We start from the raw sequence: 130,175 nt of genomic DNA, 5'->3' as shown, positions 1-130,175 counted from the left end.
CCGCCATCCCTCCGGCTGCCCCCCCCCCCGCCACCCCACCCGCTGCCCAGCCCCCCGCCATCCCTCCGGGTCACACCCCCCGCGGTCCCCTCGGCGGCCCGCCCGCCATCCCTCCGGCTGCCCCGCCCCCCGCCATCCCTCCGGGTCACACCCCCCGAGGTCCCCTCGTCTGCCCGCCCGCCATCCCTCCGGCTGCCCCGCCCCCCGCCATCCCTCCGGCTGCCCCCCCGCCATCCCTCCGGGTCACATCCCCCGCGGTCCCCTCGGCTGCCCGCCCGCCATCCCTCCAACTGCCCCCCCCGCGGATCCCTCCTGGTCACACCCCCCGCGGTCCCCTCGGCTGCCCGCCCGCCATCCCTCCGGCTGCCCCGCCCCCCGCCATCCCTCCGGGTCACACCCCCTGCGGTCCGCGCGGCTGCCCGCCCGCCATCCCTCCGGCTGCCCCCCCGCCATCCCTCCGGCTGCCCCCCCGCCATCCCTCCGGGTCACATCCCCCGCGGTCCCCTCGGCTGCCCGCCCGCCATCCCTCCACCTGCCCCCCCCCGCGATCCCTCCTGGTCACACCCCCCGCGGTCCCCTCGGCTGCCCGCCCGCCATCCCTCCGGCTGCCCCGCCCCCCGCCATCCCTCCGGGTCACACCCCCTGCGGTCCCCTCGGCTGCCCGCCCGCCATCCCTCCGGCTGCCCCCCCCGCCATCCCCCCGGGTCACACCCCCCGCGGTCCCCTCGGCTGCCCGCCCGCCATCCCTCCGGCTGCCCCCCCCCGCCATCCCTCCGGGTCACACCCCCTGCGGGCCCCGCTGCTGCCCCCCCGCCATCCCTCCGGCCGCCCCGCCCCCCGCCATCCCTCCGGGTCACACCCCCTGCGGTCCCCTCGGCTGCCCGCCCGCCATCCCTCCGGCTGCCCCGCCTCCCGCCATCCCTCCGGCTGCCCCCCCCGCCATCCCTCCGGCTGCCCCGCCCCCCGCCATCCCTCCGGGTCACACCCCCCGCGGTCCCCTCGGCTGCCCGCCCGCCATCCCTCCGGCTGCCCCGCCCCCCGCCATCCCTCCGGGTCACACCCCCTGCGGTCCCCTCGGCTGCCCGCCCGCCATCCCTCCGGCTGCCCCGCCCCCCGCCATCCCTCCGGCTGCCCCCCCGCCATCCCTCGGGTCACATCCCCCGCGGTCCCCTCGGCTGCCCGCCCGCCAACCCTCCAACTGCCCCCCCCCGCGAGCCCGCCTGGTCACACCCCCCGCGGTCCCCTCGGCTGCCCGCCCGCCATCCCTCCGGCTGCCCCGCCCCCCGCCATCCCTCCGGGTCACACCCCCTGCGGTCCCCTCGGCTGCCCGCCCGCCATCCCTCCGGCTGCCCCCCCGCCATCCCTCCGGGTCACATCCCCCGCGGTCCCCTCGGCTGCCCGCCCGCCATCCCTCCAACTGCCCCCCCCCGCTATCCCTCCGGGTCACACCCCCCGCGGTCCCCTCGGCTGCCCCCCCGCCATCCCTCCAGCTGCCCCCCCGCCATCCCTCTGGCTCCCCCCCCCCGCGATCCCTCCAGGTCACATCCCTACGATCCCTCTGGATCACACCCCCCATGATCCCCCCTGCTGCGGCCCCCCACAATCCCTCCGAGTCACACTCCTCTGCGATCCCCCTGGCTGCCCCCCCGCAATCCCTCTGAGTCACACCCCCCCGTGATTCCTCCTGGTCACAGCCCCCCGTGATCCCCCCGGCTACCTCCCCGTGATTCCTCCTGGTCACAGCCCCCCCATGATTCCCCCAGCTGCCCCCCCTGTGACGGTGCTGCCCGTGGGAGCCAGCTGAGGTCACTCAATCAGGGTGAACTGCAAACCAAACGGGGCAGACAAACCCCAAACGCTGGTGGTTATTCCAATACTTAGATTTACCAACCAGCACAAAACAGCTTCTCTAGTACCTCACTGGTCACTTAGAGTCCAAACCCCGCAGTTCCCTTAAAGTGCCCAGCCTCAGGCCTCTGTCCAGACACACCTGTCAGATATATGATGATGATTCCTGAAAATCTGATCTCATCATATAAAAGAAAAGGTTCTTTCAATCCCAAAGGATCAGCCACATACCCAGGTCCAATTATAACTTAGATCTTACCCAAAATACACGCTATAGCCAATTCTTAGTAACTAAGCTAAAATTTATTAACAAAGAAAAGCGAGAGAGTGTTGGTTAAAGATCAATATACAGACAGACTTGAATTCAATTCTTGAGGTTCAGATACACAGCAGAGATGAGCTTGTAGTTGCCAAAAGCCCTTTTAGAAATAGTCCAGAGGTTACAGTCCAATGTCCATATTCAGGTGGCTCCAGTCAGTGACTGGGGATCTCAATCCTTGTGGCTTAAGGTTTCCCCCTCTTGAAACCCAAAGCGGATCTGAGATGAAGCAGGATCGTGTCCCAGGTTCTTATACATTTCCAGCAGCCTTTCGGCCTGAGAACACAATAGACTTAACTCCTTCTCCCAAACATCCTGGCAATTAGCACAGGGTAATTTATCCATTAAACAGTTCAGATACAGGTGACCACAACCTTCACAGAGACACAGAGTCAATAACACTATTTCACGCAAGTGTCTTCCTAAATGTTAATATTCCCTTTTGGTCTTTGAATCAAAGCCATAGCAATAGACAAGACTTGTTTGCTGACATCACAAGCCCTGAGCAAACATCTCCCCTTCTACCTTTAACAATGCGGCTGCATTTCAAAGCTCTGTTCATTTAGTATCTTCCTAACCAGTCTCTACAGCTCACCCATGGGGCAGGTCAGTCTGGGAGGTAATTAACTCTTTCTGGCCCTGTCACCTGCGAATGAGATGTTATATTACACTCATAATGTCACACACACCCACGATGCCTCCAGGTCACAGCCCCCCACGATCTCCCCAGCTGCCCCCCTCCGCTATCCCTCCTGGTCGCAGCCCCTCGCAGTCCCCCCCGGCTACCACCCCCCACCATCCGTCCTGGTCACAACCCCCCTGCGATCTCCCCAGCTGCCCCCCCCCACGATCCCTCCTGCTCGAAGCCCCCCGCAGTCCCCCCCGGCTACCCCCTCCCACCATCCGTCCTGGTCACAAGCCCCCTGCGATCTCCCCAGCTGCCCCCACCCCGCGATCCCTCCTGGTCACACACACCCCGCACAATCCACCCCGCTGCTCCACGATACCCTGCCATGATCCTCCCAGCCCCCCCCATTAGCACCCCCGTGATAGCGTGGCTGCCTCACAATATCCCCAGCCTCACCTGGAGCACAACTCCCCTGGCCCCCCCGTGACTCTGACCCCCTGTGCCCCTATGACACCCCCACCCCCAACACTGACCCCCCGTGATACCCCCTGGCCAACCTATGACCCCACCTCCTCCAGCACCTCCTGGCAACTCCATACCCCAGACACTACATGCCCCCCCCAGCCACACCCTGGCCCCCTGCCTGTACCTGACCCCTCTCTCCCCGCCGGCGGGTGCAGGGCACGGGCACGAGGCGCGCAGAAACGCCACTGCCATGGGCATCCGGGACCCCTGCAGCGGCCTCGCCTTCCAGGCCTTCACCGCGGACGACGTCAACCGCACCTACGCCTTCCGGGGTGAGTGGGGAGCGGCTCCCCGACCCGCTGCCTGGCCCCCACCGGGGTCCCCGCGGCCCAGCCCTGACCCTGAGCCACTGGGCCTTGGCTGGAGCCCTGCAGCCCCCCCGGCTGGAGCTCCCCGGAGCCCCCCGCTCCCCATCGACCCCCTTGTCTGGCCGCTTCCCGGAGCCCCCCGCTCCCCATTGACCCCCCCTTGGCTGGTCGCTCCCCGGAGCCCCCCGCTCCCCATTGACCCCCTTGTCTGGCCGCTTCCCGGAGCCCCCAGAGCCCCCCACTCCCCATCGACCCCCCTTGTCTGGCCGCACCCCGGAGCCCCCGGAGCCCCCCGCTCCCCATCGACCCCCCTTGTCTGGTTGCTCCCCAGTGCCCCCGGAGCCCCCCGCTCCCCATCGACCCCCTTGTCTGGCCGCTCCCTGGAGCCCCCGGAGCCCCCCACTCCCCATCGACCCCCCTTGTCTGGACGCTCCCCGGAGCCCCCGGAGCCCCCCGCTCCCCATCGACCCCCTTGTCTGGTCGCTCCCTGGAGCCCCCCGCTCCCCATCGACCCCCCTTGTCTGGACGCTCCCTGGAGCCCCCGGAGCCCCCCGCTCCCCATCGACCCCCCTTGTCTGGACGCTCCCCGGAGCCCCCGGAGCCCCCCGCTCCCCATCGACCCCCTTGTCTGGACGCTCCCTGGAGCCCCAGAGCCCCCCGCTCCCCTTCGCCCCCCTTGTCGGGTCGCTCCCCGGAGCCCCCGGAGCCCCCCGCCCCCCCTCGACCCCCTTGTCTGGACGCTCCCCGGAGCCCCCCGCTCCCCATCGACCCCCCTTGGCTGGAGCTCCCCGGAGCCCCCCGCTCCCCATCGACCCCCTTGTCTGGTCACTCCCCAGAGCCCCCAGAGCCCCCCGCTCCCCATCGACCCCCTTGTCTGGACGCTCCCTGGAGTCCCACCCCATAGGCCCCCCTTGTCTGGGGGGCAAACCCCTGCCCCTTGGCTGCTGGTTCCAGGTGTGACCAGGACGTCCCGGCCATGGTCCAGGGTTGGGGTCAGCCCCTGCTGAGCGCCCCAGCAGCCGCCAGCAGCCCCCCTGCCCCAGGGCAGTGATGCAGAGCAGCGTGTTCTCGCCCGGCCCTAGGGGGGCAGTACTTCCGCCTGGACTCCCAGCGGGACGGCTGGCACTCGTGGCCGCTGAACCACACCTGGCAGGAGCTGAGCGGGCTGGTGGACAGCGCCTTCAGCTGGGACAACAAGCTCTACCTGATCCAGGTAATCTGGCGGGGGCGGTTCTGGCCAAGCCCAGCTGCGTGGACAACTCAGAACAGGGCCTCCGGCTCAGGGCCTGCTTGGCTGGGGTGTCTGTCCCCCCCAGGGCAGGGCGGGGGCTGGGTGTCTCTCCCCCCCCCAGGGCAGGGCGGGGGCTGGGTCTCTGTCCCCCCCCAGGGCAGGGCGGGGGCTGGGTGTCTGTCCCCTCCAGGGCAGGGCAGGAGCTGGGTGTCTGTCCCCCCCAGGGCAGGGCGGGGGCTGGGTGTCTGTCCGCCCCAGGGCAGGGTGGGGGCTGGGTGTCTGTCCCCCCCAGGGCAGGGCAGGAGCTGGGTGTCTGTCCCCCCCAGGGCAGGGCGGGGGCTGGGTGTCTCTCCCCCCAGGGCAGGGCGGGGGCTGGGTGTCTGTCTCCCCCAGGGCAGGGCAGGAGCTGGGTGTCTCTCCCCTGCCAGGGCAGGGTGGGGGCTGGGTCTCTGTCCCCCCCCCCCAGGGCAGGGCGGGGGCTGGGTGTCTGTCCCCCCCCCCCCAGGGCAGGGCGGGGATGTGACGGAGCAGGGAGCAGGGCGGATTTGAACAGTTCGTAGTCCCCTGTCTCCGCCCCTCTCATTCGGCTGTACACCTCCACGGCGGGGGAGTCCAGTAAGGGGGTGAGAAACTGGAGCCTGTCTGCAGGGTCAACCCTGTGCAGCTCGCAGGCCGTCAGGAAGGTGTCTATGTCCTCCCCCTCCTTACGCCGGCCCAGGAAGCTCTTATCAAAGCTCTTTGTAGGCTTGGGTCCCCCCTCACTCACCGCAGTCGGGGCTCCGCTGCTCCTCAGCCGGGCCAGTTCCAGTCATGCTGACGCTGGTTCTCCTCGTGTTTACGCTGGTTCTCCCGTTTCTTCAGTTCTTGCCTCCTTAACTCGAGCTCTTCCCATCTCAGCTCCCTGTCTTGTTCCAGCCGCATCCGTTCCAGGGACGGGGAGCTCTGCCGGGACGATCCCCTGCTGGCTGCCGGGGTCAGGGTGCCCTCGGTTTCGCTGGGCTTCCCCCAACCCCTCCCCTAGGTATAGGTGGGCAGGGTCTCGGGGTGTCCTCGGCAGCAGTCTGGCCCCTCCCAGCCATGTCAGGTCCCGGGGTCCACTCTGCGTCCGCCGGGCGGCTTCCCTCAGGGACAGGGCTTGGTTCACCCAAGCGATCCGTCTCCTCCAGCTGGGCAATTGGCTGTTCCTTGGTGGACTTCCCAATGCGCAGCCCCCTCTGCCTGCACAGCTCCACCAGGTCACTCTTAAGGCGCTTAGCAAACATCTTCCTGCTGGCCCCTCGCGGCCTGTGCTCTCCGCTTCCCACCCCTCGTGCACCAGCACTTCTTCAGGTCACCCCCTCTCTGCCAGGGTCGAGCTGCAGACTCCTCCGCCCCTGGGACCGCTCGCTGCGATCCCCCGGGGGACCCTGGTACTGCAACAGTCCTTCTCGCTGGACACACACTCCCAGGGGTTAATTGCCCCCTGACCCCGTCTCTCTCTGACTCTTCAGCACGCCTGGTTCCCGTCAATGCCCCTTTGCTTTACTGCTCCCCAGTCACTTACTGCAGGAAGCATCGTCCACGGGGTGCAGTAGATCCCACCGCTACCACCAGTTGTCACAGAGTGTGGGGGAGTCAGGGTCCTGCACCCCTCGTCCTGGGGATTCACAGTGACTCTCAGCCAGCCAGTAAGACAGAAGGTTTATTGGACAACAGGAACACAGGCTACAGCAGAGCTTGTGGGCACAACCAGGACCCCTCAATCTGGCCTTTCTGGGGGTTCAGGGAGCTCAGATCCCAGCTTGGGGTTCCCTGCATTGCACCCCCCAGCCCCAAACTGAAACTAAAAAATCCCTGCAGCAGCTCTCTTCCCCCTCCCCTCTCTCTCCTGTCCTTTGTTCAGTCTCCCAGGCAGAAGGTGTGAAGTCTCCCAACCCCCCTTCTGGCTCAGGTTACAGCTCAGGCAGATTCCTTCTCATCCCCAGTGTAACCTCCCTGCAACATTCCCAGGTCAAATCCACCCTGCTCCCTGCTCCGTCACATCTCTCCCCCCTCCGAGACTCTGCCCAGTGACCTGGGGAAGTTCGGGGCCTCCTCTCCGGGACAGCGCGTCCACTATCAGGTTGGCGCTTCCCTTCACGTGGACCACGTCCATGTCATAGTCCTGCAGGAGCAGGCTCCACCTCAGGAGCTTGGCGTTGGCTCCTTTCATCTGGTGCAGGTGAGGGGAGAGTGGTCGGTGCACACGGTGAAGTGGCGCCCAAAGAGATAGGGCTCCAGTTTCTTCAGGGCCCATACCATGGCCAGGCATTCCTTCTTCCCCGCCCCACCGGCCTGCGTCTGCCTTGCAGGGCTCCCAGGTCTACATCTACCGGGTGGGTCCGGGCTACACGCTGGTGCAGGGCTACCCCCGGGGCCTGCAGGAGGAACTGGGCATCGCGGGCGCTGACGCCACCTTCACCTGCCCCCACTCCGCTGAGCTCTTCGTCATCAACGGTGCGAGCTGGGCAGCCAGGTCTAGTGATCAGAGCAGGGGGGTGGGGGAGCCAGGACTCCTGGGTTCTCTCCTGGCTCGGGGAGGAGGGGGCTGGAGTGTTGGAGCAGGGGGTGGGGGAGCAGGACTCCTGGGTTCTCTTCTGGCTCGGGGAGGAGGGGGCTGGCGTGTTGGAGCAGGGGGTGGGGGAGCCAGGACTCCTGGGTTCTCTCCTGGCTCGGGGAGGAGGGGGCTGGCGTGTTGGAGCAGGGGGCTGGGGGAGCAGGACTCCTGGGTTCTCTCCTGGCTCGGGAGGGTGGGGGGGCCAGGACTCCTGGGTTCTCTCCTGGCTCGGGGAGGAGGGGGCTGGCGTGTTGGAGCAGGGGGTTGGGGGAGCAGGACTCCTGGGTTCTCTCCTGGCTCGGGAGGGTGGGGGGGCCAGGACTCCTGGGTTCTCTCCTGGCTCGGGGAGGAGGGGGCTGGAGTGTTGGAGCAGGGGGTGGGGGAGCAGGACTCCTGGGTTCTCTTCTGGCTCGGGGAGGAGGGGGCTGGAGTGTTGGAGCAGGGGGTGGGGGAGCCAGGACTCCTGGGTTCTCTCCTGGCTCGGGGAGGAGGGGGCTGGAGTGTTGCAGACGGGGATGGGGTGCCAGGACTCCTGGGTTCTCTTCTGGCTCGGGGAGGAGGGGGCTGGCGTGTTGGAGCAGGGGGTTGGGGGAGCAGGACTCCTGGGTTCTCTACTGGCTTGGGGAGGAGGGGGCTGGCGTGTTGGAGCAGGGGGTGGGGGAGCCAGGACTCCTGGGTTCTCTCCTGGCTTGGGGAGGAGGGGGCTGGAGTGTTGGAGCAGGGGGTTGGAGGAGCAGGACTCCTGGGTTCTCTCCTGGCTCGGGAGGGTGGGGGGGCCAGGACTCCTGGGTTCTCTCCTGGCTCGGGGAGGGGAGGGGCTGGTGGATTAGAACAGGGAGTGGGACCCAGGACTCCTGGGTTCTGATGCTATGGGTCCTTGGGCGAGTCTGGCGGGTGATGCTGGCTGGCCCTGAGGGGCTGTGGGGGGGGGGCAGTGACTGACTCCAGCAGTTTTGGGCCCAGCCAGGGCATCTCTGCTTCCCCCCGCCCCCCGGGCCGGTTCTCATGGCGATGGAGGGGAGCACGGAGCTGGGCCGGGGGCACCGTTCCCATCGCAGGGGGGGGTGTGACGACGCTGCCTCTGGTGGGACCCAACTGAGAGCATCAAATCACTCAGAGCAGGGCAGTCACAGCCCCATTCAGACAGACTTGAAGTCAGTTCTTGAGGTTCAGACACAGCAGAGAGGAGCTTGTAGTTGCCAAAAGTCCTTTCAGAAATAGTCCAGAGGTTATAGTTCAATGTCCATATTCAGGGGGCTCCAGTCAGTGACTGGGGATCTCAATCCTTGGGGCTTAAGGTTTCCCACTCTTGAAACCCAAAGCGGATCTGAGATGAAGCAGGATCGTGTCCCAGGTTCTTATACATTTCCAGCAGCCTTTCGGCCTGAGAAAACAATAGGCTTAACTCTCCTTCTCCCAAACATTATAGGATAATTTATCATAAAATCATAGAATATCAGGGTTGGAAGGGACCTCAGGAGGTATCTAGTCCAACCCCCTGCTCAAAGCAGGACCAAACCCAACTAAATCATCCCAGCCAGGGCTTTGTCAAGCCTGACCTTAAAAACCTCTAAGGAAGGAGATTCCACCACCTCCCTAGGTAACCCATTCCAGTGCTTCACCACCCTCCTAGTGAAATAGTTTTTCCTAATGTCCAACCTAAACCTCCCCCTCTGCAACTTGAGACCATTACTCCTTGTTCTGTCATCTGCTACCACTGAGACCAGCCGAGCTCCATCCTCTCTGGATCCCCCCTTCAGGTAGTTGAAAGCAGCTATCAAATCCTCCCTCACTCTTCTCTTCTGCAGACTAAACAATCCCAATTCCCTCAGCCTCTCCTCGTAGGTCATGTGTTCCAGCCCCCAAATCATTTTTGTTGCCCTCTGTCACGGAGTGTGGGGGGAGACAAGGCCCTGCACCCCCGGCTTCCTGCGATTCACCAGGACTCTCAGCCAGCCAGTAAAGCAGCAGGTTTATTAGCTGACAGGAACACAGTCCAGGACAGGTCTTGCAGGCACAGACAACAGGACTCCCTCAGTCAGGTCCATCTGGGGGCACCAGGGAGGCCACAGCCCTGTTGGTCGGGGCGCCCCTCTCCATTTCCCAGCCAGCTCCAAACTGAAACTCCCCCAGCCTCTCACTCAGCCCCCCCGGCTCCTCCCCCAGCCGTCGTGTCCTTTGTCCAGGTTCCCGGGCAGAGGTGTCACCTGGCCTCCAACCCCCCTCCTGGGTTCTCAGGTTACCTGCTGTCACGGAGCGTGGGGGAGTCCGGCCCTGCACCCCTCTTCCCGAACTCACAGTGACTCTCCGCCAGCCAGTAAAACAGAAGGTTTATTGAACAACAGGAACACAGGATACAGCCCAGCTTGTGTGCAGAGCCAGGACCCCTCAATCTGGCCTTTCTGGGGGTTCAGGGTGCTTGGATCCCAGCCTAGGATCCCCTGAAACCCCACCTCCCAGCTCCCAAAACCGAAGACTGCCTCCACTCCCCACTTCCCTTTGTCTAGCCACAGCCAGAGGTGAGACCTCCCCTCCCCCAGGCCAGGCTCATGTTACAGCTGCAGACCTGTCTCTGCCTACCAAGCACACAGACAGTCCCTGCTCCATCACACCTGCTCAGGGATCCTCCCTTCCCCCAGGCAGCCAGTCCCAGCAAAACTCCCCTGCAACCTTCCCAGGCCAACACCCCCCACTCAGCAATCCCATAACACATCAGGAACAGTCCCACTTCGTCACACCCTCCATTAAACAGTTCAGATACAGGTGACCACAACCTTCAAAGAGACACGGAGACAATGATACGATTTCACGCAAGTGTCTTTCTAAATGTTAATATTCCTCTTTTGAGCAATAGACAAGACTTGTTTGCTGACATCCCAAGCCCTGAGCAAACATCTCCCCTTCTACCTCTACCAATGCGGCTGCATTTCCCAGCTCTGTTCATTTCGTATCTTCCTAACCTGTCTCTAAAGTTTGGCCCTGCGTCAGGTCAGTCTGGGAGGTAATTAACCCTTTCTGGCCCTGTCACCTTCCAATGAGATGTTCTATCGGAATGTCACAGAGGGGTGCACGGGGCTGGGCCAGGAGAAGGGTGCGAGGGGCCGGGCCGGGGGGCTCTGTTCATGTCAGGGAGGGAGGGGCGTGTGGGGCTGGGCCGGGGGGCTCTGTTCACATCGCCGGGGAATGGGCGTGTGGGGCCAGGCCAGGGAAGGGGCACGTGGGTCCGGGCCGGGGGCTCTGACAGCTCCTGTCTGCCCTGCAGGAAACTCCCTGGAGCGGGTGGATCTGAACCAGAGCCCGCGGAGCCCGAGGCTGGAGGGGTCCATCCGCCATGAGCACGTGGACAGTGCCATGTGCAACGCGGACGGGGTGCACCTCTTCCACGGAAACACCGTGCACCACTACGCCAGCGTGGCCGAGCTCACAATGAGCCCCAAGCCCTCCCCCCCGCAGAACGTGACTGCCGTCCTCTTCGGGTGCCCCCACTGACAGGACAACCCTGCCTGACCCCCAGCCACCATGCTCCCTGAACCCCCCCATGGCACCCTTTACCGTGCCCCTCCCTTCCCCGTCCACTGCACCCCACTCCCAGGGGTGTCCTTGGTCAGTAAAGACCTGGGGTTCAGAGCTCCCCTCCCACCCAGGGAAGAAGGCACCTGGCTTGTTCTGCCATCTGAGCTCTTGCTCTGGCTGGCCACTATGCCAGGCACGGTTCCTTGCCACCTGGCCACCCCCTGTCACGGAGGGTGGGGGAGTCAGGTCCTGCACCCCCGGACTCCCTGCAGATTCATCAGGACTCTCAGCCAGCCAGTAAAGCAGAAGGTTTATTTAGACGACAGGAACACAGTCCAACACAGGTCTTGCAGGTACAGATAACCGGATCCCCCGGATAGGTCCATCTTGGGGGGCCCCACAGCCCCCCCCTTGGGGATCAGAGCTCGGTCTCCCTGCCTCCCCTCTGTTCTCCAGCCAGCACTCGTCTGCCCATTCCCTCCGGCCCCTCCTCTTCCTCAGCTCCTTTCCTTTGTCTCCCCTGGCCAGAGGTGTCATCTCCCCTCCCCCAGGCCAAGCTCAGCTCACAGTTGAATTCCTGCATCTTCACCTAAACCTCTGGCTCTCCCCTCCCCCGCACAGACAGTCTGTGCTTCCTACTTCTTCACACCTCTCCCCCCTCCGAGACTGAACTGAGCGGGGTCACTCCAGCCAGTGACCCGGGGAAGTTCAGACCCACCTACAACCTTATGCCGCCCGCGCCCTCTCCCCACCCCAGTACCCCTGGGGTGCACACGGGGCTGGGGCCTTCCCCCCACGTTCCAGTCTGGGGGGCTGTGATTCAGGCTCTCTCGGTTCAGAGCCCCCCTCCTGACCCTGGCCCCCCTCCGGACAGGCTCCTCGGGGTGGGGCCCGGGCCTTACACCCATCTCCCCCCTGTCCCGGGCCTTCCTCCCCCTCTGGCAGACGTCACAGGAGCGGCAGTGCTGCCGGACATGGGCAAAGACCCCAGGCCAGTAATAGTTCTGCAGCAGCCTCTGCTGGGTACGCCAGGCTCCCTGGTGCCCTGAGGGGGACATGTCATGGGCCTGGCACAGCAGCTGGCGGCGATACTCCTGGGGTGCCACCAGCTGCCTCCTGATCCCTCCTGACTCCATCTTCCCTGGGGGAGCCCATTCTCGGTACAGGAGCCCCTTCTCCCACAGGAACCTTTTCCGGCCACCTCGTCCCATGGTCTGTCCCCCCCCGAGGTTGGCCAGGTCCCTTATCCTCCGCAAGGAGGGGTCTTCCCGCACCGCGGCCTGGTACTCAGCCGCTGGGGCAGGGACAGGGATCTGCTCTCTCTCCCCGGCTGGGTCTGGGGCCACAGCCTCTCTGAGCCCCGTCCCTGGGCGTTCCCTCCCTACCGGGTCAGGGTCCGGTGTCTCGGCCAAAGTACTTTCCCCGGGGTCAGGGTGCAGAGCCCTGCGTCGACCCTGACTACGGTTCACGGACAGGGTACCCTGGGTGTTACTTGGCCAGTCCTCGAGGTCCCCCCCCATTAACACCTCCGTGGGCAAATGTGGGTGCACCCCCACGTCCTTGAGGCCCTCCTTGTCCCCCCACTTTAGGTGCACCCTCGCTACAGGCACCTTGAATGGGGTCCCGATCACACCCCTCAGGTTCAGGTAGGTGTTGGGCACCATCCGATCTGGGCCCACCACCTGCGGCCGGGCCAGCGTCACCTCTGCGCCCGTATCCCAGTACCCAGTGACCTCCTTCCCGTCTACCTCCAGGGGAACAAGGCACTCGCTCCGGAGGGGTAGTCCCGTGCCCACCCTGTAAACCCCAAACTCAGGGCTGGGAGCATCCAGCCCCTCGGAGGGGTCCACCCGGGGCCCCCCTCCCTCCTTCGCAGGGGGTACGCGGCCCACCCCCCTTTCGTGCGAACGCTGCCCCTCATCCGGCTGGGTCTCTACCAAGTTGACCCGGTGTGGGGTTGGTCTGCTCAGTTTGTCCCGGAGCTTGGGGCACTGGCCCCGTACGTGGCCCGGTTGGCCACATTGATAGCAGCCCATGTCTCGTGGGTCCCCTCGAGTGGGACGGCTGGACCTGACGCCAGATGCTTCCCTTTGGTGGGGGCCCTCCCTCGGCTCCTTCTGGGAGGTCCCATGGTGACTCTCTCTCTGCGTTGAGGCAGACCTGCTCCTTCGAGACGCCTCCCTGACATCTCCTGCCCGACTGTCCATGTATTGGTCGGCCAGCCGGCCTGCATGCTGCGGGTTCTCCGGCTTCCGGTCCATCAGCCACTGCTTCAGGTCGGATGGGCACTGCGCATACAGGTGCTCCAGTACGACTAGGTCAAGCAGGTCCTCTCTGGTTTGGGCCCCAGCCGTCCACTTGCGGGCGTACCCCTGCGCCCGGTTGACCAGTTGCAGGTATGTGACCTCCCGGGTCTTACGTTGACCCCGGAACCTCTTCCGGTACATCTCCGGGGTCAGCCCAAACTCGCGGAGCAGGGCCTCTTTGAACAGGTTGTAGTCCCGCGCCTCCTCCCCTCTCATTCGGCTGTACACCTCCACGGCGGTGGAGTCCAGTAAGGGGGTGAGGCACCGGATCCTGTCTGCAGGGTCCACCTGGTGCAGCTCGCAGGCGTTCTCAAAGGCCGTCAGGAAGGTGTCTATGTCCTCCCCCTCCTTACGCGGGGCCAGGAAGCTCTTACCGAAGCTCTTTGTAGGCTTGGGCCCCCCCTCACTCACCGCAGCCGGGGCCTCCCTGCTTTTCAGCTGGGCCATGGCCAGCTCATGTTCACGCTGCTTCTCCTTCTCTTCCAGCTCCTGCTGGCGCTGGTTCTCCTCGTGTTTACGCTGGTTCTCCCGCTCCTTCAGTTCTTGCCTCCTTAACTCGAGCTCTTCCCGTCTCAGCTCCCTGTCATGTTCCATCCGCATCCGCTCCAGGGACAGGGAGCTCCGCCGGGACGATCCCCTGCTGGCCACCGAGCCCTCGGTAGTCGCTGGGCTCCCCCTCCCCCTACGCCTAGGGGTGGGGGGTCTCGGGGAGCCCTCAGCGGCCGGCTGACCACTCCCAGTGGGGACAGACACTGGTGCCTGCGCTGCATCTGCCGGGCTGCTTCCCTCAGAGACAGGGACCGGTTCATTGACTCGATCTCTCTCCTCCAGCCGGGCAATCAGCTGGGCCTTGGTGAGCTTCCCATGGCGCAGCCCCCTCTGCTTGCACAGCTCCACCAGCTCCCACTTGCGCTGCTGGGAATACATCTTCCTGCTGGCCGCTCGCAGGCCGGGGTGTTCGCCGCTCCCCACGGGTTCCAGGGGGACCCCTAGTGTGCCCGTCCTTGAGGTCACCACCCCTCTGCCAGGGTCGAGCTGCAGACTCCTCCGCCCCTGGGATCGCTCGCTGTGATCCCCCGGGGGACCCTGTTACTGCAAAGTCCTGCTCTCTGGCCACACTCTCCCAGGGGTGAATCGCCCCTTCGTTTTACTGCTCCCCAGTCACTTACTGCAGGAAGCGCCGTCCACGGGGTGCCGCCGATCCCACCGCTGCCACCAGTTGTCACGGAGGGTGGGGGAGTCAGGTCCTGCACCCCCGGACTCCCTGCAGATTCATCAGGACTCTCAGCCAGCCAGTAAAGCAGAAGGTTTATTTAGACGACAGGAACACAGTCCAACACAGGTCTTGCAGGTACAGATAACCGGATCCCCCGGATAGGTCCATCTTGGGGGGCCCCACAGCCCCCCCCTTGGGGATCAGAGCTCGGTCTCCCTGCCTCCCCTCTGTTCTCCAGCCAGCACTCGTCTGCCCATTCCCTCCGGCCCCTCCTCTTCCTCAGCTCCTTTCCTTTGTCTCCCCTGGCCAGAGGTGTCATCTCCCCTCCCCCAGGCCAAGCTCAGCTCACAGTTGAATTCCTGCATCTTCACCTAAACCTCTGGCTCTCCCCTCCCCCGCACAGACAGTCTGTGCTTCCTACTTCTTCACACCCCCCACCCCCCACCAGCTTGGCACTTTCATCAGCCACCCATGAGTCACTTTCTGCTGCCACCTGCCTCTGCCGTGACCACTGCCGGTCAGTCTCCCCATGATTGTCGGCTCTCAGGAGGCCGGGCACAAACACTCTCCCACCACCACTGGCTTCAGCTCTCATTGAGCATTTGAAATAACAACGTGGCTCCTAATAAAGCAGCTTTCTCTCTCTCGGAACAGCGGGAGGAACAGATTAAAGCAGCCCAGGGACCTAGAACCTCTGTCCCTACCCCCTGACTGCCACAGGGCTCTGGCATTCGAGTCCCTGGCTTAACGAGGGCCTTTCAGCAGAGGGTGAGCCCTCGTTTGGGACAGGCTAAGCACAGTTCTGCTCATACAACAAAGACCACAATCTTGAGAACAGCACTTCGCACTCCTGCATTCAGCACTGCAGTGATTTGTAACCCAACACCAGCCAAAGCCCTGGACTGGGTTCCCTAGGGAGGGGTGGAATCGCCTTCCTTAGAGGGTTTTAAGGCCCCGCTTGACAGAGCCCTGGCTGGGTGAGTTAGAGCAACGCAGCTCTAGCTGCTGGAGCCCTACGCAGAGTAGGTGTGTTCACGGAAATACAGCTTGCTCCTGAAGTTTCTCCGCCTCCCAGCTCGCTGCCAGGGGAGAGTTCATTCAGGCCCTGCTTACAGGTGTGTGTGCATGCACGTTTGTGCGTGTGCGTCTTTGTGTGTGTCTGTGCGGTTGCATGTGCATGCATGTTTGTGTGTGTGTATTTGCATGTGTGCGTGTGTGTGCATTTGCATATGTGTGCATTTGCATGTGTGTGTGTGTTTGGTGTGTGTGTGTGTTTGAATCTGTGTGTGTGTGTGTGTGCGTGTTTGGTGTGTGCGTGTTTGCATCTGTGTGAGTTTGCGTGTTTGTGTGTGTGTTTGGTGTGTGCGTGTTTGCATGTGTGTGCATGTGTTTGTGTCTGTGTGTGTTTGGTGTTTGCGTTTCTGTGTGTGCGTGTTTGAATGTGTGTGTGTGCGTGTTTGTGTCTGTGTGAGTTTGCATGTTTGTGTGTGTGTTTGGTGCAGGGCCGCCCAGAGGATTCAGGGGGCCTGGGGCAAAGCGGGGGAGCGGACAGAAAAAAGGCGCCACCCGCTGCGGCGCTTGTACTCACCGGGCGGCGTCCGAGTCTGCGGCGGGTCCCTCGCTCGCTCCGCGTCTGCGGCGGGTCCCTCGCTCGCTCCGAGTCTGCGGCGGGTCCCTCGCTCGCTCCGCGTCTGCGGCGGGTCCCTCGCTCGCTCCGAGTCTGCGGCGGGTCCCTCGCTCGCTCCGCGTCTGCGGCGGGTCCCTCGCTCGCTCCGAGTCTGCGGCGGGTCCTTCGCTCGCTCCGAGTCTGCGGCGGGTCCCTCGCTCGCTCCGAGTCTGCGGCGGGTCCTTCGCTCGCTCCGCGTCTGCGGCGGGTCCCTCGCTCGCTCCGAGTCTGCGGCGGGTCCTTCGCTCGCTCCGAGTCTGCGGCGGGTCCCTCGCTCGCTCCGAGTCTGCGGCGGGTCCCTCGCTCGCTCCGAGTCTGCGGCGGGTCCCTCGCTCGCTCCGAGTCTGCGGCGGGTCCCTCGCTCGCTCCGCGTCTGCGGCGGGTCCCTCGCTCGCTCCGCGTCTGCGGCGGGTCCCTCGCTCGCTCCGCGTCTGCGGCGGGTCCCTCGCTCGCTCCGAGTCTGCGTCTGCGGCGGGTCCCTCGCTCGCTCCGAGTCTGCGGCGGGTCCCTCGCTCGCTCCGAGTCTGCGTCTGCGGCGGGTCCCTCGCTCGCTCCGAGTCTGCGGCGGGTCCCTCGCTCGCTCCGAGTCTGCGGCGGGTCCCTCGCTCGCTCCGCGTCTGCGGCGGGTCCCTCGCTCGCTCCGCGTCTGCGGCGGGTCCCTCGCTCGCTCCGAGTCTGCGGCGGGTCCCTCGCTCGCTCCGCGTCTGCGGCGGGTCCCTCGCTCGCTCCGAGTCTGCGGCGGGTCCCTCGCTCGCTCCGAGTCTGCGGCGGGTCCCTCGCTCGCTCCGAGTCTGCGGCGGGTCCGTCGCTCGCTCCGAGTCTGCGGCGGGTCCCTCGCTCGCTCCGAGTCTGCGGCGCGTCCCTCGCTCGCTCCGAGTCTGCGTCTGCGGCGGGTCCCTCGCTCGCTCCGAGTCTGCGGCGGGTCCCTCGCTCGCTCCGCGTCTGCGGCGGGTCCCTCGCTCGCTCCGAGTCTGCGGCGGGTCCCTCGCTCGCTCCGAGTCTGCGGCGGGTCCCTCGCTCGCTCCGAGTCTGCGTCTGCGGCGGGTCCCTCGCTCGCTCCGAGTCTGCGGCGGGTCCCTCGCTCGCTCCGCGTCTGCGGCGGGTCCCACGCTCGCTCCGAGTCTGCGGCGGGTCCCTCGCTCGCTCCGCGTCTGCGGCGGGTCCCTCACTCGCTCCGAGTCTGCGGCGGGTCCCTCGCTCGCTCCGCGTCTGCGGCGGGTCCCTCGCTCGCTCCGAGTCTGCGGCGGGTCCCTCGCTCGCTCCGCGTCTGCGGCGGGTCCCTCGCTCGCTCCGCGTCTGCGGCGGGTCCCACGCTCGCTCCGAGTCTGCGGCGGGTCCCTCGCTCGCTCCGAGTCTGCGGCGGGTCCCTCGCTCGCTCCGAGTCTGCGGCGGGTCCCTCACTCGCTCCGAGTCTGCGGCGGGTCTCTCGCTCGCTCCACGTCTGCGGCGGGTCCCTCGCTCGCTCCGAGTCTGCGGCGGGTCCTTCACTCGCTCCGAGTCTGCGGCGGCGGCGGGTCCTTCACTCGCTCCGCGTCTTCGGCAGCACTGAAGGACCCACCGCCGAAGTGCCGCCGAAGACCCAGAGCAAGTGAAGGACCCACCGCCGAAGTGCCGCCGAAGACTCAGACCGCCGCCGGGTGCGTAACTATTTAAAAGGCGTCTCTAGCCAGGGAAGGGATTCTCGGCCAGGGCTCGCGGGGCCCCTGTGGGGGCCCGGGGCAAATTGCCCCACTTGCCCGCCCCGGGCGGCCCTGGTTTGGCGTGTGTACTGACGGGGATGTCACAGGAATGGTTGGAACCCACCCAAAGCCACAGAGACTCTGGCGAGCCAACGAGCCCCCCCAGCCAGGGAGCCCTGTCAGGGCGGGACACGGGCTGGGGCGCGAGGGGAGGGGGGCAGGCGGCTCCCGGGGGCTGCCCGCAGGAGGGGCTCAGCAGCTCTCCCCGGCGCTAGGGCATGGCAGCCGCGGGCCCAGGGGGCAGCAAGACGGAGCAGGGCCTTTGCCCTCTGTAGCTGCGGGAGCGCGACGCTGGCCATGGGCCTGGCATGAAGAAGCTGCCCAGCACCCTCCAGGTAGGCCCCCCGCCCCCCAGCCCAGCTCCCAGGCGCCTTGATCGCACCCCCGGGCAGGAGGGCCCCAGAACATGAGCCGAGGGCTGGGAGCTGAGACCAGATGGGTCCCCACCGGCCACAAGGCCCCAGAGGGCGCCCGCTGGGGGAGGTGCCGGGGGGACTCGCGGGAGCGCCAGGGGTGGGGGGGGCTTGCTGGTCTGTGCCGTGCCGGACTCAGGCCAGCTCCAGTGGTCTGTCCTGGCCGGGTCGGGGGGCGATAGGGCCCCCGCTCTGTGGTGGGTCCAGCCAGACAGAGGGTGTCCCAGGCTGCACGAGGGAGCCAGCAGCTGGAACACGGCACTCAGCACCCGAGGGGCCCAGACGCCCAGCTCAGAACAAGGGCTGGCCTGGGGAGAGCCGCAGCACAGCGCACTGGAGAGCCAAACGGAGCCTGCAGCCGCATGGCTGGGGCACCCGGGGGAGCCGGCTGGAGAGCCAAACGGAGCCTGCAGCCGCATGGCTGGGGCACCCGGGGGAGCCGGCTGGAGAGCCAAACGGAGCCTGCAGCCGCATGGCTGGGGCAGCCGGGGAAGCCGGCTGGAGAGCCAAACGGAGCCTGCTGCCGCATGGCTGGGGCACCCGGGGGAGCCGGCTGGAGAGCCAAACGGAGCCTGCAGCCGCATGGCTGGGGCACCCGGGGGAGCCGGCTGGAGAGCCAAACGGAGCCTGCAGCCGCATGGCTGGGGCACCCGGGGGAGCCGGCTGGAGAGCCAAACGGAGCCTGCTGCCGCATGGCTGGGGCACCCGGGGGAGCCGGCTGGAGAGCCAAACAGAGCCTGCAGCCGCATGGCTGGGGCACCCGGGGGAGCCGGCTGGAGAGCCAAACGGAGCCTGCTGCCGCATGGCTGGGGCCCCCGGGGGAGCCGGCTGGAGAGCCAAACGGAGCCTGCAGCCGCATGGCTGGGGCACCCGGGGGAGCCGGCTGGAGAGCCAAACGGAGCCTGCTGCCGCATGGCTGGGGCCCCCGGGGGAGCCGTCTGGAGAGCCAAACGGAGCCTGCAGCCGCATGGCTGGGGCAGCCGGGGGAGCCGGCTGGAGAGCCAAACGGAGCCTGCAGCCGCATGGCTGGGGCAGCCGGGGGAGCCGGCTGGAGAGCCAAACGGAGCCTGCAGCCGCATGGCTGGGGCAGCCGGGGGAGCCGGCTGGAGAGCCAAACGGAGCCTGCAGCCGCATGGCTGGGGCAGCCGGGGGAGCCGGCTGGAGAGCCAAACGGAGCCTGCAGCCGCATGGCTGGGGCCGGGGGAGCCGGCTGGAGAGCCAAACGGAGCCTGCAGCCGCATGGCTGGGGCAGCCGGGGGAGCCGGCTGGAGAGCCAAACGGAGCCTGCAGCCGCATGGCTGGGGCACCCGGGGGAGCCGGCTGGAGAGCCAAACGGAGCCTGCAGCCGCATGGCTGGGGCAGCCGGGGGAGCCGGCTGGAGAGCCAAACGGAGCCTGCAGCCGCATGGCTGGGGCAGCCGGGGGAGCCGGCTGGAGAGCCAAACGGAGCCTGCAGCCGCATGGCTGGGGCAGCCGGGGGAGCCGGCTGGAGAGCCAAACGGAGCCTGCAGCCGCATGGCTGGGGCAGCCGGGGGAGCCGGCTGGAGAGCCAAACGGAGCCTGCAGCCGCATGGCTGGGGCACCCGGGGGAGCCGGCTGGAGAGCCAAACGGAGCCTGCAGCCGCATGGCTGGGGCACCCGGGGGAGCCGGCTGGAGAGCCAAACGGAGCCTGCAGCCGCATGGCTGGGGCACCCGGGGGAGCCGGCTGGAGAGCCAAACGGAGCCTGCAGCCGCATGGCTGGGGCAGCCGGGGGAGCCGGCTGGAGAGCCAAACGGAGCCTGCAGCCGCATGGCTGGGGCAGCCGGGGGAGCCGGCTGGAGAGCCAAACGGAGCCTGCAGCCACATGGCTGGGGCACCCGGGGGAGCCGGCTGGACGATGCCTCCCCAGCATTTCTGTGGGCTGTGCTAAGGACCCCCCGCTGCAGCCCTGCACCCAATAAACCCGACTCTGTTTGAAAACACTGCCTGGGTGGGACTGCGGCTCCCGCTGGGTGAGGGGTGGAGCCCTGCAGCTCCCGGTGGGCATGAGGAGGGGGCTTGATGGGGGGTGTCACGGAGTCCCCGGGCGCTGCTCTGGACCTGCTCCCCACAAGCCAGGCAGGACTCTGGGGAGCCTCCTCTCCCTCGGAGCAGCCTGTCTGCAGGGCAAGAAGCTCCCACGGCTTCACCTCCTGGGTCTCTCCTTGGAGCATTCAGCATCCTCTGCCCCTCCGGGCGCTTCCCCCACCGAGTCCGCCCAGGCGGGGTCCTGGGGAAGCCACAGGGTCCTGCACCCCAACTCTGCAGTAAGACGTGACTCTCAGCCAGCCGGGAAAACTGAAGGTTTATTAGATGACATGAACACAGTCCAAAACAGAGCTTGTAGGTACAGAAACCGGACTCCTAAGTCAGGTCCATCTTGGGAGCAGGGAGGGCAGACCCTGGGTCTGGGCCTCCCTCTCTTTCCCCAGCCAGCTCCAAACTGAAACTCTCCAGCCCCACCTCTGGCCTTTGTCTCTTTCCCCGGCCAGGAGGTCACCTGATCCCTTTGTTCTCCCCCACATTCAGCTGGCACCTTGGAGGGGAGGGGCCCAGGCCATCAGTTGCCAGCAGACAGGGTGTCGTCCATTCTCTGTGCAGACACCATCACACTGGTCCCCTAGGGCTCTGCAACGATCACACCCCCTTAGCCCACCACCTAGATACTTAAGAAATGCATTGGGGAAACTGAGGCACCCACACAGTATTCAGAGCAAACATCATTAAGAACATTCCCATAGTTCTGCACCCGGGGCAGCAGTTCCTTGCTCAGGTACCCGATGGGGTGTCTCCCCCCCTCAGCACCGGCAGCATCAGCCCTGCGTCTGAGGTGTCGGTGAACATTGCAAAGGTCTGGGTTTGCCAGATTTACCGGGCCCTGGATTAGAGCCTCCTTCAGTATACAGAGAGCCCTGCTTGGTCCAGACCACCTCGTCTGGCTTCCCACTCTCACATAGCTCAGGGATGGGGCAGCTAGGGGGCTAAGGTGGGGTACCAACCTCCGGTGGCACCCACCATCCCGATAAAGGCCTGGACCTGCTTCTTGGTCTGGGGAACGGGCCAAGCTCTGATCGTCTCCACCTTGGTCGGCTCTGGGCTCAGGCAGCCGCTCCCCACCTTGTGGCCCAGATATGACACCTCTGCCATCCCCACCTGGCACTTTCCAGCTTTTGCCGTCAGTCCTGCCACCTTGAGGCAGCCCAGCCCCCTCTTCACCTGGGACACCTGTGTGACGTTATTGATATAAATTGGGACCATATAGAACATGGGTTGCAACCAAGGTCCTGTAGTGGCACCAAATCTTGGGTAAAGGGGGTCATATAAGGTGTCTAAGACCAGGTTCTGGGTTGCTGGTTATGATTATGCTGTCTGTATGTCTGTGTATCATTTTGTAGTTGAAGTTATAAGTATTGGCTCTGTACTGTCTGTATTTTGTATTGTGCTCTGCTTCTGGGTGACACCACAGACAAGCTGGTGTTAGCCCTGCCTAGCCTGCTTGATGACCCATTAAGGACCATCAGCTACACAATTGACCCATGGAGAGAAGGCAGACACGCCTTGTGACTCAGTAAAGTATGCAGGGACTGGCCCATGTGACTCCAGACTCCATTTTGCTGTAATTTTCCACAGTAAGGACAAAGAGGTTCTTGCACCTGGAAAAGCCTATATAAGGCTGATGCCCCATCTCCATCTTGTCTTCAATCCTGCTTCTTACCTCTGGAGGGACTTTGCTACAACCTGAAGCTCTGCACAAAGGACTGAATGACCCATCCCAGCGGGGGATGCTCCAGAGACTTGATTAGAACCTGCAGTTTATTCCATCACTGCTACAAGCCAGAACTAAGAACTTTGCCATCACTGTATGTAATTGATTCAATTTAACCAATTCTACCTCTCATCTCTACCTTTTTCCCTTTATGATTAAACCTTTAGATTTTAGATTCTAAAGGATTGGCAACAGCGTGATTTGTGGGTAAGATCTGATGTGTATATTGACCTGGGTCTGGGGCTTGGTCCTTTGGGATCGAGAGAACCTTTTTCTTTTATTGGGGTGTTGGTTTTCATAACCATTTATCCCCAGGACGAGTGCACTGGTGGTGATACTGGGAGAATGGAGTGCCTAAGGAAATTGCTTGTGTGACTTGTGGTTAGCCAGTGGGATGAAACCAAAGTCCTCTTTGTCTGGCTGGTTTGGTTTGCCTTAGAGGTGGAAAAACCCCAGCCTAGGGCTGTGACTGCCCTGTTTGAGCGATTTGTCCTGAATTGGCACTCTCAGTTGGGTCCCGCCAGAACTGCATCGTCACAGACCTTTTCCTCCCAGGTCTGGCTAAAGACACACGTGTTGGTGTCACTAGGCATTAATCTAGGTAACTAGGTAACTCGGGAGGGTGGAAGGCCACAAGTGTCAATGAAGCCTTTCTGCACTAGGCCTGAATGAACCAAAGTTATTCCATGTCTAATCAAAGCCCGTCCATGTTTGAACTGTAATCGACCTAACAGGCCAGCAACAGAGAATGGTTATCAGTTGCAACACCTGTACCAGAAGGTAATAATGAGGCCTGCTTGCTCCTGGCTAAGGGGCAAAATAACAGATCAAAGAAAGTAAGACAAGATAACGGTTCACAGAAGAGTTACTAATGAGCTAAATTGTTAGATGCCAAGTATGACTTAACTGCTTAATGTAATTGCTATTGCAAAGTGTATCTGCTACATGGGAATGAAAGGTGGGGAGAGAGGGGGAGTGGGGGGGGATAGAAGAGGCTTAGTTAAAGTTATGTATAAAAAGAGAGAAAGCTGCTTGTAGCTGGGTGCGTGATCTGAGATGTGTCTGTCTCCGAGCATCCCGCTGTGAGATCTCAAATAAACTTTGTCTGCTTCTCCACCTTGGTGTGTTCATTGGCATGAAGCACACCGGGCAACGAACCCCTGTTGCTGCCTCGGGCCTCTGTGCCGGCAACACACGTCATCAACGTACGCCAGGGCCACGTTCTCCGTCCCCATCAGTGACCGACCCACCCGGCGCTGGGAGGTGGCCGACGCCCCCTTGAGGTGGGAGGGCAGGACCAGGAACTCAACGAGCCCCACAGGGGTGGTGAAGGCAGATTTCAACCTGGCATCTGGGCCCACAGGCACCTGCCAGTCGCCCTTGGTGAGGTCCGTAGCACAGAGGTAATGAGCCCCCCACCCCCAGCTTGTCTAGACTCCCCCCAGGCCTAGGCATGGGGTCGGCATCGGGCACCGTGATGGCTTTAAGCTTCCGATAGTCCCCACAGAACCAGATCATCCCGTCTCCCTTGGGACCAGCCCCGCGGGTGAGGCCCATGGGCTGTTGAACGGCTGGATCCCATCTAAAGCCAGCAGGTCCCTGACCTCTCTCCAGGTTCTGGGCTGCTTCCCCAGTGACTCTGAACGGGGAACACCTGATGGGGAGATTGGCTCCCACCTCAGGGAAGAGATCCCCCAGGGGGTCTGCCCCCTTCTCCTCCCAATCCTCCCCTTCCAGGTCCTGGGCTGCTTCCCCAGTGACTCTGAACGGGGAACACCCTGATGGGGAGATTGGCTCCCACCTCAGGGAAGAGATCCCCCAGGGGTGTGACGAAGTGGGACTGTTCTTAATGTTTTCTCTGAATAGCGTGTGGGTGCCTCAGTTTCCCCTATGCAGTTCTGAGGTATCTAGGTGGTGGGCTAAGGGGGTGTGATCGCTGCAGAGCCCTAGGGGACCAGTGTGATGGTGTCTGCACAGAGAATGGACGACACCCTGTCTGCTGGCAACTGATGGCCTGGGCCCCTCCCCTCCAAGGTGCCAGCTGAATGTGCGGGAGAACAAAGGGATCAGGTGACCTCCTGGCCGGGGAAAGAGACAAAGGCCAGAGGTGGGGCTGGAGAGTTTCAGTTTGGAGATGGCTGGGAAATGGAGGGGGGCCAGATGGGGCTCTGGCCTCCCTGTCCCCAAGATGGACCTGGCTGAGGGGTCCTGGTTGTACCTACAAGCCCTGCTTGGGACTGTTCCTGTCGGCTAATAAACCTTCTGTGTTCCTGGCTGGCTGAGAGTCCCGGTGAATCGCAGGACGTGGGGGTGCAGGGCCCCGACTCCCCGACAATGCGTGACACCAGGCATGCTTTATATGTGAGATCAGGATTATATGGAAATGAGGAATATGGGAGTTACAGCACAGTGCGGGGGGGGGGGGGGGCTGCGGCTCCTGACTGGGCATGGGGGGGGGGCCCTGTGGCTTCTGTGGACGTGCTTGGCAGAGCTTGTGGGGGGGCACGAGCAGCTGGGTATGGGGGGGACACAGGGGGCTGGGCGTGGTGGGGGGGTGCAGGGGCTGGGTGGGTGGGACAGAGGGTGGAAGCTGGGGGTGGGGGCTGGGAGCAGAGGCTGGAGCTGGGGCCTGGGAGGTGGGGGTGGGGGCTGGAGCTGGAGCTGGGGGCTGGAGCTGGGGGCTGGAGCTGGAGGTGAGGGCTGGAGCTGGGGGCTGGGAGGCAGGAGCTGGGAGCGGGGGACTGGGGCTGTGTGATGGAGCACGGACTGTCTGTGTGGGGGATGGGAGAGCCGGGGAGGACTCTGGGTGATGGACAATACCTGAGCCTGTAACCTGAGCCAGGCAGGGGTGTGGGTGGAGCTAGACAAAGGCAGGGAGCCGGCTGGAGAGGGGGGGTCAGTTTCGGTTTGGGGCTGGGGGGTGCAGTGCAGGGAATCCCAAGCTGGGAACTAAGCTCCCTGCACCCCCAGAAAGGCCAGAGTGAGGGGTCCTGGCTCTGCCCACAAGCTCTGCTGTAGCCTGTGTTCCTGTTGTCCAATAAACCTTCCGTTTTACTGGCTGGCTGAGAGTCACTGGGAGTCCCAGGAAGTGGGGGGTGCAGGGCCGGACTCCCCCACACTCCGTGACGGCTGGAGCAGATCGGAGCCGAGTGCCGGAGCCGCCGGCTGGCAGAGTGAGGGAGACCCTGGGCACAGGGCCCAGCGCAGGGAGATGCCCCCAGGCCACGAGGCCTTGCAACCCAGACTGGGAGGGGGCTCGTAACCCCCGTGGGGCGGGGAGGGGGCTGCCACCGAGATCCTGAGGGCGTGTGGCCACCGCCAGAGCGAGTGTCTGACCTGCGGCACAGCCAGGGACTGAGCAGGCCCTGACATTCCCTGCCACCGAGCGGGGTGCCGGCTTTTCCCTCCACCTTTTACATATTTTGAAGGACTTGCTGTGTAATAAATCGTGTTTGCTTTGAACTCTGTGCAATGATCAGTGGGACAGGGAGCGCCTGGAGTGGACAGAGCCCCCCAGAGTGGGGACACCCAAGCCCTGTCCTAAGCACGACAGCCAGATTGGGGGTCGAGCCCCAGGAATCCTGGGCCCAGCCTGGTCGGGGGTCCGAGGACTCTGCCACCCAGGGGAGTGGGAGGGGAGCCCTCGAGTCAGGCGGGCCGCTGGGTAAGGGAGCGGGGGCTCAGATCCTTTCGCTAGCCCATTGCACCGGGGGGGTGTATCAGCCAGGAGAGCTGCCCACAATAGCAGGACCATTCCCCTGTTTCCATCTGTCTCTGAGCTCCCATGGCCGGCCCTGAACATGCAAACGGCCAGACTGGGTCAGACCAAGGGTCCATCCAGCCCAGTGTCCTGTCGGCCGACCGTGGCCAGCGCCAGGTGCCCCCGAGGGAATGAACAGACCAGGGAGTCACCAAGTGACCCATCCCCTGCGCCCCTTCCCAGCGTCTGGCAGACAGAGGCCAGGGACCCACCCCGGCCCAGCCTGGCTAAGAGCCATCGATGGACCCGTCCTCCGGGCACTTCTCGGTTCTTGTTTGACCCTGTTCACGTTTGCCCTTCCCAGCAGCCCCTGGCAGCGGGTTGCCCAGGCTGGCGGTGTGGCAGGTGAAGTCCTTCCTCATGTATGTTTATCCCGAAGGGCGAGTGGGACCCCTTGGGGCTCTGGCCCAGCTCTGGGGGCCCCCCGGGCCTGTTTGAGGGGTGGGGCAGCACTGGCCGCCTGGGAGGGGAGAGGGGCGGCTCGGAGAGGTGCCCACGTGGGGCCGTGCCTGAGGGGGACGTGGGCGGATGATGCGCGACGGACCCAGGCAGCGTTTACTGGAATGAAGCTTTATTGGCTCAGGCCAGCTGGGCGGGAGGGGCCCCCAGAACAGCCCCGGCCCTGCTGGCCGCGCCGGCTCAGCCGAAGATGCAGACGGTGCCGGAGGCCAGGCGGTGCCGGTATTCGTGCAGCAGGCAGGCGGCCGGCGGGAAGTTGCTCCTCATCTCCAGCTTGCCAGGCACCACGTGGACGGTGACGCTGGGCCCCAGCCCCTCACCCAGCTTCTGCAGCATGCGCTGGGCTAGGTAGCCACGGGCCCGGGCTGGCTCGGCCTCCAGGCTGGCATAGACCTCGGGCGGCGGGTTGGGCAGCTTCCACTCCAGCTCCCCGATCAGCTGGTGGGTGCGGCCCTTGTCCAGCGAGGAGGGGCTCTCACTGTAGCAGGCCACCACCCTGAGCCCGCAGGCCGCCTGGCCCGTGATGTAGCTGCCCTGGGCTAGCACCTGCTCCCCGTCCGGGCCGGGCTGCGGCTCCCCGTCCGGGCCGGGCTGCGGCTCCCCGCCCCACGCCATCACCGCCCAGCGCAGCCAGTCGTAGTTCGTCTCCAGCTTCTTGAGGACCCTGGCGGCCACCTCGGCGGGGCCGGGCAGCGGGGCCTGGGCCAGGACGCTGGCCAGGTCCTCCTGGGCCTGCCCCTGGAAGTAGGCGGCGCACTGGCCCACGGCCTCCTTCATGCGCTGGTGCAGCGCCCCCATGCGGCCGGCCCAGCGGCCCAGCAGCAGGGCCCCGTCCCGCCCCGTCAGCCCGGCCTGGCACAGCAGGCACAGCAGCCCCGCGCCCACCACCAGGTTGAGCTGCTGGCAGAACTGAGCCATCTGCCAGCGGCGGGGCCGGTGGGCCTGGACCGCCTGCTCCAGCAGCGCCGGGCGCCCGCTCAGCACGGAGACGCCCTGCACCCGCCGGCACAGCCCCAGCAGCTGCCGCTCCAGCTCGTACTGGGCGCAGCTCTGCAGGAACAGCTCCTGCTCGCGCGGGGCGTGGGCCGCGCCCGCCCGCACGGCCACCCCCAGCTGCCCGTACACGGCAGCCACGCAGTCCTCGTAGCGCCCCACCTCCGCGTCGTCCAGCAGCCCCGGGCCCCCCGCCAGCGCCCGGTCCAGCAGCTCCAGCTCCCGCTGCACGAACGCCAGCTCCTCGGGCGTGGCCGTGCCCTGCAGCTGCGCCACCACGCCCAGCACCAGCGAGCGCAGAGACTGCAGGTAGCCGTGGGGCTCCAGGAGCTGCCCGAAGAGCGCCATGCCGGGGCCTGTGGGAGAGGGGTCACACTCAGCCCTGGGAGCCCCGCAGAGTCCCCAGGGTTCAGGAGGACACAGCAGGGGCCCCAGGGGTGCAGCAGGGGCACCGGGGTTGAGGGGGACACAGCAGGGGCTCTGGGGGTGCAGTGGTGGCATGCAGCAAGGGCCCGGGGGTGCGGCTGTGGGAGCAGGGGCCCCAGGGTTGGGGGACACATGGCAGGGTCCCGGGGGTGCGGCAGAGGGGTGCAGCAGGGCCCCAGGGTTGGGGGACACATGGCAGGGGCCCGGGGGTGGGCAGTGGCAGCAGGGGCCCCAGGGTTGGGGGACACATGGCAGGGGCCCGGGGGTGCGGCAGTGGGAGCAGAGGCCCCAGGGTTGGGGGACACATGGCAGGGGCCCGGGGGTGCGGCCGTGGGAGCAGGGGCCCAGGGTTGGGGGACACATGGCAGGGGCCCGGGGGTGCGGCTGTGGGAGCAGGGGCCCAGGGTTGGGGGACACATGGCAGGGGCCCGGGAGTGCGGCAGTGGGAGCAGGGGCCCAGGGTTGGGGGACACATGGCAGGGGCCCGGGGTGCGGCAGTGGGAGCAGAGGCCCCAGGGTTGGGGGACACATGGCAGGGGTCCGGGGGTGCGGCAGTGGGAGCAGAGGCCCCAGAGTTGGGGGACACATGGCAGGGGCCCGGGGGTGCGGCCGTGGGAGCAGGGGCCCCAGGGGTGGGGGACACATGGCAGGGGCCGGGGGTGCGGCCGTGGGAGCAGGGGCCCCAGGGTTGGGGGACACATGGCAGGGGCCCGGGGGTGCGGCAGTGGGAGCAGGGGCCCCAGGGTTGGGGGACACATGGCAGGGGCCCGGGGGTGCGGCAGTGGGAGCAGGGGCCCCAGGGTTGGGGGACACATGGCAGGGGCCCGGAGGTGCGGCAGTGGGAGCAGGGGCCCCAGGGTTGGGGGACACATGGCAGGGGCCCGGGGGTGCAGCAGTGGGAGCAGGGGCCCCAGGGTTGGGGGACACATGGCAGGGGCCCGGGGGTGCGGCAGTGGAGTGCAGCAGAGTCCTCACGGTTGCAGACACACGGGGGTGCTGAGGGGAGGAGGTAGGTGGAGTGGGGGAGGGGAGCAATGGGGAATCCTGGGGGTGCCCAGGGAGCATGGGGGGAGGAGGCAGGTTGCAGCAGGGCCCCTGGGGGTGTGAGGAGAGGGGAGCTGCTTAGAGGTTTTTGTCCTTCCTTCGAGGTTTTTAAGGTCAGGCTTGACAAAGCCCTGGCTGGGGTGATTTAGTTGGGTTTGGTCCTGCTTTGAGCAGGGGGTTGGACTAGAACCTCCTGAGGTCCCTTCCACCCCTGAGATTCTATGATTCACCGGGTGTGAGCAACTCGGGGTGGGGCCCAGCCTGCCCCCATGTCATCACCGCAACCTCCCACGAACCCCGTGTACATGTCCACCAGGGACAGCGTGTCCCTCTGACGGCTGCGGGGCTGGGTGTGCGGAGGGGCGGGGGGCTGGGTCCATGTGTGCGTGTGGGGGGGGCTGGGTGTGTCGGGGGGGGCTGTGTGCATGTGCGAGGCGGCTGGGTGCACATGGGAAGGATGGGTCTATGTGGGGGGGGCTGTTCTCTGTGCACGGTGGGGGCTGCGTGTACGCAGGGGGGGGCTGTTCTGTGTGCACGGTGGGGGCTGGGTGCACAGGGGGGCTGGGTCCATGTGGGGGGGCTGTTCTGTGTGCACAGTGGAGGCTGGGTGCGAGTGGGGGGGCTGTGTGCATGTGGGGGGGCTGTTCTGTGTGCACGGTGGGGGCTCTGTGAATGTGGGGGGGCTGTTCTGTGAGCACGGTGGGGAGGCTGGGTGCATGTGGGGGGGCTGTTCTGAGTGCACGGGGGGGGCTGTGTGCAAGAGGGGGGGCTGTTCTGTGTGCACGGTGGGGAGGCTGGGTGCATGTGGGGGGGCTGTTCTGTGTGCACGGTGGGGAGGCTGGGTCCGTGTGGGGGGGCTGGGTGCAGGTGGGGGGCTGTTCTCTGTGCATGGTGGGGCTGGGTGCGTGTGGGGGGGCTGGGTCCATGTGGGGGGGCTGTTCTGTGTGCACGGTGGGGGCTGGGTGCATGTGGGGGGGCTGTTCTGTGCACGGTGGGGGCTGGGTGCACAGGGGGCTGGGTGCATGTGGGGGGGCTGTTCTGTGCACGGTGGAGGCTGGGTGCACAGGGGGGCTGGGTGTGGGGGGTCTCACTCAGGTCTGCGCAGTGCCTGGGCCCCCATCTCACCTGGCCCCGGTGCTATAGGGCGCCTGCCCCCCCAGCGAGCCAGGACTCCGAGCCTCGCTCTCGGCCAGCTCCGGCCCGGCCCGGCCGGCCCCACGTTTGGCAGAGGTGGGTATTTGTCCCGCCTGCTGCCGACCAAGAGTGAACGGGACAAACGCCCTTTCATCAGAAAAGTGGGTGCGGTGGGAGCTGTGGGCGGGGGGGCATGGGGGAATATGGGGGGTGTGGGGCAGGGGGTTCAGGGGCAGTCAGAGCTCGGGCATGGGGCAGGCAGCACAGCCCGTTCCAGCCTGGCCTGGGGGCTACAGCCAGCCCCACCTGTGTGTGGGGGGGTCGGACTAGCCCCACAAGCTGTCCCGTTTTCCCTTTGGGAATATGGTCTCCCCACCCCGGGGAGACAGGAGCCAAGCTGGCTCCGGGGGGGCGGGCGCAGGGGCCGGGCTGGCTCCGGGGGGGGGGCGGGGCAGGGGGCTGAGCTGGCACCTGGGGGGGCGGTCGCAGGGGCCGGGCTGGCCGCGGGGGGGCGGGCGCAGGGGCCAGGCTGGCTCCGGGGGGGCGGGGAAGGGGGCTGAGCTGGCTCCGGGGGGGGCGGGCGCGGGGGCCGGGCTGGCTGCGGGGGGGCGGGCGCAGCGGCCGGGCTGGCTCCGGGGGGGGCGGGCGCAGGGGCCAGGCTGGCTCCGGGGGGGCGGGCGCAGGGGCCCGGCTGGCTCCGGGGGGGGGGAAGGGGGCCGGGCTGGCTCCGGGGGGGGGGACGGGGGCCGGGCGGGCTCCGGGGGGGCGGGCGCAGGGGCCGGGCTGGCTCCGGGGGGGCGGGCGCAGGGGCCGGGCTGGCTCCGGGCGGGGCGGGCGCAGGGGCCAGGCAGGCTCCGGGGGGGCGGGGAAGGTGGCCAGGCTGGCTCGGGGGGGGCGGGCTCAGGGGCCTGGCTCGCTCCGGGGGGGGGGGAATGGGGCCAGGCTGGCTCATGGGGGGCGGGCCCAGGGGCCGGGCTGGCTCGGGGGGGCAGGCGCAGGGGCCGGGCTGGCTCCGGGGGGGCGGGCGCAGGGGCCGGGCTGGCTACGGGGGGGCGGGGAAGGGGGTCAGGCTGGCTCCGGGGGGCGGGCGCAGGGGCCGGGCTGGCTCTGGGGGGGCGGGGAAGGGGGCCAGGCTGGCTCCGGGGGGGCGGGCGCAGGGGCCGGGCTGGCTCCGGTGGGGGGCGGCGCAGGGGCCGGACTGGCTCCGGGGGGGCGGGGAAGGGCGGGCGCAGGGGCCGGGCTGGCTCCGGGGGGGCGGGGAGGGTGGGCGCAGGGGCCGGGCTGGCTCCGCGGGGGCGGGGGAGGGGGCCGGGCTGGCTCCGGGGGGGCGGGCGCAGGGGCCAGGCTGGCTCCAGGGGGGGCGGGGAAGGGGGCCAGGCTGGCTCCGGGGGGGCGGGCGCAGGGGCCGGGCTGGCTCCTGGGGGCGGGGAAGGGCGGTCGCAGGGGCCGGGCTGGCTCCGGGGGGGCGGTCGCAGGGGCCGGGCTGGCTCCGGGGGGGCGGGCGCAGGGGCCGGGCTGGCTCCGGGGGGGCGGGCGCAGGGGCCGGGCTGGCTCTGGGGGGGCGGGGAAGGGGGCCAGGCTGGCTCCGGGGGGGCGGGCGCAGGGGCCGGGCTGGCTCCGGGGGGCGGGGAAGGGCGGGCGCAGGGGCCGGGCTGGCTCCGGGGGGGGCGGGGAAGGGCGGGCGCAGGGGCCGGGCGGGGAGCCACCCGCTGAAGGTGACCTCACCAGACGCGCTGGCGTCTCCAAGGGCAGACGCTGGGACCGGGGTGCAAACGGCCCCGGGAGTGGCCCAGCTGGGCCAGGCAGGGGCCGGGGGGGCAGAGTGCCTCTCGCTGGGGCCCCACAGGGCCTGGGGCTCCCCTTCTCCCCCGTTCTGCCAAGGCCACCAGCCCCCCCGGGCAGAGCAGGCCCTGCCGGGACCACAGAGAGCTGCACCTGCAGAGCCCGCAGCCAACACCCCCTTGCCAGGAGGGCTCTCTGCCTCTGGGGGCGCAAGGGGGGGCCCTCAGGCCTGCAGCAGCCTGGTCCCACTGCCCCACAGCCCCAGGAGCAAGGGGCCGGGCTGGGCAGAGGCAGGTTCCCCGGGCAGCGAGTCCGTGGCCCCTACCTGATCCGGGTGCCCAGGGGTGATGCTGCCTCTGGCTCGAGCGCCTGGACTGGGCAGCGGGCACCTTCCCCGCTGATATCCCGGCCTTATCTGCGCTCTGAGCACACGTGGCGGGTGGGTGGGGCAGGACTGCCAAGGGCAAAGCCTGCTGCTCTGCCTCCTGGCTCAGTGCCCCATGCCCCCCAGTCCTGGCTCCCACGGGGTTCGCTCCCTTCTGGGGCCACTGTGATCCCTGGCTGAGCGCCGCATCCACGGGCACCCCGGGGATTTACTGACCCCCAGAATGCCGGCGTCAGCCCCCTCGGCAGAGCCAGAGCTTACCCCGGGGATCCACTGACCCGCAGCGAAGGGAACCCCCCACTCTTCCGAGGATCCACTGACCCCCAGCGAGGGGAACCCCCTACTCCCCCGGGGATCCACTGACCCCCAGCGAGGGGAACCCCCTACTCCCACGGGGATCCACTGACCCCCAGCGAGGGGAACCCCCCACTCTTCCGAGGATCCACTGACCCCCAGCGAGGAGAACCCCCTACTCCCATGGGGATCCACTGACCCCCAGCGAGGGGAACCCCCTACTCCCCCGGGGATCCACTGACCCCCAGCGAGGGGAACACCCCACTCTTCCGAGGATCCACTGACCCCCAGCGAGGGGAACCCCCTACTCCCCCGGGGATCCACTGACCCCCAGCGAGGGGAACCCCCTACTCCCCCGGGGATCCACTGACCCGCAGCGAAGGGAACCCCCTACTCCCCCGGGGATCCACTGACCCCCAGCGAGGGGAACCCCCTACTCCCCCGGGGATCCACTGACCCCCAGCGAGGGGAACACCCCACTCTTCCGAGGATCCACTGACCCCCAGCGAGGGGAACCCCCTACTCCCCCGGGGATCCACTGACCCCCAGCGAGGGGAACCCCCTACTCCCCCGGGGATCCACTGACCCGCAGCGAAGGGAACCCCCTACTCCCCCGGGGATCCACTGACCCCCAGCGAGGGGAACCCCCTACTCCCCCGGGGATCCACTGACCCCCAGTGAGGGGAACCCCCATCTCCCACGGGGATCCACTGACCCCCAGCGAGGGGAACCCCCTACTCCAATGGGGATCCACTGACCCCCAGCGAGGGGAACCCCCTACTCCCCCGGGGATCCACTGACCCCAGCGAGGGGAACCCCCTACTCCCACGGGGATCCACTGACCCCCAGCGAGGGGAACCCCCCACTCCCCCGGGGATCCACCGACCCCCAGCGAGGGGAACCCCCTACTCCAATGGGGATCCACTGACCCCCAGCGAGGGGAACCCCCTACTCCCCCGGGGATCCACTGACCCCCAGCGAGGGGAACCCCCCACTCTTCCGAGGATCCACTGACCCCCAGCGAGGGGAACCCCCTACTCCCACGGGGATCCACTGACCCCCAGCGAGGGGAACACCCCACTCTTCCGAGGATCCACTGACCCCCAGCGAGGGGAACCCCCTACTCCCCCGGGGATCCACTGACCCCCAGCGAGGGGAACCCCCTACTCCCCCGGGGATCCACTGACCCGCAGCGAAGGGAACCCCCTACTCCCCCGGGGATCCACTGACCCCCAGCGAGGGGAACCCCCCACTCTTCCGAGGATCCACTGACCCCCAGCGAGGGGAACCCCCCACTCTTCCGAGGATCCACTGACCCGCAGCGAGGGGAACCCCCTACTCCCACGGGGATCCACTGACCCCCAGCGAGGGGAACCCCCTACTCCCCCGGGGATCCACTGACCCCCAGTGAGGGGAACCCCCTACTCCCACGGGGATCCACTGACCCCCAGCGAGGGGAACCCCCTACTCCCATGGGGATCCACTGACCCCCAGCGAGGGGAACCCCCCACTCTTCCGAGGATCCACTGACCCCCAGCGAGGGGAACCCCCTACTCCCACGGGGATCCACTGACCCCCAGCGAGGGGAACCCCCCACTCCCCTGGGGATCCACCGACCTCCAGCTAGGGGAACCCCCCACTCCCCCAGGGATCCACCAACCCCAAGCTAGGGGAACCCCCCACTCCCCCGGGGATCCACCGACCCCCAGCGAAGGGAATGCCTGACTCCCCTGGGGATCCACCGACCCCCAGCGAAGGGAATGCCTGACTCCCCCGGGGATCCACCGACCCCCAGCGAAGGGAATGCCTGACTCCCCTGGGGATCCACTGACCCCCAGCGAAGGGAACGCCCGACTCCCCCGGGGATTCACCGACCCCCAGCGAGGGGAATCCCCCACTCCCCCGGGGATCCACCGACCCCCAGCGAGGGGAACGCCCCACTCCCCCGGGGATCCACCGACCCCCAGCGAGGGGAACCCCCCACTCCCCCAGGGATCCACCGACCCCCAGCGAAGGGAATGCCCGACTCCCCTGGGGATCCACCGACCCCCAGCGAAGGGAATGCCTGACTCCCCTGGGGATCCACTGACCCCCAGCGAGGGGAACCCCCCACTCCTCCGGGGATCCACTGACCCCCAGTCAGAGTAACCCCCCACTCTCCTGGGGATCCACTGACCCCCAGCGAGGGGAACCCCCCACTTCCCCGGAGATCCACCGACCCCCCAGTGAGGGGAACCCCCCACTCCTCCGGGGATCCACCGACCCCCAGCGAGGGGAACCCCCCACTCCCCCGGGGATCCACCGACCCCCCAGTGAGGGGAACCCCCCACTTCCCCGGAGATCCACCGACCCCCCAGTGAGGGGAACCCCCCACTCCTCCGGGGATCCACCGACCGCCTGTCACAGACTCACAGGTCGTGCCCACTCTTGGCCCCGTGCGGTCCCTTGGGTTCCCTTTGCTGGGGGTGTGACCAAGTGGGGGGGGGGTTCTTGGTTTTTCCTTGTTTTTCCGGTGGGTTGCATGCAAGGGGGTGGGACTCAGTGTCCCCGGGTGTTACGGGTTTAACGAGGGGAGGGGAGAGGGAGTTTGTTGGGACACAGGACCGGAGAGGGAACTTGGGACCCCGGCCAATGGCCTGGAGGATGGAGACCCCAGCGACTGGGGACCCGAAGGCCCAGCTCAGGAGTCACAGCCGGTTCTGGCCAGTGGGGGACAATGGGCTGCGGGGAGAGGACCCCGGTGACCTGACCAGCCGGTTCCAGCCAGAGGGGCCAGAGGACAGAAGAGGGGAGAGGGGGCCCAGGCGACCCTGTTTCCCTGGAGAGAAGACAATGGACAGAGGCGGGGTTGGGGCCGGGGATATCGGAGGTCCAGCGGGGAAGCAGGGGGGCTTTGGGCTGGAGAGGGGGAGCAGGCAGAGCCCCCCTGGCTGCAGGGGGACTGGGATGTGCTGGGCTGAGGGAGGCCAGGCCTGAGGGTCAGAGAGTTTCCTGTGCTGGGGTCAAACACTTCATAAACCTTCTGTGTTACGCGGGCTGAGAGTCGCTCCGGGCTGGAGAGCAGAGTGTGTGTGTGTGTGGGGGGGGGCATTATTCCCTCTGGGGGTGGAGGCCCTGAGGGTCCAGAGGGCGTGGACTCCCTGAGGGGGGGGCCCACGGCAGAGACAGACGTGCTGAGGCTCAGAGAGGTGCGGCTCCAGGAGGTGGAGGGGCCTGACCCTGAGAGAGAGTGGACCCCCCGAGAAGGGCTGTCGCACTGAAGGAGGTTCCCCCCACGGACTGCACGGGGCCAAGAGTGGGCACGATCTGGGAGTGACACCGCCTGACACCCGCAGCGCCTGAGCCCCCTGTCACGGAGTCCCCGGGCGCTGCTCTGGAGCTGCTCTCCACCAAGCCAGGCAGGACTCTGGGGAGCCTCCTCTCCCTCGGAGCAGCCTGTCTGCAGGGCAAGAAGCTCACACGGCTTCACCTCCTGGGTCTGACCTCAGAGCATTCAGCATCCTCTGCCCCTCTGTTGCTGGCACCGAGTGCCCGAGGCAGCAACAGGGGTTCGTTGCCCGGTGAGCGTCGCTCCAATAAACACACCAGGGTGGAGAAGCAGACAAAGTTTATTTGAGATCTCAAAGCGGGATGCTCGGAGACACAGACACGTCTCAGATCAAGCACCCACCTACAAGCAGTTTTTCCCTCTTTATACATAACTTCAGCTAAGCATTCCTATTACCCCCACTGCCCCCCCTTCTTCCCCCTCCCGTCTATTTTTCTATAGCAGATACATCATGCAAGTAGCAATTACATTAAGCAGTTAAGTCATGCTTGGCAACAACCACTTCATCTCATTAGTAACTCTTCTGTGAACAGTTATCTTGTTTTATTTCTTTTGATCTGTTATTTTGCCCCTTAGCCAGGAGCAAGCAGGCCTCATTATAGCAGGCCTCATTATTGCCTTCTGGTGCAGGTGTTGCAACTGATAACCATTCTCTGTTGCTGGCCTGTTAGGTCTGTTGTGTATTTGGTTGTCATGGGTTTTGTTACTATGGCAACTGAGTTAGACTATTAAGGGATAGCTCAGCCGGTTTCAACCGGCTGAGTGAGCTCTCTGTTTCTGTAAATAAAATGGAGGTTTTGGTTAGCTGTCTGCTCTCTGGCCTCAAGTGATTGCTTCCTACACCGGCTGCCCCTAGGACATAACAAGGTCGATTAAAGTTCAAACATAAACATGGAAGCGCTTTGGTCAGACATGGAGTGACTTTAGTTCATTCAGGCCTACTACAGAAGGGCTTCATTGACACTGTGGTTTTCCACCCTCCTGAGTTACCTAGAGTCATGCCTAATGACACCAACACCTCCATGCGCTTCCCCCAGCGAACCCGCCCTAGCGGGGTCCTGGGGAAGCCAGAGGGTCCTGCACCCACCACTTCACAGTCAGACGTGACTCTCAGCCAGCCAGTAACACAGAGGTTTATTAGTTGACAGGAACACGGGCTAAAACAGAGCTTATATATGTAGACACGCCCATTGCCTAGAACTGGAAGGGACCTTAAAAGGTCATTGAGTCCAGCCCCCTCCCTTCACTAGCAGGACCAAGTACTGATTTTGCCCCAGATCTCTAAATGGCCCCCTCAAGGACTGAACTCACAACGCTGGGTTTAGCAGGCCAATGCTCAAACCACTGAGCTATTCCTCCCCTGTGGGTACAGAACTTGGACCCCTAAGTCAGGTCCATCTTGGGGGAACATTCCCACTTCATCACACCCTCAAACACTCGCAGTGTCTGAGCCCCCCATGCCGCCCTGGATGGTGGCTCTGGCCCTCGTCCTTTGCCCCTGGCTGGGTGAGGTAGCCTGGGGCTGTGGGATTGGGGCCAGCGTTCTCAGTGACGGATGACAGCCCCATCCTCATCAGTGTTCCCCTGCTCCAGGTCAGCAGCAAACATGGCCTGGAAGGTGTGACGGAGCAGGGAGTGGGGTGGATTGACCCAGGGATGTTGTGTGGGAGTTTTATTGAGACTGTTGGCATTGGTGATGGGATACCAGGGTGACGATACCTGAGCCCGGAAGGGGGCTGGGGCCAGGTGACACCTTTTGCCCGGGAAACTGGACAAAGGCTGGGGGAGGAGCTGGAGGAGACGGCGGTTTTAGTTTGGATCTGGCTGGGGAAATGGAGGGAACCTCAAAGCTGGGGTCTAAGCTCCTTGCCCCCGGGGACTTGATTGAGGGGTCCTGGTTGTACATATGTGACGTTATTGATATAATCTGGGACCATATAGAACATGGTTGCAACCAAGGTCCTGTAGTGGCACCAAATCTTATGTAAAGGGGGTCATATGAGGTGTCTAAGACCAGGTTATGGGTCGCTGGTTATGATTATGCTGTCTGTATGTCTGTGTATCATTTTTGTAGTTGAAGTTATGAGTATTGTCTCTGTTCTGTCTGTATTTCAAACTTGTGCTGTGCTTCTGGGTGACATCCCAGACAAGTTGGTGTTAGCTCTGCCTAGCCTGCTTGAGGGCCCATTAAGGACCATCAGCTACACAACTGACCTGATAGTGGACGCGTTGTCCCGGAGAGGGGGCCCTGAACTTCCCCAGGTCAGGGCCCTGCACCCCTCTTCCTGGGACTCACAGTGACTCTCAGCCAGCCAGTAAGATGGAAGGTTTATTGGACAATAGGAACGCAGGCTACAGCAGAGCTTGTAGGCACAACCAGGACCCCTCAGTCAAGTCCTTCTGGGGGTTCAGGGAGCTTAGACCCTAGCTTGGGGTTCCCTGCGCTGCACCCCCCCAGCCCAAACTGAAACTAAAAATCCCTCCAGCCCCTCTCTTCCTCCTCCCCTCTGCCCCTCCTCCCTTTGTCCAGTCTCCCAGGCAGGTGTGAATTCTCCCAACCCCCCTTCTGGCTCAGGTTACAGCTCAGGTAGATTCTTCTCATCCCCAATGTAACCTCCCTGCAACATTCCCAGGTCAAATCCGCCCTGCTCCCTGCTCCGTCGCAGGGGGTCTTTGCCCATGTCCGGCAGCACTGCCGCTCCTGTGCCCCCTGCCAGAGGGGGAGGGAGGCCCGGGACAAGGGGAAAGTGGCTGTAGGACCCTGGCCCAGCACAGAGGAGCCTTTCCAGAGGGGGGGGGGCAAGGTCAAAAGGGGGGCTCTGAACCGAGAGAGCCCGAATCACAGCCCCCCAGCCTGGAACGTGGGGAGAAGCCCCCAGCCCAGCTTGAACCCCAGGGGTATTGGGGTGGGGAAAGGGCACGGGCTGCATAAACCTTCCCACATGCGAACTACAAGTGCAACCGAGCCCCCCCCCACCTAAAGGGGGGCGGGAAACTGGAAGGGCCTGGGGTAATTCTCCCCAAGGAATGGGAGGGATGTTGGGGCGTCTCGGGAACGTGGGTAGGTTCCAACTTCCCCAGGTCACTGGCTGAAGTGACCCCGCTCAGTTCGGTCTCGAAGGGGGGAGAGATGTGACGAACTGGGACTGTGTACAGATGTGGTCTCCTCACCTCAAAAAAGTTATTCTAGCACTAGAAAAGGTTCAGAAAAGGGCAACTAAAATGATTAGGGGTTTGGAGAGGCTCCCATATGAGGAAAGATGAAAGAGGCTAGGACTCTTCAGCTTGGAAAAGAGGAGACTAATGGGGGATATGATAGAGGTATATAAAATCATGAGTGATGTTGAGAAAGTGGATAAGGAAAAGTTATTTACTTATTCCCATAATACAAGAACTAGGGGTCACAAATGAAATTAATAGGCAGCAGGTTTAAAACAAATAAAAGGAAGTTCTTCTTCACGCAGCGCACAGTCAACTTGTGGAACTCCTTACCTGAGGAGGTTGTGAAGGCTAGGACTATAACAATGTTTAAAAGGGGACTGGATAAATTCATGGTGGCTAAGTCCATAAATGGCTATTAGCCAGGATGGGTAAGAATGGTGTCCCTAGCCTCTGTTCGTCAGAGGATGGAGATGGATGGCAGGAGAGAGATCACTTGATCATTGCCTGTTAGGTTCACTCCCTCTGGGGCACCTGGCATTGGCCACTGTCGGTAGACAGATACTGGGCTAGATGGACCTTTGGTCTGACCCGGTACGGCCGTTCTTATGTTCTTATGTTCTTACTGTGGCCTGTGAATGCTGAGTGGGGGGGGGAGGGGGGTTGGGAGGACGGTCTGCATGGGGGGGCCGCCCGGGACACTGGACAAAGGCTCGGGGAGGAGCCAGGGGGAGGCTGGGTGAGAGACGCTGGAGGGAGTTAGAGTTTCAGGAGCTGGCTGGGAAATGGAGGGGAGCCCAGACGGGGATCTGACCCCTCCAACGGGGCTCTGGCCTCCCTGGGGCCCCAGATGGACCTGACTGAGGGGGTCCTATTGTCTGTACCTGCAAGGCCTGTCTGGGACTGTGTTCCTGTCGGCTAATAAACCTTCTGCTTTACTGCCTGGCTGAGAGTCCTGGTGAATCGCAGGAATGGGGGGTGCAGGGCCCTGACTCCCCGACACTGCGTGATGGGAGCCCAGGGCAGTGGAGGGTCCGTGCAGACAATGGCAGATCTCAGCACTGGGACATTTACTCCCGAGCAACTCAGGCCCCGGGTGCCCCCCGCTGCTCCCCCCAGGAAGCTGGCGGGTCCAACCAGCCGGGGAAGACGGACTGAGGAGGGGCCGGGGGGAGGGGGGGGCACGGCTTGGCTGGGCGCTGGGTCCCCAGGCTGGGCCAGGCAGCTCCCTGGGCTCCCTGAGGGCGCTGGGCCCAGACGTCCCTGGGCCGGGCATCTCTGCAGACGCTGTGGGGCCCGGCTCCCTTTGGGGGCACGTTCCTCAGGCGCCACCCCAGGGCGATTGGCTGCGGGAGCTCGGGGGGGGGGGGGCTGCAGGCTCCCAGGGTTGGTCCCAGGGGGGTCGGCTGGGGCAGGACGAGGGGCGGCTGGTTCCCTTAGGAAGGGACCCATGTGCCCTGGGTCCCCGTGCGGGGCTGGGATGGGGGCTGGTGCCCGGCCTGCCCTGGGGCCATCCCTGAGTGCTCAGCGATGGGCCCCAGCGCAGAGCTCCCGGGCCCTGACCCCGCTGCCCTCTGCCCTCCGGCGCAGCGAGGGGCCCAGGCCAGCACGGGGGGGGGGGGCCAGGCCAGCACGGGGGGGGGGGGGGGCCCGGCCCGCACGGGGGGGGGGGCACCCAGGCCAGCACGGGGGGGGGGCCAGGCCAGCACGGGGGGGCCAGGCCAGCATGGGGGGGGGAGATCAGCACTGGGGGGGGCCAGGCCAGCACGGGGGGGGGGGGACCAGGCCAGCACGAGGGGGGCAGGCAGGCACGGGGGGGGGAGATCAGCACTGGGGGGGGCCAGGCCAGCACGGGGGGGGGGAGATCAGCACAGAGGGGCCTGGACGGAGCGGGGGGGGCCCCAGGCAGGCACGGGGGGGCCCTGGCTGGAGCCGGGGGGGGCCTGGATCTGCCTCCCCCGGCCCCAGCAAACCCAGGGATGAACCGCCCCCCCCCGAGGAACTTTCTGAGAGTAACTCGCCCCCCCAGCCCCCCAGCGCCCCCCCACCTGCCCCCGGGCGGGGCCGAGTCTCTCGGAAGCGGAAGCGGCGGCTCCTCCCCCCAGAGCCGAGCGGGGCCGCAGCAGGTACCGGCGGGGCCGGGGGCTGCGGGGGGCTGCGGGTCGGGAGTGGGGGGCACCAGCGGGGCTGGGGGGATGCGGGTCGGGAGTGGGGGGCACCAGCGGGGCTGGGGGGATGCGGGGCTGGGGGGATGCGGGGGGGGCGGGTGGGGCGCCGGCGGGGCTGGGGGGAGTGGGGGGCACCGGCGGGGCTGGGGGCTGCGGGGGGGGAGTGTGGGGGCGCCGGCGGGGCTGGGGGGCTGGGGGGGGGAGGGGGGGACACCGGCGGGGCTGGGGGGCTGCGGGTCGGGAGTGGGGGGCGCCGGGCAGAGCGGGGGGCTGCGGGTCGGGAGTGTGGGGCGCCGGCGGGGCTGGGGGGCTGGGGGGGGGAGTGTGGGGCGCCGGCGGGGCTGGGGGGTTGCGGGGGGGGAGTGGGGGACACCGGCGGGGCTGGGGGGCTGCGGGTCGGGAGTGGGGGGCGCCGGGCAGAGAGGCGGGCTGCGGGTCGGGAGTGTGGGGCGCCGGCGGGGGTGGGGGGGTGGGGGGGGGGGGGTGGGGCGACCGGCGGGGCGGGGGGGCTGGGGGGGGGAGTGGGGGACACCGGCGGGGCTGGGGGGCTGCGGGTCGGGAGTGGGGGGCGCCGGGCAGAGCGGGGGGCTGCGGGTCGGGAGTGTGGGGCGCCGGCGGGGCTGGGGGGCTGGGGGGGGGGGGGTGGGGCCCCCGCGGGGCTGGGGGGTTGCGGGGGGGGGAGTGGGGGGCACCGGCGGGGCTGGGGGGCTGGGGGGGGAGTGTGGGGCGCCGGCGGGGCTGGGGGGTTGCGGGGGGGGGAGTGGGGGGCACCGGCGGGGCTGGGGGCTGCGGGTGGGGAGTGTGGGGCACCGGCTGGGCTGGGGGGTTGCGGGGGGGAGTGTGGGGCACCGGCGGGGCTGGGGGCAGCGGGGGGGGGATTGGGGGGCGCCGGCGGAGCTGGGGGGCTGCGGGTCGGGAGTGGGGGGCACCGGGGGCAGCGGGGGGAGGCTGGACGGGAGTGGGGGACACCGGCGGGGCTGGGGACCTGCGGGGGGGGGGAGGGGGGGCCGCCGGCGGGGCGGGGGGGGGGGGGTCGGGAGTGGGGGCCGCCGGCGGGGCTTGGGGGGGGGGGGGGGGGTGGGGGGCGCCGGCGGGGCTGGGGGCTGCGGGGGGGGAGGGAGGGGTGCCGGCGGGGGGGGGCGGGGGGGGGAGTGTGGGGCGCCGGCGGGGCTGGGGGCTGCGGGTGGGGAGTGGGGGGCGCCGGCGGGGCTGGGGGCAGCGGGGGGGGAGTGAGGGGTGCCGGCGGGGGGCTGCGGGGGGGGGAGAGGGGGGCGCTGGCGGGGCTGGGGGCTGCGGGGAGGGAGTGGGGGGCACCGGCGGGGCTGGGGGGCTGCGGGTCGGGAGTGTGGGGCGCCGGCGGGGCTGGGGGCTGCGGGGGGGGAGTGAGGGGTGCCGGCGGGGGGCTGCGGGGGGGGGAGTGTGGGGCGCCGGCGGGGCTGGGGGCTGCGGGTGGGGAGTGGGGGGCGCCGGCGGGGCCGAGGGGAGCCCAGGGTGTGGAGTTCCGTGTCTGTGGGGCTTTGAGTCCCCTGGCGTGGGGCTGGGCTGAGCGGTGCCTGGAGTCGCTGGCCGTTAATACCCAGACGTGATCCCCACGCGGGAGGTTGGGATTGAGCCCAGCCGAGGCCCCAGAACACCCAGCAAAGCAGGGGCAGGTCCAGGACCCCCGAAATCCTGAGGCTGCCGCGCCCCACGGGGCAGAAGGGTTCCCAGCCCTGGCCGGGGTGTAGAGGGGGAGTCGCCTGCCCCCTGCGTCTGGATGGGCTGTCGGCTGGGGACTGGTCCGGGGCGGTGCAGATGCGGCTGGCTCTGGGGTGAGGGAGGGGCCGGTGATCGGGGGACCCCTCGGGACGGGGCACGGGGGCTGCTGAGGACGGGATGCGGAGAGACGAGCTCTGCATGCCACGGATGGTGCGGGTGGAGGAAGTTGGCGTCTGGGGATCACAGGGCGGACTGGGCTCCGGACCCTGGCAGACGAAGGTCTGACCCAAGCTGGTGGCTGGGAGCTGAGGCTGGACCCTGGGGTGGGGTGGGGTCAGTTAGCTGCTGGGGCATTTCCCACCCCCTGACTGGCTTTGAGTCCCATCGAGATTCGGGGAGTCCTGTGGCCTGTACTTGGCAGGGGGTGAGATCAGCTGATCCCATCCATCTCGCCTGCCCTTGGGATCTGAGTCTGACCCCGCTGCCCCCCCGAGTGACCCCCTCTCCTGTTCTTCTGTCTCCAGGTTCTGGGAGTTGGTCCCCAGCAGCATCCCCGCATGGACACGGCTGTCCTGGTCCTCAGGGGCACGTAGGATCTGCCTCGGCTGCAGCCCAGGGTAAGGGTGCCCCTGGGCCAGCAGAGCGGTGCCCAGTGACCAAGGAGGGGCGGGTGGGATCCTGGGCTGGACGGGCTGTGGGTCCGAGCCAGGAAAAATGGACTGTGACTGGACTGAGGTTGGGTGGTTCCACAGGGGGCTGTTCGGGGCCGGTGTTAGAATCACAGAATCTCAGGGTTGGAAGGGACCTCAGGAGGTTCTAGTCCCACCCCCTGCTCAAAGCAGGACCAAACCCAACTAAATCATCCCAGCCAGGGCTTTGTCAAGCCTGACCTTAAAAACCTCTAAGGATGGAGATTCCACCAGCTCCCTCGGGAACCCATTCCAGTGCTTCACCACCCTCCTAGTGAAAAAGTTTATTCTCTGGCTGTCAGCCCAGAGAGCAAGCTGAGCCAATCTGCAGCTGACACAAAGCTGCGGGGAGGCGGGTGGGGACCGACACTTTGGAGGACAGAACTAAATTCAGAGGGATCAGGATAAATTGGAGAACTGGGCTGTAGACAACAAAATGAAATTCAACAAAGACGAATGGAAGGTGCTACACTAAGGGAAGAAAAAACGAATGCACAAATACAGCCTGGGGGATAACTGGTTTGGCGGCAGCACTGCTGAGAAGGATCTGGGAGCAGTGGAGTCAGCAATGCGATGCTGCTGCAAAAAAAGCAAATGCGATGTTAGGTTGCATGATCAGAGGCTTAGCATGCGAGTCACGGGAGGTGATAGCACCGCTCTGCTTGGTGTTGGTTAGGCCTCAGCTGGAGAACGGTGTCCAGTTTGGGTCACCAATGCACAGGAAGGATGTGGAGAAACCAGAAAGGATCCAGAGGCGAGAGACAAAGAGGATCCAAGGGGTGGAATGCAAACCATACGAGCAAAGGCTGAAGGAACTGGGTACAGTGGAGTCGCATCACAGGCGCATTTAACTTACGCAATTTTAACTATATGCGCTCTGCAAAACAAAACGAACGAGAGAAAAATAACAGTTTAAATACTGCACCTGTAGTGCGGGCGATTGTGCCCGCCATTCCACTCAATGGGCGTTTGACTAGACGCGATTTTCGCTTTACGCGCTGACATCAGACCCTAACGCCCGCGTACGATTCGACTCCCCGTATGTTTAGTTTGGAAAAGAGGAGATGGGGGGCGGAATGACAGCGGTCATCAGGTACTGGAAAGGCCGCCATCAGGACAAGAGGTGAGGGGTCAGACTCCAGCCCAGCAGAGTGAGGTGAAATCTCCGGAAGAACTTTCTAACTAAGATCAGTAGGACAATGGACCAGACGCCTTGGGAGGTCAGGGAACCGTTTCCAAAGGGGGCTGGGGCTGTCAGGAATGGGTCAGACCAACCAATCCTGCATCTGAGCAGGGCCAGACTAGCTGACCCCTGCGGTCCCTTCTAGCCCTGTGGGTCAGTGGTTCTAGGATGGGATGCCGGGTTGCCCAAGCTGCTACATCACTTCCAGGGTCCCTGGCTGCCTCTGGCAGGCTCGGATTGCAGAGCTGCTGTTGTGCACAGGGGCCCCCAGTGTGAACAGAGGGAGCCTGTCCCAGGGTGCCGGCCCTGGGGTGCCTGGCCAGGGAGCGGTTGCATTCAGCAGCTTCCCTCGTCCCCCCATGGCTGAGCGTCACCCGGCCCCGGGCTCTCCCAGCTCTGTCGTGGTGCCCTTACCCTCACCGAGGGAGCCAGGCTGGGCCTGAGGCCGGGAGCTGGGCATGTGGTTCCTGAATATATGTATATTCCAGTTTATTGCACCCAATGCAGCATGTGTGACTACCTGCCCTGTGGGCGGGTGGCGTATGTGTGCACTCGGTGCAGGAGCTCCTGGCCCTCAGAGACCGCGTACGGGCTTTGGGGACCAGGGTGGCTGAGCTGGAGGAGCTGAGGGAGATAGGGATGCAGTAGAACGGTCCCACCCCATACATGAGAAGCAGGAAGCTGCTAAACAACCAGTGGGGCCACTGGACAATCGAGGTGCTAAGGGAGCACTCAAGGACGATAAGGCCATTGCGGAGAAACTAAGTGAATTATTTGCATCGGTCTTTGTGGCTGAGGATGTGAGGGAGATCCCCAAACCTGAGCCAGTCTTTTTACGTGACAGATCTTGAGGAACTGTGCCAGATTGAGGTGTCATTAGAGGAGGTTTTGGAACAAATTGAGAAACTAAACAGTAATAAGTCATGACGACCGATGCTGTTCACCCAAGGAACTCAAATGTGAACTTGCAGAACTACTCACTGTGGTTTGTAACCTATCATTTAAATCAGCTTCTGGACCAGATGACTGGAGGACAGCTAATGTGACACCAATTTTTTAAAAGGGCTCCAGAGGTGACCCTGGCAATTAAAGGCCTGTAAGCCTGACTTCAGTACCAGGCAAACTGGTTGAAACTAAAGAACAAAATTGTCAGACACACAGATTAACATAATTTGTTGGGGAAGAGTGAACATGGTTTTAGTAAAGGGAAATCATACCTCACCAATCTACTAGAATCCTCTGATGGGGTCAACAAGCATATGGACCCAGTGGATCTAGTGTACTTAGATTTTCAGAAAGCCTCTGACAAGGTATGATGGAATAGGGACTGTCTGTGTGGTTGATAGGTGAGAGCAGGGACTGTCTGTGTGCTTGGTAGGCAGAGACAGGTCTGCAGCTGTAACATGAGCCTGGCCTGGGGGAGGGGAGGTCTCACCTCCGGCTGTAGCTAGACAAAGGGAGGGGGGAAGTGGAATCAGCTTTCGGTTGGGAGCTGGGAGGTGGGTTTCAGGGGATCCTAGGCTGGGATCCAAGCACCCTGAACCCCCCAGAAAGGCCAGATTGAGGGGTCCTGGCTCTGAACCCAAGCTGGGCTGTATCCTGTGTTCCTGTTGTTCAATAAACCTTCTGTTTTACTCGCTGGCTGAGAGTCACTGTGAGCCCAGGAAGAGGGGTGCAGGGCCGGACTCCCCCACACTCCGTGACAACTGGTGGCAGCGGTGGGATCGTCCCGACGGAGCTCCCTGTCCCTGGAGCGGATGCGGATGGAACATGACAGGGAGCTGAGACGGGAAGAGCTCGAGTTAAGGAGGCAAGAACTGAAGGAGCGGGAGAACCAGCGTAAACACGAGGAGAACCAGCGCCAGCAGGAGCTGGAAGAGAAGGAGAAGCAGCGTGAACATGAGCTGGCCATGGCCCAGCTGAAAAGCAGGGAGGCCCCGGCTGCGGTGAGTGAGGGGGGGCCCAAGCCTACAAAGAGCTTCGGTAAGAGCTTCCTGGCCCCGCGTAAGGAGGGGGAGGACATAGACACCTTCCTGACGGCCTTTGAGAACGCCTGCGAGCTGCACCAGGTGGACCCTGCAGACAGGATCCGGTGCCTCACCCCCTTACTGGACTCCACCGCCGTGGAGGTGTACAGCCGAATGAGAGGGGAGGAGGCGCGGGACTACAACCTGTTCAAAGAGGCCCTGCTCCGCGAGTTTGGGCTGACCCCGGAGATGTACCGGAAGAGGTTCCGGAGTCAACGTAAGACCCGGGAGGTCACATACCTGCAACTGGTCAACCGGGCGCAGGGGTACGCCCGCAAGTGGACGGCTGGGGCCCAAACCAGAGAGGACCTGCTTGACCTAGTCGTACTGGAGCACCTGTATGCGCAGTGCCCGTCTGACCTGAAGCAGTGGCTGATGGACCAGAAGCCGGAGAACCCGCAGCACGCAGGCCGGCTGGCCGACCAATACATGGACAGTCGGGCAGGAGATGTCAGGGAGGAGTCTCGAGGGGGCAGGTCTGCCTCAACGCAGAGAGAGAGTCACCACGGGACGTCCCAGCGGGGCCCTATGGAGAACCCCCACCAAAGGGGAACGTCCAGCGTCAGATCCACCCGACCCCCTCGAGGGGACCCACGAGACATGGGCTGCTTTCACTGTGGCCAACAAGGCCACATACGGGCCCAGTGCCCCAAGCTCAGAGACAGACCGAGCAGACCCAACCCGCCGAGGGTTGACTGGGTACAGACCCAATCGGAGGAGGGGCAACATGCCCAAGAGAGGGGGGCTGGCAGCGTCCCACCTGGGGAGGAGGGAGGAGGGCCCCCGGTCAGCGCCTCTGGGGGGCTGGATGCTCCGGTCCCGAGGGGCTGCTACAGGGTGGCCATGGGGCTGCCCCTCCGGAAACAGTGCCTGGTTCCCCTGGAGGTGGATGGGAAGAAGGTCACTGGGTACTGGGACACAGGCGCAGAGGTGACGCTGGCCCGGCCCGAGGTGGTGGGCCTAAATCGGATGGTGCCTGATACCTACCTGACCCTGATGGGCGTGAGCGGGACCCCATTCAAGGTGCCCGTGGCGAGGGTGCACCTGAAGTGGGGGGTCAAGGAGGGCCCCAAGGATGTGGGAGTGCACTCCCATTTGCCCACAGAGGTGCTAATGGGGGGGGACCTCGAGACCTGGCCCGGCAATACCCGGGGTACCCTGATTGTGACCCGTAGTCAGAGTCGGCGCAGGGCTCTGCACCCTGACAACGGGGAAAGTACTCTGCCCGAGTGCCTGGTGGGGAGGGAATGCCCAGAGACACGACCCAGAGAGGCTGCGGCCTCAGACCCAGCCGGTGAGAGAGAGCAGGGCCCCATCCCTGTCCCAGCTGCTGAGTTCCAGGCCGAGGTGCAGAAGGATCCCTCCTTGCAGAAGCCCAGGGAACGGGCTGACCTCAATGCAGCGCAGACCATGAGGAGAGGTTGCAAGGAGAGGTTCCTGTGGGAGAAGGGGTTCCTGTACCGGGAATGGGCTCCCCCCGGGGAGGTGGAGTCATGGGGGATTAGGAGGCAGCTGGTGGTTCCTCAGAAGTTTCGCCACAAGCTGCTGTACCTGGCCCATGACATCCCCCTCGCAGGGCACCAGGGAATCCGGCGCACCAGGCAGAGGCTGCTACAGAACTTTTACTGGCCTGGGGTCTTTACCCATGTCCGGCAGTACTGCCAATCCTGTGACCCCTGCCAGCGGGTGGGGAAGGCCCGGGACAAGGGGAAAGCAGCTCTGAGGCCTTTGCCCATCATAGAAGAGCCTTTCCAGAAGGTGGCCATGGACATGGTGGGGCCTCTCAGCCAGGCGACCCGGTCAGGAAAGAAATACATCTTGGTGGTGGTAGATTTCGCCACTCGATACCCCGAGGCGGTGGCCTTGTCCTCTACCGAAGCAGCCACCGTGGCGGATGCGCTGATGACCATTTTCAGCCGGGTGGGATTCCCCCGGGAAGTCTTAACGGACCAGGGGTCCAACTTCATGTCGGAGCTGCTCCAGTCCCTGTGGGAGAAATGTGGGGTCCGACCCAGCTGGGCCTCAGCGTACCACCCCCAGACCAACGGGCTGGTGGAGAGGTTCAACGGGACGCTAAAGATGATGCTAAAAACATTCATGCACCAGCACCCACAGGACTGGGACAAGTACTTACCTCACCTGCTGTTTGCGTACAGGGAGGTACCCCAGGAGTCTACTGGGTTTTCGCCTTTCGAACTGTTATATGGAAGGCGGGTAAGGGGGCCCCTGGACCTGCTGAGAGACGAATGGGAGGGGAAGGCCGCTCCCGATGGCGAGTCGGTGGTGGAGTATGTCCTGACCTTCCGGGAAAGACTTACCGAGCTCATGGGCCTGGCCAGGGAGAATCTGGCCCGAGCCCAGAGGAAGCAGAAGGTCTGGTACGACCGCACGGCGCGGGCCCGCGCCTTCGCCACCGGGGACCAAGTGATGGTTCTCATCCCCGTGAGGAAAAACAAACTCCAGGCTGCCTGGGAAGGGCCCTTCAAGGTTGTCAAGCAGCTAAATGAGGTAAACTATGTGGTGGAGCTGTCTAACCGGGCGCATCACCGCCGGGTGTACCATGTGAATATGATGAAGCCATATTATGACCGGGGGAATATGGTGTTGGCCGTGTGTGGCCACTGGGAGGAGCCGGGGGATGACCCTCTAGTGGATCTATTCCCAGGGACAAAGGCTGGTTTCCCCCTGGAGGCGATTCCCCTCTCAGATCAGCTGACCCCGGCTCAGCATGCTGAGATCAGAGGGGTGCTGCAACTGTACCGACCGTTGTTTTCCAACCAGCCTGGGCGCACTAATTTGACTGTCCACCGGGTGGAGACTGGGGCACACACCCCGATACGATGCTCCCCTTTTCGGGTTACCGGGAAGACGGCCCAGGACCTGGAAAGGGAGGTCAGGGACATGCTGGCTTTAGGAGTGATCCAGCCGTCCGCCAGCCCCTGGGCCTCCCCAGTGGTGCTGGTCCCCAAGAAGGACGGGTCGATCCGGTTCTGCGTGGACTATCGAAAGCTTAATGCCATCACCGTATCTGATGCCTACCCCATGCCAAGGCCTGATGAGCTCCTAGACAAGCTGGGAGGTGCTCGGTACCTCACCACCATGGATCTTACAAAGGGCTACTGGCAAGTGCCGCTGGACGCAGATGCCAGGCTGAAATCGGCCTTCATCACTCCCCTGGGGCTCTATGAGTTTCTGACCCTGCCCTTTGGCCTCAAGGGAGCGCCGGCCACCTTCCAGCGCCTGGTGGATCAGCTACTGAGGGGGATGGAGAGTTTTGCTGTGGCGTATATTGATGACATCTGCGTCTTCAGCCAGACCTGGGAGGACCACGTACTCCAGGTTAGACAAGTGCTGGACCGACTCCGGGAGGCGGGGTTAACCGTAAAGGCTGAGAAGTGCAAGGTGGGGATGGCTGAAGTATCTTACCTGGGCCATCGGGTGGGGAGCGGCTGCCTAAAGCCGGAACCAGCCAAGGTGGAGGCGATCAGAGACTGGCCCGCTCCCCAGACCAAAAAGCAGGTCCAGGCCTTTATTGGGATGGCGGGGTACTATCGGAGGTTCGTGCCCCACTTTAGTGCCATAGCTGCCCCCATCACTGAGCTGTGCAAGAAGGGGAAGCCAGACAAGGTGGTCTGGACCGAGCAGTGCCAGGAGGCTCTCCAGGCACTGAAGGAGGCTCTGCTCAAAGGCCCAGTTTTGGCAAACCCAAACTTTGACAAGCCCTTTATGGTGTTTACCGACGCCTCCGACATGGGCCTGGGGGCGGTGTTGATGCAGGAGGATGAAAAGGGGAGAGACACCCCATCGTGTACCTGAGCAAGAAGTTGCTACCCCGGGAGCAGAACTACGCGGCCATCGAGAAGGAATGCCTGGCCATGGTGTGGGCCCTGAAGAAACTGGAGCCCTATCTCTTTGGGCGCCACTTCACCGTGTACACCGACCACTCTCCCCTGACCTGGCTGCACCAGATGAAAGGAGCCAACGCCAAGCTCCTGAGGTGGAGCCTGCTCCTGCAGGACTATGACATGGACGTGGTCCACGTGAAGGGAAGCGCCAACCTGATAGCGGATGCGCTGTCCCGGAGAGGAGGCCCTGAACTTCCCCAGGTCACTGGGCAGAGTGACCCCGCTCAGTTCAGTCTCGGAGGGGGGAGAGGTATGATGGAATAGGGACTGTCTGTGTGGTTGATAGGTGAGAGCAGGGACTGTCTGTGTGCTTGGTAGGCAGAGACAGGTCTGCAGCTGTAACATGAGCCTGGCCTGGGGGAGGGGAGGTCTCACCTCCGGCTGTAGCTAGACAAAGGGAGGGGGGAAGTGGAATCAGCTTTCGGTTGGGAGCTGGGAGGTGGGTTTCAGGGGATCCTAGGCTGGGATCCAAGCACCCTGAACCCCCCAGAAAGGCCAGATTGAGGGGTCCTGGCTCTGAACCCAAGCTGGGCTGTATCCTGTGTTCCTGTTGTTCAATAAACCTTCTGTTTTACTCGCTGGCTGAGAGTCACTGTGAGCCCAGGAAGAGGGGTGCAGGGCCGGACTCCCCCACACTCCGTGACACAAGGTCCCTCACCAAAGGCTCTTACGCAAAGTCAGCTGCCATGGGATGAGAGGGAAGGTTCTCTCATGGATTGGTAACTGGTTAAAAGACAGGAACCAAAGGGTAGGAACAAATGGTCAGTTTTCAGAATGGAGAGAGGTAACTAGTGGTGTCCCCCAGGGATCTGTTCTGGGACCAGTCCTATTCCACATATTCATAAATGATCTGGAGAAAGGGGTAAACAGTGAGGTGCCAAAATTTGCAGATGGTACATAACTGCTCAAGATAGTTAAGTCCCAGGCAGACTGTGAAGAACTACAAAAGTATCTCACAAAACTGGGTGACTGGGCAACAAAATGGCAGATGAAATTTAATGTTGATAAATGCAAAGTGATGCACATTGGGAAACATAATCCCAACTAGACATATAAAATGATGGGGTCTAAATTAGCTGTTACCACTCAAGAAAGAGATCTCGGAGTCATTGTGGAGAGTTCTCTGAAAACATCACCTCAATGTGCAGCGGCATCAAAAAAGCGAACAGAATGTTGGGAATCATTAAGAAAGAGATAGATAATAGGAGAGAAAATATCATGTTCCCTCTATATAAATCCATGGGATGCCCACATCTTGAATATTGCGTGCAGATGTGGTCGCCCCATCTCAAAAAAGAGATATTGGAATGGTTCGAAAAGGGCAGCAAAAATGATTAAGGGTATAGAATGGCTTCTGTATGAGGAGAGATTAATAAGACTGGGACTTTTCAGCTTGGAAAAGAGATGGCTAAGGGGGGATATGATAGAGGTCTATAAAATCATGAGGAATGTGGAGAAGGTGAATAAGGAAAAGTTATTTACTCCTTCTCATAACACAAGAACTAGGGGTCACCAAATGCCATTAATAGGCAGCAGGTTTAAAACAAAGCGGAGGAAGTATTTCCTCACACAACACACAGTCAGTCTGTGCAGCTCTTTGCCAGAAGATGTTGTGAAGGCCAAGACCATAATAGGGTTCAAAAAAGAACTAAATCAGTTCCTGGAGGACAGGTCCATCAGTGGCTCTTAGCCAGGCTGGGTAAGGAATGGTGTCCCCCGCCTCTGCTTGCCAGAAGCTGGGAATGGGCGACAGGGGATGGGTCACTTGGTGACTCCCTGTTAGGTTCACTCCCTCTGGGGCACCTGGCATTGGCCACTGTCGGCAGACAGGACACTGGACTAGATGGACCTTTGGTCTGACCCAGCACAGCTGTTCTTGTGTTGTTAAAGATGTCCCCTGGCTGGCTGCACCCCGGGGCCAGGCCGAGCCCTGTGCTCCGTGCTGTGCCGGCCTTCACACCAGTGTCTCTCCCTTCTCAGGGTACCCGGGGCCATGTCATGGCCGCTGAGCCAGAGGAGCGACTTGGCCAATGACAACAGCTGTCCGGGGCTGAGTTTGGCACTGCGGGTGCCCCACAGTGAGCTGCTGAACGGCACGCTGCCGTGCCAGGCCTCGCCCCCAGAGCACCACCCCTGCACCTGCCCTGCTCAGCACAGCGCCCTGAGGCCAGCACCCCCACCTGAGGAGGAGCCCGCCAATGCCAAGTGGGTGAAGGACGGGCAGAACCAGCTGCGCCAGGCGGCCGAGCAGGACCAGAACCGCAATGAGCTTGGCCCCCCCGCCACGGCGCTGCTCAGTGACCTGCCACGGGGGGGCCCGGAGGAGGAGGAGGAGGAGGAGGATGGTGACTCCACCCCGGTACAGAGTGACCCCATCACGGCTGAATCGGAGCAGAGCTCGGAGCGCGGGCCCCGCGAGCACGGCAAGAGCGCCAGCCTGCTCTTCGGCCCGCGGGCCAGCGCCGCCAGCGACGAGGACTCCAGCTGGGCCACGCTGAGCCAGGGCAGCCCGGCCGGCAGCTCCCCCGATGACACAGGTACGGGTGGGGCCCACCGGCTCCCTCGCCTTCTCTGCTGGCCCAGCCCTGGGGGGCAGAACTGCCAGATGCTGCTGGGAGGGTGGGGGTGGAGCTGGATGGGGGGGCTGGATGGGGGGGCGGAGCTCTGCACTGACGAATCATAGAAGAGACCTCAGGAGGTATCTAGTCCCACCCCCTGCTCAAAGCAGGACCAATTCCCAACTAAATCATCCCAGCCAGGGCTTTGTCAAGCCTGACCTTAAAAACCTCTAAGGAAGGAGATTCCACTACCTCCCTAGGGAACCCATTCCAGTGCTTCACCACCCTCCCAGTGAAATAGTGTTTCCTAATGTCCAACCTAAACCTCCCCCACTGCAACTGGAGACCATTACTCCTTGTTCTGTCACCTGGTATCACTGAGAACAGTCTAGATCCATCCTCTTTGGAACCCCCTTTCAGGTAGTTGAAAGCAGCTATCAAATCCCCCCTCATTCTTCTCTTCTGCAGACTAAACAATCCCAGTTCCCTCAGCCTCTCCTCATAAGTCATGTGCTCCAGCCCCCGAATCATTTTTGTTGCCCTCCGCTGGACTCTCTCCAATTTATCCACATCCTTCTTGTAGTGTGGGGCCCAAAACTGGACACAGTACTCCAGATGAGGCCTCACCAATGTCTAATAGAGGGGAATGATCACGTCCCTCGATCTGCTGGCAATGCCCCTACTTATACAGCCCAAAATGCCATTAGCCTTCTTGGCAACAAGGGCACACTGTTGACTCATATTCAGCTTCTCGTCCACTGTAACCCCTAGGTCCTTTTCTGCAGAACTGCTTCCTAGCCATTCGGTCCCTAGTCTGTAGCAGTGCATGGGATTCTTCCGTCCTCATCAGGTTTCTTTTGGCCAGATCCTCTAATTTGTCTAGGTCCCTCCGTATCCTGTCCCTACCCTCCAGCGTATCAACCACTCCTCCCAGTTTAGTGTCATCTGCAAACTTGCTAAGGGTGCAGTGCACACCATCCTCCAGATCATTAATGAAGATATTGAACAAAACCGGCCCCAGCACCAACCCTAGGGGCATTCCACTTGAAACCAGCTGCCAACTAGACATGGAGCCGTTGATCACTACCCACTCAGCCCGACAATCTATCCAAGTTTCTATCCACCTTATAGTCCAATCATCGAGCCCATACTTCTCTAACTTGCTGGCAAGAATACTGTGGGAGTATAACAGCATTTAAAAGAGAACTGGATAAATTCATGGTGGCTAAGTCCATAAATGGCTATTAGCCAGGATGGGTAAGAATGGTGTCCCTAGCCTCTGTTCGTCAGAGGATGGAGATGGATGGCAAGAGAGAGATCACTTGATCATTACCTGTTAGGTTCACTCCCTCTGGGGCACCTGGCATTGGCCACTGTCAGTAGACAGGATACTGGGCTAGATGGACATTTGGTCTGACCCGGTACGACCGTTCTTATGTTCTTATGGGAGACTGTGTCAAAAGCTTTGCTAAAGTCAAGGAATAACACGCCCACTGCTTTCCCCTCATCCACAGACCCAGTTATCTCCTCATAGAAGGCAATTAGGTTAGGATGGAGGAGGGCATGGATGGATCAATAGGGGTGTCCTGGCCAGGCCCTTTGGGGGTGACCCCTGTACTGGGCCGGGCCCCAGGTCCCCGTAGCTCACAGGGCCCGGCCTGCAGCCTCTGAGGCTGGGCCTACGGCACCAGCGTCCAGTCTCTGTCCGGGGCTCCCTGCTGTGAATCTGCCCGGGACGCCGGCAGGCCCCACTGAGCAGTCACCTGGCTACTGGCAGCCAGGCCGTGGCTCTCAAGGCCTCTGTCCCTGTCGTTAGTCGCAGGAGGGGCCAGGGAAGAGGCCGCGTGCCTGGCGATGGCGGGGGGCAGGGCTGGGGCAGGGCTCGGGGCAGGGCGGGGGCAGGGCGGGGGTGACAGCCGCGGGCGGGTCGGGGATCTCACCCGGCACCAGAACGCTGTAAAACGATCGTGGCCCCGCTGAAGGGGGCAGGGCGGGGGAAACGCTGACTGGTCGGTCCCCGAATGGAGACATCACTGGGGGGTTGGTTCCCTGGGTCCCGCGGGGATCGGCCCTTGGCCCTGCGCTAGTAACATCCTTCTCAGCCACCTGCAGGAAGACCCCAGCGGGGTTTGCAGGTGACTGGGAAATTGGGGGAGGGGTGAATAGGGCCAGAGCACCGCGACACCGAGGGTGGCTCTCTCTCTCCGGGGTTCGGCCCTTTGTCCCCCTGCCTCCAGCACGTCTGGCTCTGCCGGGGGCCTCGGCCCCACTCAGCTCTGGGGCAGCGTCTCCCCTCAGGGCACCTGTCCCCGGGCAAGGACCCTGCTCCGCTTCGGCACCTCCTGGGTCTGACCTCGGAGCGTCCAGCCCCCTGCTCACCCCGGGAGCTCCCCGCAGCGAGTCCCCCTGGGCGGGACCCCTGGGGGAGCCTCACCCCCAAAGGGCCCTGCCCCCCACGCGCAGCCAGCCATGACTCCCAGCCCGCGTGTGACAGACGGGTTCTTATCGTGGGGAGCCCAGCGCAGAACAGAGCTTGGCAGCACCGAGATCAGGGACCTTCGGCAAAGTCCATGGGGGGATCCAGAGCCCTGGGCCCTCGCCCCCAGTCCCCAACCAGGGGACTGACTCGCTTCCAGCTGCCCGGCCTCCATCACGCCCGTTGCCCTCCTCCCTCCTTTGTCCCTAACCGGGTCCAGCAGGTCACCTGGGCTGCACCAGCCCCCCTTGCAGAGGAGGGGACCCGGCCAGCAGCTGCCAGGCTACGAGTGTCGGCTGTTCTCTGCAGCCCGTCAGCAGTCGCACCTGCTCTCTAGGGGTGTCTGCAACAATCACACCCCCTTGAGCACCACGTGGGGAAACTGAGGCACACACAGTGTTCAGCCAAAACAGTCTCACTTTGTTACAGTGACACCACCTCCCCAACCCAGGATCCTGCTCTGCCCCAGAGCAGCTTTGAACCTTTTACGCTCCCTGCATAGCCATGCAAAGCACAGAGGGAAATTGAGGCACTCATAAAGATGTTACCAAAAGTCCCACTTCATCCCCGGGGTGGAGCTTTGAGTGCCCAGGGGGCAGAGCTTTGGGTGCACAGGGAAGGGACAGAGCTCCCAGCCCCTCCCCCCGTTATAACCACTAGACCCCACTGCCTTCCCAGAGCCGGGGAGAGAACCCAGGAGTCCTGGCTCCCAGCCCCACCGCATCTGCCCAGCTAGGCCCTGCTGCAGGGAGCCATGGTCCCTGAGTCCCCTCTGTCTGGGGGGGTCCCTGTCCACTGCATGAAAACCAGCCCCAGCCAGCCACTGGGGGCTGGACACTGGTGCAGGGGGCACAGTGCAGGGATGGGGGGCGCAGGGTGGGGGCAGCGGGCAGGTGGCTCAGCCTGTGCCCACGCCCTGCCCTGCTCCAGCCTGCTGCAGTCTGTCACTTTGTGGGGCTGGGGCCTTCCCCGTGCCCCCCCCCCGGTCTCCCCCACAATGTGCCTGGAGTGGGGCCGACTGGGGTGGGCACTGGTAGCCCCTATTGTTTAGCAACTGTCTCTGCTGGAAACAGCACATCCCCGCTGCCCTCCACCAGGGTACCCCCCACTTCTGCGTCCTGCCCCTCCTGCACAGACCCCTTGCCCCCCACATCCTGCTGCCCCCCATACAGACTCCCTTCCCCATAGCTCCCACTGCCCCCGTCAGTGCCGGGGGGGTGCTGGGCCTGGCATGAAGCGGGGGGACCTGGGGCCGCAGCACCCACAGGAGGAGCTGGGGCCCCGGCAGACTCTGGCCAGTTTCACTAGAGGAGTGCCTCGCTGAGCTGTGTCAGGACTCCTGGGTCCCTCCCAGGTCAGACAGGAGCCATGGGCCTTACCCCCCATAACGATGCTGCCTTTGGTGGGATGCTTCTGAGAGCATCAGTTCAGGACCAATTGCTCGGAGCAGGGCAGTCACAGCCCTAGGCTGGTGGTTTTCCACCTCTAAGGCACCAAACCAGCCAGACAAGAAGGACTTTGGTCTCACCCCACTGGCTAAGCACAAGTCACACAAGCAATTTCCTTAGACACTCCAGTCTCCCAGTATCACCACCAGGGCCACCCGTCCTGGGGATGAATGGTTATGAAAACCAACACCCCAGTAAAAGAAAAAGGTTCTCTGATCCCAAAGGACCAAGCCTCAGACCCAGGTCAATATACACATCAGATCTTATCCATAAATCACGCTGTTGCCAATCCTCTAGAATCTAACATCTAAAGGTTTGTTCATAAAGGGAAAAAGGTAGAGATGAGAGCTAGAATTGGTTAAATGGAATCAATTAATGGCCAAGTTCTTAGTTCAGGCTTGTAGCAGTGATGGAGTAAACTGCAGGTTCAAATCAAGTCTCTGGAACATCCCCCGCTGGGATGGGTCATTCAGTCCTTTGTTCAGAGCTTCAGCTCGTAGCAAAGTCCTTCCAGAGGTCAGAAGCAGGATTGAAGACAAGATGGAGGGGTTTTATATTCTCTGCCCATGGAAGGACGCCCCGTCCGTTCTTACTGTGGAAAATCACAGCAGCAAGATGGAGTCTGGCGTCACACGGGCAAGTCACATGTCCCTGCATGACTCAGTTTACAGGCCAACGCCATTGTTCACATGTTAGTTTGAAGGTTCCCAGGACAGCTCAGATGTGGTTGGCGTCTCCCAAAGTCCAGTGTCCATGGAGTGTTTCTTGGTTGGGCACTTACGGAGAACAGCCCCTTCTCAAGAAGCTGAGCAAATGCTTCACTGAGGTGACTTAGAATTGAATGCATTTGAGATACAAGTACAGAGCCAATATTCATAACTTCAGCTACAAAATGATACACCCATACAGACTATAATCAGAACCAGCCACCCAGAACCTTGCCATGGACACCTCACTCGACAACCTTTGTACACTATTTGCTGCAAATATATAACAGTGGTTGCATCAATGATCTATACGGTCACAGGTAATGTCAATAACGTCCCATGGGGGGAGCCCAGGGCTGGGCTAGCAGGGGCTGCGGGTCGGGAGTGAGGGGCGCCGACAGGGTGGGGGGAGCCCAGGGCTGGGGTGGCAGATACTGTGTGGGCGCAGGAGTAGTTCCACAAGAGCGGCCAGACTGGATCAGATAAAGCATCCAACCAGCCCAGTGTCCTGTCGGCCAACAGTGGCCAGCGCCAGGTGCCCCAGAGGGAATGAACAGAACAGGGAATCAGAGACCAGGGATACCCCCGGGCGCTGGGCTGGCCTGTCCCCCCGCAGCATGGAGCCCCCGGGCCGGCCTGTCCCCCCCCAGCATGGAACCCCAGAGCCGGGCTGACCCTCCTCCACAGCACGGAGCCCCCGGGCCGGCCTGTCCCCTCCCCCCAGCATGGAGCCCCCAGGCCGGCCTGTCCCCCCCAGACCATGGAGCCCCCAGGCCGGCCTGTCCACCCACAGCACAGAGCCCCTGGGCCGGCCTGTTCCCCCCCCCCAGAACACGGAGCCCCCGGGCTGGCCTGTCCCCCCCCGCAGAGCACAGAGCCCCCGGGCCGGCCTGTCCCCCCCCAGCATGGAACCCCAGAGCCGGGCTGACCCTCCTCCACAGCATGGAGCCCCCGGGCCGGGCTGTCCCCCCCCCCCACCACGGCGCCCCCCGGCCGGCCTGTCCCCCCCGCCCAGAGCACGGAGCCCCCGGGCCGGCCTGTCCCCCCCCCCAGAGCACATAGCCCCTGGGCCGGCCTGTTCCCCCCCCCCGACCACAGGGCCCCGAGGCCGGCCTTTCCCCCCCCAGAGCACAGAGCCCCTGGGCCGGCCTGTTCCCCCCCAGCATGGAACCCCAGAGCCGGGCTGACCCTCCTCCACAGCACGGAGCCCCCGGGCCGGCCTGTCCCCTCCCCCCCGCAGGGAGCCCCCAGGCCGGCCTGGCCCCCCCAGAGCATGGAGCCCCCAGGCCGGCCTGTCCACCCACAGCACAGAGCCCCTGGGCCGGCCTGTTCCCCCCCCAGAACACGGAGCCCCCGGGCTGGCCTGTCCCCCCCCCAGAGCACGGAGTCCCCAGGCCGGCCTGTTCCCTCCCCAGAGCACGGAGCCCCCGGGCCGGCCTGTCCCCCCACAGCACAGTGCCCCTGGGCCGGCCTGTCCCCCCCACAGCACGGAGCCCCCGGGCGGGCCTTTCCCCCCACCCCACAGAGCCCCCGGGCCGGCCTGTTCCCCCCCCCCCACAGCATGGAGCCCCTGGGCGGGCCTGTCACCCCCCCCCACAGCACAGAGCCCCTGGGCCGTCCTGTGTCCCCCACAGCACGGAGCCCCCGGGCCGGCCTGTCCCCCCCCCCAACACCGAGCCCCCGGGCCGGCCTGTCCCCCCACAGCACAGAGCCCCCGAGCCGGCCTGTCCCCCCCCCCACAGCACGGAGGCCCCGGGCCGGCCTGTCCCCCCACAGCACAGAGCCCCTGGGCCGGCCTGTCCCCCCCGCAGCACGGAGCCCCCGGGCCGGCCTGTCCCCCTCACAGCACAGAGCCCCTGGGCCGGCCTGTTCTCCCCCCCAGAACACGGAGCCCCTGGGCCGGCCTGTCCCCCCACAGCACAGAGCCCCTGGGCCGGCCTGTCCCCCCCTACAACACAGAGCCCCCGGGCCGGCCTGTCCCCCCACAGCACAGAGCCCCCGAGCCGGCCGGGCCCCCCCCCCACAGCACGGAGGCCCCGGGCCGGCCTGCCCCCCCACCCCACAGAGCCCCTGGGCCGGCCTGTCCCCCCCCCAGCACGGAGCCCCCGGGCCGGCCTGTCCCCCTCACAGCACAGAGCCCCTGGGCCGGCCTGTCCCCCCCCGCAGAGCACAGAGCCCCCGGGCCGGCCTGTCCCCCCCCAGCATGGAACCCCAGAGCCGGGCTGACCCTCCTCCACAGCATGGAGCCCCCGGGCCGGCCTGTCCCCCCCGCCCAGAGCCCCCGGGCCGGCGTGTCCCCCCCCCCAGAGCACGGAGCCCCCGGGCCGGCCTGTCCCCCCCCCCAGAGCACAGAGCCCCTGGGCCGGCCCGTTCCCCCCCCCAGAACACAGGGCCCCCCGGCCGGCCTGTCCCCCCCCAGAGCACAGAGCCCCTGGGCCGGCCTGTTCCCCCCCAGCTTGGTCCCCCTGTGGCGGGCTGACCCTCCTCCACAGCACGGAGCCCCCGGGCCGGCCTGTCCCCTCCCCCCAGCATGGAGCCCCCAGGCCGGCCTGTCCCCCCCAGAGCATGGAGCCCCCAGGCCGGCCTGTCCACCCACAGCACAGAGCCCCTGGGCCGGCCTGTTCCCCCCCCAGACCACGGAGCCCCCGGGCTGGCCTGTCCCCCCCCCAGAGCACGGAGTCCCCAGGCCGGCCTGTTCCCTCCCCAGAGCACGGAGCCCCCGGGCCGGCCTGTCCCCCCACAGCACAGAGCCCCTGGGCCGGCCTGTCCCCCCCACAGCACGGAGCCCCCGGGCCGGCCTATCCCCCCACAGCACAGAGCCCCCGGGCCGGCCTGTTCCCCCCCCCCCACAGCATGGAGCCCCTGGGCCGGCCTGTCCCCCCCCCCCAGCACAGAGCCCCTGGGCCGACCTGTGTCCCCCACAGCACGGAGCCCCCGGGCCGGCCTGTCCCCCCCTACAACACAGAGCCCCCGGGCCGGCCTGTCCCCCCACAGCACAGAGCCCCCGAGCCGGCCTGTCCCCCCCCCCACAGCACGGAGGCCCCGGGCCGGCCTGTCCCCCCACAGCACAGAGCCCCTGGGCCGGCCTGTCCCCCCCGCAGCACGGAGCCCCCGGGCCGGCCTGTCCCCCTCACAGCACAGAGCCCCTGGGCCGGCCTGTTCTCCCCCCCCGAACACGGAGGCCCCGGGCCGGCCTGTCCCCCCACAGCACAGAGCCCCTGGGCCGGCCTGTTCCCCCCCCCAGAACACGGAGCCCCTGGTCCGGCCTGTCCCCCCCACGGCACGGAGCCCCCAGCACAAACCAGCTGATGCTCCATTGCCCCCAAGGCGACCCAGACCCCCCCCACTGAGCTCAGTTCGAGGGGGGCAGGGGGATGTGGAGCCCAGCCCCGGGGGGAAGCAGCCGGAGGGCGCTGGGGCAGGCACACTGTGGCGGCAGAGCCTGGCACGAGGCTGGTTACGCTGCTCCTGGCCAGCTGTGCCCACAGGGCCGGGTGGCACCGGCTGCCAGCGCCGCGTACGGCTGGGATTCCTGCCTGGCCGTGCTGGCTGGCTGCTCGCCCGCCAGGGAGCCGGGAGCCGGGCACAGCCGGGCCCCGCAGCAGCGGAGGAGCCCCAGGCTGGGTGAGCTCTCGGGGCTGCGTCACGGGGCCTGGCAGCCGCCGGCAGAGCTCAGGGCGCAGCTGGGCGCAGGGTTTGTTTGCTGCTGCTGTGGGACCAGGGGCCAGGGCTTGGACGTGGGTCACAGGCTGGATGCAGGGCCGGGCTCAGCCAGGGGAGCCCGGCGTGACCCTCAGGGGCCGGCGGGGTCCCCCTGCGCAGAGGGGAGGGGGATCCGGCCCTCTGCCCCCCACGTCTGTCTGGTGTGCAGGGACCGTCCACGCAGATGGTACAGCGCCAGGGGCCTCGGCGGGGGGGGGAGAGGAGGTTGTGGGGTGCCTGGCATGTTGGGGCCCTGAGCTCACTGGCAGGGTGTGGGGGTGTCTGTGCTGCCTAAGAACAATGGAGCATTGGCTGGTTTGTGCTGGGGGCTCTGTGCTGTGGGGGGGGGGGGAACAGGCCGGCCCGGGGGCTCTGTGCTGTGGGGGGACAGGCCGGCCCGGGGGCACCGTGCTCAGGGGGGACAGGCCGGTCTGGGGGCTCCGTGCTGGGGGGGACAAGCCGGTCTGGGGGCTCCATGCTGTGGGGGGGACAGACCGGCCCAGGGGCTCCGTGCTGTGGGGGGGACAGACCGGCCCAGGGGCTCCGTGTTGTGCGGGGGGGAACAGGCTGGCCCGGGGGCTAGGTGCTCTGGGGGGACAGGCTGGCTCGGGGGCTCCATGCTCTGGGGGGGGGGGGGAACAGGCCGGCCCGGGGGCTCTGTGCTGTGGAGGGACAGACCGGCCTGGGGGCTCCATGCTCTGGGGGGGGACACAGACCGGCCCAAGAGCTCTGTGCTGTGTGTGTGTGGGGGGGGGACAGGCCGGCCCAGGGGCTCTGTGCTGTGGGGGGACAGGCCGGCCTGGGGGCTCCATGCTCTGGGGGGGGAACAGGCCGGCCCGGGGGCTCTGTGCTGTGGGGGGACAGGCCGGCCCGGGGGCTCCGTGCTCCGGGGGGACAGGCCGGTCGGGGGGCTCCGTGCTGGGGGGGACAAGCCGACCAGGGGCTCTGTGCTGTGGGGGACAGGCCGTCCCGGGGGCTCCATGCTGTGGGGGGGACAGACCGGCCCAGGGGCTCCGTGTTGTGCGGGGGGGGGAACAGGCCAGCCCGGGGGCTAGGTGCTCTGGGGGGACAGGCTGGCTCGGGGGCTCTGTGCTGGGTAGGGGACAGGCCGGCCTGGGGGCTCCATGCTCTGGGGGGGGGGGAACAGGCCGGCCCGGGGGCTCTGTGCTGTGGAGGGACAGGCCGGCCTGGGGGCTCCATGCTCTGGGGGGGGGGGGAACAGGCCGGCCCGGGGGCTCTGTGCTGTGGAGGGACAGGCCGGCCTGGGGGCTCCATGCTCTGGGGGGGGGGACAGACTGGCCCAAGAGCTCTGTGCTGTGTGTGTGTGGGGGGGACAGGCCGGCCCAGGGGCTCCGTGTTGTGCGGGGGGAACAGGCCAGCCCGGGGGCTCTGTGCTCTGGGGGGACAGGCTGGCCCGGGGGCTCCCTGCTGGGGGGGGGAGATGGGGGGACAGAGGTTTATTAGAGGACAGGAACATGGTCAAACCAGAGCTTGTAGGTACAGAAACCAGGACCCCTCAGCCGGGTCCATCTTGGGGCCAACCTCTCTCTCCCCAGCCAGCTCCAGCTGAGACTCTCCAGCCCCACCTCTGGCCTTTGTCACCTGATCTCTTTGTTCTCCAACACCTTCAGCTGGCACCTTGCAGGAGAGGGGCCCAGGCCATCAGTTGCCAGCAGACAGGGTGTCGTCCATTCTCTGTGCAGACACCATCACACTGGTCCCCTAGGGCTCTGCAATGATCACACCCCCTTAGCCCACCACCTAGATACCTCAGAACTGCAGAGGGGAAACTGAGGCACCCACACACTGTTCAGAGAAAACACCAAGAACATTCCCATCTCATCACAGAGGCCTTCTGAGAAGAGACTTTAGCCAAACCCGAGTCTCTGGGCTCAGTGCAGGGGCGGCAAATGGGCCTTTGTTGGTAATATTTGTATGATGCCTAGGTGTGCCTCAGTTTCCCTGGTGCACCATGTTGTTTCCCAGGGTGGGGAAGGGACTGAGTGAGGAGTCAGTGCTGGGCCATGCTGGGGAAGGAGCAGGCAGCTGCATCCCACATGCTCACGGGGAGGCTGAGCTGGGACATGTTCGGCCCAGTGATCCCTATCACCGGACAGTGGGCTTGGCTGGGTCTGGCCGGGGCTCAGCTGGGTCTCGTGCCCGGCTTGGCTCAGTCTGGCCGGGGCTCGGCTGGGTCTGGCCGGGGCTCGGCTGAGTCTAGTGCCCGGCTCGGCTGGGTCTCGTGCCCGGCTCGGCTGGGTCTGGCCGGGGCTCGGCTGGGTCTGGTGCCGGGCTCGGCTGGATCTGGCCGGGGCTTGGCTGGGTCTGGCCGGGGCTCGGCTGAGTCTGGTGCCCGGCTCGGCTGGGTCTGGTGCCCGGCTTGGCTCAGTGTGGCCGGGGCTCGGCTGGGTCTGGTGCCGGGCTCGGCTGGGTCTGGTGCCCGGCTTGGCTCAGTCTGGCCGGGGCTCGGCTGGGTCTGGCCGGGGCTCGGCTGAGTCTAGTGCCCGGCTCGGCTGGATCTGGCCGGGGCTTGGCTGGGTCTGGCCGGGGCTCGGCTGAGTCTGGTGCCCGGCTCGGCTGGGTCTGGTGCCCGGCTTGGCTCAGTGTGGCCGGGGCTCGGCTGGGTCTGGTGCCGGGCTCGGCTCGGTCTGGCCGGGGCTTGGCTGGGTCTGGTGCCCAGCTCAGCTGGGTCTGGCCGGGGCTCGGCTGGGTCTGGTGCCCGGCTGGGTCTGGCCGGGGCTCGGCTCGGTCTAGTGCCGGGCTCGGCTGGATCTGGCCGGGGCTAGGCTGGGTCTGGCCGGGGCTCGGCTGGGTCTGGTGCCGGGCTCGGCTGGGTCTGGTGCCGGGCTCGGCTGGGTCTGGTGCCCGGCTAGGCTGGATCTGGCCGGGGCTCGGCTAGGTCTGGTGCCCGGCTCGGTCTGGCCGGGGCTCAGCTGGGTCTGGCCGGGGCTCAGCTGGGTCTGGCCGGGGCTCAGCTGGGTCTGGCCGGGGCTCGGCTGGGTCTGGTGCCCGGCTCGGCTGGGTCTGGCCGGGGCTCGGCTGGGTCTGGTGCCGGGTTCGGCTGGGTCTGGCCGGGGCTCAGCTGGGTCTGGCCGGGGCTCGGCTGGGTCTGGCCGGGGCTCGGCTGGGTCTGGCCGGGGCTGCGGGACTACGACGAAGGGACTGTGTCATAGGCAGAGGCTCAGAGGTGTCTGACTTGGTTCCGTCTGGACGAGGCCCTGACCGGACACTGCCCATCATTGTAACGGGGGCCCCGGGTTCCAGGCTGCTCCCAGGGGCCCCGCAGGGGCTGTTCCCAGCCCGGTGCCCGTCACGCCGGGAAATGGGGGGTGACGGGGGGGGCCTGGCTGGGCCCCGAGCAAGTGGGTGCTGGGCATCCCGTAGCACCGTGCGAGTCAATGCAGCCGGAGCCCCAGGCCTGGCTGGAGTGGCCCCGGGAAGCAGCGCCCCTGGAAAGGTCTGGGGGGCTCAGCTGAGGGCCGGCTGTGGGGAACGAGCAGGCATAGTGAGGGGCAGGGCGGTGGGGGTGTGGGTGTGCTGGGGCCTGGGCCGGTGTGGGGGCCTCGTCATGCCCTGGCTCAGGCCCGTCCTGACTCCCTGGGGGTGCCTGGCCCCGCTCACACCCCCTCCTTCCACAGACGCTGCCTGGGCCCGCAACGCCTTCGAGACGGACTCGGACCTGCCTGCCGGATGGGTGAGGGTGCAGGATGCCTCAGGCACCTACTACTGGCACATCCCCACGGGCACCACGCAGTGGGAGCCGCCCGCAGACCTGGGGCAGGGCGAGGGGGGCTGTGGCCCCGACCGTGACTCCCAGGGGAATACGCCCACCGAGGAGCAGCAGGTGAGAGCCCCAGGGACCCCCCCCACCCTGGGGAGACGCTGCCGGTGCCCCAGGGACTCCCCCCCCCCCCACACACACCCTGGGAGACGCCGCCGGTGCCCCAGGGACCCCCCCACACACCCTGGGGAGACGCTGCTGGTGCCCCAGGGACCCCCCCCACACCCTGGGGAGACGCTGCCAGTGCCCCAGGGACTCCCCCCCCACACACCCTGGGGAGACGCTGCCGGTGCCCCAGGGACCCCCCCCCGGGTCTGGGCCTCCCCCCAGCTCCAAACTGAAACTCTCCAGCCCCACCTCTGGCCTTTGTCTCTTTCCCCGGCCAGGAGGTCACCTGATCCCTTTGTTCTCCCGCACATTCAGCTGGCACCTTGGAGGGGAGGGGCCCAGGCCATCAGTTGCCAGCAGACAGGGTGTCGTCCATTCTCTGTGCAGACACCATCACACTGGTCCCCTAGGGCTCTGCAGCGATCACACCCCCTTATCCCACCACCTAGATACCTCAGAACTGCATAGGGGAAACTGAGGCACCCACACACTGTTCAGAGAAAACATTAAGAACAGTCCCACTTCGTCACAAGGCCACTGACCCCCACTGGCTGGTTTCTGTCCCGCTCTCTGCAGCTGACCTGGACGGGCTTTGTGGAGGCCGAGCGCTTGGCGGAGGCTGAGGGCTGGAAGGTGAGTGTGGCGCTGTATGGCGGGAGCCGGTGCCAGGGGGCGCCCAGGCCGGGCAGGGCAGGCGGAGGAGTGAGAAGGGGGCACCCCCAGGCCGGGCGGGAATGGAGGCACTCACCACCCAGCCAGCAGCTGGAGAACGGCAGCAAAGCTCAGGCCGGGTCGCTGTAGGGTGTGCTGGGCACCACATCCCGTCTGAGAGACCAGGCCTGTGTCCGGGGGGACGTTCTGTAATATTGTTACAGAGTGGGAGCCGTGTTAGTCTGTATCAGCAAAAACAACAAGGAGTCCTCGTGGCACCTTAGAGACTAACACATTTCTTTGGGCGTAAGCTTTCGTGTGCTAAAACCCACTTCATCGGACGCATAGACTGGAACATACAGTAGGAAGAGATATAGACACAGAGAACATGAAACAATGGGGGTTGCCATACTAACTCTAACGCGACTAATCAATTAAGGTGAGCTATTATCAGCAGGATTAGAAAAGCTTTCGTAGTGATAATCAGGAGGGCCCATTTCCAACCATTAACAAGAAGGTGTGAGTAACGGTAGGGGGAAAATAGTTTAGTTTGTGTAATGACCCATCCACTCCCAGTCTTTATTCAGGCCTAATTTAATGGTGTCCAGTTTGCAAATTAATTTCACATAGAATCTCAGGAGGTATCTAGTCCAACCCCTTGCTCAAAGCAGGATCAATCCCCAGACAGACTTTTGTCCTAGATCCCCCTCAAGGGCTGAGCTCACAACCCTGGGTTTAGCAGGCTAATGCTCAAACCACTGAGCTATCCCTTCTGTTCTACACATTCATGTTGGAGTCTGTTTTTGAAGTTTTTTTGTTGAAGAATTGCCACTTTTAGGTCTGTTATTGAGTGACCAGAGAGGTTGAAGTGTTCTCCTGCTGGTTTTTTAATGTTATAATTCCTGATGTCAGATTTGTCAGACTTATAGGGTGGTGTTTATGTGACCATCACTTATTAGCACTGTAGTGTCCAGGAAGTGGATCTCTTGTGTGGACTGCTCCAGGCTGAGGTTGATGGTGGGATGGAAATCGTTGAAATCCTGGTGGAATTCCTCAAGGGCTTCTTTTCCATGGGTCCAGATGATGAAGATGTCATCAATGTAGCGCAAGTAGAGTAGGGGCGTTGGGGACGAGAGCTGAGGCGGCATTGTTCTAAGTCAGCCATAGAAATGTTGGCATACTGTGGGGCCATGCGGGTACCCATAGCAGCGCCGCTGACTTGACGGTATAAATTGTCCCCAAATGTGAAATAGTTTTGTGGGTGAGAACAAAGTCACAAAGTTCAGCCGCCAGGTTAGCCGTGACATTATCGGGGATACTGTTCCTGATGGCTTGTAGTCCATCTCTGTGTGGAATACTGGTGTAGAGGGCTTCCACAGCCATAGTGGCCAGGATGGTGTTTTCTGGAGGATCACCGATGGATTGTAGTTTCCTCAGGAAGTCAGTGGTGTCTCGAAGATAGCTGGGAGTGCTGGTAGCGTAGGGCCTGAGGAGAGAGTCCACATAGCCAGACAATCCTGCCGTTAGGGTGCCAATGCCTGAGATGATGGGGCGTCCAGGGTTTCCAGGTTTATGGATTTTGGATAGCAGATAGAATACCCCTGGTTGGGGCTGTAGGGGTGTGTCCGTGTAGATTTGTTCCTGCGCTATAGCAAGGAGCTTCCTGAGCAGATGGTGCAGTTTCTTTTGGTACCTCTCAGTGGGATCGGAGGATAATGGCCTGTAGAATGGGGTGTTGGAGAGCTGCCTAGCGGCCTCCTGTTCATACTCCGACCTGTTCATGATGACGGCAGCACCCCCTTTGTCAGCCCCTTTGATTACGATGTCAGAGTACTTCCTGAGGCTGTGGATGGCGGTGTGTTCTGCACGGCTGAGGTTCTGGGGCAAGTGATGCTGCTTTTCCACAATTTCAGCCCGCGCACGTCGGCGGAAGCGCTCTCTGTAGAAGTCCAGTCTGTTGTTGCGACCGTCAGGAGTCGTCCACGCAGAATCCTTCTTTCGGAAGTGTTGGTAGGGAGGTTTCTGGGGGTTCGTCTGCTGTTCAGTGCTGCGCTGGAAATATTCCTTGAGTCCGAGGTGTCGCAAGTAGGATTCTAGGTCACGGCAGAACCGTATCGTGTTTGTGGGGTGGACAGACTCTTCTGCCGGGCTAAGAATATAGCTGGATAGATTAACAACTGTGTTGGGTGAGTTAAGAGAAGCACTGTGTGGCCCCTTGTGGCATTGTAACGATGTGGTTCTGGCGGGACCCAACTGAGAGTGCCAGTTCAGGACCAATTGCTCAAACAGGGCAGTCACAGCCCAAGGCTGAGGTTTTTCCACCCCTAAGGCAAACCAAACCAGCCAGACCAAGAGGACTTCGGTCTCACCCCACTGCCCAGGGCCGGCTCCAGGCACCGGCATTCCAAGCAGGTGCTTGGGGCGCCAGTCTGCAAGGGGCGCCAGCCCCCAAGCAGCGCGCCGAATTGCCACTGCGGACGGCGGGGGCAGTCCATGTGCCGTTAGGGCGGCAGGCGCATTTCCGCGACGGTGGCAATTCAGCGGCAGCTTCTATGTTCAGCTGTCCGCAGTGGCACAGCTTCTGTCTTCCGGCTGAAGACAGACGCTGCCACCGAATTGCTGCCACCACGGAAACGCGCGTGCCGCCCTAACAGCACACGGACTGCTCCCGCTGTCCGCGGCGGCAATTTGGTGCGCTGCTTGGGGCGGCAAAAACAGTAGAGCCGGCCCTGCCACTGGCTAACCGCAAGTCACACAAGTAATTCCCTTAGACACTCCAGTTTCCCAGTATCACCATCAGTCCCACTCGTCCTGGGGATAAATGGTTATGAAAACCAACACCCCAGTAAAAGAAAAAGGTTCTCTCGATCCCAAAGGACCAAGCCCCAGACCCAGGTCAATATACACATCAGATCTTACCCACAAATCACGCTGTTGCCAATCCTCTAGAATCTAAAATCTAAAGGTTTATTCATAAAGGGAAAAAGATAGAGATGAGAGGTAGAATTGGTTAAGTGGAATCAATTACATACAGTGATGGCAAAGTTCTTAGTTCAGGCTTGTAGCACTGATGGAGTAAACTGCAGGTTCAAATTGAGTCTCTGGAGTACATCCCCCGCTGGGATGGGTCGGTCAGTCCTTTGTGCAGAGCTTCAGTTTGTAGCAAAGTCCCTCCAGAGGTAAGAAGCAGGATTGAAGACAAGATGGAGATGATGCATCAGCCTTATATAGGCTTTTCCAGGTGTAAGAACCTCTCTGTTCTTACTGTGGAAAATTACAGCAAAATGGAGTCTGGAGTCACATGGGCCAGTCCCTGCATACCTTGCTGAGTCACAAGGCGTATCTGCCTTCTCTCCATGGGTCAATTGTGTAGCTGATGGTCCTTAATGGGCCATCAAGCAGGCTAGGCAGAGCTAACACCAGCTTGTCTGGGATGCTTCCCCCAGAAGGACAGCACCAACTTGAAATACAGACAGCATAGAGCCAACATTCATAACTTCAACTAAAAATGATACACATACATACAGACAGCATAATTATAACCAGCAACCCATAACCTGGTCTTAGACACCTTAGATGACCCCCTTTACCTAAGATTTGGTGCCACTACAGGACCTTGGTTGCAACCCATGTTCTATATGGTCCCAGTTTATATCAATAACGTCACACCCCCAACACAAAATTGATGCAGGAAGGGATGACACAAACATCGCTGACTGCATCCCAAGAGCCCCCTTTCCTTGGGTCTGTCTCACTACAGCTAGTGTTGGGCTAGAGGCCGTACCAGTGTATAACCGAAATGGTTTATCAAAGTCATGTTCAATAACATGAATGAATCTCTTTACAAACTCAAGGTATAACTTGGTTAGCATTTGCAGCATGGTTCCTGTATGTTTCATGTGATCTTGCCAAGAGCTAAAGAAAACAGCTACTTTATCCATACCAGCTTTGGCCAATGTTTTGAACCCAATTAACATTAAACCAATGTAGATATTGATGTTGTTCATAGTACAGGAATCTTGGCATTTAGCCATGAAAGCAATATGGTAGTGCGCCTCAGTTTCCCCTTTCATACAGCACATCAGGTCTGGAATGTATTTTCCCCTGTGAAAAGTTCCAACACTGTTTACAGGCATTAACTGTGAAACATCAGTATAGCAAGGCCCTTTAACATAAAGTGTGTTTTCATGTATTCCTTTCAACATGTTCAAGGGATTTTCCAAAAGATTAGGCATATTGTACATTGTTACAGTTCTTGGCAATAGCAACACATTAGTTACAAAATTTAGCATTAGCAATAACAACAAATTCATTGCAAGTGTCCATTTACAATTATGTTTGTCATGCCACACCCGTGGCTCAATACCATTGGAGTTTGGGCCTTTTAGGGTTAACCTGTGGCTTCCCTTTGCAAAATTCAGTCTTCTCTCTCCTTCTTGTCCTGCAGGATTAAACTCTGATTTCTCTTGCTTAACAGAATTCACTGGCTGATGGGGTGGGCCCTCTGTGCTAACAGCTATTAGCAAGTCTTTCTTCTCCCTGCCAGCCAAGTAAGTCGCATCAACACAGACACCAGCTTTTAACTTCTTAGCTGCTATGGATTCCAAGGCTGGACTTTGTCTTACAGAGATACCACACCAATTCAAAGGGTCTGAGGGTGAGAGCTGGCTTGCTCCCCCCTGCCTCCTCAAGCATTCAGCCATAAAACTGTTCTGCTTTGAAACAGCAGTAACTGAATCTGTCCTCAGACCCTGAAGCACAGACTGCTCACTTCCAGAATCAGCCTGGAGACATTCCTGTCCCAACACCATTGTCTCCCCAACAAGCTGGCCACACACAGCCACGGGGTTATATGGCTGCTCAACTTTGTTAACAGCTTCTACTCCACCTGAGACCTTTTCAAAGCTGCCCACACTGGATCTCTCAAAAGGAAAGTCAGTGGATCCATTCACAACCGAAAACTTCTGGCTGTTAGGAACTGAAACTTTCTTGATTAAATCACTTTTACACCCTTCAGTTGCAGTAAACTGCTTGCACAGGCTACCATGAGGATTCCTTTCCCCAAGAGCTTTTCTAAGCAGCAATTCACCCCTCTCAGAAATTCTGCCCTTCCCCGCTTCACCTAGGGCTTGCTCTAAAGGAACACTTCCCTGAGCCCCCAGAGACTTTTTCTGGGTCCTGCTTATATTGAGAATCACCTCTGGCCCATCAGGCAGATTCCTACACAATCCCCTTTCAGGCAAACCTATAGACTTTCTCAATAACAGGTTATAAGCAGTCTTCTTCCCTTGCCCATGAACAAGTCCAGGAATCTTTTCCTTCTTGCTACAAGTTGTCAAACTGTCAGTAGGTAACACAATTAAATCACCTTCATGCTCTCCTTGTGCCCTGGCTAGGGTATCACCCTGATCAGACAGAGTTGCTACACCCTTTTCCAATCACATGTTAGCAACTGGCAACCTACAAGCACCAGAATCGTCTGGTCTTTGGGATCTTGCTAAGACACTAACTGGATGCAACCTAGTCACAGTGCCATTCTCCCCAGCAGACACAAACTTAGGACCATTTTCTTCCTGGGCTTGAGTTGAATTCAGAACTAACTCTGAGACAACTGCACTATTCTCAACCATCACAGGCTCAAAGGCACCTTCTGTCTGCTCCACAGACACAGAAGAGGTGGAGACACATTCTCCTTCACCAGACACACAGCTTGGGATCTCATTTCCCTTGTCCCAGCACACATGGCTGTTCACAGACAACTGCTTGGAGACCGAGGTAGCTTCCTTCATAGGCAAGTCAATACCCCTGACAGACACAGGCACATTCCCTTCACTGTCACATTTCTCCACCCAGGACACAGGTAAGGGATAGGGACACTCATCTTCCACTATCCCTCCCTTCCCAAACTGCTGATTAGACAAAGCCATCATCTCACAAGGCTGCCTAGGCTCCTCCAAACTTTCCCTACCAGGCACATTGCCACTCCCAATGGATAAGCTGCTGCTTTTTTCACTACACTGAGCTACTTCCAGCAAATCACAGTTACCCATTACAAATTTACCCTCTCCTTCCTCAGTTAGGGCTTTAACCTGACCATCTACTTTAATCTGCTCCTGAGAAACATTTTCCTCACCAATGAGATCTTTCTGCTCTTGATCTAACTCCAGATTAACTTCTGAGACATCAGACAGACATTCAGAAACTCCACTCACAGACACACAGCTTCTTGGCACAGACAAACCTTTGGAGCAACCCACCTCAGGCAAATCATTGCTCACAATAGACACAGGTTTAAGATCATTCCTCTCCTGTGATTGGCTACCTGGACTGAACAAAGCTTTAACATTTTCCCCAATTAAAAAATCTTTAGGCAATAACTTCCTGACGCCAGCTATCACTTCGTGCTGAGCCCCATTCCACTCAAGGTGGATTCTGGCTAAAGGCACACGGACAGTAAACTCACAGAGGATCACAACATTCACACCCTGATTTGGTAAATAATCTTCCTCTTTGACCAGATCTGCTTTAACAAGAGTGATGTTAGAAGCCATAGTTTGCCCTGAACAGCTTTTACCATTGACTTTTACACTCTCTATGAATTTTTCATTACCACTCCCATACATAGCACTGGCACAATTTATGGGGCCACCCTCTACTGAACCCACAGTAACAGCATTGACATAAAAGGTGGCATTGTTGGGGTACATTTGGTTACCCCCAGACAACTGCTCAGAGTTATACAACATACCAACATTGTTACAAACTGGACTTTCAAGAGGACATAATTTCTGCTGTTCTTCCCTTGCTTTTTTGACTTGGAGTTGGAGTCTAGCCGTCTCCTGTTGCATCTGTCGAGTTTTCTCCTCAGCAGCCAGCAGCTCCAGACGCCTCTTACGAGCTTTTTCTTCTCTCTTAGCAACTTCTTTCTTTCTCTCATCAGCCTCTTTCTCCATTCGAATTTCTGCCAGTTCTTGCTCATAATCAAACTGCAGGCTGTCTCTCAAGGCTTGCAGTTTCCTTGCTTTTCCTGATGCTTTCTGTCTCATGGTCACTGACCTTTAACCAACCAAACTCTCAATCCCAAAGTTAAAATTTGGATAGCGTGGGGTTCTGACCCAAAGCTTAATTGACCTGGTTCTGTGGATCCTGCCGACTACGCCACTGTGATGGTGCGGTTCTGGCGAGACCCAACTGAGAGTGCCAAATCAGGACCAATTGCTCACCTCTAAGACAAACCAAACCAGCCAGACAAAAAGGACTTTGGTCTCACCCCACTGGCTAACCACGAGTCACACAAGCAATTTCCTTAGACACTCCAGTTTCCCAGTATCACCACCAGTGCACTCGTCCTGGGGATGAATGGCTATGAAAACCAACACCCCAATAAAAGAAAAAGGTTCCCTCGATCCCAAAGGACCAAGCCCCAGACCCAGGTCAATATACACATCAGATCTTACCCACAAATCACGCTGTTGCCAATCCTCTAGAATCTAAAATCTAAAGGTTTATTTACAAAGGGAAAAAGGTAGAGATGAGAGGTAGAATTGGTTAAACAGAATCAATTACATACGGTAATGGCAAAGTTCTTAGTTCAGGCTTGCAGCAGTGCTGGAGTAAACTGCAGGTTCAAATTAAGTCTCTGCAACATCCCCCGCTGGGATGGGTCATTCAGTCCCTTGTGCAAAGTCCCTCCAGAGGTCAGAAGCAGGATTGAAGACAAGATGGAGATGATGCATCAGCCTTATATAGACTTTTCCAGGTGTAAGAATCTCTTTGTCCTCACTGTGGAAAATTACAGCAAAATGGAGTCTGCAGTCACATGGACAAGACTCTGCATACTTTGCTGAGTTACAAGGCGTGTCTGCCTTCTCTCCATGGGTCAGTTGTGTAGCTGATGGTCCTTAATGGGCCATCAAGCCAGCTAGGCAGGGCTAACACCAGCTTGTCTGGGATATTTCCCCGAAGCAGAGCATAATACAAAATACAGACAGTACAGAGCCAATACTTATAACTTCAACTACAAAATGATACACAGACATACAGACAGCATAATCATAACCAGCAACCCAGAACCTGGTCTTAGACACCTTATATGACCCCCTTTACTTAAGATTTGGTGCCACTACAGGACCTTGGTTGCAACCCATGTTCTATATGGTCCCAATTTATATCAGTAACGTCACACGGGGCCCTGCACCCCCCATTCCTCGATTCACCGGGACTCTCAGCCAGCCAGGAACACAGAAGGGTTATTAGCCGACAGGAACAGTCCCAAGCAGGGCTTGTGGTACAACCAGGACCCCTCAGCCAGGTCCCTCTGGGGGGCCCCAGGGAGCCCAGACCCCGGTTCTAGGCCTTCCCCCATCTCCCCAGCGAGCTCCGAACTAAAACCGCCCCAGCTGTCTGCCCCAGCCACCCCCCACCCTGCCCCCGGCTCCTTCTCCAGCCTTTGTCCAGTTTCCCAGGCAGAAGGTGTCACCTGGCCCCAGCCCCCATCCTAGGCCCAGGTATCGTCCCTCAAGTGAAGTCACCGCTGATATCCCATCACCATCGGTATTAATGCAGACAGTAAAGTAGTGAAACTCCCACCCAACATCCCCAGGCCAACACCCCCCACTCCCTACCTCACAATACCTGATGTCCTTAATGGGCCCTCAAGCCGGCTAGGCTGAGCTGACACCAGCTTGTCTGGGGTGTCTCCCAGAAGCACAGCACAAGTTTGAACTACAGACAGAACAGAGCCAATACTCATAACTTTAAACAGAAAAATGATACACGCACCCAGACAGCGTAATCGTAACCAGCCACCCAGAACCGGGTCTTAGACACCTCATCTCACCCCCTTTGTACAAGATTTGGTGCCACTACAGGACCTTGGTTGCAGCCCTGATCTCTACGGTCCCAGTTTGTGTCAATACCGTCACACCAGCCCGACATGCTGTGACTCTCTGTCCCTCGCCCAGGACGTCCCGTCGGAGGAGGGGACCCCGGAGCTGGGGCAGCAGGACTTGGAGCAGCCCACCCTGCACCTGGCACTGCTGAGCCTCAGGTGAGTAGGGCAGGGCTGCTGGGGCCAGGCTGTGCACCGAGGCAGTGGGGCTGGGAGTCAGGACGAGGCTTTGCCCTGTGACAGTGGGGCAGGACCCACGGGCTGGGGGTGACAGGGATCAGCCCAGGGGCCCTTCCCATAGGGTGCAGGGGGCCAGACAGTACCCAGGACGTCACCAGCCTCTCTTGCTCTTCCTCAGTGCGCCGAAAGCCAAGGAACAGACGCTGCAGCTGGGCTCGCCCCTGGGCTCCAAGGTACGGCTGCCGGGTTACTGTCGTCATGGTGCCGGGGCAGCAGGGCTGCCAGGTGTCACGGAGTCCCCGGGCGCTGCTCTGGAGCTGCTCCCCACCAAGCCAGGCAGGACTCTGGGGAGCCTCCTCTCCCTCGGAGCAGCCTGTCTGCAGGGCAAGAAGCTCCCACGGCTTCACCGCCTGGGTCTCTCCTTGGAGCATTCAACCTCCTCTGCCCCTCCGTGCGCTTCCCACAGCGAGTCCGCCCCGGCGGGGTCCTGGGGGGCCACTGGGTCCTGCCCCCCCACTGCGCAGTCAGACGTGACTCTCAGCCAGCCAGTCACACAGAGGTTTATTAGACGACAGGAACAGGGTCTAACACAGAGCTTGTAGGTACCGCGAACTGGACCCCTCGGCCGGGTCCATTCTGGGGCCCAGCGAGCCAGACCCCCCCGTCTGCCCTCACTCCTCGTCCCCAGCCAGCTCCAGACTGAACCCCCCCCCAGCCCCTCCTCTCTGGCCTTTGTCTCTTTCCCAGGCCAGGAGGTCACCTGATCTCTTTGTTCTCCTTCAGCCATCCCCTGGCAGGGGGGAAGGGCCCCGGCCATTAGTTGCCAGGAGCCAGAGTGTCGGCCATTTATGGGCACTGGAGACTTAAGAAATGCATAGGGGAAACTGAGGCACCCACACAGTATTCAGAAGAAACATTAAGAACAGTCCCACTTCGTTACACTGGGTTACTGTCGTCATGACACCCAGGGCAACAGGGATGCTGGGTTACTGTCGTCACGGCGCCGGGACAGCAGGGGCTGCTGCGTGACTGTCGTCACGGCGCCGGGAAGAGCTGCCAGCAAGTGCGCCCATTTAGCCTGGTATCATTCACCCCCAGTCAAACCCCTGGGCCCAGCCAGCCCGTCCCGTCCCCCCCCACCCGGGTCAGACCTCTGGGCCCTCCAGTGGCTGGCGGTGGTGACTCTGCCAGGGGTGGTGGGGCTCTGGCAAGAGGTGGGGCTGGCAGGGTGGTGGTGGTGGGGCTGTGCCTGGTGGGGGGATTGTGCCAGCCGGGGGGGGGCTGTGCCAGGGGGCTGTGCCTGGGGGGGTCGGCGGGGGTGGCTGGCAGCAGCCCCATGGCGTGTCCCCTCCCCAGAGCTTCCCGGTGCGGTCGCTGGGCTGGGTGGAGATGAGCGAGGAGGAGCTGGCCCCAGGCAAGAGCAGCGCGGCCGTGAACTCCTGCATCCGCCAGCTGGCCGGCCGCGGGGCCCCCCCGCTGGGGGGCTGGGACCAGGTGAGCGGGGCAGCCGGGGGGAGGGGGGAGAAGCGGGGCTGGGCCGGTCCCTGGGGCCGCGGGCTGGGCTGGGCTGTGAGCTGCAGGGAAAGGGGTCCCCACGGGGCTAATCCCCAGCCAGACCTCCCATCCCCCCACTGCTGCCCTGCCCCAGGCCTGACCTCTGACCCTATGCTGCCCCCCGCTCTGAGCCCCTCCCCCACCCTGACCCCGCTCTCCCCCCAGGGCCGGGCCATGCTGCTGCTCCTGGACCGCGAGACGCTGCGGCTGGTGGAGCCGGTGGAGCGGACGCTGCTGCACGCCCAGCCCGTGGCCAGCATCCGCGTGTGGGGCGTCGGCCGGGACGATGGCAGGTAGGGGGCTCTGGAGAGCTGGATGAGCCCCGCAGGGCGCGGCGCAGGGACCACCACAGGGGAGCGCTGCAGGGCCCTGGGGCTGCAGGCAGGGCAGGGTCCAGCTTGGGGGCCGCCTTGCCCAGCCCCCCTAACTCTCCGGGACACAGAGCTGTACGGTGCCGTCCCCGTGTGCCCTGGCCCCTGTCACCCCCCGTGCGCAATGACGCTGGCTTTGGTGGGACCCTTCTGAGAGGGCCAATGCAGGACAAATTGCTCAGAGCACGGCAGTCACAGCCCCAGGCGGGGGGTCCTTTGCACACCAAGGCAAACCAAAGGACCCCCCGCCTGGGGCTGTGACTGCCGTGCTCTGAGAGAGAGGACTTCGGTCTCACCCCACTGGCTAACCACAAGTCACACAAGCAATTCCCTCAGACACTCCAGTCTCCCAGTATCACCACCAGTCCCACCCGTCCTGGGGATGGATGGTTATGAAAACCAACACCCCAGTAAAAGAAAAAGGGTTCTCCTGATCCCAAAGGACCAAGCCCCAGACCCAGGTCAATATACACATCAGATCTTACCCACAAATCACGCTGTTGCCAATCCTCTAGAATCTAACATCTAAAGGTTTATTCATAAAGGGAAAAAGGTAGAGATGAGAGCTAGAATTGGTTAAATGGAATCAATTACACACAGTGATGGTCAAGTTCTTTCAGGCTTGTAGCAGTGATGAAGTAAACTGCAGGTTTAAATCAAGTCTCTGGAAAATCCCCCGCTGGGATGGGTCAGTCAGTCCTTCGTTAAGGGCAAGTCCCTCCAGAGGTCAGAAGCAGGATTGAAGACAAGATGGAGGGGTTTCCAGGGCCTTTTATATCCTCTGCCCGTGGAAGGACGCCCCGTCCATTCTTACTGTGGAAAATCACAGCAGCAAGATGGAGTCTGGAGTCATGTTGGGGAGGGATAGCTCAGTGGTTTGAACATTGACTTGCTAAACCCAGGGTTGTGAGTTCAATCCTTGAGGGGGCCACTTAGGGATCTGGGGCAAAAATCTATCTGGGGATTGGCCCTGTTTTGAGCAGGGGGTTGGACTAGATACCTCCCAACCCTGATATTCTGTGAAACTGAGGCACATACAGTATTAATGAAAAACAGTAAGACTCCCATAGGCTCATAAATGTCGTAACAGGGAAAATTCCTGCTGTGTCACACTAGGTCACTCCAATCCTTGACTCTGGGAGCCAGCCTGACCCTGCTCCACTGTGAGAACCCCACTCCTGGGCTGTTCACACAGCCTCAGGCATGTAATACACTCCTTGGATTGTGCAACTGTATGACACTAGCCAATATCATATCTCTGGCCCCAGACACAACCCTAGGAACATACATTTTGCAGTGTCCAGTTATGCCCGCTGAATGCTGCAAGCTTATATGAGCTCGTCAATTGAACAAAGAAATTGATATGCACCAGGCTTGTTATCCCAAGGGGAGTCTCTGACACACTTCAACCAAGCACACTGCTCCAGGTGAAACAAACAAACACATTTATTAACTACAAAGATAGATTTTAAGTGATTATAAGTCAAAGCACAGCAAGTCGGATTTGGTGAAATGATATAAAAGCAAAACGCATTCTAAGCTGCTCTTAACACTTTCACAAACTTCAGTGCGTCTCACCGCAGACTGGCTGGTTGCCCTTCAGCCAGGCTCTCCCCTTGGATCAGCGCTTCAGTCGCTGGGTGGTGGTGTAGATGGAGGTGGTAAGGGAAGGACAACAGAACTGACCAAGGGAAGGGGGGTGACTCACTCGAGAGTCCAACAGACCCTTTGTTGCTGCCTAGGCCAGTGTCCTTTGTTCCTGTGAGGCTGGGCTGGGTTTGTCGCATAGATGCCCTGATGAGGTGTGAACTGCCCCTCTGCTCCTGGAGAGTGTTTGCCTGGGCTTGTTTTAAGCCATGAGGACACATTTTCAGTCTCATAACTATGTACATGAAATTACAACCTCTAACATCACTATAACAACAATGCTCGGTGCATCATGAGCCTTCCGAAGACACCCGACATGACAAACTTTGCATTGGATACCACACAGTCATTTTACAGGGATGAACATGGGGCTGCAGGGGGTTCCCCCGAGGTACAGAGCGTCACACTCACATACAGCATAACAAGGGAAAATCCCCACTACGTCAACCCCACCGCCAGGGGACGCTGGGCTCTGCACCCCGCTGCCGGGGGACGCTGGGCTCTGCACCCCGCTGCCAGGGGACGCTGGGCTCTGCACCCCGCTGCCGGGGGACGCTGGGCTCTGCACCCCGCTGCCACGGGACGCTGGGCTCTGCACCCTGCTGCCGGGGGACGCTGGGCTCTGCACCCCACCACCGGGGGACGCTGGGCTCTGCACCCCGCTGCCACGGGACGCTGGGCTCTGCACCCCGCTGCCGGGGGACGCTGGGTTCTGCACCTCGCCGCCAGGGGACGCTGGGCTCTGCACCCCACCACCGGGGGACGCTGGGCTCTGCACCCCGCTGCCACGGGACGCTGGGCTCTGCACTCCGCTGCCGGGGGACGCTGGGCTCTGCACCCCGCTGCCACAGGACGCTGGACTCTGCACTCCGCCGCCGGGGGACGCTGGGCTCTGCACCTCGCCGCCGGGGGACGTTGGGCGCGGCACCCCACCACCGGGGGACGCTGGGCTCTGCACCCCGCTGCCACGGGACGCTGGGCTCTGCACCCCGCCGCCAGGGGACACTGGGTTCTGCACCCTGCTACTGGGGGACGCTGGGCGCTGCACCCCGCTACTGGGGGATGCTGGGTTCTGCACCCCACCACCGGGGGACGCTGGGCTCTGCACCCCGCTGCCAGAGGACGCTGGGCTCTGCACCCCGCCGCCAGGGGACACTGGGTTCTGCACCCTGCTACTGGCGGATGCTGGGCGCTGCACCCCGCTACTGGGGGATGCTGGGTTCTGCACCCCACCACCGGGGGACGCTGGGCTCTGCACCCCGCCGCCGGGGGACGCTGGGTTCTGCACCCCGCCGCCGGGGGACGCTGGGCTCTGCACCCCGCTACTGGGGGACACTGGGCTCTGCACCTCGCCGCTGGGGGATGCTGGGCTCTGCACTCCGCTGCCATCCCCATGGGGGGCCCCCTTGGTGAGGGGAAACTGGCTCCAGACTCATTGCACATCTCAGCCAACACCTCTGTCTCGTCTGGCCCCTGGCTGGACGGGATCTGGCCGGTGTCGAGCCCAGGGCGGGGGTGTGTGTGCCTGGAACCCCCCCCCCCCGCCCCCGGATGGGTTGGTGGGAAGATGCTGCAGGGCTGAGTTTGGCAGGCAGGGTCAGAGGTCATCATCTCCAGAACGTGACCCCCCTGCTCAGGTTGAGGGCTCAGCAGGGGGCTCTGACATTTGGGGTCTCACCCACAGGGACTTTGCCTACGTGGCCCGGGACCCACTGACGCAGATGCTGAAATGCCACATCTTCCGGTGCGAGACACCAGCCAAGCGCATCGCCACCAGCCTGCAGGCCGTGTGCTCCCAGGTGAGACCCCCCGACCTCCCCGGGTCCCCCCGAACCTCCCCCCCATCGCCACCAGCCTGCAGGCCGTGTGCTCCCAGGTGAGACCCCCCGACCTCCCCGGGTCCCCCCGAACCTCCCCTGAACCTCCCCCCCATCGCCACCAGCCTGCAGGCCGTGTGCTCCCAGGTGAGACCCCCCGGGTCCCCCCGAACCTCCCCCCCATCGCCACCAGCCTGCAGGCCGTCTGCTCCCAGGTGAGACCCCCCGACCTCCCCGGGTCCCCCCGAACCTCCCCTGAACCTCCCCACCATCGCCACCAGCCTGCTGTCCGTGTGCTCCCAGGTGAGACCCCCCTGGTCCCCCCGAACCTCCCCCCCATCGCCACCAGCCTGCAGGCCGTCTGCTCCCAGGTGAGACCCCCCGACCTCCCCGGGTCCCCCGAACCTCCCCCCCATCGCCACCTGCCTGCAGGCCGTGTGCTCCCAGGTGAGACCCCCCGACCTCCCCGGGCCCCCCGAACCTCCCCTGAACCTCCCCCGCCATCGCCACCAGCCTGCAGGCCGTCTGCTCCCAGGTGAGACCCCCCGACCTCCCCGGGCCCCCCCGAACCTCCCCCCCCATCGCCACCAGCCTGCAGGCCGTCTGCTCCCAGGTGAGACCCCCCCACCTCCCCGGGTCCCCTGAACCTCCCCCCCATCGCCACCAGCCTGCAGGCCGTCTGCTCCCAGGTGAGACCCCCCCACCTCCCTGGGCCCCCCCGAACCTCCCCCCCCATCGCCACCAGCCTGCAGGCCGTGTGCTCCCAGGTGTGTCCCCCAGACCTCCCCGGGTCCCCCCCAACCTCCCCCCCATCGCCACCAGCCTGCAGGCCGTCTGCTCCCAGGTGAGACCCCCCCGACCTCCCCGGGTGCCCCCCCCTAACCTCCCCCCCATCGCCACCAGCCTGCAGGCCGTCTGCTCCCAGGTGAGAACCCCCGACCTCCCCGGGCCCCCCCGAACCTCCCCCGAACCTGCCCCCCATCGCCACCAGCCTGCAGGTCGTGTGCTCCCAGGTGAGACCCCCCGACCTCCCCGGGTCCCCCCGAACCTCCCCCCCCATCGCCACCAGCCTGCAGGCCGTGTGCTCCCTTGTGAGACCCCGAGACCTCCCCGGGTCCCCCTGAACATCCCCCGAACCACCCCCCCATCGCCACCAGCCTGCAGGCCGTGTGCTCCCAGGTGAAACCCCCCGACCTCCCCAGGCCCCCCTGAACATCCCCCGAACCTCCCCCCCATCGCCACCAGCCTGCAGGCCGTGTGCTCCCAGGTGAGACCCCCCGACCTCCCCGGGGCCCCCCAACCGCCCCTCCATCGCCACCAGCCTGCAGGCCGTCTGCTCCCAGGTGAGACCCCCCGACCTCCCCGGGTCCCCCCCAACCTCCCCCCCATCGCCACCAGCCTGCAGGCCGTGTGCTCCCAGGTGAGACCCCCCGACCTCCCCGGGTCCCCCCGAACCTCCCCCGAACCTCCCCCCCATCGCCACCTGCCTGCAGGCCGTGTGCTCCCAGGTGAGACCCCCCGACCTCCCCGGGCCCCCCCGAACCTCCCCCCCATCGCCACCAGCCTGCAGGCCGTGTGCTCCCAGGTGAGACCCCCCGAGCTCCCCGGGTCCCCCTGAACCCTCCCCTTCCTGGGTTCTCACGTTACCTGCTCAGGTCTCCTCCCTCAAGGCCAGTCTCCCATCCCCCGGTGCCGATCGTCCTCCCAGGCCGACACCCCCCACTCAGCATTCTCAGGCCACAGTAAGAACAGTCCCAGTTCATCACGTGCGGTGCCTGGGTGCCGGGAATAGTGCCTGGGGGGGGCAGGCGCAGTGCCGGGGGGTGCCGGGCATGGTGCCTGGGGGGGCCAGGCTTGGTGCCGGGGGGGGGCACAGTGCCAGGGGGCCGTGTGTGGTGCCGGGGCGGCTGGGTGCGGTGCCAGGGGTCTGGGCATGGTGCCGGAGGGTGCTGGGCATGGTGGCAGGGGCGGTGCCAGGGGGCAGGCACGGTGCCGGGGGGGGACACGGGCGCTTTCAGTCGGACTCTCTGTGACCCCGGCTCCCCTAGATGCTGGAGCAGCGGCAGAGCAGCCGGGCACTTGTGAGCAGCCTGGCGCTGGAGCAGGCCGGGATGGTGGAGATTCCCTTCCAAGGTAGCGGGGGGCACAGGGGGCCTCACGGCAGGGTGGGGCCGGGCTGGGCGGGGGCCTGGGCAGGGTGGGGCCGGACTGGGCGGGGGGCTGGGTGGGCCGGGAAGTGGGGTTAGGGTGGGGCTGGGCCGGGCAGTGGGGGGCAGGGTTGGGCCGGGCTGGGTGGAGGACTGGGTGGGCCGGGCAGTGGGGGGCAGGGTGGGGCCAGGCTGGGTGGAGGACTGGGTGGGCCGGGCAGTGGGGGGCAGGGTGGGGCCGGACTGGGTGGAGGACTGGGGGGGCCAGGCAGTGGCGGGCTGGGGGGGCCGGGCTGGGTGGAGGACGGGGGGGGCCGGGCAGTGGGGGGCAGGGTGGGGCCGGACTGGGCGGGGGGCTGGGTGGGCCGGGAAGTGGGGTTAGGGTGGGGCTGGGCTGGGGGGGCCAGGCAGTGGGGGGCAGGGTGGGGCCAGCCTGGGTGGAGGACTGGGGGGGGCCAGGCAGTGGGGGACTGGGGGGGCCGGGCAGTGGGGGCAGGGTGGGGCCAGGCTGGGTGGAGGACTGGGGGGGCCAGGCAGTGGCCGGGCTGGGTGGAGGACTGGGTGGGCCGGGCAGTGGGGGGCAGGGGGGGCCGGGCTGGGTGGAGGACTGGGGGGGCAAGGCAGTGGGGGGCTGGGGGGGCCGGGCTGGGTGGAGGACTGGGGGGGCCAGGCAGTGGGGGGCTGGGGGGGGGCCGGGCGGCTTTGCCCGCGCAGACTGACCCCCGTCTCTCTCCACAGTGGAGTTCCCGGCTCCCAGGACCGAGCTGGTGCAGAGGTTCCAGGTGTCCTACCTGGGCAGCGCGCCCGTCGCCCGGCCTGTGGGTACGGCCCGGGGGGCTCCTGTGCACAAGGGGTTCACGGCTGGGGGCTGGCCCAGGGGGGAGCGGGGCCCCGGCTCACCCCATGGCTCCCGGGGGTCGGGGCAGGGCTTGACAGCCGCTCTGCTTGGCCCCTTCCCAGGCATGGACGTGATCAACGCAGCCCTGGACTCAGCCCTGGCGGCCCCCAGCCGGGACCACTGGACCCCCAGCCACGTCCACGTGGCCCCCGCCACGCTCAGCGTGACCCACGCGCAGGTGAGACCCCCCCGCCCCTTGGGGGTTGAGTTGGGGGGGAGGGAAGACCCCAGTGATGATGTCACTCCGGGGTTGAGTTGTGTCACGTAGTGGGGGGGGGCGACACAAGGCCCTGCACCCCCGGCTTCCTATATAGACATGTAATTGGAGCTAGGCCAATCTCCTAGAGCTGGAAGGGACCTCGAAAGGTCATCGAGTCGAGCCCCCTGCCTTCACTAGCAGGGCCAATTTTTGCCCCAGATCCCTAAGTGGCCCCCTCAAGGATTGAACTCACAACCCTGGGTTTAGCAGGCTAATGCTCAAACCACTGAGCCCCGTCCCGCAGGAGCTGTGCCGGGGTGGGGGGTGGTTCTCAGAGCCAGGCCGTGGGGGGTTCTGGCTCCCTGCTCCCCCCCAGACATGTGCTGTGTGTGTGGGGGGGAGGGTTCTGGGAGCCGTGCCGTGGGTGGGTTTCCAGGACATGTGCTGTGGAGGGTCCTGGCTCCCTGCTCCCCCCCCCCCCAAGACACATGCCGTGTGTGGGGTTCTGGCTCCCTGCTCCCCCCCAGACATGTGCTGTGTAGGGGGGGGGGGAGGGTTCTGGGAGCCGTGCTGTGGAGGGTCCTGGCTCCCTGCTCCCCCCCCCCCAAGACACATGCCGTGTGTGGGGTTCTGGCTCCCTGCTCCCCCCCAGACATGTGCTGTGTGTGTGTGTGTGGGGGGGTTCTGGGAGCCATGCCGTGGGGGGGTTCTGGCTCCCTGCTCCCCGCCCAGGACACGTGCCGTGGGGGGGTTCTGGCTCCCTGCTCCCCCCCCCCAAGGACAGGTGCCGTGGGGGGTTCTGGCTCCCTGCTCCCCCCCCAGGACAGGTGCCGTGGGGGGTTCTGGCTCCCTGCTCCCCCCCAGGACAGGTGCCGTGGGGGGTTCTGGCTCCCTGCTCCCCCCCAGGACAGGTGCCGTGGGGGGCTCCGGGCCCTGAGCCCCTCTCTCCCCGCAGACGGAGGCCGTGCTGTGCGAGTGCCGGGTGCGGTTTCTCTCCTTCATGGGCGTGGGCCGGGACGTTCGCTCCTTCGCCTTCATCACCGCCAGCGCCCCGGGCGCCTTCCGCTGCCACATGCTCTGGTGCCAGCCCAACGCCGCCGGGCTCAGCGAGGCCCTGCAGGCCGCCTGCATGGTGAGCGCCTGCCCCCGACCCACGGGGGCCTGCCCCCGGGACCCTGCCCCACAGGACCCCGACCCACGGGACTCTGCCCCCAAACCATGGGGCCCTGCCCCCGGGACCCTGACCCACAGGACCCTGCCCCTGACCCACGGGGTCCTGCCCCTGGGACCCTGCTGCCCAACCCCCAGGGCCCTGCCCCCCATCACCAGCTTCTGACCCATGGGGCCTTGCCTCCATCCCTGCCCTCCATCACTCTGCCCCCCGACCCCCGGGGCCATGCTCCCCATCCCTGCCCCTGCCCCACAGGCCCTGACCCACAGACCCTGCTCCCCAACCCCTGGGGCCCTGCCCCCAGGACCCTGCCCCCGACTCACGAGGTCCTGCCCCGTCACCGGCCTCTGACCCATGGGGCCTTGCCCCGATCCCTGCCCTCCATCACTCTGCGTCCCCGACCCTGCCCCCCAACCCACTAGATCCTGCCCCCTGGCCCTGACCAACAGGGCCCTGCCCCCAACCCACAGAGTCCTGCCCTCAGGGCCTGCCCCCCGTCACTGGCCTCTGACCCATGAGGTCGTGCTCCCCATCCCTGCCCCCAACCACAGGCCCAGCCCCCCCATCCCATGGGGCCGTGTCCCCCGACTCATGGGGCACTGTACCTGGGCCCTGCCCTGCCCCACCCCGGGACCACGGCCTGCAGGGGGCATCCCCCTCCCTCTGGGTGGTGGGGGAGGGCTGTGGGTGGGTGGGGGGTTTTGGGGGGGCTGTTCCCCACTCTCCCCAGCTGGTAACCCCGTTGCCCCCCAGCTGCGCTATCAGAAGTGCCTCGACGCCCGGCCCCAGGCCCCCAGCTCCTGCCTGCCGGCGCCGCCCGCGGACTCCATGGCCCGGCGCGTGGGCTCCACCGTCCGCAGGGGCGTCCGCAGCCTGCTGGGCAGCCTGAAGCCCAAACGCCTCGGGGGGCAGACGCCGTGAGACCCCCCTGCCCGGGGCCAAGGCTACGGCACAGCGCGGGAGAAGCCCCGGCTGGCCCCACGGCGCCTGGGCTGCCTGCCCTCCCCCCCGGCTCTGGCTGGGCCCTGAGGGGGGTCCTGGCTCAGCCCCTCCCTCCACCCCCCTGCCTGTGACTCGCTGGTTAGTGCTGGGGGGCCCATGGGCGCGGCCCCGGGAGCCGCTGTCACGAGGTGGGCGTTGTACTAACTCGTTAATAAACGCGTCCTGCCCGACCGGCCCGGCTCGCTCTGTGCGCCGCGGGGGTGGGGGCAGTTCGCCAACACAGCCGGCTTCGGGGAGCAGAGATGGGGGGGGGGGGAGATTCCTGGGCTGAATCTGGCGGCTCAGTGGGGTGGGCTGCAGGGGAGGGGGCTCGGGGGGCCAGGCCCCAATCCTGCAGAGGGGCCCAGGGGACGACCCACCCTGGGGCCAGGCTGTGCCCAGGCAGCCGGCCCCCGTGGCCAAGAACACCAGGAAGTTTGGGCAGCAGGAGCCCTGGCTCAGCACCCTCCCCCAGCACCAGCACCAGCACCAGGTGTTTTCCTCTCCTTTTATTGAGGGGCCGGAGCCCCCAGCCCCGCCTGGTCCAGGTCCCCAAGCCTCTGCAACACCCGCCCCCCCCGGCTTCCCCCCCCAGCCCCCTCCCTTGCCCCGGCTCCCCCCCCCCCCCAAGTCCTGGCCCAGCCCAGCAGAGCCCCCCCCCACAGCCAGGCTCTGCCCCCCACCCCCCCGAGTCCTGGCCCGGCCCAGCAGAGCCCCCCACCACAGCCAGGCTCCGCCCCCCACCCCCCGAGTCCTGGCCCAGCCCAGCCCCCCCCGGCCTGGCTCAGCACAGCCGCCGCTGGCGCCACAGGGCCTGGACGTGGGCGAAGGGCAGGCGGGGGCGCAGGGCGCGGCAGAGGCTGGGGTCGGCGGAGCGGCCGGAGCGCAGGGCGCAGAGCAGAGCCGCCTTGCAGGCCTCGCGGCAGGGCTCCCGGGGCGGGTGGCCCTTGTGGAAGAGGAACCAGAAGTGCTGGAAGAGCCGCTCGTCGGCCTGGAAGCGCCGCAGGAGCCCGTCCCAGTCGGCCGGGAAGACGCTGGGCAGCCCGTAGGCCTGGCGGGCCCGGTACAGCCGCTGCCAGCGTGGCTCAGCCCCCGGCGCGTTGGCCTCCGTCAGGTTCAGGATGAAGGTCTCGTGATCCAGGACCATGTGGGAGCTGCCAGGGTAGTCGCCGTCCAGCTGGTAGACGCGGTAGCCTGGGGGGGGAGCAGAACGTCACCCCCTGCGGCACAGCGGGGCCCTGGCCAGGGCCGGCCGCGGCGCCGGGGGCTGGACTCACCGGGGTTCAGGTTGATGTAGGTGGTGACGCTGGGGGCCACGAAGGCCACGGAGACGGGGCGTGAGAGCGTCTCCTCGTCGTAGAACATCTCAAACTCGTCCACGTGCGTGTGCCCGAAGAACTGCGCCGCGATGGTGCCCTCGAACCTGCCGCGGGTGGAGATGGGCGTCAGGGGGCCGGGCACCTCACCGCAGGGCCCCACAGCTGGCACCGGCAGGAACCGGCGCTGCCACACCCGTGGGGGTGGGGGTGGGCACCGGCAGGAACCGGCACCGCCACACCCCTGGGGGGGGACCGGGCACGGGAAGGAACCGGCGCCGCCACGCCCCTGGGGGGGGACCGGGCACGGGAAGGAACCGGCACCGCCACACCCCTGGGGGGGGACCGGGCACGGGAAGGACCCGGCGCCGCCGGGCCCGTGGGGGGGGGACTGGGCACCGGCAGGAACCGGCACCGCCACACCCGTGGGGGGGGACCAGGCACGGGAAGGAACTGGCGCCGCCGCGCCCATGGGGGGGGACTGGGCACGGGAAGGAACTGGTGCCGCCATGCCCCTGGGGGGGGACCGGGCACGGGAAGGAACTGGCGCCGCCACACCCCTGGGGGGGGGCCACCAGCAGGAACCGTGGGGGGGGGACCGGGCACGGGAAGGACCTGGTGCCGCCACGCCCGTGGGGGGGGGGGGCCCGGGCACACGAAGGAACCGGCGCCGCCCCCCCCGTGGGGGGGGGGCCCGGGGTCCGCCGCGCCCGTCGGGGGGGGACCGGGCACGGGAAGGAACCGGTGCCGCCACACCCCGGGGGGGGGGCCACCAGCAGGAACCGTGGGGGGGGACCGGGCACGGGAAGGAACTGGCGCTGCCACGCCCATGGGGGGGGGGACCGGGCACAGGAAGGAACCGGCGCCGCCACGCCCCTGGGGGGGGGCCACCAGCAGGAACCGTGGGGGGGGCTGGGCCCGGCCCTGCTGTGCTCTGGCCGGGGGGGCCAAGCAGCTCCAGGAGCTCTGTGCACCCCGACCCTGCGCCGCCAGCACCTCCCAGTACCTAGGCCTGAGCCCAGCACCCGCTTCAGAGGCCTTGGCTGGCACCAGAGCTGCAGGTGCCCGGCCCGCCGAGAGGCCCCTTGGGGGCGGGGGAAGGGGCCGGAGACGCCCCCCAGGAGCAGAGCGAAGGCCCCGGCGGGAAGGGGTCGGTTTGGGAGAGTTACGAGTGACGTCCGCCCTGGGGCTTGTGGGCAGAGACGGAGCCGAGGCAGCGCAGCTGGGGGTCCCTGTGGCTCTGGGCAGGGGACACGGCACCCCGGGGTCTCTCGGCTGGGCATAGCTCGGGGGGGGGGGACATGCAGGCGGCTGGGGCCAGAGGCTCAGTCTTGGGGGCGCGGAGGCTGCATGGCCGGCCCAGGAGGAGACGGGACCCCAGGTCTGGCCCATGCCAGGTGCAGAACCTGGGGGTGCAGGGCTGGTCCGGGGGCTCTGGGAGGGGCTGGTCAGGTGGTTGGTTCTGAGCCCTGGAGGCAGGGCGGGAACCCAGGCGTCCGGGCGGGGCTCACCTGTTAACGATGCGGTAATAGTTCCAGCTCCAGCTCCTCAGGCAGTGGGCGGGGGGGATGTGCCCGATGATGTGCACCTGGGGCGGCAGTGGGCGTGAGCAGGAACGGCACAGAGAGGGACCCCCCCTCAGAACAGGGACCCCCCTCCACGCCCCGGAGCACAGACAGGGACCCCCCCTCCACGCCCCGGAGCACAGACAGGGACCCCCCCCCAACCGCCAGGAGCACAGACAGGGACCCCCCCTCCACGCCCCGGAGCACAGACAGGGACCCCCCGCCCCTGGGGAACAGTGACGCCCCCTTGGTGGTGCCCTGCCCAACCCCAGCCCCGCTTGGCCCCTCTGGGAGGGGAACCCGGCAGTGACTCTGGCTGGGGGTGCGGGGGGAGGGACAGTGGCCCCCCCAACACCTGCCCCCGGCTGTGGGGCACAGAGGGGGCAGCCCTGGGCCCAGCCCCTCACCTTCTCCTGCTGCCCCTCGGCAGCCTGCAGGACGCCCACCAGCCACTGCAGCTGCCCGGCCGGGTCGGTGGCGTTGATCAGGAGCCAGAAATTGGCCTCGGAGCAGAAGTTCATGTTGAGGGAGACGAGCCGCAGGCCGGGCCGGAGCCGCAGGGTGTAGAACCCGCCGACCCTGCAGGGGGGTGGAGCGGGCAGCTGTGAGACCCCGGGCCGGTGGGGCTGCCCCCCAACTCCTCCTGCCCGCCTGGGCCCCTTCCCTCGCCAGGCCCCAGGGCCCTGCCCGCCAGCCCCCCAGCGCCTCCTGCCTGCCTGGCCCCCTTCCCCCGCCAGCCCCCGGGGCCCTGCCCACCTAAGCCCCTTCCCTCGCCAGCCCCCCAACTCCTCCTGCCCCCCAACTCCTCCTGCCCGCCTGGCCCCCTTCCCTCGCCAGCCCCCGGGGCCCTGCCCACCAGCCCCCCCACCGCCTCCTGCCCGCCTGGGCGCCAGCCCCCCAACTCCTCCTGCCCGCCTGGGCCCCTTCCCTCGCCAGCCCCCCAGACCAGTGCTGCCAGCCGCCCCGCCTCCTCTCCCCTAGCCAGCTCCCTGCTTATCCATCGCCCCTGACCCCCGGCTCACCCAGCCCGTGCCCCCAGTCCCACCTGAGGGTCTCCAGCGCCTCGGGGGGCAGCCAGCCCTCCCAGGCCTCAGCCATGGCACCGTAGAGCCAGGCCGAGGACTGGTTGCCGTGGACGTAGGGCGGGGGGAAGCCGTTGACCGGCGCGGCCTCGTGGTTGCCCACGGCCGGGTAGACGGGCAGGGGCGCCAGGTGCTTGCGCAGCAGGGTGCTGAGGGTGCGCAGGGCCCGGAGCTGGTCGGCGCGGCTCTGCTGCCACACGTCGTGGGCGGGCAGGTCGCCCGTCCAGTAGGCCAGCTGGAAGGGGGGGCCGCGGGCCAGGTGCTGCAGCAGGTTCTCGATGGTGTGCAGCGGCAGGTCGCACTTGCTGTACTCGCCCCAGTAGCCGGCGCCCGCGTGGGGGGGGCCCTGCGCCCGCCCCCCCCGGCAGCACAGCGGGTCCTTGCAGGCCGGGTCGCTGCCCGGCGCGTAGGCCTGGTCCCAGTGCAGGTCGGTGAGGAAGAGCAGGCGGGCGGTGGGGGCGCCGGGCGGGGGGGGCGCGGGCGGCACGACCGGGGGCTTGGGCGTGCCGGGCAGCGTCACGTTCCAGTCGGAGAGGATGTCCCAGTGCCCACAGCGGGCGCCCACCAGCAGCCCGCAGATCTCGGCCGGGCGCAGCACCGACCGCACCCAGGCTGACACCACGTCCTTCTCAAAGAGCCGGACGGCGTCCTGGCAGATCTCCCGCCGCGCCAGCCGCAGCTCCGTGCACACGCTCACCGCCAGGCGCTCGATGCGGGCCTCGTTCGGCTGCATCTGCAACACGCCAGGGCGTCAGGGGCAGCGCCAGGCTGGGGGGGGGGGGTCACGCGCCAGGCCGGGGGGGGGGGCCTCACGCCAGGCCTCTGTTATCCCCCACTAGGCTCCCTCTGCACTTGGACTCCGCCCCGCAGCCTGGGCCAGGCACTGTCATCCAGCCCCCCACCCATGGGACACCCTGCTACACCCCATCCCCGCCCCCACACACTGCCCCGGGGGCAGGGTGGGGACTCAGTTGTCTCGAGGCTTCTCAGCCCAGTGCAGGGACTGTTTCCCCACGGGGGTGGCAGGCTCCCCGCCAGACTCGCCCGCAGCCGACGCGCCCGCAGCCCTGGCATCTCTGCTCATGGTGCCCCAGACATCAGCCGTGGGGCCGTGGTGAGAGACGGGGGCAGGAGCAGGTCAGCGCCCAGGGGGGGTGGGAGGGAGCGGGTCAGCGGCCCGGGGGGGGGGGGGGCAGGAGCCCGGGGGGGGGGGCAGGAGCGGGTCAGCAGCCCGGCAGGGGGGGGGAGGAGCGGATCAGGCTCTGCCCTTGACAAGGACCACAGAGGTCAGCACGGAACCACCTGGGCCAGCCACCAGCAGATGCAGGCAGGGGCAGGGGTCTGTGAGGCTGAGCGGGGAGCGTGAGCCAAGGGTCCTGCCCCACGCCGCAGACACCACACTGGGGCTGGACCAGCGGGGGGAGGGCTCAGGGGGGACCGGCCACTGCAGGGTGCAGGATGGGGGTCACTGCGGCACTGCTGGGGGTCAAAATGCTCAGGGCTTGAGGGGCTCTGGGCAACTGTCCAGGCAGCTGGGACCCAGAATTTCTCTGCTGCTGGGGCAGGACCCAAGACCCCTGGCCTGAGGGCCGTGCCGGCCCCCCCGTGCCAGGGCTGGAGCGCTGGGATACCACCAGGGCCGGCTCCAGACCCCAGCGCGCCAAGCGCGCGCTTGGGGCGGCATTTTGCCGGCAGGGCGGCAGGCGGCTCCGGCGGACCTTCCGCAGGCACGTCTGCAAGAGGTCCCCCGACCGGCAGCGCGCCGCCCTGCTTGGGGCGGCCAGATTCCTAGAGCAGCCCCTAGATACCACCCTGCTGTGGGGCACCAGGCAGGCAGACACCCTTAACTCTGCCCTGCTCTTCCACCAGCCTGCCGGCCTCTGCACCAGGGGAGACACGTCCCACTCCAGGAAGCTTGAGGGGGCAGCTGGGGGGGGGGGGCACTGGGTTCAACTCCCGGCCCTGTCCCATCCAGCAGCCCGTTCCCGGCAGGCGCTGTGGGGCTGGCGGGGGTCAGTGAGGCGGCCAGGGGGTCCTGATCCCGGGGCCCAAATGGAGCAGTCTGCCAAGCCTAGTGGATGATTGTGAGTATCTTGTGCCACAGCTGGGACGGGCACTGCACACCGCACAGATGCTAGCGCCAGAGCCAGGGAGAGAACCCAGGAGTCCTGGCTCACAGGCCCCCTGCTCCAACCCCCACTCCCCTCCCAGATCCGGGGAGAGAACCCAGGAGTCCTGGCTCTAACCACTAGATCCCACTCCCCTTCCAAAACTACGGAGAGAACCCAGGAGTCCGGGCTCCCAGCCCCGCCGCTCTAAGCCACCAGACCTCGCTCCCTTCCCAGTGCAGAGAGGAACCCAGGCGTCCGGTGGGGGAGGGGGAGGGGAAGGACGCTCCCAGGAGCCGGCGGTTCCCCGCGGAGCGGAGCGGGGCCGGGGAGGGGCCCGAGGCGGCGGTGAGGGGCCGGCGGGCGCTACCTGCACGCCCAGGTCGATGGCGGAGAAGAGGACGCGGCAGGCGGAGCAGCTCAGGTTCCTCCAGCCGAGCTGCGCCCCCGCGGCCGCCAGCTGCTCCCCCAGCGGGGCCGGGCCCCACGCGCCGGGCCGGGCCGGGCCGAGCCGAGCCAGCGGCACCAGCCAGGCCAGCGCCAGCAGCAGCAGCCGGGCGGCCCCGGCCATGGCGAGTCCGGCAGGAGCCCGCAGCGCCCGCCCAGGAAGCGCCCGCCCCGGCTCCCGCAGCGCAGCGCTCGCACCTCCCAGCCCGCCCCCCCCCGCAGCGCCCGCCCCCCCGGCACCTCCCGGCCCCCTCCCCCGCAGCTTCCGCCCCCCTGCACCTCCCACCTCCCGCCCCCGCACAGCGCCCCCCACCCCGCAGGGCCTCCCGCCCCCCCGCGCAGCGCCCGCCTCCCTGCACCTCCCGGCCCGGCCCCCTCCCCCGCAGCGCCCGCCCCGGCCCCCCTGCACCTCTCGCCTCCCAGCCCCCCCCCCTCCCGCGCAGCGCCCGGCACCTCCCGGCCCGGCCCCCTCCCCCGCAGCGCCCGCCCCGGCCCCTCCCGCCTCCCGGCCTCCCCGCGCAGCGCCCGACCCCCTCCAGCACCTCCCGCAGCGCCCGCCCAGGAAGCGCCCGCCCCGGGCCCCCGCAGCGCCCGCCCCCCCGGCACCTCCCGGCCCGGCCCCCTCCCCCGCAGCGTCCGCCCCCCTGCACCTCCCACCTCCCGGCCCGCCCCCGCGCAGCGCCCGCCCCCCTCCGCGCCTCCCAGCCCGCCCGCCCGGCCCCCGGCACCTCCCCTCCAGCAAATCCCGCCCCGAGGACCGCCCGCCCGCCGCAGAGCATTGTGGGAGCTGGGGGGGGCACCGCAGGGTAGTGTGGGGGTTGTGGTGTCACGGGGGGGGCACCGCAGGGCAGTGTGGGAGCTGGGGGGGCACTGCAGGGCATTGTGGGGGCTGTGACATCACTGGGGGGCACTGCAGGGCATTGTGGGAGCTGGGGGGCACTGCAAGGCATTGTGGGAGGTGGGGGGCACCGCAGGGCATTGTGGGGGCTGTGGCTTCACTGGGGGGGCACCGCAGGGCATTGTGGGAGCTGGGGTGCACTGCAGGGCATTGTGGGAGCTGGGGGGGCACCACAGGGCATTGTGGGGGCTGTGGTGTCACTGGGGGGGCACCGCAGGGCATTGTGGGAGCTGGGGGGGGGCACCGGGGGGCACCGTGGGTTGCAGGCGCCCGGTCGAAAGGGGCCCTGGTTCTCCGGTCAGTGCCACTGACTGGGCTGGTCAGAGTCCGGTTGGTGCCCTGTGGGTGAGGCCGGCTCCCTGCCTGGCCTGGCTCCGCGCTGCTCCCGGATGTGGGGTGTGACCCAGCAGGGAGGGGGGCGGATTGACCGGGGAACGTCGTCTGGTTTTACTGGGGCTGTCTGCATGGGGGAGGGGAGAGCAGGGGGTGACTGAGCCGGGAGGGGGGTGGGGCGAGCCTGGGAAACTGGACAAAGGGAGAGGGGAGAAGGAGGGGAGAGCCGGCTGGAGGGGTTTGGGTGTCAGTTTGGGCTGGCTGGGAGGAGGCAGGAACCCCAAGTCTGGGGTCTAAGCTCCCTGTCCCCCAGAGGGACCTGGCTGAGGGGTCCTGGTTGTACCTACAAGCCCTGCCTGGGACTGTTCCTGTCGGCTAATAACCCTGCTGTGTTCCTGGCTGGCTGAGAGTCCCGGTGAATCGCAGGAAGTGGGGGGTGCAGGGCCCGGATTCCCCCACACTCCGTGACAGCTGGTGGTAGAGGTGGGATGTGCTGCACCCCAGTGGTTTCCCCAGGAATTGAAATTAGGGGGGGTGTTTGAATTTACAGGGGGGGTGTCAGGACCAATGAGATATATAAAAAAGATATGAATAAAGTAAATGTTTTGTTAGGATTATGCAAATTTAACATAAGAATAATGCAAGTTACACCAAAACACATAACAGGTCTAGATTTCTAAAAAAACATACATTTTAAAAAAAAGTATTTAATTTAAATTGACTTTTGAAAAGTAAGCCATCATAGGGTAAGAGGGAAGATCCTCTCATGGATCAGTAACTGGTTAAAAGATGGGAAACAAAGGGTAGGAATAAATTATCAGTTTTCAGAATGGAGAGAGATAAATAGTGGTATCCCAGAGGGGTTGGTACTGGGACCAGTGCTGTTCAACATATTCATAAATGATCTGGAAAAATGGGTAAACAGTGAGGTGGCAAAATTTGCAGATGATACAAAACTATTCAAGATAGGTAAGTCCCAGGCAGACTGCGAAGAATTACAAAGGGATCTCATGAAACTGGGTGACTGGGCAACAAAAATGGCAGATGAAATTTAATGTTGATAAATGCAAAGTAATGTACATTGGAAAACAATCTCAACTATACATACAAAATGAAGGAGTCTGAATTAGCTGTTAACACTCAAGAAAGATCTTGCAGTCATTGTGGATAGTTCTCTGAAAACATCCACTCAGCGTGCAGCGGCAGTCAGTGATTCCCAACATTCTGTTTGCTTTTTTAAAAAGAACAGGAGCACTTGTGGCACCTTAGAGACTAACACATTTATTTGAGCATAAGCTTTCGTGGGCTACAGTCCACTTCATCGGATGTAGTCCACGAAAGCTTATGTTCTTTTTGCAATACAGACTAACATGGCTGCTACTCTGAAACCTTTGTTTTTTTAAGAAAGGGATAGATAATAAGACAGAAAATATCATATTGCCTCTATATAAATCCATGGCACATGTACACCTTGAATACTGTGTGCAGATCTGGTTACCCCATCCCAAAAAAGACATACTGGAAATGCACAAAGTACAGAGATGGGCAACTAAAATGATTAGGGGTATGAAATAGGAGAAGAAATTAAAATGACTGGGAATATTCAGCTTAGAAAAGAGATGACTAAGGGGGGATATGCTAAAGGTCTATAAAATCTTGACTGATGTGAAGGAAGTGAATAAAGTAAATGTTTTGTTAGGATAATGCACATTTAACATAAGGAAAATGCAAGTTACACCAAAACACATAACAGATCTAGATTTCTAAAAAAAATATATAATTTAAAAAAAATGTATTTAATTTAAATTGACTTTTGAAAAGTAAGCCATCATGGGGTAAGAGGGAAGATCCTCTCATGGATCAGTAACTGGTTAAAAGATGGGAAACAAAGGGTAGGAATAAATTATCAGTTTTCAGAATGGAGAGAGATAAATAGTGGTATCCTTGAGGGGTCGGTACTGGGACCAGTCCTATTCATCATATTCATCTGGAAAAATGGGTAAACAGTGAGGTGGCAAAATTTGCAGATGATACAAAACTATTCAAGATAATTAAGTCCCAGGCAGACTGTGAAGAGCTACAAAGGGATCTCACACAACTGGGTGACTGGGCAACAAAATGGCAAATTAAATTCAGTGTTGATAAATGCAAAGTAATGCACATTGGAAAGCAATCTCAACTATACATACAAAATGATGGCATCTGAATTAGCTGTTAACACTCAAGGAAGAGATCTTGGAGTCATTGTGGATAGTTCTCTGAAAACATCCACTCCATGTGCAGCAACAGTCACAAAAGCAAACAATGTTGGGAATCATTAAGAAAGGGATAGATAATAAGACAGAAAATATCATATTGCCTCTATATAAATCCATGGTATGTGCACACCTTGAATAGTGTGTGTATATCTGGTCACTCATCCTAAAAAATATATATTGGAATTGGAAAAGGTACAGAGATGGGCAACTAAAATGATGAGGGGTATGAAACAGGAGGAGAGATTAAAGTGACTGGGAATTTTCAGCTTAGAAAACAGATGACTAATGGGGATATGATAGAGGTCTACAAAATCTTGACTGGTGCGAAGAAAGTGAATAAGGAAATTTGATTTAATCCTTCACATAACACAAGAACTAGCAGTCACCCAATGAAATTAATAGGCAGCAGATTTTAAAAAAACAAAAGAAAGTATTTCTTCACACAATATAAAGTCAACCCAGGGAACTCTTTGCCAGGGGATGCTGTGAAGACCAAAACTATAACAGGATTTTAAAAAGAACTAGATAAATTCCTGGAGAACAGGTCCATCTGTGGCTATTAGCCAGGATGAGAGGGATGCAACAGCATGCTCTGAGTGTCCCTAGCCTGTTTGCCAGAGGCTGGGAATGGGCAACAGGGGATGGATCACTTTTGTAAGACAGGATACTGGGCTATATGGACCATGGGTTTGACCCAGTATGACCATTCTTATGTAAAAATTAATTATTATAAAAATGTTTAGTACAGAAACTGCCCAACATAATGACCTCTCAAGATAGCAACAATGTGAGATAACAACCTTGGCAAATACTGCATTTTAAAAATCTTGGCCTACTGGGAAACATATTTACATAAGTCTCCATTCCCAGTCACAAATCCAGCATTCTGGAGCAAAGTGACTAAAATATAGTCCAACAAACAAATGTTTATTTAACATGCCCCTCGCTTTTTCCTCCACCGCACTCCACTCACCGGTGTTGTCCTTGGTCAGTGGAGACTCAGAGTTCAGAGGTGCTTTCACGTGAGTACACATTCCAGGTGGGGGACAAAAAGGCACAGTTTGCTCTGGCCACGGCTGTTCTTTGTGCCACCGTTCACTCCACCGCTCTGTTGCCAATGGCCCTGCACAGTCACCTTCTGCTGTCACCTACCACTGTGACCTCTGCGAGTTGGTCTCTTGAGGTTCCACCAGCTCTCAGTGATTTCAGCTGAGCCCTCAGTGCGGGAACCTCGCTGCTAGTGCAGTCTGGGCTGTTTCTTACACAAAAACACTGTACCCACAGGAACACTGTCCCCACAACAGGACTAAGCACTTAGACCTGATTGTCAGTGATTTCAGCTGCAGTGGTCACTTAACAGAACAAAAGACTATGGAGCCTAATCAGCTCTGTCTTTAAACAGTGGAGAGGGACAGGTCCCCACCCTCTCTCTTGATGCCTTCAAATCATCACAGACTAAGTACAGTTCTACTGCCCTTTACTCATACAATAAGAACATTTCATCCTCCCTTCCCCCACATTCAAGTGGTTTGTAACCCAACCCCAGCCAAAATCTATCACTTGGACAACACAGCTCTGTGTGCTGGATCCCTAGGTAGATTAGGTGTGAATGTAAATATAATCTGGCCCTGAAGCCTTAGCCCCCAGCTCATCACTAGCTGTCAGGGAGAGCTCATTTAGACTTTGCTTACAAATCATCATTTGAAATTATTTGGTTGGCCAACATCACCGAAATGAATGCACTGACATCATAAAAAACAGCTGTATAAGGAAGCAAGGAAGCTAGTCTATGTTCATACTTTTCAAATCTATTATACTTTTTCAGATACACATATTTTATCATACACTATATAAGCTTTTAAAGTGTATATTAATGTTTCAGTTTAAATTCAGATTTCCAAACAGTCACTAAATTGGTATGTAACTAGCTCACAAAACTAGGGGGGGTGTTGGGAAAATTCAGGGGGGGTGTAGGGAAATCACTGCTGCACCCCATAGACATGACAGCTGGTCTCTCCCCCCTTCGAGACTGAAGTGAGCGGGGTCACTCTGCCCAGTGACCTGGGGAAGTTCAGGGCCCCCTCTCCGGGACAACGCGTCCGCTATCAGGTTGGCACTTCCCTTCACATGGACCATGTCCTGTGACAAAGTGGGACTGTTCTTAATGTTTCCTCTGAATACTGTGTGGGTGCCTCAGTTTCCCCTATGCATTTCTTAAGTTTCCAGTGTGCATAAATTGCCCACACTCTGTCTCTTGGTAACAAATGGCCGGGGAGACAAAGCCCAGAGGAGGAGGGGCTGGAGGCGGTTTCAGTTTTGGAACTGGCTGGGGACGAGGAGTGAGGGCAGACGGGGGTGGGGTCTGGCTCACTGCCCCCCAGAATGGACCCGGCCGAGGGGTCCGGTTCTCTGTACCTACAAGCTCTGTTTTAGACCCTGTTCCTGTCATTGAATAAACCTCTGTGTTACTGGCTGGCTGAGAGTCACGGAGCGTAGGACCCTCTGGCTTCCCCAGGACCCCGCCCGGGCGGGCTCGCTGTGGGAAGCGCATGGAGGAGCAGAGGATGCTGAATGCTCCAAGGAGAGACCCAGGAGGTGAAGCCCTGTGAGCTTCTTGCCCTGCAGACAGGCTGCTCCAAGGGAGAGGAGGCTCCTCAGAGTCCTGCCTGGCTTTGTGGGGAGCAGTTCCAGAGCATCGCCCGGGGACTCCGTGACACCTCCATTTTTTAATCCTGCAGGAGCAGGCTCCACCTCAGGAGCTTGGCATTGGCTCCTTTCATCTGGTGCAGCCAGGTCAGGGGAGAGTGGTCGGTGTACACGGTGAAGTGGCGCCCAAAGAGATATGGCTCCAGTTTCTTAAGGGCTCACACCGTGGCCAGACATTCCTTCTCGATGGCCACGTAGTTCTGCTCCCGGGGTAGCCACTTCTTGCTCAGGTACACGATGGGGTGTCTCTCCCCCTTTTCATCCTCCTGCATCAACACCGCCCCCAGCCCCGTGTCTGAGGCGTCGGTGAACACCATATTCTTCTTCTTATTATTCACTCCCTGTGGAGCATAAGGCGCCAACCACTCTCCTCCATTCATTTTGTTCTTGAGCGAGACAGCAGATTTCATCCCACTTCATTCCCATACCTTTCATTTCCTCTTCAATGGTCCTTTGCCATGTCCCCAATGGTCTACCTCTCCTCCTTCTTCCTTGTGGTGTCCATCGTAGGGCAATACGAGGGTGTCTGTCAGCATCCATTCTCAACACATGCCCCAGCCACCTCCATCTTCGTTGTTTGGCTTCATCCACTATATTGTTGATGCCCGTTAATCGGCTCACTTCAACATTGGTGATACGCTGCGGCCAATGTATGTTAAGAATTCGCCTAAGACACCTTCCTTCAAAGCCCTGAAGCCGACTTTCTATCTTCTTGTTGGTCCTCCATGTTTCCGCCGCATAGAGCAACACAGAGTGGACGTTCGACCTGTAGATCTCTACCTTGGTTTTCATTTGCAAGATGGTTGACCTCCAAATATTCTGAAGTCTATAGAATGCATTTGCTGCAAGACCGATTCTGGTAGATATCTCCTTCTGAATATTGCCATCAGCCGATATGTAACTACCAAGATATTTGAAGTCGTTCACCTCCTCCAATTCTACGTCACATAACACTGTCTTCGTCGAGCTGGCTGTTTTTACTTTCATTATTTTGCTCTTACCGGCGTGGATATTAAGTCCTAAGCACCTTGCTACTCTACCTACTCTATCAGTCTTCTCTTGGAGGTCCGTCTGAGAGCTTGAAATCAGGGCGATGTCATCCGCAAAGTCACAGTCTTCAATATGACCAGAGGGTCCCCATGCGATCCCTCTTGGCCTATCTTCAGTGGCTTTCCGCATCACCCAATCTGTGACCACAAGAAATAGAATGGGTGAAATAACACACCCTTGTCTAACTCCCGTTCTCACATGGAACCACTCGCTCTGCTGTCCTTCATGGCGAACACAACACTTATTGCCGGCATACATATCTTTGAAGATGTTAATCACTTTTGAAGGGAATCCATATATTTTTAAGATATTCCAGAGAGATGGATGGTGGACACTATCAAATGCCTTCTCGAAATCGAGATAATTAATGAACAGTGGCAAGTTCCATTCAAGAGATTGTTCCATTATCTTACGTAGTACAAATATCTGATCAACGCATCCTCTCTCACTCCTAAATCCTGTTTGTTCTTCCCTCAGGATCTCTTCTACTGCTTGTCTTATTCTCTGTAACAGAACTCTGCAGAAAACCTTCCCAAGCACTGATAACAAGTTTATACCTCTCCAATTACCACACAAAGACAAATCACCCTTCTCTGGTAATTTCACGATGATACCTTTCTTCCATGCTTCAGGTACCTTCTCTTCTTCCCACACCTTGTTGAATAGCTCCTTTAGAATCCCGGCACTCATATTCAGGTCGGCTTTTAGCATTTCTGCGGTTATTCTATCTTCACCTGGTGCCCTGTTTGCTTTTGTCTGTCTAACGGCCTCTTCTATCTCTCGCTCTGTGATAGGCCCACGTTCTACCTCCGTCTGAAAACTCGGTTCCTCGATTTCAACTACCTCTTCAGGATTTGATCTGTTTAAAGTCTCTCCAAAATGCTCTGCCCATCGATTGATTTGTTCTTTCTCTTCTATCAATATTCTCCCATCCTTTCCTCTAACCGCTGTTGACCTATTGCTGAACCCTCCTGTCAAAGTCCTCGTGATTCTATACACAGTTCTTGTGTCGCCCCGCGCGGCTGCTGACTGTGCCTCTCTTGACAGACTGGTAATATAATCCCTTTTGTCTTTTCGGGCACTTCTCTTCACAGCCTTGTTTTTCTCCCTATATTCTTTGTTCGCCACTTTCTGTTGTTCATCCCTTCCAGTTAGCATGCGTAGTTTTGCTGTCTTCCTCTCCTCAATGAGTTTCCATGTGTGATCTGAAATCCATACTTTCCGTTCTCTTCTCTTGTAGCCAAGCACTGTCTTGCTGGTCTCTACATATGCCTTCTCGACGTTGTCACAAAAAGTGTTTATATTACCAGTTTGCAAGTCATTTAGAAGCTGAAACTTTTTTGAGAGCTCCAATATGAACTGTGCCTTTACCGGCGGATCTTCCAACGTCCTTGAGTCGAAAATTTGTTGCCCATAAACTTTCTTCGGCTTTCTCAATTTTATCTGAAGCTTGCTCAATACAAGATGATGGTCACCACCTACATCTGCACTTCTTAATACTCTAGTATCCAGCAGTGACCCTCTCCACTTCCGATTGATTGCAATGTGATCAATTTGGTTCCTGGTTTTCCCATCCGGTGATATCCACGTCAGCTTGTGTATTGTCTTATGTTGGAAGATTGTTCCACCTATCACCAGTCCATTCTCAAGACATAAGTCTACAAATCGTTGACCGTTGTCATTTCTCTCTCCAACTCCTTCCCTTCCCATGCATGCTTCATACCCGGCATTGCTGGAACCGACTTTAGCATTGAAGCTGCCCATCAAAATCAGGATGTCATGGCATGGGGTCTTAAGTATCTCTTCCTGGAGTCTGGTATAGAACAAGTCTTTTTCCTCCTCCTCAGCTTGTTCTGTAGGTGCATAACATTGGATGATGGTAGTCTTCGCATATCTGGAGAAGAATCTCGCTCTTATTATTCTGGAGGTAACAGGACTCCATCTTAACAAACTCTTTCTCGTCTCTTTGTCGACAATGATGCCCACCCCTTCGTGGTGATGTCCATCTATGCGTCCTGAATAAAAAATTGTCTCACCAGAGTCCAGTAGACGTGACTCTCAGCCAGCCAGTAACACAGAGGGTTTATTTAGCCGACAGGAACACAGTCCAAAACAGGTCTTGCCGGTACAGACAACAGGACCCCCTTTAGTTTGGTCCATCTGGGGCCCCAGGGAGGCTTGAGCCCCGTTGGGAGGCCCGAGGCCCGTCAGGGCCCCTCTCCATTTCCCAGCCAGCTTCCAAAAACTGCCAAACCCCCTCCAGCCCCTCCTCTCTGGGCTGTCTCTCTTTCCTGGGCCAGGAGGTCACCTGATCTCTTTGTTCCCCAACACCTTTAGCATCCCCTTGCAGGGGGGAAGGGCCTGGCCATTAGTTGCCAGGCGACAGAGGGTCGGCCAGAGCTGAGGCCCCCCCACAGTATTCAGAGGAAACATTAAAAACACTCCCACTTTGTCACAGCTTGGACCTGCTTTTTGGTCTGGGGAGCGGGCCAGTCTCTGATCGCCTCCACCTTGGCCGGTTCCGGCTTTCGGCAGCCGCTCCCCACCCGATGGCCCAGGTAAGATACTTCAGCCATCCCCACCTTACACTTCTCAGCCTTTACGGTTAACCCCGCCTCCCGGAGTCGGTCCAGCACTTGTCTATCCTGGGACACGTGATCCTCCCAGGTCTGGCTGAAGACACAGATGTAGTCAATATACGCCACGGCAAAACTCTCCATCCCCCTCAGTAGCTGATCCACCAGGTGCTGGAAGGTGGCCGGTGCTCCCTTGAGGCCGAAGGGCAGGGTCAGAAACTCATAGAGCCCCAGAGGGGTGATGAAGGCCGATTTCAGCCTGGCATCTGCGTCCAGCAGCACTTGCCAGTAGCCCTTTGTAAGATCCATGGTGGTGAGGTACCGAGCGCCTCCCAGCTTGTCCAGGAGCTCGTCAGGCCTTGGCATGGGGTAGGCATCAGATACAGTGATGGCACTGAGCTTTCGATAGTCCACGCAGAACCGGATCGACCCATCCCTTTTGGGGACCAGCACCACTGGTGAGGCCCAAGGGCTGGAAGACGGCTGGATCACCCCCAAAGCCAGCATGTCCCTGACCTCTCTTTCTAGGTCCTGGGCAGTTTTCCCGGTGACCCGAAAAGGGGAGCATCTTATAGGGGGATGTGACCCAGTCTCCACCCGGTGGACAGTCAAATTAGTGCGTCCAGGCTGGTTGGAAAACAGCTGTCGGTACAGTTGCAGCACCCCTCTGATCTCAGCCTGCTGGGCCAGGGTCAGCTGATCAGAGAGGGGAATCGCCTCCAGGGGGGGAACCAGCTTTTGTCCCTGGGAATAGATCCACTAAAGGGTCATCTCCCTGCTCCTCCCAACGTCCACACACGGCCAGCACCACATTCCCCCGTCATAATATGGCTTCATCATATTCACATGATACACCTGGCGGTGATGAGCCCGGTTCGACAGCTCCACCACATCGTTTACCTCATTGAGCTGCCTGACAACCTTGAAGGGCCCTTCCCAGGCAGCCTGGAGTTTGTTTTTCCTCACGGGGATGAGAACCATCACCAGATCCCCGGTGGCGAAGGCGCAGGTCCGCGCCGTGCGGTCGTACCAGACCTTCTGCTTCCTCTGGGCTCTGGCCAGATTCTCCCTGGCCAGGCCCATGAGCTCGGCCAGTGTCTCTCGGAAGGTCAGGACAGTTCCCCAAGGTAAGTGGGGAAATGGGATACTGGGAGGAAGCACAAGCAGGAGACTGCAAGAGGGGAGGACTCCTGTCTCAGACCGAGAAAGCGGGACAATCAGCGAGTTATCTTAAGTGCCTATACACAAATGCAAGAAGCCTGGGGAACAAGCAGGGGGAACTAGAAGTCCTGGCACAGTCAGGGAATTATGATGTAATTGGAATAACAGAGACTTGGTGGGATAACTCACATGACTGGAGCACTGTCATGGATGGATATAAACTGTTCAGGAAGGACAGGCAGGGCAGAAAAGGTGGGGGAGTTGCATTGTATGTAAGGGAGCAGTATGACTGCTCAGAGCTCCAGTATGAAACTGCAGAAAAACCTGAGAGTCTCTGGATTAAATTTAGAAGTATGAACAACAAGGGTAATGTCGTGGTGGGAGTCTGCTACAGACCACCGGACCAGGGAGATGAGGTGGACGAGGCTTTCTTCCAGCAACTAACAGAAGTTGCTAGATCACAGGACCTGGTTCTCATGGGTGACTTTAATCACCCCGATATCTGCTGGGAGAGCAATACAGCAGTGCACAGACAATCCAGGAAGTTTCTGGAAAGTGTAGGGGACAATTTCCTGGTGCAAGTGCTGGAGGAACCAACTAGGGGAAAAGCTCTTCTTGACCTGCTGCTCACAAACAGAGAAGAAATAGTAGAGGAAGCAATAGTGGATGGGAACCTGGGAGGCAGTGACCATGAGATGGTCGAGTTCAGGATCCTGACACAAGGAAGAAAGGAGAGCAGTAGAACAGAGACTCTGGACTTCAGAAAAGCAGACTTCGACTCCCTCAGGGAACTGATGGGCAAGGTCCCCTGGGAGAATAACATGACAGGGAAAGGAGTTGAGGAAAGCTGGCTGTATTTTAAAGAATCCTTATTGAGGTTGCAGGAACAAACCATCCCGATGTGTAGGAAGAAAAGTAAATATGGCAGGCGACCAGCTTGGCTTAACAGTGAAATCCTTGCTCGTCTTAAACACAAAAAAACAGCTTACAAGAAGTGGAAGATTGGACAAATGACCAGGGAGGAGTATAAAAGTATTGTTCAGGCATGCAGGAGTGAAATTAGGAAGGCCAAATCACACTTGGAGTAGCAGCTAGCCAGAGATGTTAGGAGTAACAAGAAGGGTTTTTACAGGTATGTTAGCAACAAGAAGAAAGTCAAGGAAAGTTGGACTGGGGGTGGTACGCTGAGGCCCAATTGTGCTGGACCCCACATTTCTCCCACAAGCACCGGAGCAGGGCCGACATGAAGTTGGACCCCTGGTCCGTTAAGACTTCCTGGGGGAACCCCAACCGGCTGAAAATGGTCAGCAGCGCATCCGCCACGGTGTCTGCTTCGGTAGAGGACAAGGCCACCGCCTCGGGGTATCGAGTGGCGAAATCTACCTCCACCAGGATGTATTTTTTCCCTGACCGGGTCGCCTTGCTGAGAGGCCCCACCATGTCCATGGCCACCTTCTGGAAAGGCTCTTCTATGATGGGCAAAGGCCTCAGAGCTGCTTTCCCCTTGTCCCGGGCCTTCCCCACCCGCTGGCAGGGGTCGCAGGATTGGCAGTACTGCCGGACATGGGTAAAGACCCCGGGCCAGTAAAAGTTCTGTAGCAGCCTCTGCCTGGTGCGCCGGATTCCCTGGTGCCCGGCGAGGGGGATGTCATGGGCCAGGTACAGGAGCTTGTGCTATTCTGTGTGATGGGTCTGGATGTGATTTTTATTGCCTTGTCCTATACCCAGATCCTCGGGGCCATCTTCAGGCTCCACACAAAAGACGCCCGGCTCAAGACTTTGGGGACCTGCGGCTCCCACCTTTCTGTCAGTTTAGCCTTTTACATCCCAGGTCTCCTCTCCTCCCTCATGTACTGGTTTGGGCAGAATGTGGCCGTACATTTCCATGTTCTTATTGCCAATATATGCCTCTTGCTGCCGCCCATGCTGAACCCCATCATCTATGGGGTGAGGACCAGGCAGATCCGGGACAGGCTGCTCCGGCTCTTTACTCAGAAAGGGACCTAAAGTTTTCTCCTGGTGCTCTGGCTCTCAGACCGAGCTCCGTGCAGAGCTGGCTGGTGACACGGTGCTGGGCCCCTGTGACGTTATTGATATAAATGGGGACCATATAGAACATGGGTTGCAACCAAGGTCCTGTAGTGGCACCAAATCCTAAGTAAAGGGGGTCATATAAGGTGTCTAAGACCAGGTTCTGGGTTGCTGATTATAATTATGCTGTCTATATGTCTGTATCATTTTTAGTTGAAGTTATGAATGTTGGCTCTATGCTGTCTGTATTTCAAGTTTGTGCTGTGCTTCTGGGGGAAGCCTCCCAGACAAGCTGGTGTTAGCTCTGCCTAGCCTGTTTGATGGCCCATTAAGGACCATTAAGGACACAATGGACCCATGGAGAGAAGGCAGACACGCCTTGTGACTCAGCAAAGTATGCAGGGACTGGCCCATGTGACTCCAGGCTCCATCTTGCTGTAAATTTCCACAGTGAAGACAAAGAGATTCTTACACCTGGAAAAGCCTATATAAGGCTGATGCTTCATCTCCATCAGGTCTTCAATCCTGCTTCTGACCTCTGGAAGGACTTTGCTACAAACTGAAGCTTTACACAAGGGACTGAACGACCCATCCCAGTGGGGGATGCATTCCAGAGACTCAATTTGAACCTGCAGTTTACTCCAGCACTGCTGCAAGCCTGAACTAAGAACTTTGCCATTACTGTATGTAATTGATTCCATTTAACCAATTCTACCTCTCATTTCCACCTTTTTCCCTTTGTAAATAAACCTTTAGATTTTAGATTCTAAAGGATTGGCAACAGCGTGATTTGTGGGTAAGATCTGATGTGTATATTGACCTGGGTCTGGGGCTTGGTCCTTTGGGATCGAGGGAACCGTTTTCTTTTATTGGGGTGTTGGTTTTCATAACCATTCATCCCCAGGACGAGTGCACTGGTGGTGATGCTGGGAGACTGGAGTGTCTAAGGAAATTGCTTGTGTGACTTGTGGTTAGCCAGTGGGGTGAGACCAAAGTCCTTTTTGTCTGGCTGGTTTGGTTGGCCTTAGAGGTGGAAAAACCCCAGCCTAGGGCTGTGACTGCCCTGTTTGAGCAATTGGTCCTGATTTGGCACTCTCAGTTGGGTCCCGCCAGAATCGCTCCGTCACAGTGGCGTAGTCGTGCTTGGATCCACAGAACCAGGTCAATTAAGCTTTGGGTCAGAACCCCACGCTATCCAAATTTTAACTTTGGGATTGAGAGTTTGGTTGGTTAAAGATCAGTGACCATGAGACAGAAAGCATCAGGAAAAGCAAGGAAGCTGCAAGCCTTGAGAGACAGCCTGCAGTTTGAATATGAGCAAAAACTGGCAGAAATTCGAATGGAAGAGAAGCAAGTCTTGGCCCAGCTGGAGAAAGAGGCGGCCGAGAGAGCGAGAGAGGCAGCTGAGAGAGCGAAAGAGGCAGCGGAGAGAAAGAGAGAGGCAGCTGAGAGAGCGAAAGAGGCTGCTAAGAGAGAAGAAAAAGCTCGTAAGGGACGTCTGGAGCTCCTAGCTGCTGAGGAGGAGACTCACAAGATGCAACAAGAAACTGCTAGACTCCAGCTCCAAGTCAAAAAAGCAGTGGAAGAACGGCAGAGACTGTATCCTCTGGAAAATCCAGTTTATAACTGTGTTGATATGTGGTATTACTCTGGGCAGTTCTCTGTGTTTAACCCGTTTTGCTATGGCTATGGAGAGGGGGATTCTAACCTGGTGGGAAATAGCTGTTTGTCTGTGCAAATAAGCTGTGTGTCTGGGAATGAAGTTTCTGAATGTCTGTCTGATGTCTCAGAAGGAAATCTGGAGTTAGATCAAGAGCAGAAAGATCTCATTGGGGAGGAAAATGTTTCTCAGGAGCAGATTAAAGTAGATGGTCAGGTTAAAGCCCTAACTGAGGAAGGAGAGGGTAAATTTGTAATGGGTAATGGATTGGTGGCTAGTGCAGCTTGTAGAAGTAAACCTGAAATGGGTGACTGTGATTTGCTAAAAGTAGCTCAGTGTAGTGAAAAAAGCAGCAGCTTATCTGTTGGGAGTGGCAATGTGCCTGGTAGGGAAAGTTTGAAGGAGCCTAGGCAGCCTTGTGAGCTGATGGCTTTGTCTAATCAGCAGTTTGGGAAGACAGGGATAGTGGAAAATGAGTGTCCATATCCCTTACCTGTTTCCTGTGAGGAGAAATGTGACAGTGGAGGGAATGTGCCTGTGTCTGTCAGGAGTATTGACTTGCCTATGAAGGAAGCTACCCCAGTCTCCAAGCAGTTGTCTGTGAACAGCCCTGTGTGCTGGGACAAGGGAAGTGAAATCCCAAGCTGTGTGTCTGGTAAAGGAGAATGTGTCTCCGGCTCTTCTGTGTCTGTGAAGCAGACAGAAGGGGCCTTTCAGCCTGTGATGGTTGAGGGTGATTTAGTTGTCTCGAAGTTGGTTGTAAATACAGCTAAAGCCCAGGAAGGGAATGGTCCTGAGTTTGTGTCTGCTGGGGAGAATGGCACTGTGACTAGGTTGCATCCAGTTAGTGTCTTAGCAAAAACCCAGAGAACAGACAATTCTGGTGCTTGTAGTTTGCAAGTTGCTGATGTGTGGTTGGAAAAGGGCGTAGCAGCTCTGTCTGATCAGGGTGATACCCTAGCCAGGGCACAAGGAGAGCAGGAAGGTGATTTAAGTGTGTTACCTACTGACAGTTTGACAACTTGTAGCAAGAAGGAAAAGATTCCTGAACTTGTTCATGGCCAAGGGAAGGAGACTGCTTCTGACCTGTTATCTAGAAAGTCTGTAGATTTGCCTAAAAGGGGATTGTGTAGAAATCCGCCTGTTGGGCCTAAGGTGATTCTGAATGTAAGTGAGACCCAGAAAGCGTCTGTGGTTGCTCAGGGAAGTGTTCCTTTAGAGCAAGCCCTAGGTGAAGAGGGGAAGGGCAGAATTTCTGTGAGGGGTGAATTGCTGCTTAGAGAAGCTCCTAGGGAAAGGAATCCTCATGGTAGCCTGTGCAAGCAGTTTACTGCAACTGAAGGGTGTAAAAGTGATTTAATCAGGGAAGTTTCAGTTCCTAACAGCCAGAAATTTTCTGTTGTGAATGGATCCACTGACTTTCCTTTTGAAAGATCCAGTGTGGGCAGCTTTGAAAAGGTCTCAGGTGGAGTAGAAGCTGTTAAGGAAGTTGAGCAGCCCTATAACCACCTGGCTGTGTGTAGCCAGCTTGTTGGGGAGACAATGCTGTTGGGACAGGAATGTCTCCATGCTGAATCGGTAAGTGAGCAGTCTGTGCTTCAGGATCTGAGGACAGATTCAGTTACTGGTTTTTCAAAGCAGAACAGTTTTATGGCTGAATGCTTGAGGAGGCAGGGGAGAGCAAGCCAGCTCTCACCCTCAGACTCTTTGGATTTGTGTGGTATCTCTGTTAGACAAAGTCCAGCCGTGGAATCCATAGCAGCTAAGAAGTTAAAAGCTAGTGTCTGTGTTGATGCGAATTACTTGGCTGGCAGGGAGAAGAAAGACTTGCTAATAGCTGTTAGCACAGAGGGCCCACCCCATCAGGCAGTGATCTCTGTTAAGCAAGAGAAATCAGGGTTTAATCCTAAAGGACAAGAAGGAAAGAGAAGACTGAATTTTGCAAAGGGAACCCACAGGTTAACCCTAAAAGGCCCAAACTCCAATGGTATTGAGCCAAGGGTGTGGCATAACAAACATGTTTGTAGATGGACACTTGCAATCAATTTGTTGTTATTGCTAATGCTAACTGTAACAATGTATAATGTGCCTAATCTTTTGGAAAATCCCTTGAACATGTTGAAAGGAATACATGAAAACACACTTTATGTTAAAGGGCCTTGCTATACTGATGTTTCACAGTTAATGCCTGTAAACAGTGTTGGAACTTTTCACAGGGGAAAATACATTCCAGACCTGATGTGCTGTATGAAAGGGGAAACTGAGGCACACTACCATATTGCGTTCATGGCTAAATGCCAAAAGTCCTGTACTATGAACAACATCAATATCTACATTGGTTTAATGTTAATTGGGTTCAAAACATTGGCCAAAGCTGGTATGGATAAAGTAGCTGTTTTCTTTAGCTCTTGGCAAGATCACCTGAAACATACAGGAACCATGCTGCAAAAGCTAACCAAGTTATACCTTAAGTTTGTAAAGAGATCCATTCATGTTATTGAACAGGACCTTGATAAACCATTTCGGTTATACACTGGTACGGCCTCTAGCCCAACACTAGCTGTAGTGAGACAGACCCAAGGAAAGGGGGCTCTTGGGATGCAGTCTGCGATGTTTTGTCATCCCTTCCTGCATCAATTTTGCGTTGGGGGTGTGACGTTATTGATATAAATGGGGACCATATAGAACATGGGTTGCAACCAAGGTCCTGTAGTGGCACCAAATCCTAAGTAAAGGGGGTCATATAAGGTGTCTAAGACCAGGTTCTGGGTTGCTGATTATAATTATGCTGTCTATATGTCTGTATCATTTTTAGTTGAAGTTATGAATGTTGGCTCTATGCTGTCTGTATTTCAAGTTTGTGCTGTGCTTCTGGGGGAAGCCTCCCAGACAAGCTGGTGTTAGCTCTGCCTAGCCTGTTTGATGGCCCATTAAGGACCATTAAGGACACAATGGACCCATGGAGAGAAGGCAGACACGCCTTGTGACTCAGCAAAGTATGCAGGGACTGGCCCATGTGACTCCAGGCTCCATCTTGCTGTAAATTTCCACAGTGAAGACAAAGAGATTCTTACACCTGGAAAAGTCTATATAAGGCTGATGCTTCATCTCCATCAGGTCTTCAATCCTGCTTCTGACCTCTGGAAGGACTTTGCTACAAACTGAAGCTTTACACAAGGGACTGAACGACCCATCCCAGTGGGGGATGCATTCCAGAGACTCAATTTGAACCTGCAGTTTACTCCAGCACTGCTGCAAGCCTGAACTAAGAACTTTGCCATTACTGTATGTAATTGATTCCATTTAACCAATTCTACCTCTCATTTCCACCTTTTTCCCTTTGTAAATAAACCTTTAGATTTTAGATTCTAAAGGATTGGCAACAGCGTGATTTGTGGGTAAGATCTGATGTGTATATTGACCTGGGTCTGGGGCTTGGTCCTTTGGGATCGAGGGAACCGTTTTCTTTTATTGGGGTGTTGGTTTTCATAACCATTCATCCCCAGGACGAGTGCACTGGTGGTGATGCTGGGAGACTGGAGTGTCTAAGGAAATTGCTTGTGTGACTTGTGGTTAGCCAGTGGGGTGAGACCAAAGTCCTTTTTGTCTGGCTGGTTTGGTTGGCCTTAGAGGTGGAAAAACCCCAGCCTAGGGCTGTGACTGCCCTGTTTGAGCAATTGGTCCTGATTTGGCACTCTCAGTTGGGTCCCGCCAGAATCGCTCCGTCACAGCCCCCTTCCCGGAGTCACTCACTGGGCAGCCAGAGAGACATTAGACCCTTCCCTGACCTTACTGTGCTGTGTCAGTGTGAGAAACTGGAGAATCAGTCTGTGTACGTCTGTGTTCCTCCCTGTCCTTCAGGATTAAACCCTGATTTCTCTTGCTTAACAGAATTCACTGGCTGATGGGGTGGGCCCTCTGTGCTAACAGCTATTAGCAAGTCTTTCTTCTCCCTGCCAGCCAAGTAAGTCGCATCAACACAGACACTAGCTTTTAACCTCTTAGCTGCTATGGATTCCAAGGCTGGACTTTGTCTTACAGAGATACCACACCAATTCAAAGGGTCTGAGGGTCAGAGCTGGCTGGCTCTCCCCTGCATCCTTAAGCGTTCAGCCATAAAACTGTTCTGCTCTGAAACACCAGTACCTGAATCTGTCCTCAGACCCTGAAGCACAGACTGCTCACTTACAGATTCAGCATGGAGACATTCCTGTCCCAACACCATTGTCTTCCCAACAAGCTGGCCACACACAGCCACCTGGTTATAGGGCTGCTCAACTCTCTCAACAGCTCCTACTTCATCTGAAACCTTATTAAAGCTGCCCACACTGGATCTCTCAAAAGGAAAGTCAGTGGATCCATTCACAACAGAAAATTTCTGGTTGTTAGGAACTAAAACTTTCTTGATTAAATCACTTTCACACCCTTCGGTTGCAGTAAACTGCTTGCACAGATTATGATGAGGATTCCTATCCCTACAAGCTTTTCTAAGCAGCAATTCACCCCTCTCAGAAATTCTGCTCTCACCCTCTTCACCCAGGGCTTGCTCTAAGTGAACACTTCCCTGAGCAACCACAGACTCTTGCTGGGTCTCACTTACATTCAGAATCACCTCTGGCCCACCAGGCAGATCTCTACACAATCCCCTTTCAGGCAAACTTACAGACATTCTAGATAAGCATTCTCCTTTCCCTGGCCATGAACAAGTTCAGGAATCTTTTCCTTCTTGCTTCAAGTTGTCAAACTGTCAGTAGGTAACACAATTAAATCACCTTCATGCTCTCCTTGTGCCCTGGCTAGGGTATCACCCTGATCAGGCAGAGTTGCTACACCCTTTTCCAGCCATACATTAGCAACTGGCAAACTACAAGCACCAGAATTGTCTGGTCTCTGGGATTTTGCTATGACTCTGGCTACACTTGCATTTCAAAGCGCTGCCGCGGCAGCGCTTTGAAGTGCTAAGTGTAATCAAAGCACCAGCGCTGGGAGAAAACTCTCCCAGCGCTGTCCGTACTCCACTTCCCTGTGGGGAATAACGGACAGCGCTGGGAGTGCGGCTCCCAGCGCTGGGGCTTTGACTACACTGGCGCTTTGTAGCGCCGCAATTTGCAGCGCTGCAGAGGGTGTGTTTTCACACCCTGCTGCAGCGCTGCAAATTTGTAAGTGTAGCCAAGCCCTCAGACACTAACTGGATGCAACCTAGTTACAGTGCCATTCCCCCCAGCAGACACAAACTTAGGACCATTCCCTCCTTGGGCTTTAGCTGTATTTACAACCAACTCCGAGACAACTGAATCACCCTCAACCATCACCGGCTGAAAGGCACCTTCTGTCTGCTCCACAGACACAGAAAAGCCGGAGACACATTCTCCTTCACCAGACACACAGCTTGGGATCTCATTTCCCTTGTCCCAGCACACAGGGCTGTTCATATACAACTGCTTGGAGACCGAGGCAGCTCCCTCTATAGGCAAGTCAATACCCCTGACCGACACAGGCACATTCCCTCCACTGTCACATTTCTCCACACAGGACACAGGTAAGGGACAGGGACACTCCTCTTCCACTATCCCTCCCTTCCCAAACTGCTGCCTAGACAAAGCCATCAGCTCACCAGGATGCCTAGGCTCCTCCAAACTTTCCCTACCAGGCACATTGCCACTCCCAATGGATAAGTTGCTGCTTTTTTCACTACACTGAGCTACTTCCAGCAAATCACAGTTACCCATTTCAGGTTCACTTTTACAAGCTGCACTAGCCACCAATCCATCACCTATCACAAATCTACCCTCTCCTTCCTCAGTTAGGGCTTTAACCTGACCATCTACTTTAATCTGCTCCTGAGAAACATTTTCCTCACCAATGAGATCTTTCTGCTCTTGATCTAACTCCAGATTCACTTCTGGGACATCAGACAGACATTCAGAAACTTCACTCACAGACACACAGCTTCTTGGCACAGACAAACCTTTGGAGCAACCCACCTCAGGCAAATCATTGCTCACAATAGACACAGGTTTAAGATCATTCCTCTCCTGTGACTGGCTACCTGGATTGAACAAAGCTGTAACATTCTCCCCAATTAAAAGATCTTTAGGCAATAACTTCCTGACGCCAGCTATCACTTCATGCTGAGCCCCATTCCACTCAAGGTGGATTCTGGCTAAAGGCACACGGACAGTAAACTCACAGAGGATCACAACATTCACACTCTGATTTGGTAAATAATCTTCCTCTTTGACCAGATCTGCTTTAACAAGAGTGATGTTAGAAGCCATAATTTGCCCTAAACAGCTTTTACCATTGACTTTTACACACTCTATGAATTTTCCATTACCATTCCCATCCATAGCACTGGCACAATTTATGGGGCCACCCTCTACTGAACTCACAGTAACAGCATTGACATAAAAGGTGGCATTGTTGGGGTACATTTGGTTACCCCCAGACAACTGCTCAGAGTTATACAACATACCAACATTGTTACAAACTGGACTTTCAAGAGGATACAATTTCTGCTGTTCTTCCCTTGCTTTTTTGACTTGGAGCTGGAGTCTAGCTGTCTCCTGTTGCATCTTGTGAGTTTCCTCCTCAGCAGCCAGCAGCTCCAGACGCCCCTTATGAGCTTTTTCTTCTCTCTTAGCAGCCTCTTTCTTTCTCTTGGCAGCCTCTTTCTTTCTCTCAGCAGCCTCTTTCTCCAGCTGGGCCAAGGCTCGCTTCTCTTCCATTCGAATTTCTGCCAGTTTTTGCTCATGTTCAAACTGCAGGCTGTCCATCAGGGCTTGCAAATTCATTGCTTCTGCCGATGCTTTCTGTCTCATGGTCACTGATCTTTAACCAACCAAACTCTCAATCCCAAATTTAAAATTTGGATAGCGTAGGGTTCTGACCCAAAGCTTAATTGACCTGGTTCTGTGAGAGAGCCAGGACACTCAGAAAGCCTGGTATGACAGAGATGCTCAGGCGAGAGCGTTTGAAATAGGGGACATGGTGTTGGTGCTAGATCCTGTCCGGAGGAACAAAATGAAGGATGTTTGGACCGGACCCATGGAGGTAGTGGAAAGGATTAATGAGGTTACCTATGATGTGAAGAAACCCCATGGCCAGGGAAGTGTGCAGACAGTGCATGTGAACAGAATGAAGGCCTACCATGCAAGGGAGGTAAATGTGAACATGATCTGTTGTGCTGAGGAAGAGGCAGTGTCTGTCCCTTTGATCGACATGGTTGCTGAAAGCCAAGAAGAAACGCCTCTTGAGAACATTGAGATGGGGGAGGGTTTATCCCCCCCTCGAAGGAAGGAGCTGCTAATGTTGTTAAAACGCCACAAGCGAACATTCTCCAACAGGCCAGGGCTCACTGATAGGATGACACACTCCATTCAGACGGTGGGTCCCCGCCCAGCTCCCAGCAGAGCGTACAGGGCCAAAGGAGAGATGCAAAGGCAGATCCAGGAAGAGGTGCAAAGCATGCTGACAATGGGGGTAATTACCCAATCCATGAGCCCCTGGGCCTCTCCCATTGTGATGGTGCCAAAAAGGGATAAAACCATGAGGTTTTGTGTGGATTACCGGAAGCTAAATGCGATCACTCAGCCTGACCCTTACCCCACACCCAGAATAGAGGATCTGCTAGATACACTGGGGGGGGGGGGCAAGTTTATAAGCACCCTGGATCTGTCTAGGGGGTACTGGCAAATTCCCCTAGATGCGGATGCACAAGAAAAATCCGCGTTCATAGTGGAATCTGGCCTGTATGAGTTCAAAGTGTTGCCCTTTGGGATGCGTAATTCAGGGGCTACTTTCATGAGACTTATAAACGAGGTCCTGCGGGGATTGGAGTCTTTTGCCAGGGCCTATATAGACGACCTGGCCATATTCAGCAGTTCGTGGCAGGATCACCTTAACCACATAGGGGTTGTGCTGCACCGGCTCAGAGAGGCCAATCTCACTGTTAAGGTGTCTAAATGCAGAATGGGAGCTGCTGAGGTGACCTACCTGGGGCACAGGGTGGGCGATGGGCGACTGCGCCCTGAGCCTTTGAAGGTGGAGGCCATTAAGAGCTGGCCTGTCCCTAGAACTAAGAAACAGGTCCAATCGTTCATTGGTCTGGCCAACTATTACAGGAGGTTTGTTCAGGGATTCAGTGACGTTGTAGCTCCCATCACAGACCTGACGAAAAAGGAAAAGCCAGACCGGGTGCAATGGACGGAGGCCTGTGAGCAGGGATTTCAAAGCATAAAAAGTGCTTTGGCCAAAGAGCCTGTTTTAGTCAGCCCAGATTTCAAAAAGCCTTTTTTGCTATGTACAGATGCTTCCAATATTGGGCTGGGGGCAGTGCTAATGCAAGAGGGGGTGGGGGGTAAGAGACATCCCGTGGCGTACTTAAGCAAAAAGTTGTCCCCCACTGAGCAAAATTGCGCTACCATTGAGAAGGAATGTTATGCCATTGTCTGGGCTGTCAAGCAGCTTAAGCCCTATTTGTACAACCAAAAATTCACTGTGTTGAGTGATCAAGCCCCTTTGGTCTGGCTGCACAAGGCCAAAGGTACCAACTCCAGGTTGCTGCGCTGGAGTTTAGCCCTTCAAGAGTATGAAATGGATCTAATCCACATAAGGGGGAAGGAAAATATTGTAGCTGATGCATTGTCCCGGATGGGGACTCATTAGGATGCAGTCAGTGATGTTTGTGTCGTCCCTTCCTGCATCAATTTTGCGTTGGAGGTGTGACATTATGAGTGTGATATAATATCTCATTGAAAGGTGACAGGGCCAGAAAGAGTGAATTACCTCCCAGACTGACCTGCCCCAGGGCCAAATTTTAGAAACTGGTTAGGAAGATACTAAATGAACAGATCTGGGAAATGCAGCCGCATTGTTAGAGGTAGAAGGGGAGATGTTTGCTCAGGGCTTGGGATGTCAGCAAACAAGTCTTGTCTATCCCTATGGCTTTGATTCAAAGATCAAAAGAGGAATATTAACATTTAGGAAGACACTTGTGTGAAATAGTGTTATTGTCTATGTGTCTCTTTGCAGGTTGTGGTCACCTGTATCTGAACTGTTAATGGATAAATTACTCTGTGCTAATTGCCAGGATGTTTGGGAGAAGGAGTTGAGCCTATTGTTTTTCAGGCCAAAAGGCTGCTGGAAATGTATAAGAACCTGGGACATGATCCTAAATTATCTCAGATCTGCTTTGGGTTTCAAGAGGGGGAAACCTTAAGCCACAAGGATTGAGATCCCGAGTCACTGACTGGAGTCACCCTGAATATGGACATTGGACTATAACCTCTGGACTATTTCTAAAAGGACTTTTGGCAACTACAAGCTCCTCTCTGCTGTGTATCTGAACCTCAAGAATTGAATTCAAGTCTGTCTGTGTATTGATCTTTAACCAACACTCTCTCGCTTTTCTTTTTAAATAAATTTTAGCTTAGTTAACAAGAATTGGCTATAGCGTGTATTTTGGGTAAGATCTAAGTTATAATTGAACCTGGGTATGTTGCTGATCCTTTGGGATTGGAAGAACCTTTTCTTTTATATGATGAAGTAAGATTCTCAGGAATCATCATCATATCTGACAGGTGTGTCTGGACAGAGGCCTGAGGCTGGGCACTTTAAGGGAACTGCGGGGTTTGGACTCTAAGTGACCAGTGAGGTGCTATAGAAGCTGTTTTGTGCTGGTTGGTAAATCTAAGTATTGGAATAACCACCAGCGTTTGGGGTTTGTCTGCCCCGTTTGGTTCGCAGTTCACCCTGATTGAGTGACCTCAGCTGGCTCCCACGGGCAGCACCGTCACAGGGTCCTGTGGCAGGCGGGAGGGGACCTCAGCAGGCTCTGCCGGAGGAGGCACCGGGAGGCACTGGGACCTGGGGAGCTCCGGCCTTTGGAGAGACAACAGCTCCCATCGCCTGGCACCGGCCGCGCTGTTAGCTCCGGTTTAGCCCCCCAGGCCAGCCACAGCCTGGCAGCCAGTAGCCAGGTGACTGCTCAGTGGGGACCTGCCGGCGTCCCGGGGAGCATCGCGCCTTGACAGGGATGGACCAGCCCCTTGCCGGGGCCTGGCAGAGCCGGTTCGTGGCAGGGAGCCCCGGACAGAGACGGGGTGCTGGTGCTGAAGGCCCAGGGCTTCCCCGGTGAGCTACGGGGGCCTGGGGACTGGCCCAGTACAGGGGTGTGACGAAGTGGGACTGTTCTTAATGTTTCCTCTGAATACTGTGTGGGTGCCTCAGTTTCCCCTATGCATTTCTTAAGTCTCCAGCGTGCATAAATGGCCGACACTCTGGCTTCTGGCAACTAATGGCCGGGGCCCTTCCCCCCTGCCAGGGGATGGCTGAAGGAGAACAAAGAGATCAGGTGACCTCCTGGCCCGGGAAAGAGACAAAGGCCAGAGAGGAGGGGCTGGGGGGGTTTCAGTTTGGAGCTGGCTGGGGACGAGGAGTGAGGGCAGACGGGGGTGTCTGGCTCGCTAGACCTCAGAATGGACCTCAGAACAAGGAGTAATGGTCTCAAGTTGCAGAGGGGGAGGTTTAGGTTGGACATTAGGAAAAACTTTTTCACTAGGAGGATGGTGAAGCACTGGAATGGGTTCCCTAGGGAGGTGGTGGAATCTCCTTCCTTAGAGGTTTTTAAGGTCAGGCTTGACAAAGCCCTGGCTGGGATGATTTAGTTGGGATTGGTCCTGCTTTGAGCAGGGGGTTGGACTAGATACCTCCTGAGGTCCCTTCCAACCCTGAGATTCTATGATTCTATGACCCGGCGGAGGGGTCTGGTTCTCTGTACCTACAAGCTCTGTGTTAGACCCTGTTCCTGTCATCGAATAAACCTCTGTGTTACTGGCTGGCTGAGAGTCACGTCTGACTGCGAAGTGGGGGTGCAGGACCCTCTGGCTTCCCCAGGACCCTGCCGGGGCGGGCTCGCTGTGGGAAGCACACGGAGGGGCAGAGGATGCTGAATGCTCTGAGGTCAGACCCAGAAAGGTGAAGCCGTGTGAGCTTCTTGCCCTGCAGACAGGCTGCTCCAAGGGAGAGGAGGCTCCCCAGAGTCCTGCCTGGCTTTGTGGGGAGCAGTTCCAGAGCAGCGCCCGGGGACTGCATGACAGGGGGTCACCCCCCAAGGGCCTGGCACAGGCTGGGCACATCCCCACTGCTGGCCTGTTCCCTGCAGTACCGCCCAGCCCCAGCAGAGGGAGCCTCGGCCCCGGCATTGCCCGGCACCATCTGGGCCGCGAAAGCTCCAGGAGCAGATGGGAGGCAGAGAACATGGACACCTGCGAGGGGGCAGGAGCCTGCAACGCCCCTCCCACAGCCCTGCTGGTGCCCCTCACTCCCGACCCGCAGCCCCCGGCTAGCCCAGCCCTATGGGTTTGGGGGAGCCCAGGGCAGAGTGGCAGGGCAGGGAGTGGAGCCCGGCTCTCGGATTTGGGGGCCAGGGCCAGGGCCAGTGCAAGGATGCTTTGCGCCCTAGGCGAATCTTCCACCTTGCGCCCCCCCCCCCCGAGGCGCCCCCGCCCCGCGGCTGCTCCCCCCCTCCGCCCTGTGGCGCCCCCCCCACGGCAGCTCCCTACCCCCCACCCTTCACCCTAAGGCACCCCCCGCCCCATATCATCCCTGCTCTGCGCACGAGCACCCCGAGCACGAGCACCCCGAGCACACCATGGCTGCTTCACCTCTCCTGCCTCCCAGGCTTGCGGTGCCAATCAGCGTAGGCGCCGCAAGCCTAGGAGGCAGGAGAAGTGAAGCAGCCACGGCGTGCTCGGGGAGGAGGCGGGGGTGAGCTGGGGCAGGGAGTTCCCCTGCGTGCTGCCCCCCCTTACTTGCTGCCAGGGGCGGCTCCAGGCCCCAGCACGCCAAGCGCATGCTTGGGGCCGCATGCCGCGGGAGGCGCTCTGCTGGTCGCCGGGAGGGCGGCAGGCGGCTCCGGTGGACCTCCCGCAGGCGTCCCTGCAGAGGGTCCGCTGGTCCCGCGGCTCCGGTGGAGCAGCCGCAGGCGTGTCTGCAGGAGGTCCACCGGAGCCGCAGGACCGGCGACTGGCAGAGCACCCCCTGCAGCGTGCCGCCGTGCTTGGGGTGGTGAAATGGCTAGAGCCGCCCCTGCTTGCTGCAGGCGGCCCTCCCCGCGCCCCCCTGCCCCAGCTCCCTCCGTCTCAATGGCGGCGGCGACCGGGGCGGCCGAAGATCCGGCCAGTGCGGTCGCTGCCAAAGCAAATGGCGCCCCCCAAATCCCAGTGCCCAGGCGGTCGCCTAAATGGTTGCACCGGCCCTGCCCAGGGCAGTGGAGGGTCCGTGCAGACAATGGCAGATCTCAGCACTGGGACATTTACTCCCGAGCAACTCAGGCCCCGGGTGCCCCCCGCTGCTCCCCCCAGGAAGCTGGCGGGTCCGACCAGCCGGGGAAGATGGACTGAGGAGGGGCCGGGGGGAGGGGGGGGCACGGCTTGGCTGGGCGCTGGGTCCCCAGGCTGGGCCAGGCAGCTCCCTGGGCTCCCCGAGGGCGCTGGGCCCAGACGTCCCTGGGCCGGGTGTCTCTGCAGACGCTGGGGGGCCCGGGTCCCTTTGGGGGATGTGCTGGGCAGTGCAGGAGGTGGTGGGGCTACGTGGCTCCCCCCGGAGGAAAAGCAGGACCCCTGGGGGGTCCCCCCAGCCCATTCCAAGGGGGCCTGAGGAGCCGTGACCTGGGCACTAGGGGTTGATTCCTCCCCTGGGCACAGGGGCAGGGGTGCCCGGCGGGCGCCACCTAACGTCTGGGCCAGAGCCAGCGCCTGGCTCAGTAGCTCCTGACGACGGGTGACACCTGCCAGGGTGCACAGAGCAGGGGGACGGGGCGAGAGGCCTGGCTGGGGACTCGGGGCGGCTGCTGCTGCCTGCTCCGGCGGGGCTGGGTCCCTGTGGCTCCTCCCTGCCCGCCCGGCGCTCTCTGGGCACAGGGTCTTGGCAGGGCTCTGCCGCGCTGCCGGCTGCACCGAGATGCCGGGGCCCCTGGGGGAAGCAGCTGAGCCTTGGGGCAGGTGGGTATTCGGGGTCCCCCAGGAGTGGGCCTGGGCACTGGGGCACGGTGCCAGCGACCCCCACCCCGCCCCACGCCAGCCCCTCGCTGCGAGCCCAGTGCCAAGGCGGAGCTGGCCCCGGAGCAGCGAGTTCCCCCCACGCGGCTCCCCCCACGCCTGCCTCCGTCTCCCCAGAGCCACTCCGACGTCCTGGCTCTGGCCCAGCAGCCTGAGCAGCCGGCGCCGGAGCCTGACTCAGTGGGGGGAGCCGAGCCGAGCCGAGCCGGGGCTCTGTAAATAGCTGCTCAAATCATCTGCCCCTCCCCCAGTGCTCTATTGCCCCCCCCCCGCGCTCTGCCAGTGCCCCTCACTCCCGACCCGCAGCCCCTGCTAGCTCAGCCCTGTCCCCCCCTCCCCCCCCGAGCTCTGCCAGTGCCCCTCACTCCCGACCCGCAGCCCCTGCTAGCCCAGCCCTGTCCCCCCCTCCACCCCCCAGCTCTGCCGGTGCCCCTCACTCCTGCCCCGCAGCCCCTGCTAGCCCAGCCCTGAGCTCCCTCCCTACCTACACGCAGCCCCTGCTAGCCCAGCCCTGGGCTCCCCACACAGAGCTGGGTGGGTGGCAGATGTCCGGGGGAGGGGGTACACCATTGCCTGGGTGGGGCCGGGGGGGCTCGCCCCACACGCTGCAGAGCCACTCATGGGACAATCTGTGCGCGAGATGCTTTGTGTGAGGGGCCCTGGCTGTCCCCGGGCGAGGGGGCCGGGGGGCGTCTCTGCTGGGGGTGCAGCTGGTGGAGTTACCCCTGCGGCTTGGAGGCACCTGGCATGTGATCCAGAGACCCCTACCCCCCAGCCCCTCACCCTGTCTCCTGCCCCACAGCCCTGTTCCCCACCCCCTACTCTGCCCCCAACCCCCAATCCCTCATCCTGTCCCCTGCCCCCCAGCCCTGCCCCCCAGCCCTGTTCCCCACCCCCTACTCTGCCCCAAGCCCCCAACCCCTCATCCTATCCCCTGCCCCTGCAGCCCTGCCCCACACCCTGCTCTGCCCCCAGCCCCTCACCCTGTCCCCTGCCCCCCCAGCCCTGCCCCACACCCTGCTGTGCCCCCAGTGCTGGGCGGGGGAGGGGAGCTGGCAGTGCTGCTCATGCAGCCATCAAGGTCAGTGCCTGATGCCATGGATACCGGCCCACCACCATGGCAACCGGGGCCACTCATGAGCATCCCACTAAGGGGGGGCACATTAGCCCCCTCCCGATCGGGGGCTGCTGCCGGCGCCTCCGGCCTGGGCTGCCCCCCCACCCCGGCTCCCACCTCCAGCCCCCCACTGCCTGTAGGAAACCCCACAAATGCAGGTGGCTGCAGGGAGCGGAGGAGGGGGATCAGTGGGACACTGGGCTCTGGTGCCCCCAGCCAAGAGCCCCCTGACCCCCACAGCCCCCCTTGGTGGCCCTCTTGGGGGCCGGTCTAGGCCATCCCAAGGGTCCCGTCAGGTCTTGGCATCACAGCGTCGACCCTTCCCCGGGGGGGGGAGGGGGGCTCAGCCCTAGGCTCTGGGGGGCCCCATAGCCACCCACCTCCCTAGCCACGTCCCAAACCACCCCCGGAGCCTGGCACCTCCCCAAGGCCCAGCCTGGGGTCCCGGCCGGCTGGTGGCCCCTGGGCTGCTCTGTTGTGGGTCCTGTTATATCCTTGCATGACAACCAAATACACAACATATTCCTCCCCCCCTAATAAGAACATCCCCTAAATAAAACACACACTAGACTAGAGAAGGAGGGTAGACTGCCTCCATTCCCGGCTAAACCCTGGAGATTATTTTGCCCCATAACCGTGGGTTCGCCCTAGCTAGAGATCCAGCCGATGAGGAGGCCTTCTGTCTCTAGGTGGATTACGGCGAACTTCTGGTGTTATTGCACCCGAAAGCACTAGGGGCTCAGGGTCCGCAGCACGAACGGGTGAGGAGGTGGTATCAGCTCGTGCTGGGCAAAGGGGTATCTCAGCCGCTGGCAGTAATGGAGGAGAACAGTCAGGAACAGGTGACTCATGATTCGATCCCTCACCAGAAGAGGTGAAGTCAGACCCCTCAACTGCAGATGGGTCCTGAGGAATGGCATGACCTGGCAACAGCTGATCTACATGTCGCCGCCAGGTAACATTCTCTGCAGTCCGGACTGTGTAGGAAACAGGTCCTGTTTGAGTGATGACTGTGGCCGGGACCCATTTAGCTCTGGAAGTATAATTCCGAGCCAAAACTGGCTGTCCTGGGCTAAAGGTTCGGTCTTTTGCTCTGGGTTCCCGTCTGATGACTTGATATTGCTGCTGATGTTGCACAATTTGTCGGGGTTCAGAAGGTTTCAGCAGATCAAAGCAAGTGCGCAGCTGTCGTCCCAACATTAGAAAGGCTGGGGATGCCTGGGTCGTAGCATGAGGGGTGTTTCTGTAGGAAAGTAAGAAGATATCCAGATGCTTTTGAATGGAGTGTTGTCCCCTTGCTGATTTCAAAGCGTTTTTCATTGTCTGCACAAATCTTTCAGCTAATCCGTTGGTGGACGGATGATATGGTGCTGACGTGATGTGGTGTATCCCATTTGCCTTCATAAAATTTTGAAACTCCTGAGAAATGAACTGCGGTCCGTTGTCGCTCACAAGTTGTTCTGGCAGACCAAAACGACTAAAGAGTCCTCGTAGTTTTTGGATAGTACTCTCTGCAGAAGTGGACTGCATTATAGAGACTTCTGGCCATTTAGAATGGGCATCTATTGCCACCAAGAACATGCTTCCTTCAAGGGGGCCAGCAAAGTCAACGTGAATACGTTGCCACGGGTTTTCAGGCCAGTCCCATGGGTGTAGGGGTGCCCACTGGGGTGCATTCCTCACACCCTGACATGACATACAAGCTTTTGCCTTCTCTTCAATAGCGCTGTCCAATCCAGGCCACCAAAAATAGCTTCGTGCAATTTCCTTCATGCGCACTATTCCACAGTGACCGGAATGTAGCCTCTAAATTCTTTAAGTGATCCTCTTCATTTCTTCCAGTGACCAGGATGTCATCCAGATAGCACTGAACTCCTGACAAGCCACACAAGATCTGGTCCATAGCTCTCTGGAACAGGGCGGGAGCCGATGTTATTCCGAAGGGTAGGCGACAGTATCGATAAAGCCCCTTATGAGTCACAATAGTCAACAGCTCTTGGGACTTTTTGTCACGGAGTGTGGGGGAGTCAGGTCCTGCACCCCCGGACTCCCTGCAGATTCATCAGGACTCTCAGCCAGCCAGTAAAGCAGAAGGTTTATTTAGACGACAGGAACACAGTCCAACACAGGTCTTGCAGGCACAGATAACCGGATCCCCCGGATAGGTCCATCTTGGGGGGCCCCACAGCCCCCCTTGGGGATCAGAGCTCGGTCTCCCTGCCTCCCCTCTGTTCTCCAGCCAGCACTCGTCTGCCCATTCCCCCCGGCCCCTCCTCTTTCCTCAGCTCCTTTCCTTTGTCTCCCCTGGCCAGAGGTGTCATCTCCCCTCCCCCAGGCCAAGCTCAGCTCACAGTTGAATTCCTGCATCTTCACCTAAACCTCTGGCTCTCCCCTCCCCCGCACAGACAGTCTGTGCTTCCTACTCCTTCACACCTCTCCCCCCTCCGAGACTGAACTGAGCGGGGTCACTCCAGCCAGTGACCCGGGGAAGTTCGGACCCACCTACAACCTTATGCCGCCCGCGCCCTCTCCCCACCCCAGTACCCCTGGGGTGCACACGGGGCTGGGGCCTTCCCCCCACGTTCCAGTCTGGGGGGCTGTGATTCAGGCTCTCTCGGTTCAGAGCCCCCCTCCTGACCCTGGCCCCCCTCCGGACAGGCTCCTCGGGGTGGGGCCCGGGCCTTACAGCCATCTTCCCCCTGTCCCGGGCCTTCCTCCCCCTCTGGCAGACGTCACAGGAGCGGCAGTGCTGCCGGACATGGGCAAAGACCCCAGGCCAGTAATAGTTCTGCAGCAGCCTCTGCTGGGTACGCCAGGCTCCCTGGTGCCCTGAGGGGGACATGTCATGGGCCCGGCACAGCAGCTGGTGGCGATACTCCTGGGGTGCCACCAGCTGCCTCCTGATCCCTCCTGACTCCATCTTCCCTGGGGGAGCCCATTCTCGGTACAGGAGCCCCTTCTCCCACAGGAACCTTTTCCGGCCACCTCGTCCCATGGTCTGTCCCCCCCCGAGGTTGGCCAGGTCCCTTATCCTCCGCAAGGAGGGGTCTTCCCGCACCGCGGCCTGGTACTCAGCCGCTGGGGCAGGGGCGGGGATCTGCTCTCTCTCACCGGCTGGGTATGGGGCCACAGCCTCTCTGAGCCCCGTCCCTGGGCGTTCCCTCCCTACCGGGTCAGGGTCCGGTGTCTCGGCCAAAGTACTTTCCCCGGGGTCAGGGTGCAGAGCCCTGCGTCGACCCTGACTACGGTTCACGGACAGGGTACCCTGGGTGTTACTTGGCCAGTCCTCGAGGTCCCCCCCCATTAACACCTCCGTGGGCAAATGTGGGTGCACCCCCACGTCCTTGAGGCCCTCCTTGTCCCCCCACTTTAGGTGCACCCTCGCTACAGGCACCTTGAATGGGGTCCCGATCACACCCCTCAGGTTCAGGTAGGTGTTGGGCACCATCCGATCTGGGCCCACCACCTGCGGCCGGGCCAGCGTCACCTCTGCGCCCGTATCCCAGTACCCAGTGACCTCCTTCCCGTCTACCTCCAGGGGAACAAGGCACTCGCTCCGGAGGGGTAGTCCCGTGCCCACCCTGTAAACCCCAAACTCAGGGCTGGGAGCATCCAGCCCCTCGGAGGGGTCAACCCGGGGCCCCCCTCCCTCCTTCGCAGGGGGTACGCGGCCCACCCCCCTTTCGTGCGAACGCTGCCCCTCATCCGGCTGGGTCTCTACCAAGTTGACCCGGTGTGGGGTTGGTCTGCTCAGTTTGTCCCGGAGCTTGGGGCACTGGCCCCGTACGTGGCCCGGTTGGCCACATTGATAGCAGCCCATGTCTCGTGGGTCCCCTCGAGTGGGACGGCTGGACCTGACGCCAGATGCTTCCCTTTGGTGGGGGCCCTCCCTCGGCTCCTTCTGGGAGGTCCCATGGTGACTCTCTCTCTGCGTTGAGGCAGACCTGCTCCTTCGAGACGCCTCCCTGCCATCCCCCGCCCGACTGTCCATGTATTGGTCGGCCAGCCGGCCTGCATGCTGCGGGTTCTCCGGCTTCCGGTCCATCAGCCACTGCTTCAGGTCAGATGGGCACTGCTCATACAGGTGCTCCAGTACAACTAGGTCAAGCAGGTCCTCTCTAGTTTGGGCCCCAGCCGTCCACTTGCGGGCGTACCCCTGCGCCCGGTTGACCAGTTGCAGGTATGTGCCCTCCCGGGTCTTACGTTGACCCCGGAACCTCTTCCGGTACATCTCCGGGGTCAGCCCAAACTCGCGGAGCAGGGCCTCTTTGAACAGGTTGTAGTCCCGCGCCTCCTCCCCTCTCATTCGGCTGTACACCTCCACGGCGGTGGAGTCCAGTAAGGGGGTGAGGCACCGGATCCTGTCTGCAGGGTCCACCTGGTGCAGCTCGCAGGCATTCTCAAAGGCCGTCAGGAAGGTGTCTATGTCCTCCCCCTCCTTACGCGGGGCCAGGAAGCTCTTACCGAAGCTCTTTGTAGGCTTGGGCCCCCCCTCACTCACCGCAGCCGGGGCCTCCCTGTTGTTCAGCTGGGCCATGGCCAGCTCATGACTGCGCTGCTTCTCCTTCTCCCTCTCATCGTATTCCCGTTGCTTCTGCCGGTCCTCCATCTCCATCTCCTTCAGTTTGATCTCTCTCTCCAAGTCCAGCCGCCTGCGCTCCACGGAGGCCGAGCGTCGCCGGGACGATCCCCTGCTGGCCGGGGGGGTCACGGTGCCCTCCGTAGCCGGGCTCCTCCTCCCCCTCCCCCTAGGCCTAGGGGTGGGGGGTCTCGGGACGCCCTCAGCGGCCGGCTGACCACTCCCAGCGGGGACAGACACTGGTGCCTGCGCTGCATCTGCCCGGCTGCTTCCCTCAGAGACAGGGACCGGTTCATTCCTGCGATCTCTCTCCTCCAGCCGGGCAATCAGCTGGGCCTTGGTGAGCTTCCCACAGTGCAGCCCCCTCTGCTTGCACAGCTCCACCAGCTCACACTTGCGCTTCTGGGAATACATCTTCCTGCTGGCCACTCGCAGGCTGGGGTGCTCGCCGCTCCCCACGGGTTCCAGGGGGACCCCTAGTGTGCCAGTCCTTGAGCTCACCACCTCTCTGCCAGGGTCGAGCTGCAGACTCCTCCGCCCCTGGGATCGCTCGCTGTGATCCCCCGGGGGACCCTGTTACTGCAAAGTCCTGCTCTCTGGCCACACTCGCCCAGGGGTGAATCGCCCCTTCGTTTTACTGCTCCCCAGTCACTTACTGCAGGAAGCGCCGTCCACGGGGTGCCGCCATCCCACCGCTGCCACCAGTTGTCACGGAGTGTGGGGGAGTCAGGTCCTGCACCCCCGGACTCCCTGCAGATTCATCAGGACTCTCAGCCAGCCAGTAAAGCAGAAGGTTTATTTAGACGACAGGAACACAGTCCAACACAGGTCTTGCAGGCACAGATAACCGGATCCCCCGGATAGGTCCATCTTGGGGGGCCCCACAGCCCCCCTTGGGGATCAGAGCTCGGTCTCCCTGCCTCCCCTCTGTTCTCCAGCCAGCACTCGTCTGCCCATTCCCCCCGGCCCCTCCTCTTTCCTCAGCTCCTTTCCTTTGTCTCCCCTGGCCAGAGGTGTCATCTCCCCTCCCCCAGGCCAAGCTCAGCTCACAGTTGAATTCCTGCATCTTCACCTAAACCTCTGGCTCTCCCCTCCCCCGCACAGACAGTCTGTGCTTCCTACTCCTTCACACTTTTCATCGACGTGCATCTGTAAATATGCTTGACTCAGATCAATCTTACTGAACTTTTGTCCCCCAGCCAGGCCTGCGAAGAGGTCATCGATGCGGGGAAGCGGGTATTGCTCTGCACACAACACTGGGTTGACAGTGACTTTAAAATCCCCGCAAATCCGGAGAGAGCCATCTTTCTTCACTATTGGAACGATAGGAGTGGCCCATGAGCTATGGGTAACTGGTATTAGGACTCCATTGGTGACCAGGCGCTCCAGGTCTGCTTCAACCTTTGGCCTGATGGCATATGGCACAGTTCAGGCTTTCAGATATTTTGGTGGACTGCCAGGTTTAATGTTCAATGTCACAGTGATTCCCTTCATACTTCCCAAATCATCTCCAAAAACAGCAGCATGTTTCCTTAGTATAGGGGTTAGACTGGTTTCTTCTTTAGTCATCCGGTGCACTTCTGCCCAGTTCAGTTGAATCTTCCCAAGCCAAGACCTACCCATTAAGGCTGGGTAGTTACCTCTCACCACAAACAGTGGCAATCTAGCGGCCTGTCCATTGAGCTCCACCTTAACATCAATAGTGCCCAACATGGGCACAGCTTCTCCCGTATACGTCTTCAGAACAGTTTTTGTTGCCTTAAGCGGAAGATGCTGTAGCTTTTCTTTATACACAGTCTCAGAGACCAGCGAGACAGCTGCACCGGTGTCCAGTTCCATGCGTATAGGTTTGCCCTCCAATAAGGGGGTTACCCAGTATTCATGTGAGCCCGCTGCCAAAGACAAAACATGCAGTGGCACTTCCTCTTGTGATGAGGTGTCTCCTTGATCATCCTGGGTCTGCTCTAGAGTATGCAAGGTTCCTCTTTTTGTCGGCCAGACCACAGGCCTCTTTTTCTTTTGTTTACAGGCACACTCAATGTGTCCCTTTTTGCCACAGTGTCGACGGTCCTTACACCAGCATTCTGATGCCTGGTGTCCTGGCTTACCACAGCGGTAACATTCTTGACTCTGCACAGTTTTGTGGGTCGGTTCTTGTGACACTTTTTGCACCCTAGGGGGTGCACCGATGTATTGTGCCTCCCTTGTAGCCAGTTCCATGGAGACAGCAATATCAACAGCCTTCTGTAAGGTAAGCTGAGCCTCTGTCAGTAGGTGCTTCCGTATAGCTTCACTGTACAGGCCACACACTAACCTGTCACGCAGGGCATCATTTAACATTTCTTTAAATTCACAGTGTTCTGCTAGCTTTTTTAAAATGGCTACAAATTGTACAACTGTTTCATCTTCCTTTTGGTCTCTTTTGTGGAACCTATATCTTTCAGCAATTACCAGTGGTTTTGGGGAAAAATGGGACCCCAGGATTTCCACAATATCACTGTAAGATTTAGTTGCTGGCTTAACAGGGTGTAGTAAGCTGCGTAGCAGGGAGTAGGTTTTAGCCCCTACAACACTTAAGAATATTGGCACCTTCTTCGCTTCTGTAATGTCATTTGCAATACCAAAAAGCTCAAAACGCTCAGTATACACATGCCACTGCTCTGTATTCTCATCAAAAGGTTCCAGAGGCCTGGTCAGAGTAGCCATGATTTTTAGTTTCACTTTCACAGTCAGTGCAAAGAATCAGCTTTTTTTCTTTGTTTGGTCTTTACCTTGACTTCTACTTCCTTCTGTTACTGGAGCAGCACCGAATCCCACCCTCGTCGCCAGTGTTATATCCTTGGGGCAGCCAGAGTAGGAAGCAATCACTTGAGGCCAGAGAGCAGACAGCTAACCAAAACCTCCATTTTATTTACAGACCATAATACTCTAACTCAGTTGCCATGGCAGCAAAAACCATGACAACCAAATACACAACAGGTCCGGCCTGGCCATGTGCCTTCTTCCTTCTGCCCCCACTGCCCTACCACTGCAGGTGACCAAGTGGGACTGTTATTAATGTTTCCTCTGAATACTGTGTGGGTGCCTCAGTTTCCCCTCTGCATTTGTTAAGTCTCGGGGGGGTGGGTGAGATTGTTGCAGAGCAAAGGGCCAGCGCACATAAATGGCCGACACTCTGTCTCCTGGCAACTAATGGCCGGGGCCCTTCCCCCCTGCAAGGGGACGCTAAAGGTGGGGGAGAACAAAGAGGTCAGGTGACCTCCTGGCCCAGGAAAGGAGCTGAGCAGAGAGGAGGGGCTGGGGGGGTCAGTCTGGAGCTGGCTGGGGACGAGGAGTGAAATGCAGACGGGGGGGTCTGGCTCACTGCCCCGAGAATAGACCCGGCTGAGGGGTCCGGTTCTCTGTATCTACAAGCTCTGTTTTAGACCCTGTTCCTGTTTTACTGGCTGGCTGAGAGTAGTGGTGGGATGGCAGTGGTGGGATGTACTGCACCCCGTGAATGGCGCTGCTTGCAGTAAATGACTGGGGAGCAGTAAAACAAAGGGGGGATAATGAGGACCAGGCGTGCTGAAGGCTCAGAGAGGGACGGTTTCAGGGGGCGATTAACCTCTGGGAGTGTGTGACCAGCGAGAAGGACTGTTGGAGTAACGGGGTCCCCCTGAGGGCTGCAGGGAGCAGTCTCGGGGCGGAGGCGCTGGCCGCTCGACCCTGGGGGAGAGAAGGATTTTGCAGTAGCAGGGTTCCCCTGGGGATTGCAGGAGCAGTTCCAGGGGCGGGGGAGGCTGCAGCTCGACCCTGGCAGAGAGGTGGTGACCATGAGGAGGGCTGGCACACCAGGGGTTCTTCCTGGGAACCATGGGGGAGCCAAGAGCACGCAGGCCTGTGAGTCCAGAGCCGCTTGGGAGCGGTGCAGTGATGGCCTGTCACCATCCCCTTGAGAAGGACATTGTGATCCTGTGCACACAGAGAGGGTGACGCATGGGGAAGTTCACCCAGGCCCAGTTAATCGTGCAGCTGGAGGAGGAGGACAAGGACCGCTCTGAGGAGCAGATTCCTGACCCAGATGGGGCTACAAGAGGATCTGGGAGCAGCTGGAGCAGCCGCCAGGGATCCCGGAGAGTCTGGTCCCCAACCAGACGAGGGTCTTCACGCTCGGGTTCCCCATCAGGGGATCGGAGACGGATGGGATGGGAGCAGAGCCCGAGAGAGCGAGAGGCCGTGAGAGAGAGCAAGAGCCCGAGGAAAAGCTGCAGGAGAAGCAGCAGCAGCCTGGACTGGCGATGGTGGAGCGGGGAGACATAGGGGGCTGCCCGGGGTCAGTGGGGAAACATGCCTGGGGTGGTGAGACCCTGGGACAGAGAGAACTGGGGTGGTGAGACCCGGGGACAGAGAGAACCGTGGTGGTGCAGCCACAGATGCTGAGGGGCTGTGGGAC

At 61.3% G+C, this 130,175-nt stretch overlaps 3 protein-coding genes across 4 annotated transcripts; 2 read left to right on the top strand and 1 right to left on the bottom strand.

Moving 5' to 3' along the window:
- The first annotated feature begins 3,339 nt into the window (after positions 1-3,339).
- Positions 3,340-11,165, top strand: LOC123374810 (hemopexin-like). The gene is made up of 4 exons (XM_045025120.1): positions 3,340-3,592; positions 4,711-4,841; positions 7,190-7,334; positions 10,697-11,165. The coding sequence occupies exons 1-4, from the start codon at positions 3,355-3,357 to the stop codon at positions 10,921-10,923; spliced, it is 741 nt and encodes a 246-aa protein (XP_044881055.1). The 5' UTR covers positions 3,340-3,354; the 3' UTR covers positions 10,924-11,165.
- A 29,735-nt stretch (positions 11,166-40,900) lies between these two features.
- LOC123374800 (amyloid-beta A4 precursor protein-binding family B member 1-like) lies at positions 40,901-85,877 on the top strand. Of its 2 annotated transcripts, none has more exons than XM_045025107.1 (15): positions 40,901-40,962; positions 43,227-43,319; positions 52,487-53,043; positions 65,036-65,241; positions 65,863-65,919; positions 74,901-74,986; positions 75,186-75,240; positions 76,364-76,501; positions 76,727-76,854; positions 80,264-80,378; positions 82,445-82,529; positions 83,282-83,365; positions 83,504-83,619; positions 84,596-84,772; positions 85,565-85,877. In XM_045025107.1, exons 3-15 carry the CDS (start codon positions 52,500-52,502, stop codon positions 85,730-85,732), a joined length of 1,959 nt encoding a protein of 652 aa, XP_044881042.1. In that variant the 5' UTR covers positions 40,901-40,962; positions 43,227-43,319; positions 52,487-52,499; the 3' UTR covers positions 85,733-85,877. The 2 variants fall into 2 exon arrangements, with proteins under 2 accessions (XP_044881042.1, XP_044881032.1); XM_045025097.1 differs by lacking the exon at positions 85,565-85,877 and adding an exon at positions 84,866-85,556 and having other exon boundaries at positions 84,596-84,779.
- Positions 85,878-86,536: 659 nt separating this feature from the next.
- Positions 86,537-92,463, bottom strand: LOC123374792 (sphingomyelin phosphodiesterase-like). The gene is made up of 6 exons (XM_045025085.1): positions 92,234-92,463; positions 89,719-90,488; positions 89,081-89,252; positions 88,620-88,696; positions 87,070-87,215; positions 86,537-86,986 (listed from the first exon to the last, which is right to left on the bottom strand). The coding sequence occupies exons 1-6, from the start codon at positions 92,432-92,434 to the stop codon at positions 86,577-86,579; spliced, it is 1,776 nt and encodes a 591-aa protein (XP_044881020.1). The 5' UTR covers positions 92,435-92,463; the 3' UTR covers positions 86,537-86,576.
- Positions 92,464-130,175: the final 37,712 nt, after the last annotated feature.

The sequence above is a fragment of the Mauremys mutica genome, chromosome 1 (assembly GCF_020497125.1).
Source record: "Mauremys mutica isolate MM-2020 ecotype Southern chromosome 1, ASM2049712v1, whole genome shotgun sequence".
NCBI classification, from domain to species: Eukaryota; Metazoa; Chordata; order Testudines; family Geoemydidae; genus Mauremys; species Mauremys mutica.
Note: the sequence above shows the minus strand (reverse complement) of the source record. Positions and strands in the feature narration are given on the sequence as shown.

What these genes read in the sequence shown, in the direction of transcription:
- LOC123374810 (XM_045025120.1), top strand. Translation starts at nt 3,355, where the DNA reads ATGACCCCACCTCCTCCAGCACCTCCTGGCAACTCCATACCCCAGACA. An exon ending in CCGCACCTACGCCTTCCGGG is followed by an intron (nt 3,593 to 4,710) that starts GTGAGTGGGGAG and finishes GCCCGGCCCTAG; the next exon opens with GGGGGCAGTACTTCCGCCTG. An exon ending in ACAAGCTCTACCTGATCCAG is followed by an intron (nt 4,842 to 7,189) that starts GTAATCTGGCGG and finishes TCTGCCTTGCAG; the next exon opens with GGCTCCCAGGTCTACATCTA.
- LOC123374800 (XM_045025097.1), top strand. Translation starts at nt 52,500, where the DNA reads ATGTCATGGCCGCTGAGCCAGAGGAGCGACTTGGCCAATGACAACAGC. An exon ending in TGCAGGCCGTGTGCTCCCAG is followed by an intron (nt 80,379 to 82,444) that starts GTGAGACCCCCC and finishes CGGCTCCCCTAG; the next exon opens with ATGCTGGAGCAGCGGCAGAG. An exon ending in TCAGCGTGACCCACGCGCAG is followed by an intron (nt 83,620 to 84,595) that starts GTGAGACCCCCC and finishes CTCTCCCCGCAG; the next exon opens with ACGGAGGCCGTGCTGTGCGA.
- LOC123374792 (XM_045025085.1), bottom strand. Translation starts at nt 92,434, where the DNA reads ATGGCCGGGGCCGCCCGGCTGCTGCTGCTGGCGCTGGCCTGGCTGGTG. An exon ending in GAGGCGCTGGAGACCCTCAG is followed by an intron (nt 89,253 to 89,718) that starts GTGGGACTGGGG and finishes ACCCCCCTGCAG; the next exon opens with GGTCGGCGGGTTCTACACCC. An exon ending in CTACATCAACCTGAACCCCG is followed by an intron (nt 86,987 to 87,069) that starts GTGAGTCCAGCC and finishes CTCCCCCCCCAG; the next exon opens with GCTACCGCGTCTACCAGCTG.